Source organism: Peromyscus maniculatus, chromosome 21 (assembly GCF_049852395.1).
Source record: "Peromyscus maniculatus bairdii isolate BWxNUB_F1_BW_parent chromosome 21, HU_Pman_BW_mat_3.1, whole genome shotgun sequence".
Lineage (NCBI taxonomy): Eukaryota > Metazoa > Chordata > Mammalia > Rodentia > Cricetidae > Peromyscus > Peromyscus maniculatus.
This window is the reverse complement of record NC_134872.1, coordinates 46963488-47085383: the sequence shown is the minus strand read 5'-3', so window position 1 is coordinate 47085383 and position 121896 is coordinate 46963488. Positions and strand designations below refer to the sequence as shown.

General features: G+C 44.0%; 3 protein-coding genes and 3 pseudogenes across 18 annotated transcripts; 3 read left to right on the top strand and 3 right to left on the bottom strand.

The window, feature by feature from the left end:
• The first annotated feature begins 1764 nt into the window (after positions 1–1764).
• On the top strand, positions 1765–22468 carry LOC143269938 (putative sperm motility kinase W). Of its 3 annotated transcripts, XM_076557602.1 has the most exons (12): positions 3067–3203; positions 11610–13199; positions 13610–14013; positions 14751–14817; positions 15733–15862; positions 16054–16151; positions 16428–16501; positions 16932–17045; positions 19181–19323; positions 19747–19819; positions 20859–20980; positions 21270–22468. In XM_076557602.1, the coding sequence occupies exons 2-3, from the start codon at positions 11668–11670 to the stop codon at positions 13632–13634; spliced, it is 1557 nt and encodes a 518-aa protein (XP_076413717.1). In that variant the 5' UTR covers positions 3067–3203; positions 11610–11667; the 3' UTR covers positions 13635–14013; positions 14751–14817; positions 15733–15862; positions 16054–16151; positions 16428–16501; positions 16932–17045; positions 19181–19323; positions 19747–19819; positions 20859–20980; positions 21270–22468. The 3 variants fall into 3 exon arrangements, with proteins under 3 accessions (XP_076413718.1, XP_076413717.1, XP_076413719.1); XM_076557604.1 differs by lacking the exon at positions 20859–20980; XM_076557603.1 differs by lacking the exons at positions 3067–3203; positions 16428–16501; positions 16932–17045; ... (2 more) ...; positions 20859–20980; positions 21270–22468 and adding an exon at positions 1765–1881 and having other exon boundaries at positions 15733–16159.
• LOC102914637 (peptidyl-prolyl cis-trans isomerase-like 1 pseudogene) lies at positions 8253–9450 on the bottom strand (annotated as a pseudogene).
• Positions 22469–39024: 16556 nt separating the features above from the next.
• LOC143269939 (putative sperm motility kinase W) lies at positions 39025–63467 on the top strand. Of its 14 annotated transcripts, none has more exons than XM_076557615.1 (14): positions 39025–39132; positions 51789–53366; positions 53778–54179; positions 54916–54982; positions 55893–56022; positions 56588–56661; positions 56869–57027; positions 57124–57203; positions 57333–57464; positions 59373–59495; positions 59919–59991; positions 61029–61098; positions 61436–61733; positions 61820–63467. In XM_076557615.1, the coding sequence occupies exons 2-3, from the start codon at positions 51847–51849 to the stop codon at positions 53800–53802; spliced, it is 1545 nt and encodes a 514-aa protein (XP_076413730.1). In that variant the 5' UTR covers positions 39025–39132; positions 51789–51846; the 3' UTR covers positions 53803–54179; positions 54916–54982; positions 55893–56022; positions 56588–56661; positions 56869–57027; positions 57124–57203; positions 57333–57464; positions 59373–59495; positions 59919–59991; positions 61029–61098; positions 61436–61733; positions 61820–63467. The 14 variants fall into 14 exon arrangements, with proteins under 14 accessions (XP_076413730.1, XP_076413734.1, XP_076413725.1 ...); XM_076557613.1 differs by lacking the exon at positions 39025–39132 and adding an exon at positions 40350–40457; XM_076557612.1 differs by lacking the exons at positions 39025–39132; positions 56588–56661; positions 56869–57027 and adding an exon at positions 40346–40457 and having other exon boundaries at positions 57090–57203.
• Positions 45523–47164, bottom strand: LOC143270036 (peptidyl-prolyl cis-trans isomerase-like 1 pseudogene; annotated as a pseudogene).
• Positions 63468–80108: 16641 nt separating the features above from the next.
• On the top strand, positions 80109–114721 carry LOC107400103 (putative sperm motility kinase W). Its single transcript, XM_076557605.1, has 21 exons — positions 80109–80206; positions 90017–91566; positions 91977–92378; positions 93094–93165; positions 94078–94207; positions 95281–95395; positions 95524–95655; positions 96905–97047; positions 97470–97541; positions 98580–98649; positions 98985–99282; positions 99369–99847; positions 100469–100870; positions 101611–101678; positions 102593–103361; positions 103795–103909; positions 104053–104170; positions 105615–105757; positions 106182–106253; positions 107361–108065; positions 108152–114721. Exons 2-3 carry the CDS (start codon positions 90047–90049, stop codon positions 91999–92001), a joined length of 1545 nt encoding a protein of 514 aa, XP_076413720.1. The 5' UTR covers positions 80109–80206; positions 90017–90046; the 3' UTR covers positions 92002–92378; positions 93094–93165; positions 94078–94207; positions 95281–95395; positions 95524–95655; positions 96905–97047; positions 97470–97541; positions 98580–98649; positions 98985–99282; positions 99369–99847; positions 100469–100870; positions 101611–101678; positions 102593–103361; positions 103795–103909; positions 104053–104170; positions 105615–105757; positions 106182–106253; positions 107361–108065; positions 108152–114721.
• On the bottom strand, positions 85901–86563 carry LOC143269941 (peptidyl-prolyl cis-trans isomerase-like 1 pseudogene; annotated as a pseudogene).
• Positions 114722–121896: the final 7175 nt, after the last annotated feature.

Genomic DNA, 121896 nt, shown 5'->3' with positions numbered 1-121896 from the left:
AAACACATAGTGTAAAAATGACAGTATCTTCAACAAACTGTGCTGGTCAAACTTATTTCATGCATGTAGAAGTATCCAACTGATCCACGCTTATCACACAGCACAAATGTCAACTCCAAATGGATCAAAGAGATCAATATAAAAACATACAAATACCCTAATAGATGAGAAAATATAACCTTGAGCTGTGTGATGCAGAAAAACTCTCTGAACAGAAAAACATTAGTACACACTCTATAAATAAATAAATAAATAAATAAATAAATAAATAAATAAATAAATAAATAAAGATTGGACCTCATAAAACTGTAAGGCTTCTGCACAGCAAAGGACAATATCATTAAGACAAAGTAACAGACTATAGAATGAGACAAGTTTCTTTTTATCAACTACACACCTGACATGGGGATAATATCCAAAACATGTAAGAAAAACTAAAAACTAGAGATCAGATAATCAAGTAATCCACCGGAAAAATTGGTTAGAGGTCTCAATAGAAGTTTCCACAGCGAAACTCAAGTGGCTGAGAAACACTTAAAAAACTATTCAACATCCTTAGTTATCAAGGGCATGCCAATTCAAACAAATTACAGATTTCATCTTACATCATCACAATGACTTAGGTCAATAAAACAAGTGACAGCTCCTGCTGGCAAGGATTTGGAGCAAGGGGAACATCCTCCATTGCTGGGAGGAGTGTAAATTTGTCCGGGCACTATGGACTCCAGTATGGAAGGTTCTCTGGAAGATGTATTGAGGTAATCTAATTAACTCAAAATCCAGCTATACCAATCTTGGGAATGTACCCAAAAATTGTCACATCGCACTAAAGAGATGCTTGCTGAACCATGTTTATCCAGGTAGACTGTGTCTTCTTCAATCTCTGTAGAAGTCTTACTTTCTTTGCCCTGAAAGAGACACAAATAGGTTAGAGAGAGTCTAACATCACAGGACCTTCCTGGACAAAGTAGGGAAGAGAATTTGTGATGCCTGCTGGGTGGCTGCACTGAGAGGTTAGAGACACCATGTTGGAACACCAAGGGCTCTCATGATGGTGACTGCAGAGCCAAAGTAAGCAGAGATGAGACACAAAGGCAGGAGAAGTTTTCCTAATTGCAGCAGGTAAGGAGAGCCTGGGAATGGAGTGGAGGACAGTGTCTTCCTGGAACATAGAAACTATGGGGATTTTATGCAGGGGCATCTACATATTTTGAGATGTGAGTCAATTCTTGAAGATGCTCATTGAGGGACTATATGACACTTTTAAAAGTTCAAGGTCATGTATCTCATGCTTTTTAGTGTTAATTGAGAGAGGACTGTGGGAGCGAAATAACCACTTTGACTGTATCAGTCATGGCACCTAAAATGTAACTTGACACTGCCTGACTAGAGACACATGCTTAAGATCACACTGATGCTACTTGGAGAGGTCAAAGACATGAGAGAAGAATATCAAGATTACAAACGCCATATGATGGACTGGACAACTCTGCTGATGTCCATGCCATTATTTCCTCTCCTTGTGTTGACTTGTGTTTCTATAAATCTTAAGTTAAATAATCCCTGCCTCCTGTAAGTAGATCTTTGCTAACTATTAGACCACACATGAGAAAAATTAGTAGTAGGGTGGCTGGATACAAGAATGTGAGAGAAAAAAATTAAAAATCACTATGTATTTTGCCAAGCCTTGATTGGACCATTGCATGTGACATCACATGGAGTCCAAGTGATGTAAGCTAGATATCAGCCAATAAAAGGGCGCCACCTAGGGCTGGGTTTGTGTTTGTACTTCAGAGAAGCAGTTGGTTCTCTGAAGAGCAGTTGGATTCAGTTGTATCTGCTAGATTTGGACTTTTCAAAACCTGTAGGATTCTCAACTTAGTGAGTACATTTCCCAAGTTTTCAGTTTTTGTTTTTATATATTAGTATCTGTTCATTGCTTTCTTGACATCATTGTTTTGGGTTTTGATTTTTGCCTGTAAGTTCTTTTTCCTCATTTCACCTCATTTTCCTTTTATCAACTTCTTTCGTCATTTTTGCCTTTATTCTTGTGTAATTTACACACAGAGTGGTATATAGTACCTCTATGGCATGAGGAATTTGATCAAGACTTCCCAATCTGACTATGTTGCATATGTTGATCGTATTTACATTATCTATTTCATTTACCCACACATCGATTGTAAGAAGTACTTCCTAATGATATAAGGTTCTTCCTTCTGTATGTTTAGGACCCCTAGGAAACAAAATGTGACACTTGTGTTTGTGGAACTTGGATATTTCAAGTAACACTTTGACTTGTTGCAAATGTGTTCCTGAAAAAGGCATTTAATTTTTTTTTTGATGTCTGATAATAGGACTTACCTCAATGTTGTGTGTGTTCTCTGTTTTGTGTCAATTTGTATGTGTGGACGAATCCCCCTTGTTCTGCCTGCCAAGTGGTGGGATTAAAGGCATGTGCCACCACCACCTAGCTGTATTTTCTACATTTCATGAGAGGAGGGATGGAATTGCCAGAGCTTACAGAAGGACAGTGATGCTAGGACAGATCTTCCTTTCAGACAAAAGTTCATTAGTAACGATGGACTAGACACTCATTGGGTGTCTGAAGGGGTTTTATTCCCACCAGAGAAAGTATGTCTCCATGAACTTCCTGGTTTCTGAGGGGAAAGGAATTGCTTCAATAGCAAGAAGCAGGCTTGGTTATCATGAGAACTATGCTACATGACAGAGCATGGGTCTTGAATTTAGGCTACTTGGGAATCTCATGGATTGTATTCATGGTGTTGGAGGGGGAGATATGGTCAATGTATGACTTTGTGACAGCAATGTATCTTTGCCTCTTCTGTAAAAATAACAGGAGTGGGGTGGGGAGGGATAGCAGCCCTCTCTGCTAAGGGCATTTGTGCTTGGGTTCAAGAATGTGAACAGAAAAAAAAACCGATTTAATAATTAATGTAATAATTTAACAGAAAAATAATTTAAAAAATCACTTTGGTTTTTGCCAAGCCTTGATTGGTCCATTGCATGTGACATCACACGGATTCCTTGTGAGGTATGCTAGATCCTAGCCAATCAAAAGGCACTGCCTGAGACTGTGTTTGTCTGTACTTCAGAGAAGCAGTTGGTTGGTGGGAGAGCAGTTGGACTCAGTTGTTTCTCATATACTTGACTTTTTCTCTGACCTGTTGGATCTGGACATAGTGAGTTTAATTCCCAAGTTCTCAGTTTGGGCTTTTGGCAATTGGCATTTATTTATTTCTTTATGTACATTATTGGTTTGGGTACTAATTTTCCCTGTAATTCCTCTTTCTTCATTTCAAGCTATTTTCCTTTTATCAATGTCTTTGTCATTTTTCGCTGTGTTCTTGTGTATTTTACAAATTTAGTGTTATATATTAAATGCATAGGATGAGGAATTTGATCATTATTTTGATATTTGTCTGTACAGTACTTTGGTCATATTTATCTGCTATATTTCACTACCCAACCCATTGAATTGGGACCATATGCACAGGCTATCCCCCTGCCTGCTCATGACCTGTAGTGAACAAATGTGACACTTGTGTTTGTGGAACTCGCTGTTTGTAATATTGCTTTCACTAATTCCAGGTTTCTTCCTGAATTAGGCATCCATTCCACTGATGTCTGATTCAGGACTGACCTCAGTGTGGTGTGTATGCTGTGTTCTTTTGTTGTTGATAAACCTTGAGTGTTTCTGCTTAAAGACGTCTTGATCATGAAGTCTGGTCTTATGAATGTGGTATTGAATTTGATGTGAGCCATTAATTACTCTCATTCAGGATTCTCCAATCTGTCACTCAAGGATATTGCCTGATACTAGGATCTTTTTTAAATGTCTTAAATGGTTCGGCAATTAGGGTCATAATTCTTTTATGAAATGTGCTTGAAAAAAAGTGTGCCTTCCCTCAGTTATATGGTCTACTGAAATACTTGTGGATCAGTGCTGCTAGTTGTTGAGATTGGACAAGTTGATTTCCAGTTTGCTGGTTTTGGCTCCTGGGATTTAGACTTGCTGTTTCATATTTATATTTCTGTTTTTACAGTTTTTCTTTATATTTATTTTTCTTCGTACAGTATATCCTGACTGCATCCTCACCTCCCTCCACTGCTCCCAGTTGCCCCTCACCTCCTCTCTCCTCCAGATCCACTGTGCTCTGTGTCCCTTTAGAAAAGGGCAGGCTCCAAGGGATAGCAACTGAACATGGAAAGACAAGATGTAATAAGATTATATTAAAATATTTGTTTTTCTAGAAACAATTTGTGCTTAAATTATTAGTTCCCTCATTAAATGCTACCCAATTTTCATTTTTGAAAATTCAATCTTTTATTTCCATGTTTTTTCTCAAGTATAGAAAACATTTTCAAAATTCCTGGACTAAATTTGGATATTTTTTTCATTTTTCTTTATTAAGAAATTTTCTACTCACTCTACATACTATCCACAGATCCCACCTCCTACTTCTTCCCACTCCCCTGCCCTCTCTCACAAGCCACCACACATCTCCACATCCCCCAAATCAAGGTCTCCCATGGGAAATTACCAAAGCCCGGCACACTGAGCCTAGGCAGGTCCAAGCCCCTTCCAACTGCACCAAGGCTGCCCAAGGCGTCACACCACAGGCACCAGATTCCCAATGGCCTGCCCATTCATCAGGGATGGATGCTGATCCCCCTGCCTGGGTGCCTCCCAAACAGTTTGAACCAAACTACCATTTTCCATATCCAGAGGGCCTAGTCCAGTCCCATGGGAGCTGCAAAGCCACTAGTATACAGATCATGTGCGTCCTCTAGTGTGACCGGTCATCTCTGCATGTCGTTCCATCATGATGTGGATGTCCCCCGACTGCAGAATCCCTCCTCTCTCTCATGTATTGGATTCCCGGAGCTCAGCCTGGTGCCTTGCCGAGGATCTCAGCATCTACCTCCATCAGCCACTAGACAAAGGCTCTATGATGACAGCTAGGTTATTTGCTAGACCAGTCACCAGAGTAGACCAGTCCAGGCACCCTCTGGACCACTGCCAGAAGTCCAAGGTGGGGTATCCTTGTGGATTCCTGAGAGCCTCCCCAGGACCCTGCTTCTTCCTATTCCCATGATGTCCTCATCTATCATGGTATCTCCTTCCCTGGCCTCCCACTCTGTCCCTGTGGTAGCTTGACCCTCCCATTTCCCTATGTTCTCATTCCTGACACTTTGCCCTCTACCACCACCAACCCCTCCCCCCCCCAACACCCAGTCCTCTCATATAGATCTCATCCACTGCTCCTTCGCTGTGTCATCCATGTCTCCCACTAAGGGTCTTTTCTTGTTAGATAGCCTCTCTGGAGCTGTGGGTTGCAGTCTGGCCATCCCTTCCCTCACATCTAGTATCTACTTAGGAGTGAGTACATACTATGTTTATCCTTCTAAGTCTGGGTACCTCACTCAGGATGATATTTTTAGTTCTACCCGTTTGTCTGCAGCCTCATGATGTCATTGTTTTTCTCTGCTGAGTATCCTAGGCTTTTTGTTTTTCCATGTAAAGTTAAGTATTGTTATTTCCACGTCTGTGAAGAATTGTGTTGGGACTTTGATGGGGATTGCATGGAATCTGATCTGTAGATTGCTTTTGGTAAGATTGCCATTTTTACTATGTTAATTCTACTTATCCATGAGCATGGGAGATCTTTGCATTTTCTGATATCTTCTTCGATTTCTTTCTTCAGAGACTTAAATTTTTTAACATTACAGAGCTTTCACTTGCTTAGTTAGAGTTAGCCCAAGGTATTTTATATCATATGTGGCTATTGTAAAAGGTGATGTTTCTCTGAATTCTTTCTCAGCCGATTTATCATTTGTATATAGGAGGGTTACCAATTTTTTTGAGTTAATCTTGTATCCTGCCACCTTACTGAAGCAATTTATCAGCTGTAGGAGTTCCCTGGTAGAATTTTTGGGGTCACTTATGTATACTATAATATAGTCTTCAAGTAGTAAAAGTCTGACTTATTCCTTTCCAATTTGTATCCCCTTGACCTCCTTTTGTTTTCTTATTGCTCTAGCTAGAACTTCAAATAATATGTTGAATAAGTGTGGGGAGAGTGGACAGCCTTGTCTTGTTCCTGATTTTAGTGGAATCGCTTTGAGTTTTCTCTCCATTTAACTTGATGTTGGCTGTTGGCTTGCTGTAAATTTCCTTTATCATTTTTACGTATGTTCTTTATATTCCTGATCTCTCTAGAACCTTTATCATGAAGGGGTGTTGCATTTTGTCAAAGGCTTTTTCAGCATCCAATGATATGATCATGTGGTTTTTTTCTTTCAATTTGTTTATACGGTATAAACATTGATAGACTTTCGTAGGTTGAACTGTTCTTGCATCCCTGGGATGAAGCCTAGTTGGTCATGGTGGATAATTTTTTTGATGTGTTCCTGGATTCGGTTAGCCAGTATTTTATTGATTATTTTTGCATCAATGTTCATGAGGGACATTGATCTGTAATTCTTTCTTTGTTGCATCTTTCTTTGGTTCGGATATCAGGGTAACGGTAGCCAAATAAAAAGAATTTGGTAGTGTTCCTTCTGTTTCTATTGTGTGGAACAATTTGAAGAGTATTGGTTTAGCTCTTCTTTGAAAGTTCGGTAGAATTCTGTGCTGAAGCCATCTGGTCCTGGGCTTTTTTTGGTTGGGAGACTTTTAATGACCATTTCTATTTCCTTAGGGGTTATTGGTCTATTTAAATAGTTTATCTGGTCTTGATTTAACTTTGGTATGGGTTACCTATCCAGAAAATCATCCATTTATTTCAGATTTTCCATTTTTGTGGAATACAGGTTTTTGAAGTATGATCTGCTGATTCTCTGAATTTCTTCCTTGTCTGTTGTTTTGTCTCTCTTTTTTTTCTGATTTTGTTAATTTGTAATGTCTGTCTCCCAGCTTTTTGGTTAATTTGGGTAAGGGCATGTCTATCTTGTTGATTTTCTCAAAGAACCAACTCTTTGTTTCATTGATTCTTTGTATTGTTCTGTTTGCTTCTATTTTTATTGATTTCAGCCCTCAATTTGAACGTTTCCTGATGTCTGTTTCTCCTGGGTGAATTTGCTTTTTCTTGTTCTAGAGCTTTCAGGTGTGCTGTTAAATCACTAGTATGAGATTTCTCCAACTTCTTTATATGGGCGGTATTCTTTATTGCTATGAATTTTCCTCTTAGCACTGCTTTCATAGTGTCTCATAAGTTTGGGAATGTTGTACTTTTGTTTTAATTGAATTCTCAGAAATCTTTAATTTCTATCTTTATTTCTTCCTTGATCCATTGGTGATTCAATTGGGCATTGTTCAGTTTCCATGAAAATGTAGGCTTTCTGTAATTTTTGTTGTTGTTGAAATCTAACTTTAAGCCATGGTGGTCTGATAAGATGCAGGAGGTTATTTCAAATTTTTTTGTACTGTTGAGATTTTCTTTGTGCCCAAGCATGTGTTCGATTTTGGAGAAGGTTCCATGGGGTGCTGAAAAGAATGTATATTCTTTTTTGTGAGGGTGTAATATTCTGTATCTATCTCTTAAGTCCATTTGAGTCAAAATGTCTGTTAGTTCCCTTATTTCTCTGTTAAGTTTCTGTCTGGTAGACCTGTCCATTGGTGAGAGTGGGGTGTTGAAGTCTCACACTACTAGTGTATGGTGTTTGATATGTGATTTAAGCTTTAGTAATGTTTCTTTTATGAATGTAGGTGCCCTTGTGTTTGGGGCATAAATATTCAGAATTGAGACTTCATCTTGTTGGATTTTGCCTGTGATAAATATGTAATATTCTTCTTGATCTCTTTCAATTGATTTTAGTTTGAAGCCTATTTTATTAGATATTAGGATAGCTATATCAGCTTGCGTCTTAAATTGATTTGATTGGAAAGTCTTTCCCCAGCCTTTTATTCTGAGGTAGTGTCTGTCTTTGAAGTTGAGGTGTGTTTCATTTGGCAACAAATGGATGGATTTTGTTTTAGTATCCATTCTGTTTGCCTGTGTCTTTTTATAGTGAATTGAGACCATTGATTATTAATAGATATTAATGACCAGTTATTGCTAATCCTGTTAGTTTTAGGTGGTAGTGTTGTATTTTTCTTTTCTTTGGTATTTGTTGGTGTGGCACTACCTATTGCCTGTATTTTTATGGGTGTATCTAACTACCTCAGGTTGGATTTTTCCTTCATTTGTGGTGTATAGGGCTGGATTTGTGGATAGATATTGTTTAAATCTGTTTTTTTTTTGACCACCAATGGTACTTTATTCTGGAAATTTCTATGTATTACATAGGTATTAACATCCTTCCTCTCAGCCCCACACCCCCTGCACATACAGAAAGATTAAAAAAAAAGATGTGCTGTATAAAATCTTCTTACCTACTCTGTCTAAAGCCCTGAAGAGTGTCCCTGCATGTGAGCGAGACTCTGGAAGGACTGGCCTTGTGCTCAGGACTGCCAGTCCTTCCCGGGGGCAAATGGTCAGCGCTCCTGCTTCCTCTTCGAGATCCATTTCTCAATCATTACACATTAGCATTCCCCACTTGACACCTCATTAGCAACTTGATTGCTGGATGCATTTTTCATTTGGCAAAAATTCAATATGGCTTTGCATGGGATGTTTAGTGTCAGAAGCGGCGGTGTTGATGCTCAGGCTCTGCGGGGAAAATAGAGAGCGTGTGTATTCCTGGAGGAGCACACGTTGTAGGCTGAAAGGGCTGTGCAGTTACCGCCTCATTAACACTGCCTGCTTCTCAAGTCTGTGACATTGGCCGGAATACAAAAGCCCCCAAGGACGACCCTCTGCCTGCTTCTATTCCTGGGTGTTGGAGTTGGTATGCATGACACCGACACAAGGCACACTATGGCATCGGAAGATGGCTCCCTGGGACCATCTTAGAAGACCTGGGTGTGCCCGAGACAGCATCCCTCTACCCAGAAGGGTATGCCTTAAGGATCTTCACGTCATCCACGGGCCGGTCCTGGGAGTTTGTCTCCACCATGCCCACTCGATTCACCATCCCTATGCCCTGGCACACGCGGCCAAAGATGGTGTGTTTGCCGTCCAGGCACTGGGTGGGAGCGAGGGTCACGAAGAACTGGCTGCCATTGGTGTCTGGTCCTGCATTGGCCATCGCAAGGATCCCAGCCCCAGTGAACTTCAGGTCTGGGTGAAGTTCGTCCTCAAACTGTTTGCGGTAGAGATATGCACCTCCTCGACCTGTCCCTGTCGGGTCACCATCCTGGATCATGAAGTCCTTGATGATCCTGTGGAATTTGGGGTCGCTGTAGTAGCCCCAGCGAGCCACCTCTGCAAAGTTCTTGCAGGTCTTCGGCGCATGCTTCCAGTACAGCTCCAACACAATGACCCCCATGCTAGTCTCCAGGTAGACTTTGGGCAGCTGCCAGGTGTCAGGGGGGATCGACGCCATGCTGACGAACGTAGCCTAAATCTGATTTTATCATGGAATATTTTGTTTACTCCGTCTATGTTGATTGAGCATTTTGCTCGGTATAATAATCTGGGTTGGCATCCATGGTCTCTTAGTGTCTGCCTAACGTCTGTCCAGGAGCTTCTGGCTTTTCTCTATTGTGTCTTCAACGCCAGAGATAAGCTCTTCTGTATCTTGCAATCTGTTGGTTATGCTTGCATCTGTAGTTCCTATTCATTTACTCAGATTTTCCACTTCCAGCAGTCCTTATGTTTGTGTCTTCTTTGTTGTCTTCAGTTTTCAAATCTTGAACTGTTTCCCTCACTTGTTTAATTGCTCTCTCTTTGCTTTCTTTAAGGGATTTACTGATTTCTCGCATTGTTTAGTTGGACTTTTCCTCAACTTCTTTAAGGGAAATTTTCATTTCCTCTTTTAAGATGTCGAATATCTTTTTAAACTCACATTTATGGTAGATATCTTGTGTTTCTTCTGTGTTGGGATGTTCAGGTCTCGCTGGTGTAGGTTCTGATGGAGCCATATTGGTTTTTATGTTGTTGACTGTATTTTTGCACTGGTGTCTACACATCTCTTTCTCCACTTGGTGCAAGTGGTGTCTGTGTCTGAGGGAGCCTCTCTTGGTTTGATAGATACTCTTGGTCCAGTGGGAGCTCTTGGTCTAGTAGGTGCTGATGGACTCTTTGTCTCAGGGAGCAGATCTTAGTTCAATTGGCCCTCTTTCACTTCATTAGTCCAATGGGGTGCTGACTGGCTCTGTCCTAAATACAGGTTTAAAGCATATAATATATATTAGTGTAATATATATATATTATATATATAATATTACAATATTATATATATATAATATATATATTATATATATTACATATTTATAATTGTGTATATTATAATATTTGCTTATTATTATGTATAATCCCACTAGTTAAGACTTAGAATATATTATACTATATAGCATAATCATAATTTAATAATCACAACTCTGCAGTAAGTATAATACATTACACTATACACACATTCCCATAAGGGTTTGCACGATACATTTCCATACATGCTTATACTGTACCTGATCATATTCCCCTGCACTACATCAGTTCCCGACCATGTCTTTGTGACAGACACTGTGACTTTCACACAAGCCTAGCCCTCTCCTTCCTCATGACCAGGATAAACTGGGTAGATCCTGGTTCTGTTAGTGGAGCTGCTTTGTCTCCTGTAGAACTCTATCTAGTTGAGCTACTTTCCTTAGAACACAACAGTTCTCTGGTCTCTGTGCTGAGCATGGATTCTCCCCACAGTCTCCTTATGTGCTATGCTGTTGTTCCATTTGTTACAAATGTTACTTCTGCCATTCTGACCATGAACTAAGGGCTCTTTAGTGTGCTGCTGAGATGGAGGTGAAGGATCAAGACTCTGGTTCATGATCTTCACATCTGTGTTCATCAAGGAGAGGAGCTCACACATGCTCCATTCCTTGAGCTTACTTGGTGGTGGGATCAGGCTAACACTGGCACAGGGAGGAGTTTGGACGAGAGCCTTTGCTTTCTCTTTTTGGAAGTATTTTGTATAACCCTGCTCTTCTTTCTTCTGAAAAGCTTTGAATGATTCATGGATCCATGAGATCTGGGCTCTGCCTTGTTTGGAGCTTTTTTGCTGCAAGTCCAAACTTGTCGCTAGTGACTTATGTGTTTAAGGGTTTTTGTTTTATCTTAATTCATTATTCACATGAGTCTAAGAATTCCTTTTAATATTTTCTTATTTTCTGGGGTATAAAAACTGTAACATCCATGAAAGACCCTCTTGTCTGTAGATGTATTAGTTACAACATCAGTTTTTCTATAGTGGACGTTGTATCTCATCTCTCTCTATCAGCTTGGTTGAGGGGTTTGCATTGAGGCACCTCCTTGGAGAGAAGCAGCTCATTCTCTCAGGGATCTCTAGAATTTCCTCACATGCCAACTTTACTTATACCAACTCAAACCGTTCCTAGGATTCCTCATCCACTGCTTTGAGTTTGGGTTCTTCTAGAGTTTTTATATCCTTGAAGAACATCATTACTTTGTTTGGGATGCCTCAGATTTCATGACAGAGAATTCCAATCTACAGCCCTCCCTCCTTAAACTGCATTCATGTTTTTCTTTTAGCATTTTGTGGGTCTGAAATTTCCCACAGGATAAAGTGGTTGAAACTGAGCAGAACACCATGGGCAGCCACATGGAAGAGGACATTCTTGAAAAGGATTTCAGGATGTTGATATCTCTAGGCTGTGGTTCCTTCGGGGAGGTGAAGCTGGCCTGCCACCTTCCCACACATACACGAGTGGCTGTCAAGGTCCTTGAGAAAAATACCAACAGTGTGGCTGACATAAGTACTGAAGTGAAAATCCTTAAGTCTCTGGAACATAGGAACATCGTTCAATTTTTTCACATGATCGACACACTGTCAACCACTTACGTGATTATGGAATATGTGGCAGGAGAAGATCTGGAGAGCTGCCTCAGGGCACTGGGCTGTCTCCCGGAGGAGGAGGCTAGAGGGATTTTCCGGCAGGTGGTATCAGCTGTTCACTTCCTCCACCAGAGACACATTGCACACCGTGATATCAAATTAGAAAACATCCTAGTCGATGCAGCAGGAAATGCAAAGCTTTGTGACTTTGGTTTGGCAATTGAAATCACAGAGGGGCAAAAGTTGGAAGAGCCTTGTGGCTCCTTGCTCTATTGGGCTCCAGAGATCTTGGCAAGAAAGCCCTATGATGGACTGGCAGGTGATATGTGGAGCTTGGGTATCCTCCTATATGTCCTGGTCACAGGGCACTTTCCATACATGGAAGAAACCCTTGAAAGTATGCACAGGGTCATCATCACAACAATGTGTCCCATTCCACACCATCTGTCCAAACCCTGTCACTTCATCATTGCCCGACTACTCATGGTCACCACCTGGTACCGATTCACAATCTCTCAGCTTGTGGAACGACCATGGCTGGGCCCCATTCAACAATATGTTCCGCCTGCCACCAAAGAAATCCTGCCCAAGGTCGTGGAGGCTATGTGCACCATTGGCTATACCTGTGAGGAGATTGTGTCATCCCTAACTCACAGGCGAGAAGATAATCATGTAACGGCCACATGCAACATTCTCAAACACCACCTGAGTTGTGGGGACAGCCATCTTCAAGATCAGATGCCCTGGCTAACTCGCAGCCCTGCTGGTCCTGTTTGCCTCCCTCTCCCCTTGAAGAGAGCCAGTGAACCAGCGTTTACTACCAGTCCACAAGCTGGGAAGAGTCACTCTAAGGTGGAGGGTGTGGAAGAAAGAGACAAAACATGCAGAAGCTACACCATGCCTCACAGACTCTCCTTCCTGGAGTCGCTGCCCTCTTCAGACAACACAGTCCCAGATAGAGATGATCTTGTGGCTGGCTTCATCAACACTGCTGCAGAGGACACTGCAGTCAACAGGAATTCTGCTGACCCCCTGCCCGGGAATGTCTCCTCCCCTGAATCAGTCTTCCATACAACACCCACAGGAAGTCTGAACCTGGGCTTCTCTGAAGAAGATGCATCCCAGGAGCCAGACATTCCCAGTGACCAGCCCCAGGTGGCACAAATGAAATCTGGATCCAGGCAATTCAGGGTCTGGAAACTGGTGAGGAAGCGAATTTCCCATGCACTGAGAGCACTGTGCTGCTGCTGCTGCTGCTGCTGCTGCTGCTGCCTTCCCACCTCAAGGTGAGCCCTGAACCCTTGCATCAGGAGCTGCAAGGAAAAGAGGGACAGGGGAGACCTACATGGAGAACAGTAGGTTGGGCCTCACAGATCAATTCCTACATTTTTTAAATATGCTATTTCAATATCTTTTTTAAATGAAAAGCTGTACCCACTCAGAGGGCACAGCTATTCAGATATGTGGTACATTAGATGGCAATTTTCACAGCATCCTGTTCATGTAAAGTTCTGGAAGGTTGAGGCAAAAGCAGATAGCATATCATGGGGACCACAGGGTGGGAAGGAAGGCAGGAGAGTTTGTCTAAGGGCTTAAAGGTTCAGAATGAAGGAATAAGGATGAGAAATATGGCACAGAACTTTTATCTAGCAAAGTCACTAACAGAGGTGCTTTCATATTTCTCTCTGCTTTGAAGTGTGGAAACTGAAATGGCCCAGTAGAATTCCAGCCCTGGGGAGGAGCCACAGAAGGGATCCAAGACACATCGCCAGAGCGCCAGCTCCCTTCAACACACGGCAACAGGCTCCTGCATCGATACCCCAGCTATTGGGTCTCAGATGCCACTTTAGAACTCCTCCAGCTTACTTTAGCTCCAGCACTATTGTTGGATGAAGAGGTGGTTGGAAGGCAATGTACACAGTGACTCTTTACCTTCCTAGCTTTTGTTGTGCTTGTAGGACCACTCACACTGCATGGACAACAGCAGCCTCTACAACCAGGAAATGACTTCACATCAATCTCGGCTGCTCATCCTCTTGGTCACTTTAACCCCTCCAACTACTTCTCTGGCTACCTTTTGGAAAGAAGAGTAAGACTTGTGTAAGTCCTGGAGAGTGGACATGGGTGAAGGAGATAAAGGGGACTGTAGCTAGAGTTTTTCTGCCTTGCCCACAGTCAGGACAAATCTTTGTCACCTGCCAGTCCCATAGCCATCAGACCCAACCAAGTAAACACAGAGACTTATATTGCATACAAACTGTATGGCAGTGGCAGGCTTCTTGCTAACTGTTCTTACATCTTAAATTAATCCATTTTTATAAATCTATACCTTGCCACATGGCTCGTGGCTTACCGTCATCCTCACATGCTGTTTGTCATGTAGGTGGCTGGGAGAAACCCCCTTTCCTTCCTGTTCCCTTAATTCTCCTCTCTGTTAGTCCTGCCTGTACTTCCTGCCTGGCCATTGGCCAATCAGTGTTTTATGTATTGACCAATCAGAGCAATTTCGCATACAGACAATCCCACAGCAGGGGACTAATTGGGAAACAGGATAGAGACAGCTACAGGGATAATGAGAGGTGGTGTAGATTAAGGAATAGAGTCTGGCTTGAGGAACTTCCTGTCAAGAAAGGAACGTGAAGATGTGTGTGTTTCCCTGTGACAGGGGCCATGGACAAGCTAGAGCAGGAAGAAACCTCCTCTGAAGTGCAGAGTGGGAGGGAGCTGGGAATAGCCCGCAATGAGGAGGAGAGGGCCTGCTCCGATGGTTCCTGGCATGTAACAAGGCACACAAGTAGGATGCTGTCTTGAAAATAACATCCTGTTCTTTCCTACAGACCCGGGTGCAGCAGGAGAATGAAGCAGGACTATTGGTCATTGGAGTCCCATCCTCCTCAGTGCTGAGTAAGTCCTGTCGGTTAAATTCACTAAGACAGGCACTTTCCTTATTCTTTCGGGTTTTTTTTTGAGAAAGTGAAATGGCCTATTTGAACAACAGTCTTGGTGTGGTTACATGCAACAGGAGGGATCCAGGCTGGAAATCTGTGTCATGTGTGATGATATGTTAGGGCTCCAGGCTCCAGTATCCATCCTCCAGGTTAGGATCTCCGCTGCCATCTCCCCATCCTTCACCTCACTGTTGCCCCTGCACTGTTGTTGATCATCCCTGAGGGTCAGGTGTAGCATCCACAAAGTGAATGTCTACATCCCTCATGGTTCCTGTGGGCCAGTGTTCCAAGGCATCTAAAAGGGCTGCCTCTGTCAATAGGACAGACTTGCACACAAGTCTCAGGCTTCCATCATCCTTGATCTCTTCATCACCTCCAAACTGCTTTCTGACTGTCTTTTAGAAGAACTACAGCAACTGTAAATCCACTAGGAGATGGGAGAATGGAGATAAGGGGAGTAACAGGGGAAAGGAGGTGGAGAGCATGAAGAGCAAATGAGAGGACCTATGGAGAGCGGCAGAATGTGTCTAGAGGAGATTACCTGAAATGAGTCATTAGAAAAGGGCGTTGTCCTAGGTAGGGGTCTTGAGGCAGTGAGACCAGGAACAAACGTCTCAAGCAGAGCAGAGTGAGACTCTGGTTTCATCCTTGGCACTCTATTCAGGCATGAGGAGGGAAGGCTCTGTTCTGATCCTTCTTAGCATAGGTCAAGGTAGAGAACTATGAGGCTGCTTTGGAAATGGATTCCCATTCTGGTTTTCTGATGAAGGGTGCAGTTAGGGTGGCTCCATCATTCAGTGGGGTCCTCTTCTGGTCTTGTCTGACATGGCCTTTGGCAGATCTGATGGCATCATTGTCATTGTCTCCACAGCCTCCTTTACCCGGGCTTCCCATGTTACCTCCCACCTCCTAAGAATCTTGCATCATTTTCCCATGTCATGGAAGGATTTATACCTGATATTTGACCTTACATTAACAATGTTCTGCTCCAGCGTGGGAAGGTAAGTTGACATTGCCAGGCTTGATACTAAGTACTGCCTTTACAAGGCCAGAGCCACGGGACTTCTCTATGACCAAGGCCCACCTCTGGGGTCAGGCTTACAAGCAAACCTTGATCATCATGGATCTCTTGATGACAGTCACTGATGCAGTGTGAAGCAATGGTCAGTGTAGTGTCTGAACTGGTTTCCAGGACACCTTTCACTAGGGAGCAACTCACTGATTTGGCAAGAGAAAATGAACTAAACCAGGACTCCATGGAACTAATCTGTGTGAATCATGAACCTGAAGGTAAGATTGAGTACAGTAAGTATCTGTTGTTGGTAGAAGATGAGTCTTTGACGCCTGGTCTTGATGTGCTGAAAATGATCCCATGAAGTGCCCTGTGCCAGCATCCATGACACACAGGAAAGTTATCATTGATTTGCTCAACTGAAGAGCAATGGGAGACTGAGAGACTGCAGAGGTATGAGAAATGAGGAACCAGCTTCTCTGCTGTAGTTGGCCTCCAGCTCCATTCTGACTGTCTGATCCTGTCCTATTAACAAACACTGATGTATATTACAGGCTTTGACCAGATCTTCCCAGCAGGATGAGAGCCATCTTGTACTGTCACTTACTTCTAGATCCCTGATCATCTGGTAAGTCCCATGTGCACACAACAAGACCCAGTCATTTTGATCAGAGAGAGAGAAATTTTCAGTTTGTGGGTATCACCTGGTGTCAGGCTCTGTTTCTGTGGCACATCAGTGAAGGCAGAGTTTTAGACATGGTTGAGGAGTCTGTTGAATACTGGAAATGAGATAAGGAAATTTCTTGAATCCTCATTTTATAGTTTTTTTTTTTTGAGATTGTGTCTCACCATATAGCCCTGACTATCATGACAGACTCTGTGTAGAACATGCAGTTCTCAAACTCACAGTGATGGACCCCCTTCTCTGCTTCCTGAGAGCAGCGTTTACAGATGTAGACTCACATGCCTGTCTTCAAGTGCTGGATAGCATCAATGGTAAATTCCTGCAAACATTTGAGGCAGAAGTAGACAATTCTGTGCTTCTTTCATCCTGACAGGGTCAGGGACTGAACTGAAGGTTCTGTTATCCAGGATGGACTACAAACAACAGCAAATCCAATTCTAACCCTCAGAATAGAAGTCCATGTCCACCAGTGAACAGATACCTGCAGGTGAGAATTGCTGTCATGAATTCTTCTGGGGACCCTGGTCAGTGGGCTGGAGGAGGTATTCCTAGCTGATACATCCTTGGAAACAAGGCACAGAACATGTGGCGGCTACTTTCTAAACCTTTATCTCAGGATTCCCACTGCAGTCCAGGCACCCATCCCATGACTTCAACCTGACCAATCAGGAGAGTCCAGATTGGCTACCTGGTCTGATGGATTGAGTTCTTTCCATTTGAGCCATGAGATCACAGCTGAGGACTCAAGTTGGGTCACTGAGACAGCTGGTGCCTGTTTTGGGATGTTGAATGCAGGGCTTTCACTTTAAGGACACCAGTGGCAGAAGCAGGGCACAAAGCCACATAGTCTACAGAGGAGCTTCCAGTTCTACTCCTCTGGCCCCCAGATTCTGTCTGCTTGGCTGCTGACTTCCATGGTTATTCTTACCCATGGGTTCCAGAGAGTTTTCATTACTTGTCAAAACCACTTTGAACTGTGTTTTATGCCAATCAACCTTGTTCATACTCCCAGGTATTTGAGATCCCAGGGCTGCAGGTTTCTTCATTCAGATCTAACTAGGATTCTGTGCACCCACTCTGGACATTCTGTGATGGGAGAAGTGATCAGCCCTCCCAAGAACATTGTGGACCATGCCAGGAAGACCACTGTGCCAGCGTTCTGTTGTTCATGTTACGGCCCCTACGAAACTCCCGATTTTAAATATGAAAGAAGATAGTGATATTTGTCCTTTGGGACACACCTGTCATACACAACACAGTCATCCTCAGTTGTATCTGTTTTCTGAAAAATATCTAAATTTCATTGTTTAGGGTGAGCATGTGCCCTTGCCCTGTATGCTCTTCCTCTATTTAGTTATTATTTCTCTATTTATTTACTCATTATTCATTTATGTATTCATTCTATGTCTTTTATATCCCATATCTTGATCACATTCATGTCCCCAGTTGTAGCAGGAATCTTAAAAGTTCTTATTAATAAAATCAAACCCGAGGCGAGTTATTGGGGTCCATGCTGGTAGATCAGAGAGACAGAACAAGCCACAGCTATCTCACCTTGCCAATTCCTCAGCTGGTCCTGTTTCCTCAGACTGGAAGCCTCTTAGTCCTCATCCAGAATGAATCTCAGCTGAACTGTGTTGCTCCAAAGCCTGAAAGCTTAACCAGCCAAATGCTTAACCAGCCAAAATGCCTCTAGTTTCTGGTCCTCATGCCTTATATATCTTTCTGCTTTCTACCACCACTCTCTGGGATTAAAGGCTGGCTTTCTGGGATTAAAGGCGTGTGTCACCATGCTTGGCTTTTTCCAATGTGGCCTTGAACTCACAGAGATCCAGAGGGATTTCTATCTCTGGAATGCTAGGATTAAAGGTGTGTGCTATCACTGCCTAACTAGTGGCTTTTTCTGTTCTCTGACCCCAGATAGTTTATTAAGGTACACGATATTTTGGGGAACACAATACCACTACACCCAGTACTTCACATCCTCCCTCCATTAATAAACCTGCACCAATAAAACAAAATTTAAGAAAAAAAAAGAAAAAAGTAAGAGAATATTAAAAGGAGGAGACATAAAGATCTCCTGATGGAAGCTGCAGTGACGGAGTGTGACAGAGAGAGTCACACTGTGACCTCTGTCCACATATCTTCACCTGTCAGTGCTCATTGCACAGTCACTGGTCTGCTTCCAGGCCTTGGGTTTCTACTCCACTAATTTTGTATTTGATAGACCTCGTGTTTCTACTCCACTAATTTTGTATTTGATACTGTCGTCTGTCTTTTGCAATGGGCACATTAACTTGTTTCACTCTATGGGTATGCAAATTTAAAACCCTGACTTCAAAATCACCAGTGCCACAGTACAAACCTGCTTCTAAACAAAGAGACAGTGTTGATCTGGAGATGGAGAGCAGAAGATAAAAGCCAGAGATGGCAGAGTCAGCAGGAAGAATTGACTAAGGGAGGTATTTGGATAAAGAGAGAGAGAGAGAGAGAGAGAGAGAGAGAGAGAGAGAGAGATGGGTGAAGGAGCCATGAGGAGAGGGATGCACAGTAGGTCTAGATTAAGTGCTGCATATTTCCAGTTCCCCTAGAGTCCCTTTCACATGTCCTTTCTCTTTAAAGTGATGAGCTCTATACATCAGGAGACACAGGGTGGCGATCTGAGGTGTGGCCTGGGACAGCAGAAGTAGGAGCTCTGCAGGAAGTCCAGATGGCAGTGTGCCCACTTCCCCAGCATAGAGGGTCTCTGTCTAGCACACGAGGAGGTAAGCCAACTACCACAGGATTCTCTCCAGGAAACCTTCGTTATTGAGGAAATATGATCCAGGGCTGGTGTTTCACAGCATCTTTGTTTGAGGGTGTCATGAGCCAGTACCATGTACAAGCTACCCATGAATATGCACACCCTGTGGACCAGTCTACAGGGGAATAACTAGCAGTCCTCATTAATCTGTTTACCCTTAGGGTGTGTGGTCCTAGTGAAATGTTTCCCCAAATGAAGGAAAGGGAGCTCCTTCCTCTATTTCCTCTCACCCCTTCCCTGCTGTTGTATTTGCAGCCTTCAAGTGTCCCTGTGTCCCGCCCATCAGAAAAGACACAGTTCCACTGCATGCTGGTCTAGTTCATGTGTTTGTGAAGGGGCCTCACTGTAGGGAGTTTTTATCAGAACCATATTTGTCTCCTAACAGGAAAGTGCCAGCAAGCTGGAGGAAAATGGGTACCACATCGGATGGAATGCAGAGAATTTGCTCCACTTTTGAAGTGAGTGGGCCTTACCTAGCCTAGGACACAGTGGTCAGAGGTTGGGTCAGCACTTTTAAAACTTTGTACCCAGGTACCACTGGGTACAGTGGTCAAGCCTTCCCAGCCTTGTTGACCTTACAGCTATGTCTTGGCAATAGGCTTTCTGCTTGCTTGTCCTGCTGGGTTAAGTGTCTAAAGGGTTGTCAGGTGCACATGACAGGCAGACAATGTCTACGTCTCCATGCAGTGAAGGATGCCACTCTGATGGGGATGAATGTCAAGGCTCATCTATGTGCAACACATGGCCGAAAGCATCACTGAGATCACTCCATAACAGTCTGTAGTAGATGCTTAGTTTTTGGTTTCTGGTCTAAACTTGTTCTGGCGTAGATGTTAGGAAGAATCAGGAGGCCCAGGCAGTCCTGCCTCAATCCCAAGGGTAGGTAGTCATTGAGCTTATGTTACAGAGGACCATAGAGAGAGAGAGAAAGTCATAGGTGAGGCATGGCTACAGAGGGATATTGAGAAAACTTGGTGTGGTGGCAATCTTCCCTCTCTGTTCCTAACAAAATGAGGAGAAACAGTTTGAATCAAAGATGGTGAACATCTTTGAATTGAGACAGGGTTTACTATTGTAGCTTTTCAAGATGAGTTTAATGTGAACTTTTTATATCAGTGGCCACTGCAGGGAGGAAATGGTGGCTTCTAGATGGTTATGTGAGAGAAGTCATCTTATGATGAGGCTCAAACACTTAATACTCTCCTTGCCCCACTTACTTCCTCCTGGAGGCAGCAGGAATAGGTGCAGGTTTTGTTCCAATATCTTTCCACACACTGCCCCAAAGTTCCTCAGTGATGCTCACCTCCCAGTTGAGAAAAGTGAGTCCTAGTGATGCTGGATAGGTTGCTGATTTGCACAGAGCCTGACTGGTTGGAACTGTTTAGATTCCTCTCAGAACACTGACACAGATAGGATGGCTAGGGTGGTGACTGCCTGGGTCTCTGTCGCCTCAGAGGTCAACTCCAGAACTCTCATTGACCAACCTTTTCTCCTCAGATCTGCAGGTTCTGGTGGATATGTTCAGACAAACCTCATCTTCACCATATGTGCATCCTGTGTCATCTAGACAAGTGTTCAGTGAGCTGGGTGCAGGAAGCACAGCGCCTAGAAACAGACATGTTGGTGGAACCCCTTTTCCTTCTTGATCCTAGAGCCTGTTTATGGGACAATAGCAGAGCAGCTAGAACAAACCAGTCCCTGAAATCAAGGCTTTCCAAGGAGACCCCACTGAATTCTCCCTCAGGAAGGTCACATAGGATGAAAAGGGACATTACTGTTGCCTCATTATGTCCTGAACTCCACCAGAAATAAACCAGCTATTTTCTGAAAGGCCACAGGTCTAGCTAGGGTGGGAAAGGAGTTTTCTGCCAGCCTCATCTTTGGTCTAACATAAGCATTTTCTCATAGGTGCCTGGCCACATCCCTAGTCTTGGATCCCAAGAATTCCTGACCTGAGTATGTGCACACTTACCATGAGTGACATGGAGGGAAAAGAGCACCTCTCACCTCCCCTGCTTTGCAGACTAGTGTGGCATTGTCAGAGCTCCAGAGGAACTCAGAGATTCCACACACCAACAGGAGGCCATGCTGTGGAGGACAATGGCATGGTTTCTCTTCCACCATCCAACTACAGACAAGGACTCCAAGTTAACAACAAGAACTGTGGAATCTACAGGAGTGGTCCCTTGTGACAGCCTCCCCATGGGTACTTACTGTTGAAGCCTTGCCCAACTTAGACCCCTTTGCATTTTGACAGTTTGGAAATTCACATATGCCTCTGTGTCTTAGCACATAATCCAGAAAACCTGCCTGACCATGTAAACAAATATCTCAGAGGAACCTTGGGAATTAAATGTGCTTCCCTTCCTGAACTGATGAGTGGATTCGTGAGAAGGGCAGTATCCATGGATCACCTGTCCCAGGCCTCCACTAACATGAAGAAGGAGAAATTGAGGTCATACCCTCGGCCCATCTTTCACTGGTATTAGACTGAGACAATTTTCAAACAAATACAGACGCACTTAATTAGAATAACAACATAATTTCTATAAATTGGCATTCAGAATGTTTGACCCCTGGAGGAGAGAAATCTGAAGCTATATGAGCTCTCAGGTTCTACCAGTTGTTATTCTAAAGGCAACAGATGTTTGCACTTCATCTATACACTCAACAAAATCCAGTCTGATGCTCAAACACAAGATGTAAAAACCAACTGGACCTAAACCTAGAAGAGAGGGCAGAGGACAGGAGAGATTCCTCCCGACCATCATCTTCTTCTTCCAGGACTTCCCACCAAGTCTCAAAGATCCACAAAGGGCTACAGGGAAGTAATGGAGACAGGACACATGGAACATAACAGAAAGTTAAGTAACAGACCCAGTGAAATCCTGCCAGCTGATGTTCTCATAGTCAACCAGGGAAATCAAGGCAGAGAGAGTGGCTTGTCCACAAATGACTGCAGAAGAAGATTTAAAAACAAGAATAAGGAACCCCTTTTAAAAACAAGAATGAGGAGTCCCTTCTAAAAACAAGAAACATGGGCTGGAGAGATGGCTCAGCCGTTAAAGGCTAGGCTCACAACCAAAAATAAAAACAAGAAACATGAACACAGTCACCATTTAAATTGACCCCAAATACAACCACTATAATGTTCAATAAACTTATAGAAGAGGACTACGTAAGTTCCTGCCTTATAGGAAGGAGGAAGGAGAATAACACAGATGAACTGTGGACTCAGGAGCCCTGCTGCCAACAGCCATGAATATAGAGAGGCAGGAGCATGGCTGGAGAAGGACACTCCCCAGGACCTCTAGAGAGAGCTTGGCCCTGACACACTCCAGAGGACAGCAAATCTCTGCCAGTGAACGCTCTGTGTCTGTGAGGAGGTGGAGGCGTTGTGTGTGCTGTGTGTTGTGCTGAAACCTATCCCATTGTGTGGGATGGAGATGAGCTGTCCAGCGGATCTGATAACAGCATTGTATGGATGGCCCAGTCAGCTGGGAAAAGCAGCAGTGCTGACACCTAGATACTCACATGTGCTACCCATGCCCCTCCTCATGTTAACATTGTACATACAGGGTCAGTGTAAGGACATGAATGACACCCCTCACCCACACTCACCACATAGTTCTCTTGGTGTTAGGACTAGATATTCAACTCCCTTCTGCTCTCCCCCACACAATGCTAGATTCTAGACCATGCTAGACATGCCTCCAACCACACTGTACTAAGACATGGGGAAATGTTGGACACTTGACCTCCTGACAAGGACACACAGTTACTTCTTGGTTCAAACACTCCTGGAATCTTCCTGCACAGACACACAACACTAGGTATAATGCAATGTGGGACACTACAGCCATGCCACCTCACTTGTACTACCAGCTGTCAGACCAGATAAACAGCCCCTACATCACACACACACACACACACACACACACACACACACACACAAGCACGCACACACACATACAAAGCCTCCAAGACACTTACTTCTAAGTGTGGGCCATGCATGACTTCTAACCAAATCACACATTGACTGCTAGGTATCAGGCCTTCCTGAACAAACACCCACACACACCTCACATGTATTCCTAGCTCTGCATTCCAAATGTCATCCACATAATCCTTTATTGCCAGCTATTTATCAGGCCATATAGAACACTCTCTTGCCACTGTACCCAAATACTCTCTTAGTATTGGACCCTACTTGACACCCTAATATCACTGAAATTGGACATACACTGCTAGAGTTCAGGCCCTCGGGAATATCACACCCACCACAACAATCTACAATATTAGTATCAGGTCCCCTGGACACTACAGTCCATCAACTCATATATTTCTGTTGGATATCAGACCTGCTGGGCCTTGCAACACTCCATGGCAACTCTTAAGAGGCTAGCTGAAAGACCTGGAATGCACACATCACCCTGCAACTACCCCACATGCACTGCTAGGTGTCAGGCTCTTCTGAGACCCTAACACCATCACACACACTCTTAAGTGTCAAGCACACTTGGACATCACATAGCACACTGCCAATCTACTTCAAAACGAATGACCAGACCTTGTCAGACACCAGCTCAGGTACAAGCTAACACATACAACGTAGGGATTGTGCAGAGCTTACACCCTGTAATTCCACTGCTCTCTCTGACATACAGAGTTATCAAACCACCACCCTTTGACTACACATCCAAACATCAGTTGCACTTTGACCTCATATGCCACATTAATCGACAGCCACCAGCCCAGGCTGGGAACTTCTCCCCCTGTAGGTCTTGCATGATACCTAGAAATTCCATTGCTGGACATCCTTCTGTGGAAGACACACCCACACTGCTAGGCATCAGCTTCTACTGGACTCCTTCCTATGCTGTACAATGTGTTGGGTCTCAGGCTGTACTGCTAGGTACTGGGCCATGCTGCACATTAACCCCTGTCCAAACCACAGTGCAAATAAAGTGCTGTGTGTCATGTTCACTTGAACACCAGGTTCCATCACAAATGACATGCTAGGTATCAGAGAAGGTTGACACCCACCTTAACCCTTGATATATACTACTGATCCAATGAACACTGCAATATTAATGGCTCTGCTAGACACCCCCATAACTGACATATGAAAGACACACAACTCTGTACAGATTTCAGTCATGTGTATTGAAGTATTTTGTATGCATATACAATAACTGGCTTCAAGCCTTACCCAAAATCACACCATTCTGTTGACATCACACACTACTAGACAGTGGCTGGGTGTAAACAGGGCTGAAAATTAGCAGGGCTTTTGTGGCAGCAGGTTGGGTGCAGGAAGAGAAACTTACTGGATGAGGTCTGTTATCATGCACAATACCTGGTTGGGACTGGGGAGTCCTGAGGATGAGATACAGAGTAGGGCATCCAGGCCTCAGGCAGGTGTCCAGCAAAGCCTGAAACCAAGCAGTGTGTTTCAGGCTGTGTGGAAGGGGTAGGAGTGACCAGCAGGGCCTGGTAACTAGTGGTACATGGATGGGTTGGAAGCAGGCCTGGGGGGCAGTAGATAGTAAGTCCTGTCATGGGCAGTTCCTGATAGTGGGATGAGTCTCTGGGAGAAGCAGGGGGATGCCCTGCAGTGTGTCTTATGAGTACAACAGTGTATGCTGGGTGGCATCAGTTGGGAGGTGTCTAGATTCATGAGGACATGACATTGAGCAGTCTATGTAGGATACCTGGGGGTTTTCAGCCAGGCCTGTTCAATAGTAGTGTGCATGGAGCAGTGCTAAAGATGATGATGTTATTAGGAAAAGTGTGTGTGTGTGTGTGTGTGTGTGTGTGTGTGTTCGTGTGCACTTGTACTTGTGGTGATTGCTCAGAACGTGTGCTTCATTGTCTGGAGACATCAGTCAGTGACTAGGTAGATAGAACTCCAGGGTCAGTATAGTATTAATGAAGTTGATCAGAGAAAGTATTTTCAAGATATGGAACTGAAGGATTTTGTAGAATAATGGTATAAAACAAGATATATGGAACTTGACAAATATAGGTCTGGGAGAGGAATTTGACTTTATTTTTAATGTATGGAGAAGCCAAGTTTTTTCTTTGACAGTAGGACTAGGTGTCATCATCTGTAAGGTGTCCGAACACTTAAATTGAACCCACCTCCAAACTGCTAGGTGTCAGGTGCTACTAGGATTCCTGTCTTCTACAGCCAGAGCCAAATGCACATGCCTAGGTGTCAGGTCCTCTAAGTCAACTCTCCATTCAAGAAAATGCTCCTCTACAGTTGGGTAGCATGTCCTCCAAGAGAGCAACAATGCAATGGCTAAAGCCCCATGTACAGGACTGGGTATCTGGTCTTTCTTAGTATCCCCTCACCTACAGCCACAGAGGCCATCCACAGCCCCCATATACCTATAACACAAGTGTCAGGGTCTAGTATTTATCTCTTCCCTTACATACACCACATATACATACATGGTTAGGTCACATTCCTGATGGGTATCTCCTCAGCTACAGCAGTGCCACACACCCAGAGCTAGGTGTCAGATCCTGCCATGTACCTCTTCCCCTCCATCTGAAGATCCAATACAGTTACACAGCTAATTATTTAGTACTACCAAACCTCTGCTATTGTCAAATGCCTGGTGCACAGCCACACACTCATAAACGCACTCAGGCACACATACTTGTATGATCCCATGCAGTTCTCATGAACACTCACCCAGTGTCATGTGCTTCAAGGTCTCCCCCATTCATCAAAAGCCCTGATTACCCACAGACATCTATGTGCTGCCCTTTTAGGTGTCCATTCCCTTCAGCCACACACATACACAGAGACAGACAGAGAGAGAGAGAGACAGACATACAGAGTCCCAGGTCAGGTCCTGCTGTTCCCACTCCATAACAGACAAAGCTGTCTACTCAGGACTAGGTGTCAGGACCTGATACATACCTCTTTTCCTGTATTCCAATACTCTTACACAGCTAGGTTACCAGTATGCACCCCCTCCCCTATAATCAAATGCTAGGTACACAGTCACACACTCAGAAACACACTCAGGCATGCATGCTCCTACAAATGCCTTCACAATCCCAATGCACTCTCACCTAGCTGTCAGGTCCTTGAAGAGGGACACCATACAACGAAGACCCACATACACTTCTAGGTGTTAAGTCCTGTGAGTTAGAGGGATCCCACATACAACAAACAAGCACACATACATCTCTAGGTGTTAGGTCCTGTGAGGTGTCCCACAGAGAGCCAAATTCCAAAGCCTACTAGGCGTTTCTCCTGCTAGGTGTACATTACCTAAAACCATTCTCTCTCTCTCTCTCTCTCTCTCTCTCTCTCTCTCTCTCTCTCTCTCTCTCTCTCTCTCTCTCTCTCTCTCTCTCTCTGCCTCCCTCCCTCCCTCCCTCTCTCTCTCTCTTTCCCTCTCTCTCTCTCTCCCTCCCTCTCCCTCTCCTTTTCCTGTCTTCTCTTAATGACACACACCAACAATCACACACACACACACACACACACACACACACACACACACACACACACACAAATACGTTTATTCAGATACATCTAAGCCCATGTCCTTTTAGTTATACACTTGCCTAGATCCAAAGATCCAAAGTATTTCAAAGTATTGCCTCCATTACAGGCAAAGCCACCCCGTCTTCCATAAGTACACACACACACACACACACACACACACACACACACACACACACTAGTGCTGTTATGTAAAAGGATCTGTTATAATTCTAACTGCATTAGAGCCAACGCCTTCCAAATACGGCTGTGTCAGCTTCTGCTAGGTCCATTCTTCCTACAGCCAATATTTCTCTTACACATCTAGGTATCATAACCTCTTGAGATCCAAGCTGCACAGTAAAGTTGAATGCACAGGACTAGGTGTCACATCCTGCTAGGAACCCCCTCACCTACAGCAAACACCCCAGATACAGCTCTCATATTCATATAAGGTAAGTGTCAGGTCAGGTGTTTATCTCTACCCTAACATCCAAAGATCCACATACACAAACATGGTTAGGTTTTTGGAACTGCTAGGTACCTTCACCACAGGAAAACACCAGGTTAACACACACAAACATACAAACAGAAGCATGCACATATGCAAACAATCATGCATGCAGGCCTGTTGGAACCCTCTCCAGGCTGTGAGTCCAAGGAGCTTTTCCCTAGCCCCATGAAAGGACCTATGGATTTATGGGAGGGCTAGGACTTGGCACCCACCTCTGATTGTGTGGCATGTTGTAGAATTGGGTGATTCCCTGCTGGACCTGACAAGTTGTCATGTGTGTGTTTGTAGCTTTGGCTGCAAGGGTGGGATGACAATGTTACTCTTGTATAATAGCCTTGTGTATGGGACAGCCAGGGCTACAATAGAGAGACCTTGTCTCAGAAAAGGATGAGGAGAGAAAGAGAGAGAAAGACAGAGAGAAAGAAAGAACAAAAGAAAGAAAGAACAAAAGAAAGGAAGAACAAAAGAAAGGAAGGAAAGAAAGCGAAAGGAAGAAAGAAAGAAAGAACAAAGAAAGAAAGAAAGAGAAAGGAAGGGGGTGAGAGAGAAGAAAGAAAGAAAGAAAAAGAGAGAGAAAGAAAGAAAAAGAGAGAGAAAGAAAGGGAGGGAGGAAGGAATGGAGGGAGGGAGGGAAGGAAGAAAGGAAGAAGAAAGAAGAAGGAAGAAAGGAAGAAAAGTAAAATTAACCTTAAAAAAAAAAAAAGAAATATGCCCCTATAGAGTTGTCCACAAGGAATCTCATGGAAGTGTTTTCTCAATGGAGAATCCCTCTTCTCAGATAATCCAGCTTGTTGTCAAGTTGACAAAACCTTAATCAACACAGATAACTTTAGCTACAGGCTGTCTGGCTTTGCTGCCTTTGACCTTGTAGGTGTCCAAAAATGGAAATTAAATAAGCTTGCCTTTTTCTCTAAGAGCTGTGGTCTTGGTTATTGCTCTCTTCATCTGTGGGCTGTCCTGGGCTGTTTTTCCTCAAACAGGTAGGGCTTCCTCAGAAGCCAACTTTATTTAGTTTCTTACTGTTATCATCCTTACTTCCAACTCAGAATATCATAATTAGCTGCACCAGCAGCAAGGAAGCTCGGTGATAATCCGGTGGTGGTGGTGGTGGTGGTGGTGGTGGTGGTGGTGGTGGTGGTGCACACCTTTAATCCCAGCTCTCAGTGGGCAGTGGCAGGTAGAACCTCCAGGTTTGAGGTCAGCCTGGTATATATAGTGAGTCCAGAGATAGTCAAGGCTACACACACACACAAAAAAAAACTCTGTCTCAAAACAGTAATTTTTTTTAAAAAAATAAAACATCTAATACTCTTCCAAATAGCCCAGATTTGATTCCTAGCACCCACATCTATAACTCCAGGTCTTGGGAATTTAACACCCTCTTCATGGTCTCTGAAGACACTGCAAGAGTGTATTGCACAGACAGACAGATGTGCAGGGGAAACTTCTATTCACAATAAGTAAATATATCTCATTCTGATTTCATAACAATGTAAAATAATTTTGAAGTATGAGCTGTTCCACTTAAATGTTCTCATTCCAAACTTAGAACACCCCTTGGTCCCATCATACCAGGACACCTGTCACCCATGCAAGCAGATACAATCAACAAGAGTTCTGCAGATGGACACAAGGCAGCTTTCTCCAGCCACAATGGAGATCACGAGATCCTGTGACCCATAGTGTTTCCATCTGATGTTCACTTCCTTGGGCCAAACTGGGCTTCCTTTCAGCTGCGGCTGCCATCAAATGATACAGTCAGCACTTTCCCTGAGTACATACACACTATAAACACACACACACACACACACACACACACACACACACACACACACACACACACACACACTGCTCTTTTCTTGGCTTTTAGCACCCTTCTTTGTCTGTTGGAGATTTTAAGATGTTGGTTTTTGGTCTTTTAAGACAAGGTGCCATGTGTCCCTGGTTAAACTCAAACTCACTGTGTAGCCAAGGATGACCAAAACCTTATGATCCTCCTGCCTCTACCTCTTGAGGTATATAGGCATGAACCACCAAGTCTGACTCACATGGTGCTGGGGATAGAACCCAGGGCTTTGTGAACACTAGGCAGGTAGGTACTCTATCCCCTGAGCCACAGATCCTATTTGTAGCCATGGTTTGTGTCTCTTCTCAAGGTGTCTGTGCAGTACCCAGGCAGCCAGGCTGCCATGAAAGCAATCCTTCCAGCAGCCTGGCTAACGTTCCTCATCACAAGGTAGTCAGAAGTCAGGAAAAGATCTAATGGTTGCCAATTAGGACACCAAAGCATAGCGCTGGAGTGGTGTGGGACAGTTGTACACTTTTGAAGGTGTATTTGCTGTGCTTGGTGTAATAAAAAGCTGAATGGCCAATAGCCAGGCAGGCAGTATAGGCATGATTTCCAGGGAGAGAAAGGAAGAGGAGATGAATCTAGGCTCGAGAGATCCCAGGAGACATGGAAGAAGCAGAATGGGCTGTACATTACAGAATGTAGATGAATAGAAATGTGTTAAGGTATAAGAACAAATCTATGCTAAGGTTGAGCTTTCATAATTATTTATGAGTCTGTCATTATTTGGGAGCTAGCTGGCGAAACAGAGAAATACTCATTGCACTGGAGAGATGGCTCAGCCCTTAAGAGCACTGACTGCTCTTCCACAGGTTCCAGGTTCAATTCCCAGCACCCACATGGCAGCTCGAAACTGCTGCTACTGCAGTTGCAAGAGATCTGACACCCTCACACAGACATATGTGCAGGCAAAACACCAATGCACAAAATAAATATAAGTTCTTTTAAAAAGGACAGCAAAGCTGCTGAGATCCCAATGCCTTAGCTTATTTAAAGGAAAAACAAATGTTAGAAGAACTTGCCAGGCATAATGGCAAATGCCTGGAATGCCTGCACCAATATCAGGAATCCAAGTTCATCCACCACTGCATAGCCAGTTTGAGGTCAGCCTATGCTACATAAGACCCTCCCCCACCACCTCATGTAAAGAAGGGCCTTATAATAAAATCCTGTCATGTGCATAGTGTCACACACCTTTAATCCCAGCACTCATGAGGCAGATGCAGGAGGATCTCTGAGTTTTTGGCCAGCCTGGTCTACAGAGCAAGTTCCAGGATGGCCAGAACTGTTAAACCAGATCAACCCTGTCTCAAAAAAAATTATAATAATAATAAAATCCTGTTGATGAAATCATTTTATAGCAGTTTCTTCCTAATGGACCACATTTTCGTGGAGGGAGGGGGCAGTTCAGATGACTCAGGAAATAAAACTGGAAAGTTTAGTGAGCTTCGGGAATCAGATGACACTAGACCCCTTCTCCCCAAGGTTATAGACCCAGCCACAGTTTCTGGGGAGAGGAGACTCCAGCCTGTCCACACACCTAAAGGTTGCACAGAGAGCTCATGGGACACAGTTTCCATGATCTGACACTCAGGCTGGGATATGCTCTCCCATGATGCAGTGTTGCAGCCAGAAGTTCCTCCAGTCCTGCCCAGCCCTGTGATCTGGATGAATCTCCCACCCCTGTCTCACAGCTGCTTGGTCCCAAGTAAACACACAGAGGCTTTTACTGTTTACAATCTGAGTGGCCAGGCTTCTTGCTAGCTAGCTCTTATAACTCACCTCAACCCATTTCTGTTCATCTACATATCGCATGTAGCCATGGCATTATCAGTCTACAGACATCTTGTTGATCCTTGTGTGGCAGGCTGGCATCTGCCCCGACTCCACTCTTCTTTGGCTTGACTTCAATACGAATGTACTGCCTCACCTTATCCTGCCCTGACATAGGCCAATGCAGCTTTATTTATCAACCAATCATAGCAACACATGTTCACAGCATACAGAAAGATATCCCACAGCACAGTGACCTTTGAGTCACCTAGGCTTCTGTAACTAACTCAAATAAACTCCCTCGGGTGCTATGTTAGACGTGGATATTAGATAATTTCTTTTATTCTTTTGTTTTGTTATTTTTTTTTTCAATGAGACAGGGTTTCTCTGTGTAACAGCCATGGCTGTCCTGAAACTCTCTATGTAGACCAGGCTGGCCTTGAACTCGCAGAGATCCCCCTGTCTCTGCCTCCTGAGTGCTGGGATTAAAGGTGTGTACCACCACTGTACAGTTGATAAAATAATTTCTTTGACCTGTCACCAGTGTCTAATTTGGGACGAATAATCTTTTGTTCACATCTCTCCAAGAGAAGGAATTCATAGGAGTTTTTTTCAATATATTTTATTTGTATGTAGATATAGATGCATGTGTGTGTGTGTGTGAGAGAAGCAGGCTTCAGATCCCTCAGGGCTGGACTTATGGGCATTCTCCATGAAGCCTGGCTTCTTATGGGGTGCTGAGATATGAACTCTGGTCTTCATGATTGTGCAACAAGAGCTATTTATATATTTGTTTGTTTATTAATTTATTTATTGTTATTTAAGTATATTGGTGTTTTGCTTGCATGTATGTCTGTGTGAGGATGTCAGATTCTCTGGACCTGGAGTTACAGACAGGTGTAAGCTACTATGTGGGTGCTGTGGATTGAACCTGGGTCCTCTGGAAGAGTAACAAGAGCTCTTAACCACTAAGCCATGTATGCAGCCCTGAGTTAGCAGTGTTCAACAGTACTCTACCCATAGTCAATTAGCCTTTGGGAGAACTGGGTCATTCCATCTGTCCCAGAGCCTGCCCTAAAGCTCTAACTAATGAGGGTGGCCACTGCTTCCTCTTACGAAAACACAGGTGAACTGATGGGGAATAAAGACCAATTCCAGAGGAAGTTTGGCCTAGACACAAACTTTCCTTTCTTCCTTTCTACCTTCCTTCCTTTCTTCCTTTCTTCCTTCCTTCCTTCCTTCCTTCCTTCCTTCCTTCCTTCCTTCCTTCCTTCCTTCCTTCCTTCCTTCCTTCCTTCCTTCCTTCCTTCCTTTCTTTCTTTCTTTCTTTCTTTCTTTCTTTCTTTCTTTCTTTCTTTCTTTCTTGACTTGGTTCCTCTGTTAGAGTCCTGACTGTTCTGGAACTCTTTTTAAACCAAGCTGGTCTCAGACTCACAGAGATCCACCTAGCTCTGCTCCCAAGTACTGGGATTAAATTCCTGCACCACCACCACCCCCAGGACCTGCCTTTGACACAGTCTCTATTCCCATCAATAATAATGGGTGGTTAAGGCTGTGGCTCAGGGATAGAGACGTAATACAAAACTAACAAAAAAGGGATAGAGACTTATGAGATGGCTCAGCAGGTCAAGATTCTTACCTCTAGACTGATGACCTGAGTTCTAGTCCTGCTACCCACGTGGACAGAGAACCAACTTCCTTAGGTTGTCCCAGTGTGTCCTAGTTGGCTTTCGGTGGCTGTGACAAAGTGCGTCACAAAAAGCAGCCTGGGGAGGAAAGGGTGTATTTGGTATACAGGTCCCAGGTCCATGACTGAGGAAAGTCAGGCAGGGGACTCGAGGCAGAAATTGGTGCTGTTCTGCTTCCATGAGGACGGAGGGAGGCAGCACTGATGGGTCCCAAAGTTGTTTTATTTATTTATTTATTTTTGGTTTTTTGAGACAGGGTTTCTCTGTGTAGTTTTGGTCCCTGTCCTGGATCTTGCTCTGTAGACAAGGCTGGCCTCGAACTCACTGTGTTCCTGCTGCATCTGCCTCATGAGTGCTGGGATTAAACAACACCCCAGGCTGACAGGGCTGCTTCTTTGTCCTCCAGCAGCTGGAAAGGAGCAGGGCTGAAAGAGCGCCCACCCCTGAGAACGGTGGAATTCCCACCCTGTTACAACATGTCCTTAGTACACCTTGAGCCGTGGTTCTAAACTTTTCTAATGCTGTGATTATTTAATACACTTTCTCGTGGTGTGCTGATCACCAAATGTGAAATTATTTTTGTTGCTGCTTCAGAACTGTATTCTGCAACTGCTATGAACCATAATGTAAATATTTCTGGAGAGAGAGGTCTTCAAAAGGGGTCAAAGCCCACAGGTCGAAGATCTCTGCTTTAAGAACTGACTGGAGAAATGAAGTGTGGACCTTGGATGTTACTGACCCTACACAGCATGTCAGTCACAGAAGCAAGACACTACTGGGTGTTATCAGCCCCTTCGTCCTGCCATTCCCTGCCTGATGCTCAGCAGCAGGTCCACTTCAAAGGTGACTAATAGATTGACCTGTCTGTGAACACCTTGACCACAAGGATCCATATTTTCCTGTCAGTCCTTGTCGTGTTTTCCTATCGCTGTATGTGAGCTCCTTCTAACTACCAAAGTCAGCCATTTCTCACCACATAGAATATTGTTCTGTATAGTTTGATATGAACAATTTGCTACAGATTTATTTCTCTACTGAAATAAAATATATGTGGATATTTACATGGTCTGAGTTGTGTTCGCTGTGCAGTTTCTGACATGTGTATTCCTCTTTGCAAGGGTTTCTTTGTTCTTAGATAAATTAAATCACAAACTTTTCCTTAACCTGTGGATTTACTCACCTTTCAGTCCCTGACTTTATCAGGAATTCATCTTCCTAGACTGCTGAAAAGAACCCTTCACTGTCCTGTGTTCAAATGTTTGTGGTGAGGAGCCTGCATGTCAGTCTTGGTGCTCACACTGATTGAAGAAATTACTTTCGTGTATACATTATCACTGTATGTGTGTGGGTGGGTGTTGTGCACACCTATTGGTGTTCATACAACTTTTTTCAAATGTATGTATATGTGGAGGTAAGAGATCCATCTTGGGTGTCTTTCTACTCTTGACTGCCTCCTTGACTTTTTATACTTAAATTATACTTAATTATACTTCACACACACACACACACACACACACACACACACACACACACACACACACACACTCCCCTTTGGGATTCTATGTGCTCCTGTGTGTGTGCCTATGGAAGCCAGGGCATAATTCATCGGTCAATTCTCACCTTCAATCATGTGAATCCTGAAGATTGAACTCAGCCCTTTGGTTTGGTGCCAAACATCTTCACCTGATTAACCAAATACTAGTCCTGACTGGCCTGGGATTCTTTATGTAGAATGGGATGCTCCAAAACTCACAGAGGTCCACCAGCCACTTTTTCCTGAATGTTTGGATTATGTCAGGGACAACGTCAGAATCTCTGGTTAGTGGAAAAATATAGACCCCCAAGAAGACAGGGAACTAGATCAGTTTACACTCAGGTTGCCTAGCAACAAGACATTGAGTCAGAGCCCTTGACCCTCTCACCCTGTAAACATCCTATACGAACATCCTGTTAGCTTAGCTTGCCCCACCTTATGCAGATGACAGCTTCCTTCTCCCCACACCCTGCTGAGCTATATAAACCTTTGTGGAAGAGAAATAAAGTGTACCTTGATCAGAATCCAGACTTGGTGTCTTTTATTTGTTACTCCTGTCCCTACATTCCCTCCTTAGGGTGGTGGAGAACCCGTTGAAGCTGTGCAGGCAGGGCAGGATTATAGGTGTGAACTGCCATGCCTGGCTTCAGTTTTATAAATGAATAGTGTTCATTTATTCCTCCACATATTCAGGGAAGAAACTGTACCAATGCACCTTTTTAATTCAGCAGTGTCGAGGATTGACCCTAGTAAACCCTCCTGTGCAGAAGTCAAAAGCTCTGAGTTCTGGCCCTACAATTCCCTACAATCCCACTGCAGTACAAAAGGTGATGGAATGCCTCCTACCTCATCCTCTGAAGCCAGCGTTTCACAAATAAGCAAACAACAGGAACAACAGCCCTGTGTCTGTCATGAACACACATGTAAATGCAGCCACATATCAATGGACAGTACAGGTGTTCTGGGCAACCTGTCATGTCAAGATTTGGGAGACGGTGGGAGAAGGATCAAGAGTTCAAGATTTCCTGAGCTTCATAGTGAGCCTCAGGACAGCCAGGACACAACATAATAGATCTCTCTCTGTCTCTGTCATCTCTGTCTCTGTCTCTGTCTCTCTCTCTCTCTCAAACACACACACACACACACACACACACACACACACACACTCACTAATCGCATTAACTCCTACTGTTAAAGGAATTACACAACTATGTCTCCAAGTTTGCACATGTAGGACCTCATAACCAGGTTCTCCACTCTTCTGCTATCTTTGCCAAGACTGCCAGAGCACTTCTGGGGCCTGGGAGGGCATGATATGAGGGGAGGGGGTGAGCACGAGGAAGGGAGAGCACACTGTCCATCTGGTGCACCCGCATGCTAGGTGGCTTAAGGGATTGGAGAAGATAGACTTTTTTAAAAAAAGATTTATTCATTTATTATGTATAAAGCATGAATGACTGCAGTCCAGAAGAGGGCACCAGATCTCATTACAGATGGCTGTGAGCCACCTTGTGGTTGCTGGGAACTGAAATCAGGACCTCTGGAAGAGCAGTCAGTGCTCTTAACCTCTGAGCCATCTTTCCAGCCCGAGGAGAAGATGGACTTTTCCATACACAAACTAAAAACTATGCGGAAAAACTCATGCACAGAAAAATCAATACATACAAATACATTCTAAATGAAAAGTGGTACTCTCTTCTTCAAAATAACCATCGCAGGATTCAGAGTTCTGCAGTTATACTAAGTAACATAAGAAACACATTTACCATAAGCTGATTTTATTTTAATAATTTCCACATTTGCTATGTGTTGCTTACACCATGTATAAATATTTAGAGAGTAAATCCACAAGCCAAAATAATCCTAAATCATTTTTACTATAAACAAGATTTATTAACCCCATGGTTTTCCAAACTCAGTAAATCATGGCTCCACAAAGCCTCCCTCTAGGATCTCTGTGCCTCTGTCCCTGTTCGCTAGCCCTCAGGTTCAAGCTTTCTGGAATGCATACCAGGTCTGGGGATTGCTGGAGGAGTGGAAGCAGAACCTTTGCCTGCATAGACTCCCCTGCAGGTGCAGGCAGATAGAAAGAAGGGCCCCTGGCTCCCCCACACTGGCCACCACAGGACTTCCATGTAGTCAGGAGAGGTCAGAGCCTGGAAACTGAGCTCCATTTCACCCACTGCTCCAGCTCAGCAGGTAGACCACATTCAGGCCTGAAGCCTCATCCCTTCACAGGACCACACCTGCTGCAGCATCCTGACCTGCCATCTATGCCAGCCATGCCCCTGCCACACAGCCACGACCCTGAAACCACTCCACCTGAACTGAATTCACCACACTCAAATTTGTCAATGAAGCTTGGTTCATCTGGGGTTCTACTGGAATTCAGGGAAGGGGTGGGGCTTCACCCTCAATTAAACCTCACACCTGGAGGATCCATTTCTCCAGATTCCAATATCTCAGCCATCACCAGGAGTGAGGGTTTTTTCCTCACCAAGAGCTTGGGAATCAAATAAATAACTTCAAATTCATTTCTGCTGTACTGATTCATTAAGTAATTCATGGAGAAGTGAGAATAAAGATTTACAGTAGTGTCTAGAGTTCCTGCCTGGGATTCCTCTTCATGATAGGCTTTAAACTGTGATGAAATAAACTCTTTGCTCCCTTCCTTGCTTTTGGTGAGTATTTTCTCACAACAGCAGAGTAGCAAATTAATCTATGTATATGGACTTTGGTGTGTTCTCTTGTTTGTTGTTGTGAAGCAGGGACTGGATATGGACTCCTGCCTGGTTGAGAACTCCAGTCCTACAAGCATCTCCAGTTCCAAGGTTCCAGGCTACTGCAACTATAATGCATGTGTCTCTAAAAATATGATTTGTTCACAATATAAGCACTGTGAGATGTTTCAATTGATTAGTATTTGAAGTTGTACTACTGAGCTATAGTTACCAAAACAGCAGAAATGGCAGAAAAAGAGAGACTGTGATGAATGGCATGGAATTGAACATTCAGACATAAATCCACACACCTATGAACTCCTACAAGCAGCTCAAAATACATAGTGTAAAAATGACAGTATCTTCAACAAACTGTGCTGGTCAAACTTATTTCATGCCTGTAGAAGAATCCAAACTGATCCATGCTTATCACACAGCACAAATGTCAACTCCAAATGGATCAAAGGGGTCAATATAAAAACATACAAATGCCCTGATAGATGAGAAAATATAACCCTGAGCTCCTTGAAAAAGAAAAACTCTCTGAAGAGAAAAACATTAGCACACACTCCATAAATAAAAAAATAAAGAAAAAGATTGGACCTCATAAAACTGTAAGGCTTCTGCACAGCAAAGGACAACATCATTAAGACAAAGTAACAGCCTATAGAATGAGACAAGTTTCTTTTTATCAACTACACACCTGTTACGGGGATAATATCCAAAACATGTAAGAAAAACTAAAAACTAGAGATCAGATAAACAAATAATCCACCGGAAAAATTGGTTAGAGGTCTAAATAGAAGTTTCCACAGAGAAACTCAAGTGGCTGAGAAACACTTGAAAAACTATTCAACATCCTTAGTTATCAAGGACATGCCAATCCAAACAATTTACAGATTTCATCTTACATCATCACAATGACTTAGGTCAATAAAACAAGTAACAGCTCCTGCTGGCAAGAATTTGGAACAGGGGAACATCCTCCATTGCTGGGAGGAGTGTAAATTTGTCCGGGCACTATAGACTCCAGTATGGAAGGTTCTCAGGAAGATGTATTGAGGTAATCTAATTAACTCAAGATCCAGCTATACCAATCTTGGAATATACCCACAAATTGTCACATCGCACTAAAGAGATGCTTGCTGAACCATGTTTATCCAGGTAGACTGTGTCTTCTTCATTCTCTGTGGAAGTCTTACTTTCTTTGCCCTGAAAGAGACACAAATAGGTCAGAGAGAGTCTAACATCACAGGACCTTCCTGGACAAAGTAGGGAAGAGAATCCCTGATACCTGCTGGGTGGCTGCACTGAGAGGTTAGAGGCACCATGTTGGAACACCAAGGGCTCTCATGATGGTGACTACAGAGCCAAAGTAAGCAGAGATGAGACACAAAGGCAGGAGAAGTTTTCCTAATTGCAGCAGGTAAGGAGAGCCTGGGAATTGAGTGGAAGACAGTGTCTTCCTGGAACATAGAAACTATGGGGATTTTATGCAGGGGCATCTACATATTTTGAGATGTGAGTCAATTCTTGAAGATGCTCATTGAGGGACTAGATGACACTTTTAAAAGTTCAAGGTCATGTATCTCATGCTTTTTAGTGTTCAATGAGAGAAGACTATGGGAGAGAAATAACCACGTTGACTGTATCAGTCATGGCACCTAAAATGTAACTTGACACTGCCTGACTAGAGACACATGCTTAAGATCACACTAATGCTCCTTGGAGTGGTCAAGGACATGAGAGAAGAATATCAAGATTACAAATGCCATATGATCGACTGGACAACTCTGCTGATGTCCATGCCATTATTTCCTCCCCTTGTGTTGACTTGTGTTTCTATAAATCTGAAGTTAAATAAACCCTGCCTCCTGTAAGTAGATCTTTGCTAACTATTAGACCACACATGAGAAAAATTAGTAGTAGAGTGGCCGGATACAAGAATGTGAGAGAAAAAAAATTAAAAATCACTATGTATTTTGCCAAGCCTTGATTGGACCATTGCATGTGACATCACATGGAATCCAAGTGATGTAAGCTAGATAGCAGCCAATAAAAGGGCGCCACCTAGGGCTGGGTTTGTGTTTGTACTTCAGAGAAGCAGTTGGTTCTCTGAAGAGCAGTTGGATTCAGTTGTATCTGCTAGATTTGGACTTTTCAAAACCTGTAGGATTCTCAACTTAGTGAGTACATTTCCCAAGTTTTCAGTTTTTGTTTTTATATATTAGTATCTGTTCATAGCTTTATTGACATCATTGTTTTGGGTTTTGATTTTTGCCTGTAAGTTCTTTTTCCTCATTTCACCTCATTTTCCTTTTATCAACTTCTTTTCTTTGTCATTTTTGCCTTTGTTCTTGTGTAATTTACACAGAGTGGTATATATCATCTCTATGGCACGAGGAATTTGATCAAGACTTCCCAATCTGACTATGTTGCATATGCTGATCGTATTTACATGATCTATTTCATTTACCCACACATCGATTGTAACAAGTACTTCTTAATGATCTAAGGTTCTTTACTCTGCATGTTTAGGACCCCTAGGAAACAAAATGTGACACTTGTGTTTGTGGAACTGGAATATTTCAAGTAACACTTTGACTTGTTGCAAATGTGTTCCTGAAAAAGGCATTTCATTTTTTTTTTTTTGATGTCTGATTATAGGACTTACCTCAATGTTGTGTGTGTTCTCTGCTTTGTGTCAATTTGTATGTGTGGACGATTCCCCCTTGTTCTGCCTGCCAAGTGGTGGGATTAAAGGCATGTGCCACCACCACCTAGCTGTATTTTCTACATTTCATGAGAGGAGGGATGGAATTGCCAGAGCTTACAGAAGGACAGTGATGCTAGGACAGATCTTCCTTTCAGACAAAAGTTCATTAGTAACGATGGACTAGACACTCATTGGGTGTCTGAAGGGGTTTTATTCCCACCAGACAAAGTATGTCTCCATGAACTTCATGGTTTTTGAGGGGAAAGGAATTGCTTCAATAACAAGAAGCAGGGTTGGTTAACATGAGAACTATGCTTCATGACAGAGCATGGGTCTTGAATTTAGGCTACTTGGGACACTCATTGATTGTATTCATGGTGTTGGTGGGGGAGATATGGTCAATGTATGACTTTGTGACAGCAATGTATGTTTGCCTCTTCTGTAAAAATAACAAGAGTCGGGTGGGGAGGGATAGCAGCCCTCTCTGCTAAGGGCATTTGTGCTTAGGGTCAAGAATGTGAACAGAAAAAAAACCGTTTTAATAATTAATGTAATAATGTAAAGGAAGAATAATTTAAAAAATCACTTTGGTTTTTGCTGAGCCTGATTGGTCCATTGCATGTGACATCACACGGATTCCTTGTGAGGTATTCTAGATACTAGCCAATCAAAAGGCACTGCCTGAGACTGTGTTTGTCTGTACTTCAGAGAAGCAGTTGGTTGGTGGGAGAGCAGTTGGACTCAGTTGTTTCTCATATACTTGACTTTTTCTCTGACCTGTTGGATCTGGACATAGTGAGTTTAATTCCCAAGTTCTCAGTTTGGGCTTTTGGCAGTTGGCATTTATTTATTTCTTTATGTACATTATTGGTTTGGGTACTAATTTTTCCCTGTAATTCCTCTTTCTTCATTTCAAGCTATTTTCCTTTTATCAATGTCTTTGTTGTTTTTGCCTGTGTTCTTGTGTGTTTCACAAATTTAGTGTTATATATTAAATGCATAGGATGAGGAATTTGATCATTATTTTGATATTTGTCTGTACAGTACTTTGGTCATATTTATCTGCTATATTTCACTTCCCAACCCATTGAATTGGGACCATATACACAGGCTATCCCCCTGCCTGCTCATGACCTGTGGTGAACAAAATGTGACACTTGTGTTTGTGGAATGTGCTGTTTGTAATATCGCTTTCACTAATTCCAGGTTTCCTCCTGAATTAGGCATTCCATTCCACTGATGTCTGATTTAGGACTTACCTCAGTGTGTTGTGTATGCTGTGTTCTTTTGTTGTTGATGAACCTTGAGTGTTTCTGCTTAAAGACGTCTTGATCATGAAGTCTGGTCTTATTAATGTGGTATTGCATTTGATGTGAGCCATTAATTACTCTCATTCAGGATTTTCCAATCTGTCACTCAAGGATATTGCCTGATATTAGGATCTTTTTAAAATGTCTTAAATGGTTTGGCAATTAGGGTAATAATTCTTTTATGAAATGTGCTTGAAAAAAGTGTGCCTTCCCTCAGTTATATGGTCTACTGAAATACTTGTGGATCAGTGCTGCTAGTTGTTGAGATTGGACAAGTTGATTTTCAGTTTGCTGGTTTTGGCTCCTGGGATTTAGACTTGCTGTTTCATATTTATATTTCTGTTCTTACAGTTTTTCTTTATATTTATTTTTCTTCATACAGTATATCCTGACTGCATCCTCACCTCCCTCCACTGCTCCCAGTTGCCCCTCACCTCCTCTCTGCACCAGATCCACTGTGCTCTGTGTCCCTTTAGAAAAGGGCAGGCTCCAAGGGATAGCAACTGAACACGGAATGACAAGATGTAATAAGATTATATTAAAATATTTGTTTTTGTTCTAGAAACAATTTTTGCTTAAATTATCAATTCCCTCATTAAATGCTACCCAATTTTCATTTTTGAAAATTCGATCTTCTATTTCCATATGTTTTTTCTCTCAAGTATAGAAAACATTTTCAAAATTACTGGACTAAATTTGAATTTTTTTCCCATTTTTCTTTATTAAGAAATTTTCTACTCAGTCTACATACTATCCACAGATCCCACCTCCTACCTCTTCCCACCCCCCTGCCCTCTATCACAAGCCATCACACATCTCCACATCCCCCAAATCAAGGTCTCCCATGAGGAATTAGCAGAGCCCGGCACACTGAGCCTAGGCAGGTCCAAGCCCCTTCCAACTGCACCATGGCTGCCCAAGGCGTCACATCACAGGCACCAGATTCCCAATGGCCTGCCCATTCACCAGGGATGGATGCTGATCCCCCTGCCTGGGTGCCTCCCAAACAGTTTGAACCAACCTACCATTTTCCATATCCAGAGGGCCTAGTCCAGTCCCATGGGAGCTGCAAAGCCACTAGTATACAGATCATGTGCTTCCTCTAGTGTGACCGGTCATCTCTGCATGTCTTTCCATCATGATGTGGATGTCCCCCTCCTGCAGAATCTCTCCTCTCTCTCATCGATTGGATTCCCGGAGCTCAGCCTGGTGCCTTGCCGAGGATCTCAGCATCTACCTCCATCAGCCACTAGACAAAGGCTCTATGATGACAGCTAGGTTATTTGCTAGACCAGTCACCAGAGTAGACCAGTCCAGGCACCCTCTGGACCACTGCCAGAAGTCCAAGGTGGGGTATCCTTGTGGATTCCTGAGAGCCTCCCCAGGACCCTGCTTCTTCCTATTCCCATGATGTCCTCATCTATCATGGTATCTCCTTCCCTGGCCTCCCACTCTGTCCCTGTGGTAGCTTGACCCTCCCATTTCCCTATGTTCTCATTCCTGACACTTTGCCCTCTACCACCACCAACCCCTCCCCCCCCCAACACCCAGTCCTCTCATATAGATCTCATCCACTGCTCCTTCGCTGTGTCATCCATGTCTCCCACTAAGGGTCTTTTCTTGTTAGATAGCCTCTCTGGAGCTGTGGGTTGCAGTCTGGCCATCCCTTCCCTCACATCTAGTATCTACTTAGGAGTGAGTACATACTATGTTTATCCTTCTAAGTCTGGGTACCTCACTCAGGATGATATTTTTAGTTCTACCCGTTTGTCTGCAGACTCATGATGTCATTGTTTTTCTCTGCTGAGTATCCTAGGCTTTTTGTTTTTCCATGTAAAGTTAAGTATTGTTATTTCCATGTCTGTGAAGAATTGTGTTGGGACTTTGATGGGGATTGCATGGAATCTGATCTGTAGATTGCTTTTGGTAAGATTGCCATTTTTACTATGTTAATTCTACTTATCCATGAGCATGGGAGATCTTTGCATTTTCTGATATCTTCTTCAATTTCTTTCTTCAGAGACTTAAATTTTTTAATATTACAGATCTTTCACTTGCTTAGTTAGAGTTAGCCCAAGGTATTTTATATCATTTGTGGCTATTGTAAAGGGTGATGTTTCTCTGAATTCTTTCTCAGCTGATTTATCATTTGTATATAGGAGGGCTACCAATTTTTTTGAGTTAATCTTGTATCCTGCCCCCTTACTGAAGCAGTTTATCAGCTGTAGGAGTTCCCTGGTAGAATTTTTGGGGTCCCTTATGTATACTATAATATAGTCTTCAAGTAGTAAAAGTCTGACTTATTCCTTTCCAATTTGTATCCCCTTGACCTCCTTTTGTTATCTTATTGCTCTAGCTAGAACTTCAAATACTATGTTGAATAAGTATGGGGAGAGTGGCCAGCCTTGTCTTGTTCCTGATTTTAGTGGAATTGCTTTGAGTTTTCTCTCCATTTAACTTGATGTTGGCTGTTGACTTGCTGTAAATTTCCTTTATCATTTTTACGTATGTTCTTTGTATTCCTGATCTCTCTAGAACCTTTATCATGAAGGAGTGTTGCATTTTGTCAAAGGCTTTTTCAGCATCCAATGATATGATCATGTGGTTTTTTTCTTTCAATTTGTTCATACGGTGTATTACATTGACAGACTTTTGTATGTTGAACTGTTCTTACATCCCTCGGATGAAGCCTAGTTGGTCATGGTGGATAATTTTTTTGATGTGTTCCTGGATTCGGTTAGCCAGTATTTTATTGAGTATTTTTGCATCAATGTTCATGAGGGAGATTGGTCTGTAATTCTCTTTCTTTGTTGCATCTTTCTTTGGTTCGGGTATCAGGGTAACGGTAGCCAAATAAAAAGAATTTGGTAATGTTCCTTCTGTTTCTATTGTGTGGAACAATTTGAAGAGTATTGGTTTAGCTCTTCTTTGAAAGTTCGGTAGAATTCTGCGCTGAAGCCATCAGGTCCTGGGCTTTTTTTTGGTTGGGAGACTTTTAATGACCATTTCTATTTCCTTAGGGGTTATTGGTCTATTTAAATAGTTTATCTGGTCTTGATTTAACTTTGGTATGGGTTACCTATCCAGAAAATCATCCATTTATTTCAGATTTTCCATTTTTGTGGAATACAGGTTTTTGAAGTATGATCTGCTGATTCTCTGAATTTCTTCCTTGTCTGTTGTTTTGTCTCCCTTTTTTTCTGATTTTGTTAATTTGTAATGTCTGTCTCCCAGCTTTTTGGTTAATTTGGATAAGGGTTTGTCTATATTGTTGTTTTTCTCAAAGAACCAACTCTTTGTTTCATTGATTCTTTGTATTGTTCTGTTTGCTACTATTTTTATTGATTTCAGCCCTCAATTTGAACATTTCCTGATGTCTGTTTCTCCTGGGTGAATTTGCTTTTTCTTGTTCTAGAGCTTTCAGGTGTGCTGTTAAATCACTAGTATGAGATTTCTCCAACTTCTTTATATGGGCGGTATTCTTTATTGCTATGAATTTTCCTCTTAGAACTGCTTTCATAGTGTCTCATAAGTTTGGGAATGTTATACATTTGTTTTCATTGAATTCTCAGAAATCTTTAATTTCTATCTTTATTTCTTCCTTGATCCATTGGTGATTCAATTGGGCATTGTTCAGTTTCCATGAAATTGTAGGCTTTCTGTAATTTTTGTTGTTGTTGAAATCTAACTTTAAGCCATGGTGGTCTGATAAGATGCCGGAGGTTATTTCAAATTTTTTTGTACTGTTGAGATTTTCTTTGTGCCCAAGCATGTGGTCGATTTTGGAGAAGGTTCCATGGGGTGCTGAAAAGAATGTATATTCTTTTTTGTGAGGGTGTAATATTCTGTCTCTATCTCTTAAGTCCATTTGAGTCAAAATGTCTTTTAGTTCCCTTATTTCTCTGTTAAGTTTCTGTCTGATAGACCTGTCCATTGGTGAGAGTGGGATGTTGAAGTCTCACACTACTAGTGTATGGGGTTTGATATGTGATTTAAGCTTTAGTAATGTTTCTTTTATGAATGTAGGTGCCCTTGTGTTTGAGGCATAAATATTCAGAATCGAGACTTCATCTTGTTGGATTTTGCCTGTGATAAATATGTAATATTCTTCTTGATCATTTTCAATTGATTTTAGTTTGAAGTCTATTTTATTAGATATTAGGATAGCTATATCAGCTTGCGTCTTAAATTGATTTGATTGGAAAGTGTTTCCCCAGCCTTTTATTCTGAGGTAGTGTCTGTCTTTGAAGTTGAGGTGTGTTTCATTTTGCAACAAATGGATGGATTTTGTTTTCGTATCCATTCTGTTTGCCTGTGTCTTTTTATAGTGAATTGAGACCATTGATTATTAATAGATATTAATGACCAGTTATTGCTAATCCTGTTAGTTTTAGGTGGTAGTGTTGTATTTTTCTTTTCTTTCGTATTTGTTGGTGTGGCACTATCTATTGCCTGTATTTTTATGGTTGTATCTAACTTCCTCAGGTTGGATTTTTCCTTCATTTGTGGTGTATAGGGCTGGATTTGTGGATAGATATTGTTAAAATCTGTTTTTTTTTTTCGACCACCAATGGTACTTTATTCTGGAAATTTCTATGTATTACATAGGTATTAACATCCTTCCTCTCAGCCCCACACCCCCTGCACATACAGAAAGATTAAAAAAAAAAAGATGTCCTGTATAAAATCTTCTTACCTACTCTCTCTAAAGCCCTGAAGAGTGTCCCTGCGTGTGAGCGAGACTCTGGAAGGACTGGCCTTGTGCTCAGGACTGCCAGTCCTTCCCGGGGGCAAATGGTCAGCGCTCCTGCTTCCTCTTCGAGATCCATTTCTCAATCATTACACATTAGCATTCCCCACTTGACACCTCATTAGCAACTTGATTGCTGGATGCATTTTTCATTTGGCAAAAATTCAATATGGCTTTGCATGGGATGTTTAGTGTCAGAAGCGGCGGTGTTGATGCTCAGGCTCTGCGGGGAAAATAGAGAGCGTGTGTATTCCTGGAAGAGCACACGTTGTAGGCTGAAAGGGCTGTGCAGTTACCGCCTAATTAACACCGCCTGCTTCTCAAGTCTGTGACATTGGCCGTAATACAAAAGCCCCAAGGACGACCCTCTGCCTCCTTCTATTCCGGGGTGTTGGAGTAGGTATGCATGACACCGACACAAGGCACACTATGGCATCGGAAGATGGCTCCCTGGGACCATCTTCGAAGACCTGGGTGTGCCCGAGACAGCATCCCTCTACCCAGAAGGGTATGCCTTAAGGATCTTCACGTCATCCACGGGCCGGTCCTGGGAGTTTGTCTCCACCATGCCCACTCGATTCACTATCCCTATGCCCTGGCACACGCGGCCAAAGATGGTGTGTTTGCCGTCCAGGCACTGGGTGGGAGCGAGGGTCACGAAGAACTGGCTGCCATTTGTGTCTGGTCCTGCATTGGCCATCGCAAGGATCCCAGCCCCAGTGAACTTCAGGTCTGGGTGAAGTTCCTCCTCAAACTATTTGCCATAGATAGATGCGCCGCCTCGACCTGTCCCTGTCGGGTCACCGCCCTGGATCATGAAGTCCTTGATGATCCTGTGGAATTTGGTGCCATTGTAGTAGCCTCAGTGAGCCAGCTCTGCAAAGTTCTTGCAGGTCTTCGGCGCATGCTTCCAGTACAGCTCCAACACAATGACCCACATGCTAGTCTCCAGGTAGACTTTGGGCAGCTGCCAGGTGTCAGGGGGGATCGCCGCCATGCTGAGCGAAAGTAGCCTAAATCTGGTTTTATCATGGAATATTTTGTTTACTCCGTCTATGTTGATTGAGCGTTTTGCTGGCTATAATAATCTGGGTTGGCATCCATGGTCTCTTAGTGTCTGCATAACGTCTGTCCAGGACCTTCTTCCTCTTCTCTATTGTATCTTCAACGCCATAGATCCGCTCTTCTGTATCTTGCAAACTGTTGGTTTGCTTGCATCTGTAGTTCCTATTCATTTACTCAGATTTTCCACTTCCAGCAGTCCTTAGGTTTGTGTCTTCTTTGTTGTCTTCTGTTTTCAAATCTTGAACTGTTTTTCTCACTTGTTTAATTGCTCTCTCTTGGCTTTCTTTAAGGGATTTACTGATGTCTCCCATTGTTTAGTTTGACTTTTCCTCGACTTCTTTAAGGGAAATTTTCATTTCCTCTTTTAAGATCTCGAATATCTTCTTAAAGTCACTTTTATGGTAGATAGCTTGTGTTTCTTCTGTGTTGGGATGTTCAGGTCTTGCTGGTGTAGGTTCTGATGGAGCCATATTGGTTTTTATGTTGCTGACTGTATTTTTGCACTGGCGTCTACCCATCTCTTTCTCCACTTGGTGCAAGTGGTGTCTGTGTCTGAGGGAGCCTCTCTTGGTTTGATCGATACTCTTGGTCCAGTGGGAGCTCTTGGTCTAGTCGGTGCTGATGGACTCTTTGTCTCAGGGAACAGATCTTAGTTCAATTGGCCCTCCTGTACTTTATTAGTCCAATGGGGTGCTGGCTGGCTCTGTCCTAAATACAGGTTTAAAACATATAATATATATTATGTGTAGTAATATGTATATATATACATATTATATATATATTATGTGTAGTAATATGTAGATATATGTTATATATATTGTGTGTAGTCATATGTATATATACATATTATATATACATATATAACATATTAAAATATTTATAATTGTGTATATTATAATATATGCTTATTATAATGTATAATCCCACTAGTTAAGACTTAGAATATATTATACTATATAGCATAATCATAATTTAATAATCACAACTCTACAGTAAGTTTAATACATTACACTATACACACATTACCATAAGGGTTTGCACAATACATTTCCATACATGCTTATACTGTACCTTGTTGCTGGAGGGCTTCTCTCCAGGTTCCCCAAGCCCCGCAGTCCCACAATCCACATATAAAATAATCACTCAGACGCTTATATCATTTATAAACTGTATGGCCATGGCAGGATTCTTGCTAACTGTTCTTTTATCTTAAATTAACCCATTTCTATAAACCTATACCTTGCCACGTGGCTGGTGGCTCACCGGCGTCTTCACATGCTTCTTGTCCTGGCGGTGGCTGCAGTGTCTCTCCCCTCAGCCTTCCGCTTCCCAGAATTCTCCTCTCTCCTTGTCCCACCTACTTCCTGCCTGGCAACCTATTTCTTGCCTGGTCACTGGCCATCAGTGTTTTATTTATATAGAATGATATCCACAGCACTTCCCCTTTTCTTCTTTTTTTTTTTTTAAAAAAAGTAAGGTTTTAACTTTAACATGGTAAAATTACATATAACAAAACATTTATTGAGCAAGAATTACAGTTACAATACTAAAGAAGATGTCCTATCTATCTTATATTTGTGAGTTTAAGGTTTTATATCTAAATTATCTTTTATCATAACTGAGGAAATTACAACTATCTAGTTTTCAACCACATCAAAGACCTGAGAAGGAACATAATGGTACCTGAGAAATGGTAGATGGATGCAAGCAACTTTCGGGAATCTTGCAAAAGTAGACCAAGACAGCTGGCAGCCTGGACAGTCACCTAATGTTTTTTAGCATTGTTGGTGCATTCAAATTGGCTACAGGCCTAGAGTATCTGACAGACCATTTTCAGAAGCAGGATTTCTGAAAGACCATCTTACCCTGTCTTGGCAGAGTACAGTGGTCACTTTCCTTGTGTCCCGCTTGTCCAGGAAGGACAGCATTGCATTTGTACTGTCAGCAGTTGAGGCAAGGGCAGTTCTTTGCTCAGTAGGCCATTTTGTGCCAAAAAGACAAACTTCCAAATGGAAATGTCTTAGAAGCCCAACATTCTCTCAGGATCAATTGGTGTAGCCAGGAGCAATTGTGTCTCATGTCAACAGAATTTTAAGTTATTTAAATGCCATATTCTCTAGGTCTATGAAGTGTTTGAAGATTACCTATCTATCTGAAATATATCTATGTATACCTAGAAGACTTAACTAACATGGCTACAAATATGATTATCATAGATGACTAATTATTAATCTATTTTTTAATTATCCATTACAATTTTAAATGAGCTACATAAACATAATACCTCAAACAAGAATAGAAATATATATATATATACAGTATAACAAAATTAACTTCAAGTTTGTATCAATAAACTAAAATTTATACCAATGTAAAACATTTTAAACAAGTTGTTCTTTAAAAGTAGGTTCATTAATCTACCCTTTTATCTTATCATCTCTATATCCCCCTATATATCTATATCATATCCCCCCCTTTCTTTTAGAAAGAGATCACATTTATAATCAACCTGTTTTAAATAAAAATATTGGTTTTTCCCTGTCCCACATCAGAGGGCTCTTCTGATTTGGGACACAAGAATCTCTTAACCATTTTTTTTTTAAAGCAATATGTCTGGGTTTAGAGGGGGAGTGAGCCAATTCCACCTCTAAAGCCAGCTTGGTATATTTGGGAATTTGGGCGTAGCATCTCTTACTACTTCCTGCTGGAGGGGGGCGCTGTATCTTATGGGGACGCAAAGAAAATTTTAGGCCTATGGGGTAGTCCGTGAGACTGTATTGTGTGAACCAGTTGCCTTGAAACCACTCTGGATGTTGGATCATCTGGGCCATGGTGTCATTGGAGACCTTTCAGGGGGTCTTGGCTGGTGAAACCTGATGTATCTTAATCTGGAACAAATCCACAGTCTCTGGATTTCTGTGGAAACAAAAGCATAACCTCTTTTCCAAAGCAACATATCCTTAAATCCAAATTTTGAAGTCAAGGTACCTTTAAAATATACATTTTGGCATAACTCAACAGCTTTTGTAATCAAATGTTTTTCTTTAGTTACGAATATCAAAGAGAACATAATCCAGATTCTCTGTGTGGTAGCCATCTTTACGTGGCTTATTTTTTATATTACCTTGAGCTTATTGGTTTAAACTGTACCATTTTAAGACTGAAACGGCACTGTGGCTGCTGGCTCCGCCCACTTTAGCTTCCCAACATGGCAGTGGTACGTTTTCCGCCAGCTCTGGGAGTCATCAAGTCTCAGAAATAGTGGGTCTAAGCTTTTATCAAAGCAGCGTGTAGCCCAGAAACCTTTTTTTTTTTAATTACTAGTAAAGACTAAATGTACTACACAGCGTAATGTGCCGCTGGCAGACGCCTCATTTCCGCCATACTGCCGGTCTAACGCACACGCCAGGAACCCGCCAGTGTTCAAACCCGTGTTTTGCGGCGTCTAGCCGTCCATATGAGACAAGAAGCAGGAACCTGGTTTTGGCTTTGTTTAGAATTGGTTATTAAATATTTTTAGGATTAAGGTGGAAACTCGAGCCGTTGGGCGCCATTTGTTGCTGGAGGGCTTCTCTCCAGGTTCCCCAAGCCCCGCAGTCCCACAATCCACATATAAAATAATCACTCAGACGCTTATATCATTTATAAACTGTATGACCATGGCAGGATTCTTGCTAACTGTTCTTTTATCTTAAATTAACCCATTTCTATAAACCTATACCTTGCCACATGGCTGGTGGCTCACCGGCGTCTTCACATGCTTCTTGTCCTGGCAGTGGCTGCAGTGTCTCTCCCCTCAGCCTTCTGCTTCCCAGAATTCTCCTCTCTCCTTGTCCCACCTACTTCCTGCCTGGCAACCTATTTCTTGCCTGGTCACTGGCCATCAGTGTTTTATTTATATAGAATGATATCCACAGCAGTACCTGATCATATTCCCCTGCACTACATCAGTTCCCGACCATGTCTTTGTGACAGACACTGTGACTTTCACACAAGACTAGCCCTCTCCTTCCTCATGACCAGGAGAGACAGGGTAGATCCTGGTTCTGTTTGTGGAGCTGCTTTGTCTCCTGTAGAACTCTATCTAGTTGAGCTACTTTCCTTAGAACACAACAGTTCTCTGGTCTCTGTGCTGAGCATGGATTCTCCCTACAGTCTCCTTATGTGCTATGCTGTTGTCCCATTTGTTACAAATGTTACTTCTGCCATTCTGACCATGAACTAAGGGCTCTTTAGTGTGCTGTTGAGATGGAGGTGAAGGATCAAGACTCTGGTTCATGATCTTCACATCTGTGTTCATCAAGGAGAGGAGCTCATACATGCTCCATTCCTTGAGCTTACTTGGTGGTGGGATCAGGCTAACACTGGCACAGGGATGAGTTTGGACGAGAGCCTTTGCTTTCTCTTTTGGGAAGTATTTTGTATAACCCTGCTCTTCTTTCTTCTGAAAAGCTTTGAATGATTCAGGGATCCATGAGATCTGGGCTCTGCCTTGTTTGGAGCTTTTTTGCTGCAAGTCCAAACTTGTCGCTAGTGACTTACGTGTTTAAGGGTTTTTGTTTTTTCTTAATTCATTATTCACATGAGTCTAAGAATTCCTTTTAATATTTTCTTATTTTCTGGGGTATAAAAACTGTAACATCCATGAAAGACCCTCTGGACTGTAGTTGTATCAGTTACAACATCAGTTTTTCTACAGTGGAATTTGTATCTCATCTCTCTCTATCAGCTTTGTTGAGGGGTTTGCATTGTGGCACATCCTTGAAGAGAAGCAGCTCATTCTCTCAGGGATCTCTAGAATTTCCTCACATGCCAACTTTACTTATACCAACTCAAACCTTTCCTTGGATTCCTCATCCACTGCTTTGAGTTTGGGTTCTTCTAGAATTTTTATATCTTTGAAGAACATCATTACATTGTTTGGGATGTCTCAGATTTCATAACAGAGAATTCCAATCTCCAGCCTTCCCTCCTTAAACTGCATTCATGTTTTTCTTTTAGCATTTTGTGGGTCTGAAATTTCCCACAGGATAAAGTGGTTGAAACTAAGCAGAACACCATGGACAGCCACATGGAAGAGGACATTCTTGAAAAGGATTTCAGGATGTTGATATCTCTAGGCTGTGGTTCCTTCGGGGAGGTGAAGCTGGCCTGCCACCTTCCCACACATACACGAGTGGCTGTCAAGGTCCTTGAGAAAAATACCAACAGTGTGGCTGACATCAGTACTGAAGTGAACATCCTTCAGTCTCTGGAACACAGGAACATCGTTCGATTTTTTCACATGATCGACACACTGTCAACCACTTACGTGATTATGGAGTATGTGGCAGGAGAAGATCTGGAGAGCTGCCTCAGGGCACTGGGCTGTCTACAGGAGGAGGAGGCTAGAGGGATTTTCCGGCAGGTGGTGTCAGCTGTTCACTTCCTCCACCAGAGACACATCGCACACCGTGATATCAAATTAGAAAACATCCTAGTCGATGCAGCAGGAAATGCAAAGCTTTGTGACTTTGGTTTGGCAATTGAAATCACAGAGGGGCAGAAGTTGGAGGAGCCTTGTGGCTCCTTGCTCTATTGGGCTCCAGAGATCTTGGCAAGAAAGCCCTATGATGGACTGGCAGGTGATATGTGGAGCTTGGGTATCCTCCTATATGTCCTGGTCACAGGGCACTTTCCATACATGGAAGAAACCCTTGAAAGTATGCACAGGGTCATCATCACCACAATGTGTCCCATTCCACACCATCTGTCCAAACCCTGTCACTTCATCATTGCCCGACTACTCATGGTCACCACCTGGTACCGATTCACAATCTCTCAGCTTGTGGAACGACCATGGCTGGGCCCCATTCAACAATATGTTCCCCCTGCCACCAAAGAAATCCTGCCCAAGGTCGTGGAGGCTATGTGCACCATTGGCTATACCTGTGAGGAGATTGTGTCATCCCTAACTCACAGGCGAGAAGATAATCATGTAACAGCCACATGCAACATTCTCAAACACCACCTGAGTTGTGGGGACAGCCGTCTTCAAGATCAGATGCCCTGGCTAACTCCCAGCCCTGCTGGTCCTGTTCGCATTCCTCTCCCCTTGAAGAGAGCCAGTGAACCAGCATTTACTACCAGTCCACAAGCTGGGAAGAGTCACTCTAAGGTGGAGGGTGTGGAAGAAAGAGACAAAACATGCAGAAGCTACACCATGCCTCACAGACTCTCCTTCCTGGAGACGCTGCCCTCTGCAGACAACACAGTCCCAGATAGAGATGATCTTGTGGCTGACGTCAGCAACACTGCTGCAGAGGACACTGCAGTCAACAGGAATTCTGCTGAGCCCCTGCCCGGGAATGTCTCCTCCCCTGAATCAGTCTTGGATACAACACCCACAGGAAGTCTGAACCTGGGCTTCTCTGAAGAAGATGCATCCCAGGAGCCAGACATTCCCAGTGAGCAGGCCCAGGTGGCACAAACGAAATCTGGATCCAGGCAATTCAGGGTCTGGAAACTGGTGAGGAAGCGAATTTCCCATGCACTGAGAGCACTGTGCTGCTGCTGCTGCTGCTGCCTTCCCACCCCAAGGTGAGCCCTGAACCCTTGCATCAGGAGATGCAAGGAAAAGAGGGACAGGGGAGACCTACATGGAGAACAGTATGTTGGGCCTCAAAAATCAATTCCTACATTTTTTAAATATGCTATTTCAATATCTTTTTTAAATGAAAAGCTGTACCCACTCAGAGGGCACAGCAATTCAGATATGTGGTACATTAGATGGCAATTTGCACAGCATCCTGTTCATGTAAAGTTCTGGAAGGTTGAGGCAAAAGCAGATAGCATAGCATGGGGACCACAGGGTGGGAAGGAAGGCAGGAGAGTTTGTCTAAAATGGTTAAAGGTTCAGAATGGAGAAATCAGGATGAGAAATATGGCACAGAACTTTTATCTAGCAAAGTCACTAACAGAGGTGCTTTTATATTTCTCTCTGCTTTGAAGTGTGGAAACTGAAATGGCCCAGTAGAATTCCAGCTCTGGGGAGGAGCCACAGAAGGGATCCAAGACACATCGCCAGAGCGCCAGCTCCCTTCAACACACGGCAACAGGCTCCTGCATCGATCCCCCAGCTATTGGGTCTCAGCTGCCACTTTAGAACTCCTCCAGCTTACTTTAGCTCCAGCACTATTGTTGGATGCAGAGGTGGTTGGAAGGCAATGTACGCAGTGACTCTACCTTCCTAGCTTTGGTTGTGCTCGTAGGACCACTCACACTGCATGGACAACAGCAGCCTTTACAACCAGGAAATGACTTCACATCAATCTCGGCTGCTCATCCTCTTGGTCACTTTAACCCCTCCAACTACTTCTCTGGCTACCTTTTGGAAAGAAGAGTAAGCCTTGTGTAAGTCCTGGAGAGTGGACATGGGTGAGGAGATAAAGGGGACTGTAGCTAGAGTTTTTCTGCCTTGCCCACAGTCAGGACAAATCTTTGTCACCTGCCAGTCCCATAGCCATCAGACCCAACCAAGTAAACACAGAGACTTATATTGCATACAAACTGTATGGCAGTGGCAGGCTTCCTGCTAACTGTTCTTACATCTTAAATTAATCCATTTTTATAAATCTATACCTTGCCACATGGCTCGTGGCTTACCGTCATCCTCACATGCTGTTTGTCATATCGGTGGCTGGGAGAAACCCCCTTTCCTTCCTGTTCCCTTAATTCTCCCCTCTGTTAGTCCCGCCTATACTTCCTGCCTGGCCATTGGCCAATCAGTGTTTTATGTATTGACCAATCAGAGCAATTTCGCATACAGACAATCCCACAGCAGGGGACTAATTGGGAAACAGGATGGAGACAGCTACAGGGAAAATGAGAGGTGGTGTAGATTAAGGAATAGAGTCTGCCTTGAGGAACTTCCTGTCAAGAAAGGAACGTGAAGATGTGTGTGTTTCCCTGTGACAGGGGCCATGGACAAACTAGAGCAGGAAGAAACCTCCTCTGAAGTGCAGAGTGGGAGGGAGCTGGGAATAGCCCGCAATGAGGAGGAGAGGGCCTGCTCCAATGGTTCCTGGCATGTAACAAGGCACACAAGTAGGATGCTGTCTTGAAAATAACATCCTGTTCTTTCCTACAGATCCGGGTACAGCAGGAGAATGAAGCAGGACTATTGGTCATTGGAGTCCCATCCTCCTCAGTGCTGAGTAAGTCCTGTCGGTTAAATTCACTAAGACAGGCACTTTCCTTATTCTTTCGGGTTTTATTTGAGAAAGTGAAATGGCCTATTTGAACAACAGTCTTGGTGTGGTTACATGCAACAGGAGGGATCCAGGCTGGAAATCTGTGTCATGTGTGATGATATGTTAGGGCTCCAGGCTCCAGTATCCATCCTCCAGGTTAGGATCTCCGCTGCCATCTCTGCATCCTTCACCTCACTGTTGCCCCTGCACTGTTGTTGATCATCCCTGAGAGTCAGGTGTAGCATCCACAAAGTGAATGTCTACATCCCTCATGGTTCCTGTGGGCCAGTGTTCCAAGGCATCTAAAAGGGCTGCCTCTGTCAATAGGACAGACTTGCACACAAGTCTCAGGCTTCCATCATCCTTGATCTCTTCATCACCTCCAAACTGCTTTCTGACTGTCTTTTAGAAGAACTACAGCAACTGTAAATCCACTAGGAGATGGGAGAATGGAGATAAGGGGAGGAACAGGGGAAAGGAGGTGGAGACCATGAAGAGCAAATGAGAGGACCTGTGGAGAGCGGCAGAATGTGTCTAGAGGAGATTACCTGAAATGAGTCATTAGAAAAGGGCGTTGTCCTGGGTAGAGGTCTTGAGGCAGTGAGACCAGGAACAAACGTCTCAAGCAGAGCAGAGTGAGACTCTGCTTTCATCCTTGGCATATTCAGGCATGAGGAGGGAAGGCTCCGTTCTGATCCTTCTTAGCATAGGTCAAGGTAGAGAACTATGAGGCTGCTTTGGAAATGGATTCCCATTCTGGTTTTCTGATGAACGGTGCGGTTAGGGTGGCTCCATCATTCAGTGGGGTCCTCTTCTGGTCTTGTCTGACATGGCCTTTGGCAGATCTGATGACATCATTGTCATTTCTCCACAGCCTCCTTTTCCCGGATTTCCCATGTTACCTCCCACCTCTTAAGAATCTTGCATCATTTTCCCATGGCATGGAAGGATTTGTACCTGATATTTGACCTTACACTAACAATGTTCTGCTCCAGCATGGGAAGGTAAGTTGACATTGTCAGGCTTGATACTGAGTACTGCCTTTACAAAGCCAGAGCCACGGGACTTCTCTATGACCAACGCCCACCGCTGGGCTCAGGCTTACAAGGAAACCTTGATCATCATGGATCTCTTGATGACAGTCACTGATGCAGTGTGAAGCAATGGCCAGTGTAGTGTCTGAACTGGTTTCCAGGACACCTTTCACTAGGGAGCAACTCACTGATTTGGCAAGAGAAAATGAACTAAACCGGGACTGCAGGGTACTAATCTGTGTGAATCATGAACCTGAAGGTAAGATTGAGTACAGTAAGTATCTGTTTGTGGTAGAAGATGAGTCTTTGAAGCCTGGTCTTGATGTGCTGAAAACGATCCCATGAAGTGCCCTGTGCCAGGATCCATGACACACAGGAAAGTTATCATTGATTTGCTCAACTGAAGAACAATGGGAGACTGAGAGACTGCAGAGGTGTGAGAAATGAGGAACCAGCTTCTCTGCTGTAGTTGGCCTCCAGCTCCATTCTGACCGTCTGATCCTGACCTATTAACAAACACTGATGTATATTACAGGCTTTGACCAGATCTTCCCAGCAGGATGAGAGCCATCTTGTACTTTCACTTACTTCTAGATCCCTGATCATCTGGTAAGTCCCATGTGCACACAACAAGACCCAGTCATTTTGATCAGAGAGAGAGAAATTTTCAGTTTGTGGGTATCACCTGGTGTCAGGCTCTGTTTCTGTGGCACATCAGTGAAGGCAGAGTTTTAGACATGGTAGAGGAGTCTGTTGAATTCTGGAAATGAGATAAGGAAATTTCTTGAATCCTCATAGTTTTTTTTTTTTTTTGAGATTGTGTCTCACTCTATAGCCCTGGCTATCCTGACAGACTCTGTGTAGAACATGCAGTTCTCAAACTCACAGTGATGGACCCCCTTCTCTGCTTCCTGAGAGCAGCGTTTACAGATGTGGACTCACATGCCTGTCTTCAAGTGCTGGATAGCATCAATGGTAAATTCCTGCAAACATTTGAGGCAGAAGTAGATAATTCTGTGCTTCTTTCATCCTGACAGGGTCAGGGACTGAACTGAAGGTTCTGTTATCCAGGATGGACTACAAACAACAGCAAATCCAATTCTAACCCTCAGAACAGAAGTCCATGTCCACCAGTGAACAGATACCTGCAGGTGAGAATTGCTGTCATGAATTCTTCTGGGGACCCTGGTCATTTGGCTGGAGGAGGTATTCCTAGCTGATACATCCATGGAAACAAGGCACAGAACATGTGGCGGCTACTTTCTAATCCTTTATCTCAGGATTCCCACTGCAGTCCAGGCACCCATCCCATGACTTCAACCTGACCAATCAGGAGAGTCCAGATTGGCTACCTGGTCTGATGGATTGAGTTCTTTCCATTTGAGCCATGAGATCACAGCTGAGGACTCAAGGTGGGTCACTGAGACAGCTGGTGCCTGTTTTGGGATGTTGAATGCAGGGCTTTCACTTTAAGGACACCAATGGCAGAAGCAGGGCACAAAGCCACATAGTCTACAGAGGAGCTTCCAGTTCTACTCCTCTGGCCCCCAGATTCTGTCTGCTTGGCTGCTGACTTCCATGGTTATTCTTACCCATGGGTCTCAGAGAGTTTTCGTTACTTGTCAAAACCACTTTGAACTGTGTTTTATGCCAATCAACCTTGTTCATACTCCCAGGTAATTGAGAGCCCAGGGCTGCAGGTTTCTTAATTCAGATCTAACTAGGATTCTGTGCACCCCCTCTGGACATTCTGTGATGGGAGAAGTGATCAGCCCTCCCAAGAACATTGTGGACCAGGCCAGGAAGACCACTGTGCCAGTGTTCTGTTGTTCATGTTACGGCCCCTACGAAACTCCCGATTTTAAATATGAAAGAAGATAGTGATATTTGTCCTTTGGGACACACCTGTCATACATAACACAGTCATCCTCAGTTGTATCTGTTTTCTGAAAAATATCTAAATTTCATTGTTGAGGGTGAGTTGTGCCCTTGCCCTGTATGCTCTTCCTCTATTTACTTATTATTTCTCTATTTATTTACTCATTATTCATTTATGTATTCATTCTATGTCTTTTATATCCCATATCTTGATCACATTCATGTCCCCAGTTGTAGCAGGAATCTTAAAAGTTCTTATTAATAAAATCAAACCCGAGGCGAGTTATTGGGGTCCATGCTGGTAGATCAGAGAGACAGAACAAGCCACAGCTATCTCACCTTGCCAATTCCTCAGCTGGTCCTGTTTCCTCAGACTGGAAGCCTCTTAGTCCTCATCCAGAATGAATCTCAGCTGAACTGTGTTGCTCCAAAGCCTGAAAGCTTAACCAGCCAAATGCTTAACCAGCCAAAATGCCTCTAGTTTCTGGTCCTCATGCCTTATATATCTTTCTGCTTTCTACCACCACTCTCTGGGATTAAAGGCTGGCTTTCTGGGATTAAAGGCGTGTGTCACCATGCTTGGCTTTATCCAATGTGGCCTTGAACTCACAGAGATCCAGAGGGATTTCTATCTCTGGAATGCTAGGATTAAAGGTGTGTGCTATCACTGCCTAACTAGTGGCTTTTTCTGTTCTCTGACACCAGATAGTTTATTAAGGTACACGATATTTTGGGGAACACAATACCACCACACCCAGTACTTCACATCCTCCCTCCATTAATAAACCTGCACCAATAAAACAAAATTTAAGACAAAAAAGAAAAAAGTAAGAGAATATTAAAAGGAGAAGACATAAAGATCTCCTGATGGAAGCTGCAGTGACGGAGTGTGACAGAGAGAGTCACACTGTGACCTCTGTGCACAGATCTTCACCTGTCAGTGCTCATTGCACAGTCACTGGTCTGCTTCCAGGCCTTGGGTTTCTACTACACTAATTTTGTATTTGGTAAACCTCGTGTTTCTACTACACTAATTTTGTATTTGATACTGTCGTCTGTCTTTTGCAATGGGCACATTAACTTGTTTCACTCTAAGGGTATGCAAATTTAAAACCCTGACTTCAAAATCACCAGTGCCACAGTACAAACCTGCTTCTAAACAAAGAGACAGTGTTGATCTGGAGATGGAGAGCAGAAGATAAAAGCCAGAGATGGCAGAGTCAGCAGGAAGAATTGACTAAGGGAGGTATTTGGATAAAGAGAGAGAGAGAGAGAGAGAGAGAGAGAGAGAGAGAGAGAGAGAGAGAGAGAGAGAGGTGGGTGAAGGAGCCATGAGGAGAGGGATGCACAGTAGGTCTAGCTTAAGTGCTGCATATTTCCAGTTTCCCTAGAGTCCCTTTCACATGCCCTTTGTCTTTAAACTGATGAGTTCTATACATCAGGAGACACATGGTGGCGATCTGAGGTGTGGCCTGGGACAGCAGAAGTAGGAGCTCTGCAGGAAGTCCAGATGGCAGTGTGCCCACTTCCCCAGCATAGAGGGTCTCTGTCCAGCACAGGAGGAGGTAAGCCAACTACCACAGGATTCTCTCCAGGAAACCTTCATTATTGAGGAAATATGATCCAGGGCTGGTGTTTCACAGCATCCTTGTTTGAGGGTGTCATGAGCCAGTACCATGTACAAGCTACCCATTAATATGCACACCCTGTGGACCAGTCTGCAGGGGAATAACTAGCAGTCCTCATTAATCTGTTTACCCTTAGGGTGTGTGGTCCTAGTGAAATGTTTCCCCAAATGAAGGAAAGGGAGCTCCTTCCTCTATTTCCTCTCACCCCTTCCCTGCTGTTGTATTTGCAGCCTTCAAGTGTCCCTGTGTCCCGCCCATCAGAAAAGACACAGTTCCACTGCATGCTGGTCTAGTTCATGTGTTTGTGAAGGGGCCTCACTGTAGGGAGTTTTTATCAGAACCATATTTGTCTCCTAACAGGAAAGTGACAGCAAGCTGGAGGAAAATGGGTACCACATCGGATGGAATGCAGAGAATTTGCTCCACTTTTGAAGTGAGTGGGCCTTGCCTAGCCTAGGACACAGTGGTCAGAGGTTGGGTCAGCACTTTTAAAACTTTGTACCCAGGTACCACTGGGTACAGTGGTCAAGCCTAGCCAGCCTTGTTGACCTTACAGCTATGTCTTGGCAATAGGCTTTCTGCTTGCTTGTCCTGCTGGGATAAGTGTCTAAAGGGTTGTCAGGTGCACATGACAGGCAGACAATGTCTACGTCTCCAAGCAGTGAAGGATGCCACTCTGATGGGGATGAATGTCAAGGCTCATCTATGTGCAACACATGGCCGAAAGCATCACTGAGATCACTCCATAACAGTCTGTAGTAGATGCTTAGTTTTTGGTTTCTGGTCTAAACTTGTTCTGGCGTAGAGGTAGGAAGAATCAGGATGCCCAGGCAGTCCTGCCTCAATCCCAAGGGTAGGTAGTCATTGAGCTTATGTTACAGAGGACCATAGAGAGAGAGAGAAAGTCATAGGTGAGGCATGGCTACAGAGGGATATTGAGAAAACTTGGTGTGGTGGCAATCTTCCCTCTCTGTTCCTAACAAAATGAGGAGAAACAGTTTGAATCAAAGATGGTGAACATCTTTGAATTGAGACAGGGTTTACTATTGTAGCTTTTCAAGATGAGTTTAATGTGAACTTTTTATATTAGTGGCCACTGCAGGGAGGAAATGGTGGCTTCTAGATGGTTATGTGAGAGAAGTCATCTTATGATGATGCTCAAACACTTAATAATCTCCTTGCCCCACTTACTTCCACCTGGAGGCAGCAGGAATAGGTGCAGATTTTGTTCCAATATCTTTCCACACACTGCCCCAAAGTTCCTCAGTGATGCTCACCTCCCAGTTGAGAAAAGTGAGTCCTAGTGATGCTGGATAGGTTGCTGATTTACACAGAGCCTGACTGGTTTGAACTGTTAGATTCCTCTCAGAACACTGACACAGATAGGATGACTAGGGTGGTGACAGCCTGGGTCTCTGTAGTCTCAGAGGTCAACTCCAGAACTCTCATTGACCAACTGTTTCTCCTCAGATCTGCAGGTTCTGGTGTATATGTTCAGACAAACCTCATCTTCACCATATGTGCATCCTGTCTCATCTAGGCAAGTGTTCAGTGAGCTGGGTGTAGGAATCACAGCACCCAGAGACAGACATGTTGGTGGAACCGCTTTTCCTTCTTGATCCTAGGGCCTGTTTATGGGACAGTAGCAGAGCAGCTAGAACAAACCAGTCCCTGAAATCAAGGCTTTCCAAGGAGACCCCACTGAGTTCTCCCTCAGGAAGGTCACATAGGAAGAAAAGGGACATTACTGCTGCCTCATTATGTCCTGAACTCCACCAGAAATAAACCAGCTATTTTCTGAAAGGCCACAGGTCTAGGGTGGGAAAGGAGTTTTCTGCCAGCCTCATATTTGATCTAACATAAGCATTTTCTCATAGGTGCCTGGCCATATCCCTAGTCTTGGAACCCAAGAATTCCTGACCTGAGTATGTGCACACTTACCATGAGTGACATGGAGGGAAAAGAGCACCTCTCACCTCCCCTACTTTGCAGACTAGCATGGCATTGTAGGAGCTCCATAGGAACTCAGAGATTCCACACAGCAACAGGAGGACATGCTGTGGAGGACAATGACATGGTTTCTCTTCCACCATCCAACTACAGACAAGGACTCCAAGTTAACAACAAGAACTGTGGAATCTACAGGAGTGGTCCCTTGTGAGAGCCTCCCCATGGGTACTTACTGTTGAAGCCTTGCCCAACTTAGACCCCTTTGCATTTTGACAGTTTGGAAATTCACATATGCCTCTGTGTCTTTGCAGATAATCCAGAACACCTGCCTGACCATGTAAAGAAATATCTCAGAGGAACCTTGGGAATTAAATGTGCTTCCTTTCCTGAACTGTTGAGTGGATACGTGAGAAGGGCAGTATCCATGGACCACCTGTCCCAGCCCTCCACTAACATGAAGAAGGAGAACTTGAGGTCATACTCTCGGCCCATCTTTCACTGGTATTAGACAGAGACAATTTTCAAACAAATACTGACGCACTTAATTAGAATAACAACATAATTTCTATAAATTGGCATTCAGAATGTTTGACCCCTGGAACAGGGAAATCTGAAGCTATATGAGCTCTCAGGTTCTACCAGCTGTTATTCTAAAGGTAACAGATGTTTGCACTTCATCTATACACTCAGCAAAATCCAGTCTGATGCTCAAACACAAGATGTAAAAACCAACTGGACCTCAACCTAGAAGAGAGGGCAGAGGACAGGAGAGATTCCTGCAGACCATCATCTTCTTCTTCAGGACTTCCCACCAAGTATGAAAGATCCACAAATGCTACAGGGAAGTAATGGAGACTAGACACATGGAACAGAACAGAAAGTTAAGTAACAGACCCAGTGAAACCCTGCCAGCTGATGTTCTGATAGTCAACCATGGAAATCAAGGCATAGAGAGTGGCTTGTCCACAATTGACTGCAGAAGAATATTTAAAAACAAGAATAAGGAGCCCCTTTTAAAAAGGAGAAACATGGGCTCGAGAGATGGCTCATCCGTTAAAGTCTAGGCTCACAACCAAAAAGAAAAACAAGAAACATGAACACAGTCACCATTTCAATTGACGCCAAATGCAAACACTATAATGTTCACATAAACTTATAGAAGAGGACTACATAAGTTCCTGCCTTATAGGAAGGAGAAAGGAGAACAACACAGATGAACTGTGGACTCAGGAGCCCTGCTGCCAACAGCCATGAAAATGCAGAGGCAGGAGCATGGCTGGAGAAGGACACTCCCCAGTACCTCTAGAGAGAGCTTGGCCCTGACACACCCCAGAGGACAACAAATCTCTGCCAGTGAAAGCTCTGTGTCTGTGAGGAGGTGGAGGCGTTGTGTGTGCTGTGTGGTGGACTAGTGCTGAAACCTATGCCATTGTGTGGGATGGAGATGAGCTGTCCAGCGGATCTGATAACAGCACTGTATGGATGGTCCAGTCAGCTGGGGAAAGGAGCAGTGCTGACACCTAGATACTCACATGTGCTACCCATGCCCCTCACCTTGTTAACAACTTATATACAGGGTCAGTGTAAGGACATGAATGACACCCCTCACCCATACTCATCACATAGTTCTCTAGGTATTAGTGCTGGATATTCAACTCCCTTTTGCTGTCCCACACACAATGGTAGATTCTAGACCATGCTAGACATGCCTCCAACCACAGGGTACTAAGACATGGGGAAATGTTGGACACTTCACCTCCTGACAAGGACACACAGTTACTGCTTGGTTCAAACACTCATGGAATCTTCCTGCACAGACACAAAACACTACGTATAAAGCAATGTGGGACACTACAGCCATGCCACCTCACTTGCACTACCAGCTGTCAGACCAGATAAACAACCCCTACATCACACACACACACACACACACACACACACACACACACACACAGACACACACGCGCGCGCACACACACGCAAGCACACACACACATAAACACACATAAACACACACACAAACACACACACACACACTAGCACACACACAGAGCCTCTAAGACACTTACTTCTAAGTGTGGACCATGCATGACTTCCAACCAATTCACACATTGACTGCTAGGTATCAGGCCTTTCTGAACAAACACCCACACATACCTCACATGTATTCCTAGGTCTGGATTCCAAATGTCATCCACATAATCCTTTATTCACAGCTATTTATCAGGCCATACAGAACACTCTCTTGCCACTGTACCCAAATACTCTCTTAGTATTGGACTCTACTTGACACCCTAATATCACTGAAATTGGACATACACTGCTAGAGTTCAGGCCCTCTTGAATATTACACCCACCACAATAATCTACAATATTAGTATCAGGTCCCCTGGACACTACAGTCCATCAACTCATATATTTCTGTTGGATATCAGACCTGCTGGGCCTTGCAACACTCCATGGCAACTCTTAAGAGGCTAGCCGAAAGACCTGGAATGCACACGTCACCCTGCAACTACCCCACATGCACTGCTAGGTGTCAGGCTCTTCTGAGACCCTAACACCCTCACACACACTCTTAAGTGTCAAGCACTCTCGGACATCACATAGCACACTGCCAATCTACTTCAAAACGAATGACCAGACCTTTTCAGACACCAGCTCAGTTACAAGCTAACACATACAACGTAGGGATTGTGCAGAGCTTACACCCTGTAATTCCACTGCTCTCTCTGACACACAGTGTTATCAAACCACCACCCTGTGACTACACATCCAAACATCAGTTGCAGTATGACCTCATACGCCACATTAATTGACAGTCACCAGACCAGGCTGGGAACTTCTCCCCCTGTAGGTCTTGCATGATACCTAGAAATTCCATTGCTGGACATCCTTCTGTGGAAGACACACCCACACTGCTAGGCATCAGCTTCTCCTGGACTCCTTCCTATGCTGTACAATGTGCTGGGTCTCAGGCTTTACTGCTAGTTACTGGGCCATGCTGCACATTAACCCCTTTTAAACTACAGTGCAAATAAAATACTGTGTGTCATGTTCACTTGAACACCAGGTTCCATCACACATGACATGCTAGGTATCAGAGAAGTTTGACACCCACCCTAACACTTGATATATACTACTGATCCAATGAACACTGCGATTTTAAAAGCTCTGCTAGACACCCCCATAACTGACATATGAAAGACACATCACTCTGTGCAGATTTCAGTCATGTGTATTGAAGTATATTGTATGCATATACAATAACTGGCTTGAAGCCTTACCCAAAGAGCACTATTCTGTTGATACCACACACTACTAGACAGTGGCTGGGTATAAACAGGGCTGAAAATTAGCAGGGCTTTTGCGGCAGCAGGTTTTGTGCAGGAAGAGAAACTCACTAGATGAGGCCTGTTATCATGCACAATATCTGGTTGGGACTGGGGATTCCTGAGGATGAGATACAGAGTAGGGCACCCAGGCCTCATGCAGGTGTCCAGCAAGGCCTGTAACCAAGCAGTGTGTTTCAGGCTGTGTGGCAGGGGTAGGAGTGTCCAGCAGAGCCTGGTAACTAGTGGAACATGGGTGTGTTTGGAAGCAGGCCTGGGGGCCAGTAGCTAGTTAGGCTCATCATGGGGCAGTTTCTGATAGTGGGATGAGTCTCTGTGGGAGAAGCAGGGGGATGCCCTGCAGTGTGTCTTATGAACACAACAGTGTATGCTGGGTGGCATCAGGAGGGAGGTGTCTAGATTCATTAGGACATGACATTGAGCAGTCTATATAGGATACCTGGGGGTTTCCAGCCAAGCATGTTCAATAGTAGTGTGCATGGAGCAGTGCTAAAGATGATGATGTTTTTAGGAAAAGTGTGAGTGTGTGTGTTTGTGCATGCATATGCATTCATGCACTTGTACTTGTGGTGATTGGTCAGAAAGTGTGCTGCATTGTCTGGATACAGCAGTCAGTGACTAGGTAGATAGAACTCCAGGGTCAGTATAGTATTAATGAAGTTGATCAGAGAAAGTATTTTCAAGATATGGACCTGAAGGATTTTGTAGAATAAGGGTATAAAACAAGATATGTGGAACTTGACAAATATAGGTCTGGAAGAGGAATTTGACTTTATTTTTAATGTATGGAGAGGCCAAGTTCTTTCTTTGACAGTAGGACTAGGTGTCATCGTCTGTAAGGTGTCCATACACTTAAATTGAACCCACCTCCAAATTGCTAGGTGTCAGGTGCTACTAGGAACCCTGTCTTCTACAGCCAGAGCCAAATGTACAAGCCTAGGTGTCAGGTCCTGCTAAGTCAACTTTCCATTCACGAAAATGCTCCTCTACATTTGGGTAGCATGTCCTCCAAGAGATCAACAATGCAATGGCTAAAGCCCCATGTACAGGACTGGTATCTGGTCTTTCTTAGTATCCCCTCACCTACAGCCACAGAGGCCATACACAGCCCCCATATACCTATAACACAAGTGTCAGGGTCTAGTGTTTATCTCTTCCCTTACATACACCACATATACATACATGGTTAGGTCACATTCCTGATAGGAATCTCCTCAGCTACAGCAGTGCCACACACCCAGAGCTAGGTGTCGGATCCTGCCAGGTACCTCTTCCCCTCCATCTGAAGATCCAATACAGTTAAACAGCTAATTGTTTAGTACTACCAAATCTCCGCTATTGTCAAATGCCTGGTGCACAGCCACACACTCACAAACACACTCAGGCACACATGCTTGTATGATCCCATACCATTCTCATGAACACTCACCCAGTGTCATGTGCTTCAAGGTCTCCCCCATTCAGCCAAAGCCCTAATTACCCACATTCATCTATGTGCTGACCTTCTAGATGTCCATTCTCTACAGCCACACACATACACAGAGAGAACAGAGAGACAGAGACAGACAGAGACAGACAGACATACAGAGTCCCAGGTCAGGTCCTGCTGTTCCCACTCCATAACAGACAAAGCTGTCTACACAGTACTAGGTGTCAGGTCCTGATACATACCTCTTTTCCTGTATTCAAATACTCTTACACAGCTAGGTTACCAGTATGCACCCCCTCCCCTATAATCAAATGCCAGGTACACAGTCACACACTCAGAAACACATTCAGGTATGCACACTCCTACAAATGCTATCACAATCCCAGTGCACTCTCACCTAGCTGTCAGATCCTTGAAGACAGACACCATACAACGAAGATCCACATACACTTCTAGGTGTTAAGTCCTGTGAGGTAGAGGGATCCCATATACAACAAACAAGCACACATACATCTCTAGGTGTTAGGTCCTGTGAGGTGTCCCACAAGAGCCAAATTCCAAAGCCTACTAGGCGTTTCTCCTGCTAGGTGTCCATTACCTATAGTCAGTCTCTCTCTCTCTCTCTGTCTCTCTGTCTCTCTGTCTCTCCCTCTCCTTTCCCTGTCTTCTCTTAATCACACACACAAACAATCACACACACACACACACACACACACACACACACACACACACACAAATACGTTTACACATCTACATCTAAGCCCATGTCTTTTTAGTTATACACTTTCCTAGATCCAAAGACTCCCAAATACATGCCAATTGACTGGTATTTCAAAGTATTGTACCATTACAGGCAAAGCCACCCCGTCATCCACAAGTACACACATAGACACACACACACACTAGTGCTGTTATGTGGAAGGATCTGTTAGATTTCTAACTGCATTAGATCCAAAGCCTTCCAAACAGGGCTGTGTCAGCTTCTGCTAGGTCCATTCTTCCTACAGCCAATATTCCTCTTACACAGCTAGGTATCATAACCTCTTGAGATCCAAGCTACACAGTAAAGTTCCATGCACAGAACTAGGTGTCACATCCTGCTAGGAACCCCCTCACCTACAGCAAACATCCCAAATATACCTCTCATATTCATATAAGGCAAGTGTCAGGTCAGGTGTGTATCTGTAGCCTAATATCCAAAGCTCCACATACACAAACATGGTTAGGTTTTAGCATCTGCTAGGTACCATCTCCCCCACAGCAACACACCAGGTTTACACACACAAACATACAAACAGAAGCATGCACATATGCAAACAATCATGCATGCAGGCCTGTTGGAACACTCTCCTGGCTGTGAGTCCAAGGAGCTTTTTCCTAGACCAATGAATTGAGCTATGGATTTAGGGGAGGGCTAGAACTTGGCACCCACCTCTGAGTGTGTGGCAATGTTGTAGAAGTGGGGGATTCCCTGCGGGACCTGACAAGTTGTCATGTGAATGTTTGTAGCTTTGGCTGCAAGGATGGGATGACAATGTTATCCTTGTACAATAGCCTTGTTTATGGGACAGCCAGGGCTACATAGAGAGACCTTGTCTCAGAAAAGGAAGAGGAGAGAAGGAAGAGAGAGTCAGACAGAAAGAAAGAACAAAAAAAGAAAGAAAGAGGAAGGAAGGGGGAGAGAGAGACGAAAGAGAAAGAGAGAGAGAAAGAAAGAAAGGGAGGCATGGAGGGAGGGAGGGAAGGAAGAAAGGAAGAAGAAAGAAGAAGGAAGAAAAGAAGAAAAGTAAAATTAACCTTAAAAAAAAGAAAAATGCCCCTATAGACTTGTCCATAAGCAATCTCATGGAAGTGTTTTCTCAATGGAGAATCCCTCTTCCCAGATAATCCAGTTATTGCCAAGTTGACAAAACACTAATCAACACAGATAACTTTAGCTACAGGCTGCCTGGCTTTGCTCCCTTTGACCTTGTAGGTGTCCACACATGGAAATTAAATAAGCTTACCCTCTTCTCTAAGAGCTGTGGTCTTGGTTATTGCTCTCTTCGTCTGTGGGCTGTGCTGGGCTGTTTTTCCTCAAACAGGTAGGGCTTCCTCAGAAGCCAACTTTATTTAGTTTCTTACTGTTGTCATCCTTACTTCCAACTCAGAATATCATAATTACCTGCACCAGCAGCAAGGAAGCTCGGTGATAATCCGGTGGTGGTGGTGGTGGTGGTGGTGGTGGTGGTGGTGGTGGTGGTGCACACCTTTAATCCCAGCTCTCAGTGGGCAGTGGCAGGTAGAACCTCCAGGTTTGAGGCCAGCCTGGTATATATAGTGAGTCCCCAGATAGTCTAGGCTACACAAAAAATCCACCTCTGTCTCAAAAGAGTAATTTTTTTTAAAGTAAAACATCTAATATTCTTCCAAATAGTCCAGATTTGATGCCTAGCACCCATATCTATAACTCCAGGCCATGGGAATCTAACACCCTCTTCCTGGCCTCTGAAGACACTGCAAGTGTGTACTGCGCAGAGAGACAGATGTGCAGGCGAAACATCTATTCAAAATAAGTAAATATATCTCATTCTGATTTCATAACAATGTAAAATAATTTTGAAGTTTGAGCTGTTCCACTTAAATATTCTCACTCCAAACTTAGAACACCCCTTGGTCCCATCATACCAGGACACCTGTCACCCATGCAAGCAGATACAATCAACATGATTTCTGCAGATGGACACAAGGCAGCTTTCTCCAGCCACAATGGAGATCACGAGATCCTGTGACCCATAGTGCTCCCATCTGATGTTCACTTCCTTGGGCCAAACTGGGCTTCCTTTCAGCTGCGGCTGCCATCAAATGATACAACCAGCACTTTCCCTGAGTACATACACACTATAAACACACACACACACACACACACACACACACACACACACACACACACACACCACTGCTCTTTTCTTGGCTTTTAGCACACTTCTTTGTCTGTTGGAGATTTTAAGATGTTGGTTTTTGGTCTTTTAAGACAAGGTCCCATGTGTCCCTGGTTAACCTCAAAGTCACTGTGTAGCCAAGGATGACCTGAAACTTATGATCCTCCTGTCTCTACCTTCTCAGGGAGTGATAAATAGGCATGAACCACCAAGTCTGACTCACGTGGTACTGGGGATAGAACCCAGGGCTTTGTGAAAACTAGGCAGGTAGGTACTCTGTCACCTGAGCCACAGATCCTATTTGTAGCCATGGTTTGTGTCTCTTCTCAAGGTGTCTGTGCAGTACCCAGGCAGCCAGGCTGGCATGAAAGCAATCCTTCCAGCAGCCTGGCTAATATTCCTCATTACAAGGTAGTCAGAAGTCAGGAAAAGATCTAATGGCTGCCAATTAAGACACCAAACCATAGCGCTGGAGTGGTGTGGGACAGTTGTACAATTTTGAAGGTGTATTTGCTGTGGTTGGTGTAATAAAAATCTGAATGGCCAATAGCTAGGCAGGCAGTATAGGTGTGATTTCCAGGGAGAGAAAGGAAGAGGAGATGAATCTAGGCTCGAGAGATGCCGGAGACATGGAAGAAGCAGAATGGGCTGAACGTGACAGAACATAGATGAATAGAAATGTGTTAAGGTATAAGAACAAATCTATGCTAAGGTTGAGCTTTCATAATTAATTATAAGTCTGTCATTATTTGGGAGCTGGCTGACGAAACAGAGAAATACACATTGCACTGGAGAGATGGCTCTACCCTTAAGAGCACTGGCTGCTCTTCCACAGGTTCCAGGTTCAATTCCCAGCACCCACATGGCAGCTCGAAACTGCCGCTAATTCAAGAGATCTGACACCCTCACACAGACATATGTGCAGGCAAAATGCCAATGCACAAAATAAATAAAAGTTCTTTTAAAAAAGACAGCAAAGTTCCTGAGATCCCAATGCCTTAGCTTATAAAGGAAAAACAAATGTTAGAAGAACTTGCCAGGCATAATGCCAAATGCCTGGAATGCCTGCACCAAGATCAGCATTCCAAGTTCATCCACCACTGCATAGCCAGTTTGAGGTCAGCCTGTGCTACATAAGACCCTCCCCCATCACCTCATATAAAGAAGGGCCGTATAATAAAATCCTGTCATGTGCATAGTGTCACACACCTTTAATCCCAGCACTCATGAGGCATATGCAGGAGGATCTCTGAGTTTTTGGCCAGCCTGGTCTACAGAGCAAGTTCCAGGATGGCCAGGACTGTTAACCCAGATCAACCCTGTCTCAAAAAAATTATAATAATAATAAAATCCTGTCGATGAAACCATTTTATAGCAGTTTCTTCCTAATGGAACACATTTTCCTGGAGAGAGGCGGCAGTTCATATGACTCAGGAAATAAACAAAACTGGAAAGTTTAGTGAGCTTTGGGAATCAGATGACACTAGACCCCTTCTCCCCAAGGCTATAGACCCAGCCACAGTTTCTGGGGAGAGGAGACTCCAGCCTGTCCACACACCTAATGGTTGCACAGAGAGCTCATGGGACACAGTTTCCGTGATCTGACACTCAGGCTGGGATAGGCTCTCCCATGATGCAGTGGTGCAGCCAGAAGTTCCTCCAGTCCTGCCCAGCCCTGTTAATATGGATGAATCTCCCACCCCTGTCTCACAGCTGCTTGGTCCCAAGTAAACACAAAGAGGCTTTTACTGTTTACAAACTGAGTGGGTCAGGCTTCTTGCTAGCTAGCTCTTATAACTCTCCTCAACCCATTTCTGTTCATCTACATATCGCATGTAGCCATGGCATTTCCTGTCTGCAGACATCTTGTTGATCCTTGGGTGGCAGGCTGGCATCTCCCCCGACTCCACTGTTCTTTGGCTCGTCTTCAATAAGAATGTACTGCCTGAACTTACCTGCCCTGACATAGGCCAATGCAGCTTTATTTATCAAACAATCAGAGCAACACATGTTCACAGCATGCAAAAGACATCCGACAGCACAGTGAATTTTGAGTCCCCTAGGCTCCTGGAACTACCCCAAATAACCTCTCTAGGGTGCTAAGTTTTATGTAATTAATACATAATATCTTTTCTTTTATTCTTTTGTTTTGTTTTATTTTTTTTCAATGAGACAGGGTTTCTCTGTGTAACAGCCATGGCTGTCCTGAAACTCTCTATGTAGATCAGGCTGGCCTTGAACTCACAGAGATCCACCTGTCTCTGATTCCTGAGTGCTGGGATTAAAGGTGTGTACCACCACTGTACAGTTGATGAAATAATTTCTTTGAGCTGTCATCAGTGTCTAATTTGGGATGAATAGTCCTTTGTTCACATCTCTCCAAAAGAAGAAATTCATAGAACTTTTTTTTCAATATATTTTATGTGTATGTAGATGTAGATGCATGTGTGTGTAAGAGAAGCAGGCTTCAGATCCCTCAGGGCTGGACTTACTGGCATTCTGCATGAAGCCTGGCTTCTTATGGAGTGCTAAGATATGAACTCTGCTCTTCCTGATTGTGCAACAAGAGCTATTTATATATTTGTTTGTTTATTAATTTGTTTATTGCTATTTCAAGTATATTGATGTTTTGCTTGCATGTATGTCTGTGTGAGGATGTCAGATTCTCTGGACCTGGTGTTACAGACAGATGTAAGCTGCTATGTGGGTGCTGTGGATTGAACCTGGGTCCTCTGGAAGAGTAACAAGAGCTCTTAACCACTAAGCCATGTATGCAGCCCTGAGTTAGCAGTGTTCAACAGTACTCTACCCATAGTCAATTAGTCTTTGGGGGAACTGGGTCATTCCATCTGTCCCAGAGCCTGCCCTAAAGCTCTAACTAATGAGGGTGGCCACTGCTTCCTCTTACAAAAACACAGGTGAACTGATGGGGAATAAAGACCAATTCCAGAGGAAGTTTGGCTTAGACACAACCTTTTCTTTCTTTCTTTCTTTCTTTCTTTTTTTCTTTCTTTCTTTCTTTCTTTCTTTCTTTCTTTCTTTCTTTCTTTCTTTCTTTCTTTCTTTCTTTCTTTCTTTCTTTCTTTCTTTCTTTCTTTCTCTCTCTCTCTCTCTTTCTTTCTTGACTTGGTTCCTCTGTGTTAGAGCCCTGACTGTCCTGGAACTCTTTTTAAACCAAGCTGGTCTCAAACTCACAGAGATCCACCTAGCTCTGCTCCCAAGTGCTGGGATTAAATTCCTGCACCACCACCACCACCAGGACCCGCCATTGACACAGTCTCTATTCCCATCATGCTATCATGCCGGGTTTAGGCTCTGGCTCAGGGATAGAGACGTAACTCACAAGACCTATGAGATGGGGCTCAGCAGGGCAAGATTCTTACCTCTAGCCTGAGGACCTGAGTTCTAGTCCTGCTACCCACGTGGACAGAGAGCCAACTGGTTGTCCCAGTGTGTCCTAGTTGGCTTTCAGTGGCTGTGACAAAGTGTGTCACCAAATGCAGCCTGGGGAAGAAAGGGTGTATTTGATCTACAGGTCCCAGGTCCATGACTGAGGAAAGTCAGGCAGGGGACTCGAGGCAGAAACCTGGTGATGTTCTGCTTCCATGAGGACAGAGGGAGGCAACACTGATGGGTTCCAAAGTTTTTTTTTTTTTGTTTTTTTGAGACAGGGTTTCTCTGTGTAGTTTTGGTCCCTGTCCTGGATCTTGCTCTGTAGACCAGGCTGGCTTCAAACTCACCGTGATCCTGCTACATCTGCCTCATGAGTGCTGGGATTAAACAGCACCCCAGGCTGACAGGGCTGCTTCTTTGTTCTCCAGCAGCTGGAAAGGAGCAGGGCTGAATGAGCGCCCACCCCTGAGAACGGTGGAATTCCTACCCTGTTACAACATGTCCTTAGTACACCTTGAGCCGTGGTTCTAAACTTTTCTACTGTTGTGATTATTTAATACATTTCCTCATGCTGTGCTGATCCCCAATGTGAAATTATTTTTGTTGCTGCTTCAGAACTGTATTCTGCAACTGCTGTGAATCATAATGTAAATATTTCTGGAGAGAGAGGTGTTCAAAAGGGGTCAAAACCCACAGGTCGAGCATCTCTGCTTTAAGAACTGACTGGAGAAATGAAGTGTGGAACCTTGGATGTTACTGACCCTACACAGCATGTCAGTCACAGAAGCAAGACACTACTGGGTGTTATCAGCCCCTTCGTCCTGCCCTTCCCTGCCTGATGCTCAGCAGCAGGTCCTCTTCAAAGGTGACTAGTAGATTGACCTGTCTGTGAACACCTTGACCACAAGGATTCATATTTTCCTCTCAGTCCTTGTCGTGTTTTCCTATCGCTGTATGTGAGCTCCTTCTAACGACCAAGTCAGCCATTTCTCACCACATATAATATTGTTCTTTATAGTTTGATATGAACAATTTGCTACAGAATTATTTCTCTACTGAAATAAAAAATATGTGGATATTTACATGGTCTGAGTTGTGTTTGCTGTGCAGTTTCTGAAATGTGTATTCCTCTTTGCAAGGGTTTCTTTGTCCTTAGATAAATTAAATCACAAACTTCCTTAACCTGTGGATTTACTCACCTTTCAGTCCCTGACTTTATCAGGAATTCATCTTCCTAGACTGCTGAAAAGAACCCTTCACTGTCCTGTGTTCAAATGTTTGTGGTGAGGAGCCTGCGTTTCAGTCCTGGTGCTCACACTGATTGAAGAAATTACTTTCGTGTACACATTATCAGTGTATGTGTGTGTGTGTTGGGGGGTTGTTGTGCATGCCTGTTGGTGTTCATACAACTTTTTTCTCATGTATGTATATGTGGAGGTAAGAGATCCATCTTGGGTGTCTTTCTACTCTTGACTGCCTCCTTGACTTTTTAAACTTAAATTAAACTTAATTATACTTGAAACACACACACACACACACACACACACACACACACACACACACACACACACACACACACTCCATTTGGGATTCTGTGTGCTCTGTTTGCCTATATATCGAAGCCAGGGGATAATTCCTAAGTCTATTCTCACTTTCAATCATGTGAATCCTGAAGATTGAACTCAGACCTTTGGTTTGGTGGCAAACATTTCACCTGATTAACCAAATACTAGTCCTGACTGGCCTGGGATTCTTTATGTAGAATGGGATGCTCCAAAACTCACAGAGTTCCACCAGCCACTTCTTCCTGATTGCTTGGATTATAGGTGTGAACTGCCATGCTTGGCTTCAGTTTTATAAATGAATAGTGTTCATTTATTCCTCCACATATTCAGGGAAGAAACTGTACCAATCCACCTTTTTAATTCAGCAGTGTCAAGGACTGACCCTAGTAAACCCTCCTGTGCAGAAGTCAAAAGATCGGAGTTCTGGCCCTACAATTCCCTACAATCTCACTGCAGTACAAAAGGTGATGGAATGCCTCCTACCTCATCCTCTGAAGCCAGAGTTTCAGAAACACCCAAATAAGCAAACAACAGGAACAACAGGCCTGTGTCTGTCATGAACACACATGTAAATGCAGCCACATATCAATGGACTGTCCAGGTGTGCTGGGCAACCTGTCATGTCAAGATTTTGGAGGCAGTAGGAGAAGGATCAAGAGTTCAAGATTACCTGAGCTCCATAGTGAGCCTCAGGACAGCCACGACACAACACAATAGATCTCTCAAACACACACACACACACACACACACACACACACACACACACACACACACCACTAATCGCGTTAACTCCTACTGTTAAAGGAATTACACAATTATGTCTCCAAGTTTGCACACGTAGGACCTCATCACCAGGTATCCACACTTCTCCTGTCTCTGCCAAGACTGCCCGAGAACTTCTGGTGTCTGGAAAAGCCTGATGTCAGGGAAGGGGTGAGAACAGAAGAACGGAGAGCACACTGTCCATCTGGTGCACCTGGCATGCTAGGTGGCTTAAGGGATTGGAGAAGATAGACTTTTATAAAAAAGATTTATTCATTTATTATGTATAAAGTGTGAATGACTGCAGTCCAGAAGAGGGCACCAGATCTCATTACAGATGTCTGTCAGCCACCATGTGGTTGCTGGGAACTGAAATCAGGACCTCTGGAAGAGCAGTCAATGCTCTTAACCTCTGAGCCATCTCTCCAGCCCAAGGAGAAGATAGACTTTTCCATACACAAACTAAAAACTATGCGGAAAACTCATCCACAGAAAAATCAATACATACAAATACATTCTAAATGAAAAGTGGTACTCTCTTCTTAAAAACAACCACCGCAGGATTCAGAGTTCTGCAGTTATACTAAGTAACATAAGAAACACATTTACCATGAGCTGATTTTATTTTAATAATTTCCATATTTGCTATGTGTTGCTTACACCATGTATAAATGTTTAGAGAGTAAATCCACAAGCCTACATAATCCTAAATCATTTTTACAATAAACAAGATTTATTAACACCATGGTTTTCCAAACTCAGTAAATCATGGCCCCACAAAGCCTCCCTCTGGGATCTCTGTCTCTCTGTCCCTGTTAGCTAGCCCTCAGGTTCAAGCTTTCTGAGATGCATACCAGGTCTGGGGATTGTAGGATGAGTGGAAGCAGAACCTTTGCCTGCATAGACTCCCCTGCAGGTGCAGGCAGATAGAAAGAAGGGCCCCTGGCTCACCCACACTGGCCACCACAGGACTTCCATGGAGTCAGGAGAGGTCAGAGCCTAGAAACTGAGCTCCATTTCACCCACTGCTCCAGCTCAGCAGGTAGACCACATTCAGGCCTGAAGCCTCATCCCTTCACAGGACCACACCTGCTGCAGCATCCTGACCTGCCATCTATGGCAGCCATGCCCCTGCCACACAGCCACAACCCTGAAACCACTCCACCTGAACTGAATTCACCACACTCAAATTTGTCAATGAAGCTTGGTTCATCTGGGGTTCTACTGGAATTCAGGGAAGGGGTGGGGCATCACCCTCAGTTAAAGCTGACACCTGGAGGATCCATTTCTCCAGATTCCAATATCTCAGCCATCACCAGCAATGAGGCTCTTTTCCTCACCAAGAGCTTGGGAATCAAATAAATGACTCCAAATTCATTTCTGCTGTGTTGATTCATTAAGTAATTCATGGAGAAGTGAGAATAAAGATTTACAGTAGTGTCTAGAGTTCCTGCCTGGGATTCCTCTTCATGATAGGCTTTAAACTGTGATGAAATAACTCTTTGCTCCCTTCCTTGCTTTTGGTGAGTATTTTCTCACACCAGCAGAGTAGCAAATTAATCTATGTATATGGACTTTGGTGTGTTCTTTTGTTTGTTGTTGTGAAGCAGGGACTGGATATGGACTCCTGCCTGGTTGAGAACTCCAGTCCTACAAGCATCTTCAGTTCCAAGGTTCCAGGCTACTGCAACTATAATGCATGTGTCTCTAAAAATATGATTTGTTCACAATATAAGCACTGTGAGATGTTTCAATTGATTAGTATTTGAAGTTGTACTACTGAGCTATAGTTACAAAAACAGCAGAAATGGCAGAAAAAGAGAGACTGTGATGAATGGCATGGAATTGAACATTCAGACATAAATCCACACACCTATGAACTCCTACAAGCAGCTCAAAATACATAGTGTAAAAATGACAGTATCTTCAACAAACTGTGCTGGTCAAACTTATTTCATGCCTGTAGAAGAATCCAAACTGATCCATGCTTATCACACAGCACAAATGTCAACTCCAAATGGATCAAAGGGGTCAATATAAAAACATACAAATGCCCTGATAGATGAGAAAATATAACCCTGAGCTCCTTGACAAAGAAAAACTCTCTGAAGAGAAAAACATTAGCACACACTCTATAAATAAAAAAATAAAGAAAAAGATTGGACCTCATAAAACTGTAAGGCTTCTGCACAGCAAAGGACAACATCATTAAGACAAAGTAACAGCCTATAGAATGAGACAAGTTTCTTTTTATCAACTACACACCTGTTACGGGGATAATATCCAAAACATGTAAGAAAAACTAAAAACTAGAGATCAGATAAACAAATAATCCACCGGAAAAATTGGTTAGAGGTCTAAATAGAAGTTTCCACAGAGAAACTCAAGTGGCTGAGAAACACTTGAAAAACTATTCAACATCCTTAGTTATCAAGGACATGCCAATCCAAACAATTTACAGATTTCATCTTACATCATCACAATGACTTAGGTCAATAAAACAAGTGACAGCTCCTGCTGGCAAGGATTTGGAACAGGGGAACATCCTCCATTGCTGGGAGGAGTGTAAATTTGTCCGGGCACTATAGACTCCAGTATGGAAGGTTCTCAGGAAGATGTATTGCGGTAATCTAATTAACTCAAGATCCAGCTACACCAATCTTGGAATATACCCACAAATTGTCACATCGCACTAAAGAGATGCTTGCTGAACCATGTTTATCCAGGTAGACTGTGTCTTCTTCATTCTCTGTGGAAGTCTTACTTTCTTTGCCCTGAAAGAGACACAAATAGGTCAGAGAGAGTCTAACATCACAGGACCTTCCTGGACAAAGTAGGGAAGAGAATCCCTGATACCTGCTGGGTGGCTGCACTGAGAGGTTAGAGGCACCATGTTGGAACACCAAGGGCTCTCATGATGGTGACTACAGAGCCAAAGTAAGCAGAGATGAGACACAAAGGCAGGAGAAGGTTTCCTAATTGCAGCAGGTAAGGAGAGCCTGGGAATTGAGTGGAAGACAGTGTCTTCCTGGAACATAGAAACTACGGGGATTTTATGCAGGGGCATCTACATATTTTGAGATGTGAGTCAATTCTGGAAGATGCTCATTGAGGGACTATATGACACTTTTAAAAGTTCAAGGTCATGTATCTCATGCTTTTTAGTGTTCAATGAGAGAAGACTATGGGAGAGAAATAACCACGTTGACTGTATCAGTCATGGCACCTAAAATGTAACTTGACACTGCCTGACTAGAGACACATGCTTAAGATCACACTAATGCTCCTTGGAGTGGTCAAGGACATGAGAGAAGAATATCAAGATTACAAATGCCATATGATCGACTGGACAACTCTGCTGATGTCCATGCCATTATTTCCTCCCCTTGTGTTGACTTGTGTTTCTATAAATCTGAAGTTAAATAAACCCTGCCTCCTGTAAGTAGATCTTTGCTAACTATTAGACCACACATGAGAAAAATTAGTAGTAGAGTGGCCGGATACAAGAATGTGAGAGAATAGCCGGGCGTGGTGGCGCACGCCTTTAATCCCAGCACTCGGGAGGCAGAGGCAGGCGGATCTTTGTGAGTTCGAGGCCAGCCTGGGCTACCAAGTGAGCTCCAGGAAAGGCGCAAAGCTACACAGAGAAACCCTGTCTCGAAAAAAAAAAAAAAAAAAAAAAAAGAATGTGAGAGAAAAAAAATTAAAAATCACTATGTATTTTGCCAAGCCTTGATTGGACCATTGCATGTGACATCACATGGAATCCAAGTGATGTAAGCTAGATATCAGCCAATAAAAGGGCGCCACCTAGGGCTGGGTTTGTGTTTGTACTTCAGAGAAGCAGTTGGTTCTCTGAAGAGCAGTTGGATTCAGTTGTATCTGCTAGATTTGGACTTTTCAAAACCTGTAGGATTCTCAACTTAGTGAGTACATTTCCCAAGTTTTCAGTTTTTGTTTTTATATATTAGTATTTGTTCATTGCTTTCTTGACATCATTGTTTTGGGTTTTGATTTTTGCCTGTAAGTTCTTTATCCTCATTTCACCTCATTTTCTTTTTATTAACTTCTTTTCTTTGTCATTTTTGCCTTTGTTCTTGTGTAATTTACACACAGAGTGGTATAGAGTATCTCTATGGCATGAGGAATTTTATCAAGACTTCCCAATCTGCCTATGTTGCATACGTTGATCATATTTACATGATCTATTTCATTTACCCACACGTCGATTGTAACAAGTACTTCCTAATGATCTAAGGTTCTTCCCTCTGTATGTTTAGGACCCCTAGGAAAAAAAATGTGACACTTGTGTTTGTGGAACTGGAATATTTCAAGTAACACTTTGACTTGTTGCAAATGTGTTCCTGAAAACGGCATTTCGTTTTTGTTTTGTTTTGTTTTGTTTTGTTTTTTTTGATGTCTGATTATAGGACTTACCTCAATGTTGTGTGTGTTCTCTGCTTTGTGTCAATTTGTATGTGTGGACGATTCCCCCTTGTTCTGCCTGCCAAGTGGTGGGATTAAAGGCATGTGCCACCACCACCTAGCTGTATTTTCTACATTTCATGAGAGGAGGGATGGAATTGCCAGAGCTTACAGAAGGACAGTGATGCTAGGACAGATCTTCCTTTCAGACAAAAGTTCATTAGTAACGATGGACTAGACACTCATTGGGTGTCTGAAGGGGTTTTATTCCCACCAGACAAAGTATGTCTCCATGAACTTCATGGTTTCTGAGGGGAAAGGAATTGCTTCAATAGCAAGAAGCAGGCTTGGTTAACATGAGAACTATGCTTCATGACAGAGCATGGGTCTTGAATTTAGGCTACTTGGGACACTCATTGATTGTATTCATGGTGTTGGTGGGGGAGATATGGTCAATGTATGACTTTGTGACAGCAATGTATGTTTGCCTCTTCTGTAAAAATAACAAGAGTGGGGTGGGGAGGGATAGCAGCCCTCTCTGCTAAGGGCATTTGTGCTTAGGGTCAAGAATGTGAACAGAAAAAAAAACCGTTTTAATAATTAATGTAATAATGTAAAGGAAGAATAATTTAAAAAATCACTTTGGTTTTTGCTGAGCCTGATTGGTCCATTGCATGTGACATCACACGGATTCCTTGTGAGGTATGCTAGATCCTAGCCAATCAAAAGGCACTGCCTGAGACTGTGTTTGTCTGTACTTCAGAGAAGCAGTTGGTTGGTGGGAGAGCAGTTGGACTCAGTTGTTTCTCATATACTTGACTTTTTCTCTGACCTGTTGGATCTGGACATAGTGAGTTTAATTCCCAAGTTCTCAGTTTGGGCTTTTGGCAGTTGGCATTTATTTATTTCTTTATGTACATTATTGGTTTGGGTACTAATTTTCCCTGTAATTCCTCTTTCTTCATTTCAAGCTTTTTTCCTTTTATCAATGTCTTTGTCGTTTTTGGCTGTGTTCTTGTGTATTTTACAAATTTAGTGTTATATATTAAATGCATAGGATGAGGAATTTGATCATTATTTTGATATTTGTCTGTACAGTACTTTGGTCATATTTATCTGCTATATTTCACTTCCCAACCCATTGAATTGGGACCATATACACAGGCTATCCCCCTGCCTGCTCATGACCTGGAGTGAACAAAATGTGACACTTGTGTTTATGGAACTTGCTGTATGTAGTAACACTTTCACTAATTCCAGGTTTCCTCCTGAATTAGGCATTCCATTCCACTGATGTCTGATTTAGGACTGACCTCAGTGTGGTGTGTATGCTGTGTTCTTTTGTTGTTGATGAACCTTGAGTGTTTCTGCTTAAAGACGTCTTGATCATGAAGTCTGGTCTTATGAATGTGGTATTGAATTTGATGTGAGCCATTAATTACTCTCATTCAGGATTTTCCAATCTGTCACTCAAGGATATTGCCTGATACTAGGATCTTTTTTAAATGTCTTAAATGGTTTGGCAATTAGGGTAATAATTCTTTTAAGAAATGTGCTTGAAAAAAGTGTGCCCTCCCTAAGTTATATGGTCTACTGAAATACTTGTGGATCAGTGCTGCTAGTTGTTGAGATTGGACAAGTTGATTTCCAGTTTGCTGGTTTTGGCTCCTGGGATTTAGACTTGCTGTTTCATATTTATATTTCTGTTTTTACAGTTTTTCTTTATATTTATTTTTCTTCATACAGTATATCCTGACTGCATCCTCACCTCTCTCCACTGCTCCCAGTTGCCCCTCACCTCCTCTCTGCACCAGATCCACTGTGCTCTGTGTCCCTTTAGAAAAGGGCAGGCTCCAAGGGATAGCAACTGAACACGGAAAGACAAGATGTAATATTATATTAAAATATTTGTTTTTGTTCTAGAAACAATTTGTGCTTAAACTATCAGTTCCCTCGTTAAATGCTACCCAATTTTCATTTTTGAAAATTCAATCTTTTATTTCCATATGTTTTTTCTCTCAAGTATAGAAAACATTTTCAAAATTACTGGACTAAATTTGAATTTTTTTTCATTTTTCTTCATTAACAAATTTTCTACTCACTCTACATACTATCCACAGATCCCACCTCCTACCTCTTCCCACCTCCTTGCCCTTTCTCACAAGCCACCACACATCTCCACATCTCCCAAATCAAGGTCTCCCATGGGGAATTAGCAGAGCCCGGCACACTGAGCCTAGGCAGGTCCAAGCCCCTTCCAACTGCACCAAGGCTGCCCAAGGCGTCACATCACAGGCACCAGATTCCCAATGGCCTGCCCCTTCACCAGGGATGGATGCTGATCCCCCTGCCTGGGTGCCTCCCAAACAGTTTGAACCAAACTACCATTTTCCATATCCAGAGGGCCTAGTCCAGTCCCATGGGAGCTCCAAAGCCAATAGTATACAGATCATGTGCTTCCTGTACTTGTGACCAGTCATCTCTGCATGTCTTTCCATCATGATGTGGATGTCCCCCGACTGCAGAATCCCTCCTCTCTCTCATCGATTGGATTCCCGGAGCTCAGCCTGGTGCCTTGCTGAGGATCTCAGCATCTACCTCCAACTGTCACTGGACAGAGGATCTATGATTACAGCTAGACCAGTCACCAGAGTAGACCAGTCCAGGCACCTCTGGACCACTGCCAACAGTCCAAGGTGGGGTATCCTTATGGATTCCTGAGAGCCCCCCCTCTTCCTATTCCCATGATGTCCTCATCTATCATGGTATCTCCCTCCCTGGCCTCCCACTCTGTCCCTGTTGCGGCTTGACCCTCCCATTTCCCTATGTTCTCATCCTGGACACTTTGCCCTCTACCACCACCAACCCCTCCCCCCCACCAACACCCAGTCCTCTCATATAGATCTCATCCACTGCTCCTTCGCTGTGTCATCCATGTCTCCCACTAAGGGTCTTTTCTTGTTAGATAGCCTCTCTGGAGCTGTGGGTTGCAGTCTGGCCATCCCTTCCCTCACATCTAGTATCTACTTAGGAGTGAGTACATACTATGTTTATCCTTCTAAGTCTGGGTACCTCACTCAGGATGATATTTTCTAGTTCAACCCATTTATCTGCAGACTCATGATGTCATTGTTTTTCTCTGCTGAGTATCCTAGGCTTTTTGTTTTTCCATGTAAAGTTAAGTATTGTTATTTCCACGTCTGTGAAGAATTGTGTTAGGATTTTGATGGCGAATGCATGGAATCTGTAGCTTGCTTTTGGTAAGATTGCCATTTTTACTATGTTAATTCTACTTATCCATGAGCATGGGAGATCTTTGCATTTTCTGATATCTTCTTCGATTTCTTTCTTCAGAGACTTAAATTTTTTAACATTACAGAGCTTTCACTTGCTTAGTTAGAGTTAGCCCAAGGTATTTTATATCATATGTGGCTATTGTAAAAGGTGATGTTTCTCTGAATTCTTTCTCAGCCCATTTATCATTTGTATATAGGAGGGCTACCAATTTTTTTGAGTTAATCTTGTATCCTGCCCCCTTACTGAAGCAGTTTATCAGCTGTAGGAGTTCCCTGGTAGAATTTTTGGGGTCACTTATGTATACTATAATATAGTCTTCAAGTAGTAAAAGTCTGACTTATTCCTTTCCAATTTGTATCCCCTTGACCTCCTTTTGTTTTCTTATTGCTCTAGCTAGAACTTCAAATACTATGTTGAATAAGTGTGGGGAGAGTGGACAGCCTTGTCTTGTTCCTGATTTTAGTGGAATTGCTTTGAGTTTTCTCTCCATTTAACTTGATGTTGGCTGTTGGCTTGCTGTAAATTGCCTTTATCATGTTTACGTATGTTCTTTATATTCCTGATCTCTCTAGAACCTTTATCATGAAGGAGTGTTGCATTTTGTCAAAGGCTTTTTCAGCATCCAATGATATGATCATGTGGTTTTTTTCTTTCAATTTGTTTATATGGTGTGTTACCTTGACAGATTTTCATATGTTAAAATATTCTTGCATCCCTGGGATGAAGCCTAGTTGGTCATGGTGGATAATTTTTTTGATGTGTTCCTGGATTCGGTTAGCCAGTATTTTGTTGAGTATTTTTGCATCAATGTTCATGAGGGAGATTGGTCTGTAATTCTCTTTCTTTGTTGCATCTTTGTTTGGTTCGGGTATCAGGGTAACGGTAGCCAAGTATAAAGAATTTGGTAATGTTCCTTCTGTTTCTATTGTGTGGAATAATTGGAAGAGTATTGGTATTATCTCTTCTTTGAAAGTCTGGTAGAATTCTGTGCTGAAGCCATCTGGTCTGGGCTTTTTTTTGGTTGGGAGACTTTTAATGACCATTTCTATTTCCTTAGGGGTTATTGGTCTATTTAAATAGTTTATCTGGTCTTGATTTAACTTTGGTATGGGGTATCTATCCAGAAAATCATCCATTTATTTCAGATTTTCCATTTTTGTGGAGTACAGGTTTTTGAAGTATGATCTGCTGATTCTCTGAATTTCCTCCTTGTCTGTTGTTTTGTCTCCCTTTTTATTTCTGATTTTGTTAATTTGGAATGTCTGTCTCCCAGCTTTTTGGTTAATTTGGGTAAGGGCATGTCTATCTTGTTGATTTTCTCAAAGAACCAACTCTTTGTTTCATTGATTCTTTGTATTGTTCTGTTTGCTTCTATTTTTGTTGATTTCAGCCCTCAATTTGATTATTTCCTGATGTCTGTTTCTCCTGGGTGAATTTGCTTTTTCTTGTTCTAGAGCTTTCAGGTGTGCTGTAAAATCACTAGTATGAGATTTCTCCAACTTCTTTATATGGGCTGTATTCTTTATTGCTATGAATTTTCCTCTTAGCACTGCTTTCATAGTGTCTCATAAGTTTGGTAATGTTATACATTTGTTTTCATTGAATTCTCGGAACACTTTAATTTCTATCTTTATTTCTTCCTTGATCCATTGGTGATTCAATTGGGCATTATTCAGTTTCCATGAAATTGTAGGCTTTCTGTAATTTTTGTTGTTGTTGAAATCTAACTTTAAGCCATGGTGGTCTGATAAGATGCAGGAGGCTATTTCAAATTTTTTTGTATCTGTTGAGATTTTCTTTGTGCCCAAGCATGTGTTCGATTTTGGAGAAGGTTCCATGGGGTGCTGAAAAGAAGCTATATTCTTTTTTGTGAGGGTGGAATATTCTGTCTCTATCTCTTAAGTCCATTTGAGTCAAAATGTCTGTTAGTTCCCTTATTTCTCTGATAAGTTTCTGTCTGGGAGACCTGTCCATTGGTGAGAGTGGGGTGTTGAAGTCTCACATTACTAGTGTATGGGGTTTGATGTGCGATTTAAGCTTTAGTAATGTTTCTTTTATGAATGTAGGTGCCCTTGTATTTGGGGTATAAATATTCAGATTTGAGACTTCATCTTGTTGGATTTTGCCTGTGATAAATATGTAATATTCTTCTTGATCTCTTTCAATTGATTTTAGTTTGAAGTCTATTTTATTAGATATTAGGGTAGCTAAACCAGGTTGCTTCTTAAGTTCATTTGATTGGAAAGTCTTTTCCCAGCCTTTTATTCTGAGGTAGTGTCTGTCTTTGAAGTTGAGGTGTGTTTCATTTTGCAGCAAATGGATGGATTTTGTTTTCGTATCCATTCTGTTTGCCTGTGTCTTTTTATAGGTGAATTGAGACCATTGATTATTAATAGATATTAATGACCAGTTATTGCTAATCCTGTTAGTTTTTGGTGGTAGTGTTGTATGTTTCTTTTCTTTGGTATTTGTTGGTTTGGCACTATCTATTGCCTGAATTTTCATGGCTGTATCTAACTACCTTCGGTTGGATTTTTACTTCATTTGCGCTGTATAGGGCTGGATTTGTGGATAGATATTGTTTAAATCTGATTTTTTTTCGACCACCAATGGTACTTTATTCTGGAAATTTCTATGTATTACATAGGTATTAACATCCTTCCTCTCAGCCCCACACCCCCTGCACATCCAGAAAGATTAAAAAAAAGATGTCCTGTATGAAATCTTCTTACCTAAAGCCCTGAAGAGTGTCCCTGCGTGTGAGTGAGACTCTGGAAGGACTGGCCTTGTGCTCAGGACTGCCAGTCCTTCCCGGGGGCAAATGGTCAGCGCTCCTTCTTCCTCTTCGAGATCCATTTCTCACCAAAAATCATTACACATTAGCATTCCCCACTTGACACCTCCTTAGCAACTTGATTGCTAGATACATTTTTCATTTGGCAAAAATTCAATATGGCTTTGCGTGGGATTTTTAGTGTCAGAAGCGGCGGTGTTGATGCTCAGGCTCTGCGGGGAAAATAGAGAGCATGTGTATTCCTGGAAGAGCACAGGTTGGAGGCTGAAAGGGCTGTGCAGTTACCGCCTCATCAACACCGCCTGCTTCTCAAGTCTGCGACATTGGCCGGAATACAAAAGCCCCCAAGGACGACCCTCTGCATCATGTTCCGGGGTGTTGGAGTAGGTATGCATGACACCGACACAAGGCACACTATGGCATCGGAAGATGGCTTCCTGGGACCATCTTCGAAGACCTGGGTGTGCCCGAGACAGCATCCCTCTACCCAGAAGGGTATGCCTTAAGGATCTTCACGTCATCCACGGGAAGGTCCTGGGAGTTTGTCTCCACCATGCCCACTCGATTCACCATCCCTATGCCCTGGCACACGCGGCCAAAGATGGTGTGTTTGCCGTCCAGGCACTGGGTGGGAGCGAGGGTCACGAAGAACTGGCTGCCATTGGTGTCTGGTCCTGCATTGGCCATCGCGAGGATCCCAGCCCCAGTGAACTTCAGGTCTGGGTGAAGTTCCTCCTCAAACTGTTTGCCATAGATAGATGCGCCGCTTCGACCTGTCCCTGTCGGGTCACCGCCCTGGATCATGAAGTCCTTGATGATCCTGTGGAATTTGGTGTCATTGTAGTAGCCCCAGGGAGTCAGCTCTGCAAAGTTCTTGCAGGTCTTAGGCGCATGCTTCCAGTACAGCTCCAACACAATGACCCCCATGCTAGTCTCCAGGTAGACGTTGGGCGGCTGCCAGGTGTCAGGGGGGATCGCCGCCATGCTGAGCGAAAGTAGCCTAAATCTGGTTTTATCATGGAATATTTTTTTTCCATTCTTTTTGTTTGTTTGTTTTACAACACCATTCAGTTCAACATAATAGCCACAGATTCCTCTGTTCTCCCCTTCTCGCCCCCTCCCTCTCCCCCCAACCCACCCCCCATTCCCACCTCCTCCAGATCAAGGTCTCCCCCGAGGACCGGGATCGACCTGGTAGACTCAGTCCAGGCAGGTCCATTTCCCCCCTCTCCCAGACCGAGCCAACTGTCCCTGCATAAGTCCCAGGATTCAAACAGCCAACTCATGCAATGAGCCCAGGACCCGGCACCAACGCACAGCTGCCTCCCAAACAGATCAAGCCAAATGACTGTCTCACCCATTCAGGGGGCCTGATCCAGTTGGGGGCCCCTCAGCCTTTGGTTCATAGATCCTGTGCTTCCATTCATTTGGTTATTTGTCCCTGTGCTTTATCCAACCTTGGCTTCAACAATTCTCGCTCATATAAACACTCTTCTTTCTCACTAATTAGACTCCCAGTGCTCCACCAGGGGCCCAGCCATGGATGTCTGCATCCAGATTCCTCAGACCTTGGATGGGGTTTATGGCACAACTATCAGGGTGTCTGGTCATCCCATCACCAGAGTAGGTCAGTTCCTGACGTCTCTCGACCATTGCCATGCAGTCTTTTGTGAGGGTATCTTTGTGGATCTCTGTGGGCCTCCCTAGCTCTCTGCTTCCTCCCCTTCTCATGTGGTCTTCATTTACCATGGTCTCCTATTCCTTGTTCTCCCTCTCTTTTCTTGATCCAGCTGGGATCTCCCACTCTCTTTCCCTCGACCGTCGCCCTTCATTGTTCCCACTCATGACCAGGCTGTTCATGTAGATCTCGTCCATTTCTCCGTGTCTTTTTTGGGGGTCCCGTTTTCCAGGTAGTCTCACTGGTGATGTGAGTAGCAGTCCAGTCATCCTTGTTCCACATCTAGCATTTTCCTATGAGTGAGTACATACCATATTTGTCTTTCTGAGTCTGGGTTACCTCACTCAGGATGATTTTTTCTAGATCCATCCATTTGCCTGCAGACTGTATGATGTCATTGTTTTTCTCTGCTGAGTAGTATTCCATTGTGTATATGTGCCACAATTTATTTATCCATTCTTCAGTTGAAGGGCATCTAGGTTGTTTCCAGGTTTTGGTTATTACAAACAATGCTGATATGAACATAGCTGAGCAAGTGCTCTTGTGGTATGATTGAGCATTTCTTGGGTATATGCCCAAGAGTGGTATAGCTGGATCTTGGGGGAGATTGATTCCCAATTTTCTAAGAAAGCGCCATATTGATTTCCAAAGTGGTTGTACAAGCTTGCATTCCCACCAGCAGTGGAAGACACTTTATGCTGGAGAGGATGTGGAACTAGGGGAATTATCATGGAATATTTTGTTTACTCCGTCTATGTTGATTGAGCATTTTGCTGGGTATAATAATCTGGGTTGGCATCCATGGTCTCTTAGTGTCTGCATAACGTCTGTCCAGGACCTTCTGGCTTTTCTCTATCGTATCTTCAACGCCAGAGATCCGCTCTTCTGTATCTTGCAATCTGTTGGTTATGCTTGCATCTGTAGTTCCTATTCATTTACTCAGATTTTCCACTTCCAGCAGTCCTTAGGTTTGTGTCTTCTTTGTTGTCTTCAGTTTTCAAATCTTGAACTGTTTCCCTCACTTGCTTAATTGCTCTCTCTTGGCTTTCTTTAAGGGATTTACTGATGTCTCCCATTGTTTAGTTTGACTTTTCCTCGACTTCTTTAAGGGAAATTTTCATTTCCTCTTTTAAGATCTCGAATATCTTCTTAAAGTCACTTTTATGGTAGATATCTTGTGTTTCTTCTGTGTTGGGATGTTCAGGTCTTGCTGGTGTAGGTTCTGATGGAGCCATATTGGTTTTTATGTTGTTGACTGTATTTTTGCACTGGCGTCTACCCATCTCTTTCTCCACTTGGTGCAAGTGGTGTCTGTGTCTGAGGGAGCCTCTCTTGGTTTGATCGATACTCTTGGTCCAGTGGGAGCTCTTGGTCTAGTCGGTGCTGATGGACTCTTTGTCTCAGGGAGCAGATCTTAGTTCAATTGGCCCTCCTGCACTTTATTAGTCCAATGGGGTGCTGGCTGGCTCTGTCCTAAATACAGGTTTAAAACATATAATATATATTATGTGTAGTAATATGTATATATATATACATATTATATATATTATGTGTAGTAATATGTATTTATACATATTATATATACATATATAACACATTACAATATTTATAATTGTGTATATTATAATATATGCCTATTATAATGTATAATCCCACTAGTTAAGGCTTAGAATATATTATACTATATAGCATAATCATAATTTAATAATCACAACTCTACAGTAAGTATAATACATTACACTATACACACATTCCCATAAGGGTTTGCACAATACATTTCCATACATGCTTATACTGTACTTGATCATATTCCCCTGCACTACATCAGTTCCCGACCATGTCTTTGTGACTGATACTGTGACTTTCACACAAGCCTAGTCCACTTCCACATGACCAGGAGAGACAGGGTAGATCCTGGTTCTGTTTGTGGAGCTGCTTTGTCTCCTGTAGAACTCTATCTAGTTAAGCTACTTTCCTTAGACCACAACAGTTCTCTGGTCTCTGCACTGAGCATGGATTCTTCCCACAGTCTCCTTATGTGCTATGCTGTTGTCCCATTTGTTACAAATGTTACTTCTGCCATTCTGACCATGAACTAAGGGCTCTTTAGTGTGCTGCTGAGATGGAGGTGAAGGATCAAGACTCTGGTTCATGATCTTCACATCTGTGTTCATCAAGGAGAGGAGCTCACACATGCTCCATTCCTTGAGCTTACTTGGTGGTGGGATCAGGCTAACACTGGCACAGGGATGAGTTTGAATGCCTGCCTTTGCCTTCTCTTTTGGGAAGTATTTTGTATAACCCTGCTCTTCATTCTTCTGGAAAGCTTTGAATGATTCAGGGGTCCATGAGATCTGGGCTCCGCCTTGTTTGGAGCTTTTCTGCTGCAAGTCCTAGTGACTTACGTGTTCAAGGGTTTTTGTTTTATCTTAATTCAATATTCACCCATATCTAAGAATTCCTTTCATAGTCTCTAATTTCGTGGGGTATAAAAACTGTAACATCCATGGAAGACCCTCTGGACTGTAGTTGTATCAGTTACAACATCAGTTTTTCCATAGTGGAATTTGTATCTCATCTCTCTCTATCAGCTTGGTTGAGGGGTTTGCATTGTGGCACATCCTTGAAGAGAAGCAGCTCATTCTCTCAGGGATCTCTAGAATTTCCTCACATGCCAACTTTACTTATACCAACTCAAACCTTTCCTTGGATTCCTCATCCACTGCTTTGAGTTTGGGTTCTTCTAGAATTGTTATATCTTTGAAGAACATCATTACATTGTTTGGGATGTCTCAGATTTCATAACAGAGAATTCCAATCTCCAGCCTTCCCTCCTTAAACTGCATTCATGTTTTTCTTTTAGCATTTTGTGGGTCTGAAATTTCCCACAGGATAAAGTGGTTGAAACTGAGCAGAACACCATGGGCAGCCACATGGAAGAGGACATTCTTGAAAAGGATTTCAGGATGCTGATATCTCTAGGTTGTGGTTCCTTCGGGGAGGTGAAGCTGGCCTGCCACCTTCCCACACATACACGAGTGGCTGTCAAGGTCCTTGAGAAAAATACCAACAGTGTGGCTGACATCAGTACTGAAGTGAACATCCTTCAGTCTCTGGAACATAGGAACATCGTTCGATTTTTTCACATGATCGACACACTGTCAACCACTTACGTGATTATGGAGTATGTGGCAGGAGAAGATCTGGAGAGCTGCCTCAGGGCACTGGGCTGTCTACAGGAGAAGGAGGCTAGAGGGATATTCCGGCAGGTGGTGTCAGCTGTTCACTTCCTCCACCAGAGACACATCGCACACCGTGATATCAAATTAGAAAACATCCTAGTCGATGCAGCAGGAAATGCAAAGCTTTGTGACTTTGGTTTGGCAATTGAAATCACAGAGGGGCAGAAGTTGGAGGAGCCTTGTGGCTCCTTGCTCTATTGGGCTCCAGAGATCTTGGCAAGAAAGCCCTATGATGGACTGGCAGGTGATATGTGGAGCTTGGGTATCCTCCTATATGTCCTGGTCACAGGGCACTTTCCATACATGGAAGAAACCCTTGAAAGTATGCACAGGGTCATCATCACCACAATGTGTCCCATTCCACACCATCTGTCTAAACCCTGTCACTTCATCATTGCCCGACTACTCATGGTCACCACCTGGTACCGATTCACAATCTCTCAGCTTGTGGAACGACCATGGCTGGGCCCCATTCAACAATATGTTCCGCCTGCCACCAAAGAAATCCTGCCCAAGGTCGTGGAGGCTATGTGCACCATAGGCTATACCTGTGAGGAGATTGTGTCATCCCTAACTCACAGGGGAGAAGATAATCATGTAACGGCCACATGCAACATTCTCAAACACCACCTGAGTTGTGGGGACAGCCATCTTCCAGATCAGATGCCCTGGCTAACTCGCAGCCCTGCTGGTCCTGTTCGCCTCCCTCTCCCCTTGAAGAGAGCCAGTGAACCAGCGTTTACAACCACAACACAAGCTGGGAAGAGTCACTCTAAGGTAGAGGGTGTGGAAGAAAGAGACAAAACATGCAGAAGCTACACCATGCCTCAGAGACTCTCCTTCCTGGAGGCGCTGTCCTGTTCAGACAACACAGTCCCAGAGAGAGATGATCTTGTGGCTGGCGTCATCAACACTGCTGCAGAGGACACTGCAGTCAACAGAAATGCTGCTGACCCCCTGCCTGGGAACGTCTCCTCCCCTGAATCAGTCTTGGATACAACACCCACAGGAAGTCTGAACCTGGGCTTCTCTGAAGAAGATGCATCCCAGGAGCCAGACATTCCCAGTGACCAGCCCCAGGTGGCACAAACGAAATCTGGATCCAGGCAATTCAGGGTCTGGAAAGTGGTGAGGAAGCAAATTTCCCATACACTGAGAGCACTGTGCTGCTGCTGCTGCTGCTGCCTGCCCACCTCAAGGTGAGCCCTGAACCCTTGCATCAGGAGCTGCAAGGGAAAGAGGGACAGGGGAGACCTACATGGAGAACAGTAGGTTTCGCCTCACAGATCAATTCCTACATTTTTTAAATATGCTATTTCAATATCTTTTTTAAATGAAAAGCTGTACCCACTCAGAGGGCACAGCAATTCAGATATGTGGTACATTAGATGGCAATTTGCACAGCATCCTGTTCATGTAAAGTTCTGGAAGGTTGAGGCAAAAGCAGATAGCATAGCATGGGGACCACAGGGTGGGAAGGAAGGCAGGAGAGTTTGTCTAAGGGGTTAAAGATTCATAATGAAGGAATCAGGATGAGAAATATGGCACAGAACTTTTATCTAGCAAAGTCACTAACAGAGGTGCTTTAATATTTCTCTCTGCTTTGAAGTGTGGAAACTGAAATGGCCCAGTAGAATTCCAGCCCTGGTGAGGAGCCACAGAGGGGATCCAAGACAGATCGCCAGAGCGCCAGCTCCCTTCAACACACGGCAACAGGCTCCTGCATTGATCCCCCAGCTATTGGGTCTCAGATGCCACTTTAGAACTCCTCCAGCTTACTTTAGCTCCAGCACTATTGTTGGATGCAGAGGTGGTCGGAAGGCAATGTACACAGTGACTCTACCTTCCTAGCTTTTGTTGTGCTTGTAGGACCACTCACACTGCATGGACAACAGCCGCCTTTACAACCAGGAAATGACTTCACATCAATCTCGGCTGCTCATCCTTTTGGTCACTTTAACCCCTCCAACTACTTCTCTGGCTGCATTTTGGAAAGAAGAGTAAGCCTTGTGTAAGTCCTGGAGAGTGGACATGGGTGAAGGAGATAAAGGGGACTGTAGCTAGAGTTATTCTGCCTTTCCCACAGTCAGGACAAATCTTTGTCACCCACCAGTCCCACAGCCGCTCAGACCCAACCAAGTAAACACAGAGACTAATATTGCTTACAAACTGTATGGCCGTGGCAGGCTTCCTGCTAACTGTTCTTACATCTTAAATTAATCCATTTTTATAAATCTATACCTTGCCACATGGCTCGTGGCTTACCGTCATCCTCACATGCTGTTTGTCATGTCGGTGGCTGGGAGAAACCCCCTTTCCTTCCTGTTCCCTTAATTCTCCCCTCTGTTAGTCCTGCCTATACTTCCTGCCTGGTCATTGGCCAATCAGTGTTTTGGCATACAGACCATCCCACAGCAGGGGACTAATTGGGAAACAGGATGGAGACCGGTACAGGGAAAATGAGAGGTGGTGTAGATTAAGGAATAGAGTCTGTCCTGAGGAACTTCCTGTCAAGAAAGGAACGTGAAGGAGATGTGTGTGTTTCCCTGTGACAGGGGCCATGGACAAGCTAGAGCAGGAAGAAACTTCCCCTGAAGTGCAGAGTGGGAGGGAGCTGGGAATAGCCCGCAATGAGGGGAGAGGGCCTGCTCCGATGGTTCCTGGCATGTAACAAGGCACACAAGTAGGATGCTGTCTTGGGCATAACATCCTGTTCTTTCCTACAGATCCAGGGTGCAGCAGGAGAATGAAGCAGGACTGACTATTGGTCAGTGGAGTCCCGTCCTCCTCAGTGCTGAGTAAGTCCTGTCAGTTAAAGTCACTAAGAGAGGCACTTTCCTGATTCTTTCGGGTTTTATTTGAGAAAGTGAAATGGCCTATTTGAACAACAGTCTTGGTGTGGTTACATGCAATAGGAGGGATCCAGGCTGGAAATCTGTGTCCTGTGTGATGATAAGTTAGGGCTCCAGGCTCCAGTATCCATCCTCCAGGTTAGGATCTCAGCTACTATCTCCCCATCCTTCTCCTCACCGCTGCCCCTGCACTGTTTTTGAACATCCCTGAGAGTCAGGTGTAGCATCGACAAAGTGAATGTCTACATCCATCATGGTTCCTGTGGGACCAGGGTTCCAAGGCATCTAAAAGGGCTGCCTCTGTCAACAGGACAGACTTGCACACAAGTCTCAGGCTTCCCTCATCCTTGATCTCTTCATCACCTCCAAACTGCTTTCTGACTATTTTATAGAAGAACTAGAGCAATGTAAATCCACTGGGATATGGGAGAATGGAGATAAGGGGAGGAACAGGGGAAAGGAGGTGGAGAGCATGAAGAGTAAATGAGAGGACCTGTGGAGAGTGGCAGAATGTGTCTAGAGGAGATTACCTGAAATGAGTCAGAGAAAAGGATGTTGTCCTGGGTAGGGGTCTTGAGGCAGTGAGACCAGGAACAAACGTCTCAAGCAGAGCAGAGTGAGACTCTGGTTTCATCCTTGGGTTCTATTCAGGCATGAGGAGGGAAGGCTCTGTTCTGATCCTTCTTAGCATATGTCAAGGTAGAGAACTATGAGGCTGCTTTGGAAAAGGATTCCCATTCTGGTTTTCTGATGAAGGGTTCTGTTAGGGTGGCTCCATCATTCAGTGGGGTCCTCTTCTGGTCTTGTCTGACATGGCCTTTGGCAGATCTGATGACATCATTGTCATTGTCTCCACAGCCTCCTTTACCCGGGCTTCCCATGTTACCTCCCACCTCCTAAGAATCTTGCATCATTTTCCCATGTCATGGAAGGATTTATACCTGATATTTGACCTTACATTAACATTGTTCTGCTCCAGCGTGCGAAGGTAAGTTGACATTGCCAGGCTTGATACTGAGTGCTGCCTTTACAAGGCCAGAGCCATGGGACTTCTCTATGACCAATGCCCACCACTGGGGTCAGGCTTACAAGCAAACCTTGATCGTCATGGATCTCTTGATGACAGTCACTGATGCAGTGTGAAATAATGATCAGTGTAGTGTCTGAACTGATTTCCAGGACACTTTTCACTAGGGAGCAACTCACTGATTTGGCAAGAGAAAATGAACTAAACAGGTACTCCAGGGTACTAATCTGTGTGAATCATGCACCTGAAGGTAAGATTGAGTACAGTAGGTATCTGTTTGTGGTAGAAGATGAGTCTTTGACGCCTGGTCTTGATGTGCTGAAAACGATCCTATGAAGTGCCCTGTGCCAGGATCCATGACACACAGGAAAGTTATCATTGATTTGCTCAACTGAAGAGCAATGGGAGACTGAGAGACTGCAGAGGTGTGACAAGGGAGGAACCAGCTTCTCTGTTGTAGTTGGCCTCCAGCTCCATTCTGATCATCTGATCCTGGGCTGTTAACAAACACTGATGCATATTACAGACTTTGACCAGATCTTCCCAACAGGATTATAGCCAGCTTGTTCTGTCACTTATTTCTAGATCCCTCATCGTCTGGTGAGTCCCATGTGCACACAACAGGTCCCAGTCAGTTTGATCAGGGAGAGAGAGAAATTTTCAGTTTGTGGGTATGACCTGGTGTCAGGCTGTGTCTCTGTGGCACATCAGTGAAGGCAGAGTTTTAGACATGGTTGAGGAGTCTGTTGTATTCTGGAAATGAGATAGGGAAATTTTCTGAATCCTCATTTTATAGTTTTTTTTTTTTTTGAGATTGGGTCTCACTATATCGCCCTGGCTATCCTGAGAAACTCTGTGTAGAACATTCAGTTCTCAAACTAAGAGTGATGGACCCCCTTCTCTGCTTCCTGAGATCAGTGTTTACAGATGTGGACTCCTATGCCTGGCTTCAAGTGCTGGATAGCATCCATGGTAAATTCCTGCAAACATTTGAGGCAGAAGGAGACAATTCTGTGCTTCTTTCATCCTGACAGGGTCTGGGATTGGACTGAAGGTTCTGTATTCCAGGATGGACTACAAACAACAGCAAATTCCAATTCTAACCCTCAGAATAGAAGTCCATGTCCACCAGTGAACAGATACCTGGAGGTGAGAATTGCTGTCATGAATTCTTCTGGGGACCCTGGTCAGTGCTCTGGGGGAGGTATGCCCTAGTGATACATCCTTGGAAACAAGGCACAGAGCATGCAGAGGCTACTTTCTAATTCTTTTCTCAGGATTCCCACTGCAGTCCAGGCACCCATCCCATGACTTCAACCTGACCAATCAGGAGAGTCCAGATTGGCTACCTGGTCTGATGGATTGAGTTCTTGCCATATGAGCCATGAGATCACAGCTGAGGACTCAAGGTGGGTCACTGAGACAGCTGGTGCCTGCCTTGGGATGTTGAAGGCAGGGCTTTCACTTTAAGGACACCAGTGGCAGAGGCAGTTCATGAAGCCACAGATTCTACATAGGAGCTTCCAGTTCTACTCATCTGACCCCCAGATTCTGTCTGCTTGGCTGCTGACTTCCATGGTTAGTCTTACCCATGGGTCCCAGAGAGTTTTCATTACTTATCAAAACCACTTTGAACTGTGTTTTATGCCAATCAACCTTGTTTATACTCCCAGGTAATTGAGAACCCAGGGCTGCAGGTTTCTTAATTCAGATCTAACTAGGACTCTGTGCACCCACTCTTGACATTCTGTGATGGGAGAAGTAATCAGCCCTCCCAAGAACATTGTGGACCATGCCAGGAAGACCACTGTGCCAGTGTTCTGTTGTTTATCTTACGGCCCCTAATATCCTCCAGATGTTGTATATGAAAGAAGACAGTGATATTTGTCCTTTGGGACACACCTGTCATACACAACACAGTCATCCTCAGTTGTATGTGTTTTCTGAAAAATGCCTAAATTTCATTCTTGAGGGTGAGTATGTGCCCTTGCTCTGTATGCTCTTCTCTATTTACTTATTATTTCTCTATTTATTTACTCATTATTCACTTATGCATTCATTCTATGTCTTTTATATATGGTAACTGGATCACTTCACATACTTCCTCAATCACTACACCTGTACCAATAAAAAAATATTTAAGAGAATAAAAGGAAAAGTAAGAGAATATTAAAAGGAGGAGACATGAAGATCTCCTGATGGAAGCTGCAGTGACCGAGTGTGACAGAGAGAGTACACTATGACCTCTGTCCACATATCTTCACCTGTCAGTCCTCATTGCACAGTCACTGGTCTGCTACCAAGCTCTGGGTTTCTACTACATTAATTTTGTATTTGATATTGTTGTCTGTGCAATGGGCACATTAACTTGTTTCACTCTATGGGTATGCAAATTTAAAACTCTGACTTCAAAATCACCAGAGCCACAGTACAAACCTGCTTCTAAACAAAGAGGCAAACTTGATCTGGAGATGGAGAGAAGAAGATGAAAGCCAGAGATGGCAGAGGCAGCGGGAAGAATTGACTAAGGGAGGAATTTGGATAGGATGAAAGAGAGTGGGGGAGCCATGAGGAGAGGGATGCACAGTAGGTCTAGCTTAAGTGCTGCATATTTCCAGTTCCCCTAGAGTCCCTTTCACATGTCCTTTCTCTTTAAAGTGATGAGCTCTATACATCAGGAGACACAGGGTGGCGATCTGAGGTGTGGCCTGGGACAGAGGAAGCAGGAGCTCTGCAGGAAGTCCAGATGGCAGTGTGCCCACTTCCCCAGCATAGAGGGACTCTGTCCAGCACAGGAGGAGGTAAGCCAACCACCACAGGATTCTCTCCAGGAAACCTTCCTTTTTAAGGAAATATGTCCCAGGGCTGGTGTTTCACAGCATCCTTGTCTGAGGGGGTCATGAGCCAGTACCAGTTACAAGCTACACATGACTGTGCACACCCTGTGGACCAGTCTGCAGGGGAATAACTAGCAGTCCTCATTAATCTGTCTGCCTTAGGTTGTGTGGTCCTAGTGAAATGTTTCCCCACATGAAGGAAAGGGAGCTCCTTCCTGTCCTTCCTCTCCCTCCTTCCCTGCTGTTGTATTTGCAGCCTTCAATTATCCCTGTGTCCTGCCCATCAGAAAAGACACAGTTCCACTGCATGCTGGTCTAGTTTATGTGTTTGTGAAGGTGCCTCACTGCAAGGAGTTTTTATCAGAACTATACTTGTCTCCTCACAGGAAAGTGACAGCAAGCTGGAGGAAAATGGGTACCACATCGATGGAATGCAGAGAATTTGCTCCACTTTGGAAGTGAGTGGGCCTTACCTAGCCTAGGACACAGTGGTCAGAGGTTGGGTCAGCATTTTAAAACTTTGTACCCAGGTACCACTGGGTACAGTGGTCAGGCCTAGCCAGCCTTGTTGACCTTACAGCTATGTCTTTCCAACAGGCTGTCTGCTTGCTTTTCCTGCTGGGATAATTGTCTAAAGGGTTTTCAGGTGCACATGACAGGCAGACAACGTCTACATGCAGTGAAGGATGGCCACTCTGATGGGGATGAATGTCAAGGCTCATCTACGTGCAACACATGACTGAAAGCATCACTGAGATCACTCCATAACAGTCTGTAGTAGATGCTTAGTTTTTGGTTTCTGGTCAAAACTTGTTCTGGCTTAGAGGTTAGGAAGAATCAGGATGCCCAGGCAGGTCTGCCTCAATCCCAAGGGTAGGTAGTCATTGAGCTTGTGTTACAGCGGACCATAGAGAGAGAGAAAGTCATAGGTGAGGCATGGCTACAGAGGGATATTGACAAAAGTTGGTGTGGCAATCTTCCCTCTCTGTTCCTAACAAAATGAGGAGAAACAGTTTGAATCAAAGATGGTGACCATCTTTGATTTGAGACAGGGTTTACCATTGTAGCTTTTCAAGATGAGTTTAATGTGAACTTTTTATATCAGTGGCCACTGCAGGGAGGAAATGGTGGCGTCTGGATGGTTATATGAGAGAAGTCATCTTATGATGAGATTCAAACACTTAATACTCTCCTTGCCCCACTTACTTCCTGCTGGAGGCCGCAGGAATAGGTGCAGAGAATACATGCTATTTGTTTTAATATCTTTCTACTCACTGCTCCAAAGTTCCTCAGTGATCCTCACCTCCCAGTTGAGAAAAGTGAGTCCTAGTGATGCTGGATAGGTTGCTGATTTGCACAGAGCCTGACTGGTTGGAACTGTTTAGATTCCTCTCAGAACACTACACAGATAGGATGGCTAGGGTGGTGACTGCCTGGGTCTTTGTAGTCTCAGAGGTCAACTCCAGAACTCTCATTGACCAACCTTTTCTCCTCAGTTCTGCAGGTTCTGGTGGATATGTTCAGACAAACCTCATCTTCACCATATGTGCATCCTGTGTCATCTAGGCAAGTGATCAGTGAGCTGGGTGCAGGAAGCACAGCACCCAGAGACAGACATGTTGGTGGAACCGCTTTTCCTTCTTGGTCCTAGGGCCTGTTTATGGGACAGTAGCAGAGCAGCTAGAACAAACCAGTCCCTGAAATCGGGCTTTCCAAGGAGACCCCACTGAGTTCTCCCTCAGGAAGGTCACATAGGAAGAAAAGGGACATTACTGCTGCCTCATTATGTCCTGAACTCCACCAGAAATAAACCAGCTATTTTCTGAAAGGCCACAGGTCTAGTGTGGGAAAGGAGTTTCTGCCAGCCTCATCTTTGGTCTAACATAAGCATTTTCTCATAGGTGCCTGGCCACATCCCTGGTCTTGGAACCCAAGAATTCCTGACCTGAGTATGTGCACACTTACCATGAGTGACATGGAGGGAAAAGAGCACCTCTCACCTCCCCTGCTTTGCAGACTAGCATGGCATTGTCGGAGCTCCAGAGGAACTCAGAGATTCCACACAGCAACAGGAGGCCATGCTGTGGAGGACAATGACATGGTTTCTCTTCCACCATCCAACTACAGACAAGGACTCCAAGTTAACAACAAGAACTGTGGAATCTACAGGAGTGGCCCCTTGTGAAAGCCTCCCCATGGGTACTTTCTGTTGAAGCCTTGCCCAACTTAGACCCCTGTGTATTTTGACAGTTTGGAAATTCACATATGCCTCTGTGTCTTTGCAGATAATCCAGAAAACCTGCCTGACCATGTAAGGGAATATCTCAGAGGAGCCTTGGGAATTAAATGTGCTTCCCTTCCTGAACTCTTGAGTGGATACGTGAGAAGGGCAGTATCCATGGACCACCTGTCCCAGGCCTCCACTAACATGAAGAAGGAGAACTTGAGGTCATACCCTTGGCCCATCTTTCACTGGTTGTAGACAGAGACAATTTTCAAACAAATACTGATGCACTTAATTAGAATAACAACATAATTTCTCTAAATTGGCATTCTGAATGTTTGACCACTGGAGGAGAGAAATCTGAAGCTATATGAGCTCTCAGGATCTACCTGAGCCAGACATTCCCAGTGGACAGCCCCAGGTGGCACCCACGACATCTGAATCCAGGCCATTCAGGGTCTGGAAAGTGGTGATGAAGTGAATTTCCCATGCACTGAGAGCACTGTGCTGCTGCTGCTGCTGCTGCCTGCCCACCCCAAGGTGAGCCCTGAACCCTTGCATCAGTAGCTGCAAGGAAAAGAGGGACAGGGGAGACCTACATGGAGAACAGTAGGTTGGGCCTCACAGATCAATTCCTACATTTTTTTCTTTTTCTTTTTCTTTTTTAAATTTATTTATTTATTATGTATACAGTGTTCTGTTTGCATGTATCTTTGCAAGCCAGAAGATTGAGCCGGATCTTATTACAGATGGTTGTGAGTCACCATGTGGGTGCTGGGAATTGAACTCAGGACCTCTGGAAGAACAGCCAGAGTTCTTAACCTCTGAGCCATCTCTCCAGGCTCCTACAATTTTTTCAAAATGCTATATCAATATCCTCTTTAAATGAAAAGTTGTACCCACTCAGAGGGCACAGCAATTCAGATATGTGGTACATTAGATGGCAATTTTCACAGCATCCTGTTCATGTAAAGTTCTGGAAGGTGGATGTAAAAGCAGATAGCATAGCATTGGGACCACACGGTGGGAAGGAAGGCAGGACAGTTTGTCTAAGGGGTTAAAGGTTCAGAATGAAGGAATCAGGATGAGAATTATGGCACAGAACTTTTATCTAGCAAAGTCACTAATAGAGGTGCTTTCATATTTTTTTCTGCTTTGAAGTGTGGAAACTGAAATGGCCCAGTAGAATTCCTGCCCTGGTGAGGAGCCACAGAGGGGATCCAAGACAGATCGCCAGAGCGCCAGCTCCCTTCAACACACGGCAACAGGCTCCTGCATTGATCCCCCAGCTATTGGGTCTCAGCTGCCACTTTATAACTCCTCCAGCTTACACCAGCTCCAGCACTATTGTTGGATGAAGAGGTGGTTGGAAGGCAATGTACGCAGTGACTCTACCTTCCTAGCTTTGGTTGTGCTTGTAGGACCACTCACACTGCATGGACAACAGCAGCCTTTACAACCAGGAAATGACTTCACATCAATCTCGGCTGATCATCCTCTTGGTCACTTTAACCCCTCCAACTACTTCTCTGGCTGCATTTTGGAAAGAAGATTAAGCCTTGTGTAAGTCCTGGAGAGTGGACATGGGTGAAGGAGATAAAGGGGACTGTAGCTAGAGTTTTTCTGCCTTGCCTACAGTCAGGACAAATCTTGTCACCCACCAGTCCCACAGCCACTCAGTCCCAACCAAGTAAATCAGAGACTTTTATTGGTTACAAACTGTATGGCCATGGAGAGCTTCTTGCTACCTGTTCTTATAGCTTAAATTAATCCATTTTTATAAATCTATACCTTGCCACTTAGCTCTTGGCTTACCGGCGTCTTCACATGCTGTTTGTGATGGCGGCGGCGGGCAGTGACTCCTTTTCCCTTCCTGTTCCCTTAATTCTCCTCTCCGTTAGTCCCGCCTATACTTCCTGTCTAGTCACTGGCCAATCAGTGTTTTATTTATTGACCAATCAGAGAAATTTGACATACAGACCATCCCACAGCAGGGGATTAATTGGGAAACAGGATGGAGACCAGTAGAGGGAAAATGAGAGGCGGTGTAGAGGAAGGAATAGATTCTGTCCCGAGGATCTTCCTGTCAACAAAGTAACATGAAGGAGATGTGTGTGTTTTCCTGTGACAGGGGCCGTGGACAAGCTAGAGCAGTAAGATACCTCCCCTGAAGTGCAGAGTGGGAGGGAGCTGGGAATAGCCCGCAATGAGGAGGAGAGGGCCTGCTCCGATGGTTCCTGTCATGTAACAAGGCACACAAGAAGGATGCATTCTCAGAAATAACATTCTCTTCTTTCCTACAGATCCGAGGTGCAGCAGGAGAAAGTTGCAGCACTATTGGTCTGTGGAGTCTCCTCCTCCTCAGTGCTGAGTAAGTCCTGTCAGTTAAAGTCACTAAGAGAGGCACTTTCCTGATTCTTTCGGGTTTTATTTGAGAAAGTGAAATGGCCTATTTGAACAACAGTCTTGGTGTGGTTACATGCAACAGGAGGGATCCACACTGGAAATCTGTGTCCTGTGTGATGATAAGTTAGGGCTACAGGTTCCAGTATCCATCCTCCAGGTTAGGGTGTCAGCTGCCATCTCCCCATCCTTCACCTCACTGCTGCACTTGCACTGTTGTTGAACATCCCTGAGAGTCCCGTGTAGCATCGACCCAGTCAATGTCTCTATCCCTCATAGTTCCTGTGGGGCCAGGGTTCCATGACATCTAAGAGGGCTGCCTCTGTCATCAGGACAGACTTGCACACCGATCTCAGGCTTCCCTCAGCCTTGATCTCTTCATCACCTCCAAACTGCTTTCTGACTGTCTTTTAGAAGAACTACAGCAACTGTAAATCCACTGGGAGTTGGGAGAATGGAGACAAGGAGAGGAACAGGGGAAAGGAGGTGGAGAGCATGAAGAGTAAATGAGAGGACCTGTGGAGAGCAGCAGAATGTGTATAGAGGAGATTACCTGAAATGAGTCAGGTGAAAAGGATGTTGTCCTGGGTAGGGGTCCTGAGGCAGTGAGACCAGGAACAAACGTCTCAAGCAGAGCAGAGTGAGACTTTGGTTTCATCCTTGGCTTCTATTCAGGCATGAGGAGGAAAGGCCCTGTTCTGATCCTTCTTAGCATATGTCAAGGTAGAGAACTATGAGGCTGCTTTGGAAAGGGATTCCCATTCTGGTTATCTGATGAAGGGTGTGGTTAGGGTGTCTCCATCATTCAGTGGGGTCCTCTTCTGGTCTTGTCTGACATGGCCTTTGGCAGATCTGATGACATCATTGTCATTGTCTCCACAGCCTCCTTTACCCAGGCTTCCCATGTTACCTCCCACCTCCTAAGAATCTTGCATCATTTTCCCATGTCATGGAAGGATTTATACCTGATATTTGACCTTACATTAACATTGTTCTGCTCCAGCGTGGGAAGGTAAGTTGGCATTGCCAGGCTTGATACTGAGTACTGCCTTTACAAGGCCAGAGCCACGGGACTTCTCTATGACCAATGCCCACCACTGGGGTCAGGCTTACAAGCAAACTTTGATCATCATGGATCTCTTGATGACAGTCACTGATGCAGTGTGAAGTAATGGTCAGTTTAGTGTCTGAACTGATATCCAGGACATCTTTCACTAGGGAGCAACTCACTGATTTGGCAAGAGAAAATGAACTAAACAGGTACTCCAGGGTACTAATCTGTGTGAATCATGAACCTGAAGGTAAGATTGAGTACAGTAAGTATCTGTTGGTGGTAGAAGATTAGTCTTTTTAGCCTGGTCTTGATGTGCTGAAAACGATCCCATGAAGTGCCCTGTGCCAGGATCCATGACACACAGGAAAGTTATCATTGATTTGCTCAACTGAAGAGCAATGGGAGACTGAGAGACTGCAGAGGTGTGACAAGGGAGGAACCAGCTTTTCTGCTGTAGTTGGCCTCCAGCTCCATTCTGACAGTCTGATCCTGTCCTATTAACAAACACTGATGTATATTACAGGCTTTGACCAGATCTTCCCAGCAGGATGAGAGCCATCATGTACTGTCACTTACTTCTAGATCCCTGACCATCTGGTGAGTCCCATGTGCACACAACAAGACCCAGTCAGTTTGATCGGGGAGAGAGAGAAATTTTCAGTTTGTGGGTATGACCTGGTGTCAGGCTGTGTCTCTGTGGCACATCAGTGAAGGCAGAGTTTTAGACATGGTTGAAGACTCTGTTGAATTCTGGAAATGAGATAAGGAAATTTCTTGAATCCTCATTTTATGGTTTTTTTTTTTTTGAGATTGTGTCTCACGCTATAGCCCTGGCTATCCTGAGAGACTCTGTGTAGAACCTGCAGTTCTCAAACTCACAGTGATGGACCCCCTTCTCTGCTTCCTGAGATCAGCGTTTACAGATGTGGACTCCCATGCCTGTCTTCAAGTGCTGGATAGCATCCATGGTAAATTCCTGCAAACATTTGAGGCAGAAGGAGACAATTCTGTGCTTCTTTCATCCTGACAGGGTCAGGGATTGAACTGAAGGTTCTGTTATCCAGGATGGACTACAAACAGCAGCAAATTCCAATTCTAACCCTCAGAATAGAAGTCCATGTCCACCAGTGAACAGGTACCTGCAGGTGAGAATTGCTATCATGAATTCTTCTGGGGATCCTGGTCATTGCTCTGGGGGAGGTATGCCCTAGTGATACATCCTTGGAAACAAGGCACAGAGCATGCAAAGGCTACTTTCTAATTCTTTTTCTCCAGATTCCCACTGCAGTCCAGGTACCCATCCCATGACTTCAACCTGACCAATCAGGAGAGTCCATATTGGCTACCTGGTCTGATGGATTGAGTTCTTTCCATTTGAGCCATGAGATCACAGCTGAGGACTCAAGGTGGGTCACTGAGACAGCTGGTGCCTGTTTTGGGATGTTGAATGCAGGGCTTTCACTTTAAGGACACCAATGGCAGAGGCAGTGCACGAAGCCACAGATTCTACATAGGAGCTTCCAGTTCTACTCATCTGACCCCCAGATTCTGTCTGCTTGGCTGCTGACTTCCACGGTTAGTCTTACCCATGGGTCCCAGAGAGTTTTTGTTACTTGTCAAAACCACTTTGAACTGTGTTTTATGCCAATCAACCTTGTTCATACTCCCAGGTAATTGAGAGCCCTGGGCTGCAGGTTTCTTCATTCAGATCTAACTAGGACTCTGTGCACCCACTCTTGACATTCTGTGATGAGAGAAGTGATCAGCGTCCCAAGAACATTGTGGACCATGCCAGGAAGTCCACTGTGACAGTGTCCTGTTAATCATCTTATGGCCCCTACAAACCTCCAGATTTTGTATATGAAAGGAGATAGTGATATTTGTCCTTTGGGACACACCTGTCATACACAACACAGTCATCCTCAGTTGTATCTGTTTTCTGAAAAATACCTAAATTTCATTTTTGAGGGTGAGTATGTGCCCTTGCTCTGTATGCTCTTCCTCTATTTACTTATTATTTCTCTATTTATTTACTCATTATTCACTTATGTATTCATTCCATGTCTTTTATATCCTGTAACTTGATCACTTCACATCCTTCCTAGATCACTACACCTGCACCAATAAAACAATATTTAGGAGAAAAAAGGAAAAGTAAGAGAATATTAAAATGAGGAGACATAAAGATCTCCTGATGAAAGCTGCAGTGACCGAGTGTGACAGAGAGAATCCCACTGTGAACCTCTGTCCACATATCTTCACTTGTCAGTGCTCATTTCACAGTCCCTGGTCTGCTTCCAGGCCCCGGGTTTCTACTCCACTAATTTTGTATTTGATAGACCTCGTGTTTCTACTCCAATAATTTTGTATTTGATAGACCTCGTGTTTCTACTCCACTAATTTTGTTTTTGATAGACCTGTGTTTCTACTACACTAATTTTGTATTTGATAGACCTCGTGTTCCTACTCCACTAGTTTTGTATTTGATTGACCTCGTGTTCCTACTACACTAATTTTGTATTTGATACTGTCGTCTGTCCTTTGCAATGGGCACATTTACTTGTTTCACTGTATGGGAATGCATATTTAAAACTCTGACTTCAAAATCACCTGAGCCACAGTACAAATCTGCTTCTAAACAAAGAGACAAAGTTGATCTGGAGATGTAGAGAAGAAGATGAAAGCCAGAGATGGCAGAGGCAGCAGGAAGAATTGACTAAGGGAGGAATTTGGATAGGATAAGAGAGAGCGGGGGAGCCATGAGGAGAGGGATGCACAGTAGGTCTAGCTTAAGTGCTGCATATTTCCAGTTCCCCTAGAGTCCCTTTCACATGCCCTTTCTCTTTAAAGTGAAGAGCTCTATACATCAGGAGACACAGGGTGGCAATCTGAGGTGTGGCCTGAGACAGCAGAAGTAGGAGCTCTTCAGGAAGTCCAGATGGCAGTGTGCCCACTTCCCCAGCATAGAGGGTCTCTGTCCAGCACAGGAGGAGGTAAGCCAACTACCACAGGATTCTCTCCAGGAAACCTTCATTATCAGGGAAATATGGTCCAGGGCTGGTGTTTCACAGCATCCTTGTTTGAGGGGGTCATGAGCCAGAACCAGGTACAAGCTACCCATGACTGTGCACACCCTGTGGACCAGTCTGCAGGGGAATAACTAGCAGTCCTCATTAATCTGTCTTCTTTAGGGTGTGTGGTCCTAGTTAAATGTTTCCCCACATGAAGGAAAGGGAGCTCCTTCCTCTCTTTCCTCTCCCTCCTTCCCTGCTGTTGTATTTGCAGCCTTCAAGTATCCTTGTGTCCAGCCCATCAGAAAAGACACAGTTCCACTGCATGCTGGTCTAGTTTATGTGTTTGTGAAGGGGCCTCACTGTAGAGAGTTTTTTTATCAGAACCATATTTGTCTCCTAACAGGAAAGTGACAGCAAGCTGGAGGAAAATGGGTACCACATCGATGGAATGCAGAGAATTTGCTCCACTTTGGAAGTAAGTGGGCCTTACCTAGCCTAGGACACAGTGGTCAGAGATTGGGTCAGCACTTTTAAAACGTTGTATCCAGGTACCACTGGGTACAGTGGTCAAGCCTAGACAGTCTTGTTGACCTTACAGCTATGTCTTTCTGATAGGCTTTCTGCTTGCTTTTCCTGCTGGGATAATTTTCTAAAGGGTTTTCAGGTGCACATGACAGACAGACAACCTCTTCATGCAGTGAAGGATGGCCACTCTGATGGGGATGAATGTCAAGGCTCATCTATGTGCAACACATCGCCGAAAGCATCACTGAGATCACTACATAACAGTCTGTAGTAGATGCTTAGTTTTTGGTTTCTGGTCTAAACTTGTTCTGGCTTAGTGGTTAGTAAGAATCACGATGCCCAGGCAGTCCTGCCTCAATCCCAAGGGTAGGTTGTCATTGATCTTGTGTTACAGAGGACCAAAGAGAGAGAGAGAGAGAGAGAGAGAGAGAGAGAGAGAGAGAGAGAGAGAGAGAGAGAGAGAGAGAGAGACAGAGAATGTAACAGTTGAGACATGGCTACAGAGGGATATTGATAAAAGTTGGTGTGGTGGCAATCTTCCCTCTCTGTTCCTAACAAAATGAAGAGAAACAGTTTGAATCAAAGATGGTGAACATCTTTGAATTGAGACAGGGTTTACCATTGTAGCTTTTCAAGATGAGTTTAATGTGAACTTTTTATATCAGTGGCCACTACAGGGAGGAAATGGTGGCTTCTGGATGTTTATGTGAGAGAAGTCATCTTATGATGAGGTTCAAACACTTAATACTCTCCTTGCCCCACTGCCTGCCCCCCGGTGTCAGCAGGAATTAGTGCAGAGAATACATGCTATTTGTACCAATATCTTGCCACACACTGCCCCAAAGTTCCTCAATGATGCTCACCTCCTAGTGGAGAAAAGTGAGTCCTAGTGATGCTGGGTAGGTTGCTGTTTTGCACAGAGCCTGACTGGTTGGAACTGTTTAGATTCCTCTCAGAACACTGACACAGATAGGATGACTAGGGTGGTAACAGCCTTGGTCTCTGTCGCCTCAGAGGTCAACTCCAGAACTCTCATTGACCAACCTTTTCTCCTCAGATCTGCAGGTTCTGGTGGATATGTTCAGACAAACCTCATCTTCACCATATGTGCATCCTGTGTCATCTAGGCAAGTGTTCAGTGAGCTGGGTGCAGGAAGCACAGCGCCTAGAAACAGACATGTTGGTGGAACCGCTTTTCCTTCTTGATCCTAGGGCCTGTTTATGGGACAGTAGCAGAGCAGTTAGAACAAACCAGTCCCTGAAATCAGGGCTTTCCAAGGAGACCCCACTGAGTTCTCCCTCAGGAAGGTCACATAGGAAGAAAAGGGACATTACTGCTGCCTCATTATGTCCTGAACTCCACCAGAAATCAACCAGATATTTTCTGAAAGGCCACAGGTCTAGGGTGTGGAAGGAGTTTTCTGCCAGCCTCATCTTTGGTCTAACATAAGCATTTTCTCATAGGTGCCTGGCCACATCCCTGGTCTTGGAACCCAAGAATTCCTGACCTGAGTATGTGCACACTTACCATGAGTGACATGGAGGGAAAAGAGCACCTCTCATCTCCCCTACTTTTCAGACTAGCATGGCATTGTCGGAGCTCCAGAGGAACTCAGAGATTCCACACAGCAACAGGAGGCCATGCTGTGGAGGACAATGACATGGTTTCTCTTCCACCATCCAACTACAGACAAGGACTCCAAGTTAACAACAAGACCTATGGAATCTACAGGAGTGGCCCCCTGTGAAAGCCTCCACATGGGTACTTACTGTTGAAGCCTTGCCCAACTTAGACCCCTTTGCATTTTGACAGTTTGGAAATTCACATATGCCTCTGTGTCTTCCCAGATAATCCAGAAAACCTGCCTGACCATGTAAACAAATATCTCAGAGGAGCCTTGGGAATTAAATGTGCTTCCCTTCCTGAACTGTTGAGTGGATACGTGAGAAGGGCAGTATCCATGGACCACCTGTCCCAGGCCTCCACTAACATGAAGAAGGAGAACTTGAGGTCATACCCTTGGCCCATCTTTCACTGGTATTAGGCAGAGACAATTTTCAAACAAATACTGACACACTAAATTAGAATAACAACATAATTTCTCTAAACTGGCATTCAGAATGTTTGACCCCTGGAGGAGGGAAATCTGAAGCTATATGAGCTCTCAGGTTCTACCAGCTGTTATTCTAAAGGTAACAGATGTTTGCACTTCATCTATACACTCAGCAAAATCCAGTCTGATGCTCAAACACAAGATGTAAAAACCAACTGGACCTAAACCTAGAAGAGAGGGCAGAGGACAGGAGAGATTCCTGCAGACCATCATCTTCTTCTTCCTGGACTTCCCACCAAGTCTCAAAGATCCACAAAGGGATACAGGGAAGTAATGGAGACTAGACACATGGAAGAGAACAGAAAGTTCAGAAGCAGGCCCAGTGAAATCCTGCCAGCTGATGTTCTCATAGTCAACCAGGGAAATCAAGGCAGAGAGAGTGGCTTGTCCACAAATGACTGCAGAAGAAGACTTAAAAACAAGAATAAGGAACCCCTTTTAAAAACAAGAAACATGGGCTGGAGAGATGGCTCAAACGTTAAAGACTAGACTCACAACCCAAAATAAAAACAAGAAACATGAACACAGTCACCATTTCAATTGACCCCAAATACAAACACTATAATGTTCACATAAACTTATAGAAGAGGACTACTTAAGTTCCTGCCTTATAGGAAGAAGGAAGGAGAATAACACAGATGAACTGCAGACTCAGGAGCCCTGCTGCCAACAGCCATGAATATACAGAGGCAGGAGCATGGCTGGAGAAGGACACTCCCCAGGACCTCTAGAGAGAGCTTGGCCCCTGACACACCCCAGAGGACAACAAATCCCTGCCAGTGAACGATCTGTGTCTGTGAGGAGGTGGAGGCGTTGTGTGTGCTGTGTGGTGGACTAGTGCTGCAACCTGTGCCATTGTGTGGGATGGAGATGAGCGGTCCAGCGGATCTGATAACAGCACTGTATGAATGGTCCATTCAGCTGGGAAAGCAGCAGTGCTGACACCTAGATACTCACATGTGCTACCCATGCCGCTCCCCTTGTTAACATTGTACATACGGTGTCAGTGTAAGGACATGAATGACACCCCTTACCCACTCTCACCACATTGTTCTCTATGTATTAGGACTAGATATTCAACTCCCTTCTGCTGTCCCCCACACAATGCTAGATTCTAGACCATGCTAGACATGCCTCCAACCACAGTGTACTAAGACATGGGGAAATGTTGGACACTTGACCTCCTGACAAGGACACACAGTTACTGCTTGGTTCAAACACTCATGGAATCTTCCTGCACAGACACACAACACTAGGTATAAAGCAATGTGGGACACTACAGCCATGCCACCTCATTTGTACTACTAGCTGTCAGACCAGATAAACAACCCCTACATCACAAACACACACACACACACACACACACACACACACACACACACACGCACGCACACACACACAGCCTGTAAGACACTTACTTCTAAGTGTGGACCATGCATGACTTCCAACCAAATCACACATTGACTGCTAGGTATCAGGCCTTCCTGAACAAACACCCACACACACCTCACATATATTCCTAGGTCTGCATTCCAAATGTCATCCACATAATCCTTTATTGACAGCTATTTATCAGGCCATACAGAACACTCTCTTGCCACTGTACCCAAATACTCTCTTAGCATTGGACCCTACTTGACACCCTAATATCACTGAAATTCTACATATCCTGCTGGAGTTCAGTCCCTCGGGAATATCACACCCACCACAACAATCTACAATATTAGTATCAGGTCCCCTGGACACTACAGTCCATCAACTCATATATTTCTGTTGGATATCAGACCTGCTGGGCCTTGCAACACTCCATGGCAACTCTTAAGAGGCTAGCCGAAAGACCTGGAATGCACACATCACCCTGCAACTACCCACATGCTCTGCTAGGTGTCATGCTCTTCTGAGACCCTAACACCATCACACACACTCTTAAGTGTCAAGCACACTTGGACATCACATAGCACACTGCCAATCTACTTCAAAATGAATGACCAGACCTTGTCAGACACCAGCTCAGTTACAAGCTAACACATACAACGTAGGGATTGTGCAGAGCTTACGCCCTGTAATTCTGCTGCTCTCTCTGACACACAGAGTAATCAAACTTCCACCCCTGTGACTACACATCCAAACATCAGTTGCAGTTTGACCTCATACGCCACATTAATCGACAGCCACCAGACCAGGCTGGGAACTTCTCCCCCTGTAGGTCTTGCATGATACCTAGAAATTCCATTGCTGGACATCCTTCTGTGGAAGACACACCCACACTGCTAGGCATCAGCTTCTACTGGACTCCTTCTTATGCTGTACAATGTGCTCGGTCTCAGGCTGTTCTGCTAGTTACTGGGCCATGCTACACATTAACCCCTTTCCAAACCACAGTGCAAATAAAGTGCTGTGTGTCATGTTCACTTAAACACCAGGTTCCATCACACATGACATACTAGGTATCAGAGAAGGTTGAAACCCACCCTAAATCTTGATATATACTACTGATCCAATGAACACTGCAATTTTTAAGGCTCTGCTAGACACCCCCATAACTGACATATGAAAGACACACCATTCTGTGCAGATTTCAGTCATGTGTATTGAAGTATATTGTATGCATATACAATAACTGGCTTCAAGCCTTACCCAAAATATCACCATTCTGTTGACACCACATACTACTAGACAGTGTCTGGGTATAAACAGGGCTGAAAATTAGCAGGGCTTTTGCGGCAGCAGGTTGGGTGCAGGAAGAGAAACTTACTAGATGAGGCGTGTTATCATGCACAATATCTGGTTGGTTCTGGGGGGTCCTGAGGATGAGATACAGAGTAGGGCACCCAGGCCTCATGCAGGTGTCCAGCAAAGCCTGAAACCAAGCAGTGTGTTTCAGGCTATGTGGCAGGGGTAGGAGTGTCCAGCAGGGCCTTGTAACTAGTGGTACATGGGTGTGTTTGGAAGCAGGCCTGGGGGGCAGTAGATAGTAAGTCCTGTCATGGGGCAGTTCATGATTGTGGGATGAGTCTCTGTGGGAGAAGCAGGGGGATGCCCTGCAGTGTGTCTTATGAGCACAACAGTGTGTGCTGGCTGACATCTGTTGGGAGGTGTCTAGATTCCTTAGGATATGACATCTAGCAGGCTATGTAGGATACCTGTGAGTGTCCAGCCAGGAGTGTTCAATTGTGGTGTGCATGAAGCTGTGCTAAAGTTGATGATGTTATGAGGAAAATTGTGTGTGTGTGTGTGTGTGTGTGTGTGTGTGTGTGTGTGTGTGTGTGTGTTCGTGTGCACTTGTACTTGTGGTGATTGGTCAGAAAGTGTGCTGCATTGTCTGGAGACAGCAGTCAGTGACTAGGTAGATAGAACTCCAGGGTCAGTATAGTATTAATGAAGTTGATCAAAGAAAGAATTTTCAAGATATGGACCTGAAGGGTTTTGTAGAATAAGGGTTTAAACAAGATATGTGGAACTTGACAAATATAGGTCTGGAAGAGGAATTTGACTTTATTTTTAATGTATGGAGAGGCCAAGTTTTTTCTTTGACAGTAGGACTAGGTGTCATTGTCTGTAAGGTGTCCGAACACTTAAATTGAACCCACCCCCAAATTGCTAGGTGTCAGGTGCTACTAGGAATCCTGTCTTCTACAGCCAGAGTCAAATGCACAAGCCTAGGTGTCAGGTCCTGCTAAGTCAACTCTCCATTCAAGAAAATGCTCCTCTACAGTTGGGTAGCATGTCCTCCAAGAGATCAACAATGCAATGGCTAAAGACCCATGCACAGGACTGGGTATCTGGTCTTTCTTAGTATCCCCTCACCTACAGCCACAGAGGCCATCCACAGCCCCCATATACCTATAACACAAGTGTCAGGGTCTAGTATTTATCTCTTCCCTTACATACACCACATATACATACATGGTTAGGTCACATTCCTGATAGGAATCTCCTCAGCTACAGCAGTGCCACACACCCAGAGCTAGGTGTCGGATCCTGCCATGTACCTCTTCCCCTCCATCTGAAGATCCAATACAGTTACACAGCTAATTGTTTAGTACTACCAAACCTCCACTATTGTCGAATGCCTGGTGCACAGCCACACCCTCACAAACACACTCAGGCACACATGCTTGTATGATCCCATGCCGTTCTCATGAACACTCACCCAGTGTCATGTCCTTCAAGGTCTCCCCCATTCAGCACAAGCCCTAATTACCCACAGACATCTATGTGCTGCCCTTCTAGGTGTCCATTCCCTGCAGCCACACACATACACAGAGACAGACAGAGAAACAGAGAGAGACAGAGAGACAGACAGACATACAGAGTCCCAGGTCAGTTCCTGCTGTTCCCACTCCATAACAGACAAAGCTGTCTACTCAGCTCTAGGTGTCATGTCCTGATACATACCTCTTTTCCTGTATTCAAATACTCTTACACAGCTAGGTTACCAGTATGCACCCCCTCCCCTATAATCACATGCTAGGTACACAATCACACACTCAGAAACACACTCAGGCATGCAGGCTCCTACAAATGCCTTCACAACCCCAGTGCACTCTCACCTAGCTGTCAGGTCCTAGAAGACAGACACCATACAACGAAGACCCACATACACTTCTAGGTGTTAAGTCCTGTCAGGTAGAGGGATCCCCCATACAACAAACAAGCACACATACATCTCTAGGTGTTAGGTCCTGTGAGGTGTCCCACAAACAGCCAAATTCCAAAGCCTACTAGGCGTTTCTCCTGCTAGGTGTCCATTAACTACAGTCAGTCTCTCTCTGTCTCTCTCTGTCTCTGTCTCTGTCTCTCTCTCCCTTTCTCCCTCTCTCCTTTCCCTGTCTTCTCTTAATCACACTCACAAACAATCACACACACACACACACACACACACACACACACACACACACACACACACACACACAAATACATTTATACAAATACATCTAAGCCCATGTCTTTTTAGTTATACACTTTCCTAGATCCAAAGACTCCCAAATACATGCCATTTGACTGGTATTTCAAAGTATTGTCTCCATTACAGGCAAAGCTACCCCGTCATCCATAAGTACACACACACACACACACACACACACACACACACACACACACCCACCCACTAGTGCTGTTATGTGGAAGGATCTGTTATATTTCTAACTGCATTAGAGCCAAAGCCTTCCAAACAGGGCTGTGTCAGCTTCTGCTAGGTCCATTCTTCCTACAGCCAATATTCCTCTTACACAGCTAGGTATCATAACCTCTTGAGATCCAAGCTACACAGTAAAGTTGAATGCACAGGACTAGGTGTCACATCCTACTAGGAACTCCCTCACCTACAGCAAACACCCCAGATACAGCTCTCATATTCATATAAGGCAAGTGTCAGGTCAGGTGTTTATCTCTACCCCAACATCCAAAGATCCACATACACAAACATGGTTAGATTTTAGGATCTGCTAGGTACCTTCACTACAGCAACACACCAGGTTCACACACACAAACATACAAACAGAAGCATGCACATATGCACATATGCAAACAATCATGCATGCAGGCCTGTTGGAACCCTCTCCAGGCTGTGAGTCCAAGGAGCTTTTCCCTAACCCCATGAAGGGACCTATGGATTTAGGGGAGGGCTAGGACTTGGCACCCACCTCTGAGTGTGTGGCATGTTGTAGGAGTGGGGGATTCCCTGCAGGACCTGACAAGTTGTCATGTGTGTGTTTGTAGCTTTGGCTGCAAGGGTGGGATGACAATGTTACCCTTGTACGATAGCCTTGTCCATGGGACAGCCAGGGCTACATGGAGAGACCTGTCTCAGAAAAGGAAGAGGAGAGAGAGAGAAAGACAGACAGACAGAAAGAAAGAACACAAGAAAGAAAGAACAAAAGAAAGGAAGAACAAAAGAAAGGAAGGAAAGAAAGCGAAAGGAAGAAAGAAAGATCAAAAGATAGAAAGAATGAGGAAGGAAGGGGGAGAGAGAGAAGAAAGAGAAAGAAACAGAGAGAGTGAAAGAAAGGGAGGGAGGGATGGAGGGACGGAGGGAAGGAAGGAAGAAGAAAGAAGAAGGAAGAAAGGAAGAAAAGTAAATGTAACCTTAAAAAAATGCCCCTATAGACTTATCCACAAGCAATCTCATGGAAGTGTTTTCTCAATGGAGAATCTCTTGATTCCCAGATAATCCAGCTTGTTGTCAAGTTGACAAAACCCTAATCAACACAGATAACTTTAGCTACAGGCTGCCTGGCTTTGCTGCCTTTGACCTTGTAGGTGTCCAAACATGGAAATTAAATAAGCTTGCCTTCTTCTCTAAGAGCTGTGGTCTTGGTTATTGCTCTCTTCGTCTGTGGGCTGTCCTGGGCTGTTTTTCCTCAAACAGGTAGGGCTTCCTCAGAAGCCAACTCTATTTAGTTTCTTACTGTTATCTTCCTTACTTCCAACTCAGAATATCATAATTAGCTGCCCAGCAGCAAGGAAGCTCGGTGATAATCTGGTGGTGGTGGTAATGGTGGTGGTGGTGGTGGTGGTGGTGGTGGTGGTGGTGGTGGTGGTGGTGGTGGTGGTGGTGGTGCACACCTTTAATCCCAGCTCTCAGTGGGCAGTGGCAGGTAGAACCTCCAGGTTTGAGGTCAGCCTGGTATATATAGTGAGTCACCAGATAGCCAAGGCTACACCAAAAAACTCCATCTCAAAAGAGTAATTTTTTTTTAAACTAAAGCATCTAATACTCTTCCAAATAGCCCACATTTGATGCCTAGCACCCACATCTATAACTCCAGGTCATGGGAATCTAACACCCTCTTCATGGCCTCTGAAGACACTGCAAGAGTGTACCTTGCAGACAGACAGATGTGCAGGTGAAATATCTATTTACAATAAGTAAATATATCTCATTCTGATTTCATAACAATGTAAAATAATTTTGAAGTATGAGCTGTTCCACTTAAATGTTCTCATTCCAAACTTAGAACACCCCTTGGTCCCATCATACCAGGACACCTGTCACCCATGCAAGCAGATACAATCAACAAGATTTCTGCAGATGGACACAAGGCAGCTTGCTCCAGCCACAATGGAGATGACGAGATCCTGTGACCCATAGTGTTTCCATCTGATGTTCACTTCCTTGGGCCAAACTGGGCTTCCTTTCAGCTGCGGCTGCCATCAAATGATACAGTCAGCACTTTCCCTGAGTACATACACATTATAAACACAGACACACACACACACACACACTGCTCTTTTCTTGGCTTTTAGCACCCTTCTTTGTCTGTTGGAGATTTTAAGATGTTGGTTTTTGGTCTTTTAAGACAAGGTCCCATGTGTCCCTGGTTGACCTCAAACCCACTGTGTAGCCAAGGATGACCTGAAACTTATGATTCTCCTGCCTCTACCTCTTCAGGGAGTGGTATATATGCATGAACGACCAAGTCTGATTCACGTGGTGCTGGGGATAGAACCCAGGGCTTTGTGAACACTTGGCAGGTAGGTACTCTATCACCGGAGCCACAGATCCTATTTGTAGCCATGGTTTGTGTCTCTTCTCAAAGTGTCTGTGGAGTACCCAGGCAGCCAGGCTGCCATGAAAGCAATCCTTCCAGCAGCCTGGCTAATATTCCTCATCACAAGGTAGTCAGAAGTCAGGAAAAGATCTAATGGCTGCCAATTAAGACCCCAAACCATAGCGCTGGAGTGGTGTGGGACAGTTGTACACTTTTGAAGGTGTATTTGCTGTGGTTGGTGTAATAAAAAGCTGAATGGCCAATAGCCAGGCAGGCAGTATAGGTGTGATTTCCAGGGAGAGAAAGGAAGAGCAGATGAATCTAGGCTCGAGAGATGCCAGGAGAAAGGGAAGAAGGAGGATGGGCTGAACGTGACAGAACATAGATGAATGGAAATGGATTAAGGTATAAGAACAAACCTATGCTAAGGCTGAGCTTTCATAATTAATTATAAGTCTGTCATTATTTGGGAGCTGGCTGGCGAAACAGAGAAATACTCATTGCACAGAGAGATGGCTAGGCCTTAAGAGCACTGGCTGCTCTTCCACAGGTTCCGGGTTCAATTCCCAGCACCCACATGGCAGCTCGAAACTGCTGCTACTGCACTTGCAAGAGTTTTGACACCCTCACACAGACATATGTGCAGGCAAAACACCAATGCACAAAATAAATATAAGTTCTTTAAAAAAGGACAGCAAAGCTGCTGAGACCCCAATGGCTTAGCTTATTTAAAAGAAAAATAAATGTTAGAAGAACTTTCCAGGCATAATGCCAAATGCCTGGAATGCCTGCACCAAGATCAGGAATCCAATGTCATCCACCACTGCATAGCCAGTTTGAGGTCAGCCTGTGCTACATAAGACCCTCCCCACCACCTCATATAAAGAAGGGCCTTATAATAAAATCATGTCACTGTGCATAGTGTCACACACCTTTAGTCCCAGCACTCATGAGGCAGATGCAGGAGGATCTCTGAGTTTGAGGCCAGCCTGTTCTACAGAGCAAGTTCCAGGATGGCCAGGACTGTTAACCCAGATCAACCCTGCCTCAAAAAATTAATTATAACAATAATAAAATCCTGTCAATGCAACCATTTTATAGCTGTTTCTTCCTAATGGAACACATTTTCCTGGAGGGAGGGGGCAGTTCAGATGACTCAGGAAATAAACAAAACTGGAAAGTTTAGTGAGCTTCGGGAATCAGATGACACTAGACCCCTTCTCCCCAAGGATATAGACCCAGCCACAGTTTCCGGGGAGAGGAGACTCCAGCCTGTCCACACACCTAAAGGTTGCACAGAGAGCTCATGGGACACAGTTTCTGTGATCTGACACTCAGGCTGGGATAGGCTCTCCCATGATGCAGTGGTGTAGCCAGAAGTTCCTCCAGTCCTGCCCAGCCCTGTGATCTGGATGAATCTCTCACCCCTGTCTCACAGCTGCTTGGTCCCAAGTAAACACACAGAGGCTTTTACTGTTTACAAACTGAGTGGCCAGGCTTTTTACTAGCTAGCTCTTATAACTCACCTCAACCCATTTCTATTCATCTACATATCGCATGTAGCCATGGCATTACCAGTCTGCAGACATCTTGTTGATCCTTGGGTGGCAGGCTGGCATCTCCCCCGACTCCACTCTTCTTTGGCTCGTCTTCAATACGAATGAACTGTGTCACCTTATCCTGCCCTGACATAGGCCAATGCAGCTTTATTTATCAACCAATCAGAGCAACACATGTTCACAGCATACAAAAGACATCCCACAGCACAGTGAATTTTAAGTCCCCTAGGCTCCTGCAACTACCCCCAATAACCTCTCTAGGGTGCTAAGTTAGATGTAATTAATACATAATATCTTTTCTTTCATTCTTTAGTTTTGTTTTATTTTTTTTTTCAATGAGACAGGGTTTCTCTGTGTAACAGCCATGGCTGTCCTGAAACTCTCTATGTAGATCAGGCCGGCCTTGAACTCGCAGAGATCCACCTGTCTCTGATTCCTGAGTGCTGGGATTAAAGGTGTGTACCACCACTGTACAGTTGGTAATATAATTTCTTTGAGCTGTCACCAGTGTCTAATTTGGGATGAATAGTCCTTTGTTCACATCTCTCCAAGAGAAGAAATTCATAGGAGTTTTTTTCAATATATTTTATTTGTATGTAGATGTAGATGCATGTGTGTGTGTGAGAGAAGCAGGCTTCAGATCCCTCAGGGCTGGACTTCCTGGCATTCTGCATGAAGCCTGGCTTCTTATGGGGTGCTAAGATATGAACTCTGGTCTTCATGATTGTGCAACAAGAGCTATTTATATATTTATTTGTTTATTAATTTGTTTATTGTTATTTCAAGTATATTGATGTTTTGCTTGCATGTATGTCTGTGTGAGGATGTCAGATTCTCTGGACCTGGAGTTACAGACAGATGTAAGCTGCTATGTGGGTGCTGTGGATTGAACCTGGGTCCTCTGGAAGAGTAACAAGAGCTCTTTACCACTAAGCCATGTATGCAGCCCTGAGTTAGCAGTGTTCAACAGTACTCTACCCATAGTCAATTAGTCTTTGGGGGAACTGGGTCATTCCATCTGTCCCAGAGCCTGCCCTAAAGCTCTAACTAATGAGGGTGGCCACTGCTTCCTCTTACAAAAACACAGGTGAACTGATGGGGATAAAGACCAATTCCAGAGGAAGTTTAGACACAGCCTTTTCTTTCTTTCTTTCTTTCTTTCTTTCTTTCTTTCTTTCTTTCTTTCTTTCTTTCTTTCTTTCTTTCTCTCTCTCTCTCTCTCTCTCTCTCTCTCTCTCTCTCTCTCTCTCTCTCTCTCCCTCTCTCCCTCCCTCCCTCCCTCCCTCCCTCCCTCCCTCCCTCCTTCCCTCCTTTCTTTCTTTCTTTCTTTCTTTCTTTCTTTCTTTCTTTCTTTCTTTCTTTCTTTCTTTCTTTCTTTCTTTCTTGACTTGGTTCCTCTGTTAGAGCCCTGACTGTTCTGGAACTCTTTTTAAACCAAGCTGGTCTCAGACTCACAGAGATCCACCTAGCTCTGCTCCCAAGTGCTGGGATTAAATTCCTGCACCACCACCACCAGGACCTGCCTTTGACACAGTCTCTATTCCTATCATGCTATCATGCCGGGTTAAGGCTGTGGCTCAGGGATAGAGACGTAACTCACAAGACCTATGAGATGGCTCAGCAGGTCAAGATTCTTACCTCTAGCCTGAGGACCTGAGTTCTAGTCCTGCTACCCACGTGGACAGAGAGCCAACTTTCTCAGGTTGTCCCAGTGTGTCCTAGTTGGCTTATCCGTGGCTGTGACAAAGTGTGTCACCAAAAGCAGCCTGGGTAGGAATGGGTGTATTTGGTCTACAGGTCCGAGGTAAATGACTGAAGAATGTCAGCCAGGGGACTCGAGGCAGAAATCCGGTGCTGTTCTGCTTCCATGAGGACAGAGGGAGGCAGCACTGACGGGTTCCAAAGTTTTTTTTTTTTTGTTTTTGTTTTTCGAGACAGGGTTTCTCTGTGTAGTTTTGGTCCCTGTCCTGGATCTCGCTCTGTAGACCAGGCTGGCCTCGAACTCACTGTGGTCCTGCTGCATCTGCCTCTTGAGTGCTGGGATTAAACAGCACCCCAGGCTAACAGGGCTGCTTCTTTGTCCTCCAGCAGCTGGAAAGGAGCAGGGCTGAAAGAGCGCCCATCCTTGAGAATGGTGGAATTCCCACCCTGTTACAACATGTCCTTAGTACACCTTGAGCCGTGGTTCTAAACTTTTCTACTGCTGTGATTATTTAATACACTTCCTCATGGTGTGCTGATCCCCAAATGTGAAATTATTTTTGTTGCTACTTCAGAACTGTAATTCTGTAAATTCTATGAACCATAATGTAAATATTTCTGGAGAGAGAGGTGTTCAAAAGGGGTCAAAGCCCACAGGTCGAGGATCTCTGGATACAGAGGTCCACCAGCCACTTCTTCCTGAATGCTTGGATTATATGTGTGAACTGCCATGCCTGGCTTCAGTTTTATAAATGAATAGTGTTCATTTATTCCTCCATATATTTATGAAAAAACTGTACCAATACGCCTTTTTATTTCAGCAATGTCGAGGATAGACCATTGTAAACCCTCCTGTGCAGAAGTCAAAAGCTCTGAGTTCTGACCCTAGAATTCTCTACAATCCCACTGCAGTACAAAAGCTGATGGAATGCCTCCTACCTCATCCTCTGATGCCAGCATTTCACAAACACCCAAATAAGCAAACAACAGGAACACAGCCCTGTGTCCCACAAGAACACACATGTAAATGCAGCCACATATCAATGGGCAGTCAGTTGTACTGGGCAAAATCGCGTTAACTCCTACTGTTAATGGAATTACACAACTATGTTTCCAAGTTTGCACACTTAGGACCTCATCACCAGGTGTCCACCCTTCTGCTGTCGTTGCCAAGACTGCCAGAGCACTTCTGGGGCCTGGAAGGGCATGATACCAGGGGAGGGATGAGCACGGAAGAAAGAGAGAACACTGTCCATCTGGTGCACTTGGCATGCTAGGTGGCTTAAGGGATTGGAGAAGATAGACTTTTTTTTTTAAAAAAAAAAAGATTTATTCTTTTATTATGTATAAAGTGTAAAGGACTGCAGTCCAGAAGAGGGCACCAGATCTCATTACAAATGGCTGTGAGCCACCATGTGGTTGCTGGGAACTGAAATCAGGACCTCTGGAAGTGCAGTCAGTGCTCTTAACCTCTGAGCCATCTCTACAGCCCAAGGAGAAGAAAGACTTTTCATACACAAACTAAAAACTATGTGGATAAACTCATGCACAGAAAAATCAATACATACAAATACATTCTAAATGAAAAGTGTACTCTCTTCTTAAAAATAACCACCGCAGGATTCAGAGTTCTGCAGTTATACTAAGTAACATATGAAACACATTTACCATGAATTGATTTTATTTTAATAATTTCGACATTTGCTATGTGTTGCTTACACCATGTATAAATGTTTAGAGAGTAAATCCACAAGCCTACATAATCCTAAATCATTTTTACTATAAACAAGATTTATTAACCCCATGGTTTTCCAAACTCAGTAAATCATGGCCCCACAACCCTCCCTCTGGGATCTCTGTTCCTTTGTCCCTGTTCGCTAGCCCTCAGGTTCAAGCTTTCTGGAATGCATACCAGGTCTGGGGATTGCTGGAGGAGTGGAAGCAGAATCTTTGCCTGCATAGACTCCCCTGCAGGTGCAGGCAGATAGAAAGAAGGGCCCCTGGCTCCCCAACACTGGCCACCACAGGACTTCCATGTAGTCAGGAGAGGTCAGAGCCTAGAAACTGAGCTCCCTTTCACCCACTGCTCCAGCTCAGCAGGTAGACCACATTCAGGCCTGAAGCCTCATCCCTTCACAGGACCACACCTGCTGCAGCATCCTGACCTGCCATCTATGCCAGCCATGCCCCTGCCACACAGCCACGACCCTGAAACCACTCCACCTGAACTGAATTCACCACACTCAAATTTGTCAATGAAGCTTGGTTCATCTGGGGTTCTACTGGAATTCATGGAAGGGGTGGGGCATCACCCTCAATTAAACCTCACACCTGGAGGATCCATTTCTCCAGATTCCAATATCTCAGCCATCACCAGGAGTGAGGCTCTTTCCCTCACCAAGAGCTTGGGAATCAAATAAATGACTCCAAATTCATTTCTGCTGTACTGATTCATTAAGTAATTCATGGAAAAGTGAGAATAAAGGTTTACAATAGTGTCTAGAGTTCCTGCCTGGGATTCCTCTTCATGATAGGCTTTAAACTGTGATGAAATAAACTCTTTTCTTCCTTCCTTGCTTTTGGTGAGTATTTTCTCACAACAGCAGAGTAGCAAATTAATCTATGTATATGGACTTTGGTGTGTTCTTTTGTTTGTTGTTGTGAAGCAGGGACTGGATATGGACTCCTGCCTGGTTGAGAACTCCAGTCCTACAAGCATCTCCAGT

What these genes read in the sequence shown, in the direction of transcription:
- LOC143269938 (XM_076557604.1), top strand. Translation starts at nt 11,668, where the DNA reads ATGGGCAGCCACATGGAAGAGGACATTCTTGAAAAGGATTTCAGGATG. An exon ending in TGCTGCCTTCCCACCTCAAG is followed by an intron (nt 13,200 to 13,609) that starts GTGAGCCCTGAA and finishes TCTGCTTTGAAG; the next exon opens with TGTGGAAACTGAAATGGCCC.
- LOC143269939 (XM_076557619.1), top strand. Translation starts at nt 51,847, where the DNA reads ATGGACAGCCACATGGAAGAGGACATTCTTGAAAAGGATTTCAGGATG. An exon ending in TGCTGCCTTCCCACCCCAAG is followed by an intron (nt 53,367 to 53,777) that starts GTGAGCCCTGAA and finishes TCTGCTTTGAAG; the next exon opens with TGTGGAAACTGAAATGGCCC.
- LOC107400103 (XM_076557605.1), top strand. Translation starts at nt 90,047, where the DNA reads ATGGGCAGCCACATGGAAGAGGACATTCTTGAAAAGGATTTCAGGATG. An exon ending in TGCTGCCTGCCCACCTCAAG is followed by an intron (nt 91,567 to 91,976) that starts GTGAGCCCTGAA and finishes TCTGCTTTGAAG; the next exon opens with TGTGGAAACTGAAATGGCCC.